We start from the raw sequence: 121,896 nt of genomic DNA on the forward strand, positions 1-121,896 counted from the left end.
GCGGCGGGCAAGTAATCGCGCACAAGCGATAAGGCCATTTGCGCTACTTCGTTACGTATTAATGGGGCAGGAAATTGACTTATGAATATTAGAGGTCGCGGCGAGCTGAAGATCGGGCCAAAGCGGCCCCGTGCGGCTCTGCCGGGTTATTTTCGTAGTTAAGCGCTGAAACAATGATGTTTATTGAGTTTTGAACTTAATGGGTTTCGGGCTGCGGCTGCGAGCGATTTGCGCCATTAACGTGTTTGTATAGGTCTTTAAATACCTGTGAGGATGTATTAACTCTGTTTATTGTAACTTTGTTTCGTTTTGACTTATAACTTGCTCGTATGCGTAATGGATTTTCTTTTAAAACTGCGTTTGTTATAATTGCTAGTACTAAACTTATAGAATGTTTTAAAATCGTTGTTGTACACAGAGCGGCTTTCATTTAAAATAAATATAATAAGATTGTATTTTAAAGATAATTTTGTCTTGCTTATTAATTAGATCTTATAGAGCGTAGATAAGTTGTTTAAATGTGCATTTATGCTGAATGATTGCTTTGATTTACAAAATTTTTATTAACTCTTGACTTGAATTTAATTACAACTATTAAATAAAATCTAGTTTTAGAAAGTTCTGAAAACTTTCGTTCTTTATTTATTTATTTATTTATTAATAATTATTTAACTTAAGGAACAAATATATTCATTCTTAATCGTAACCACGTAGTGGTGTGAGGAATTTTCGCAGCATTTTCCCGTTGAATCGCAATCCCATTTCTCGGGACGAAAAATGAACTAGCTTTGCTGTCACCAGTGGATGCAATAAGACAGGGTGCTATGTTAATTTTCCTATACGTTTTGTTTTCTCTAGGCGATAGCAACAACAACAACTAGGTACCTATATTAGAATAATTTATAATGCCTAGGAAATTTCAATATATATTTTTTTATAAATATACAACAAAACAAAGAAAAAAGGATTTTTTACACAGTGGAAACTTTCAGAACGGTATCCTGAGAGGAAACTGGGTTATGTGGGGGATTCCTTCCCGTTAAAACCACTCCGATGAACGTCCATGGCACAGATCTGAGAGGCTGCGGGATCGTGTCGATATAACGCAGACGACCTCACAACCTCCCCCCCCGTGCTGTGTTCCTCTCTTACATATTATGTGTATGTCCTTAGCCAACGGAACAGACAGGCACTTATCAACGGCCTAGAGACGTCTTTAAGATTTCGTTCTACAAGAAAATATTATTCCTTAATGTAGCTATCTCAAATCTGTCGCCCCGGGGTCACGCCTAATCAGCTTATCGGTAAATCAGACACCGAGTGATGTACTTAATCTATAAACTTCATCATTTATACCCCCAGTAGGTGCCGATTCGTATCTTATTTTAATTTTAATATAATTATATCTTTGTTATTTTCAAGTCGATCTTACACCGTCTAATTCATATTAATAAAAAAATGAACTCCTCCCTTTATTGTTCCCTCTAATCAGTGGCGTAGCTATCGTAGGGCCAGGTGGTGCAGTGCATCAGGGCCCTGGAGCTCAGGGGGCCTTCTAACCTAATCTTTGAATAGAGATGACATATGGATTTAGCCTACTAATGATAAGTTCATCTCAATGTATCCTGTATCCAATTTTTATTCCTATCTATAATTTTGAAGTGCAATATAAGTTAAAGAGGGGATGAGGGCCCGTTTCTTTTTCTATGCACCGGGGCCCTTGTCCACCTAGCTACGCCACTGCCTCTAATAATTTTACACAAATCGGAATTTCGATATCCCGGAAATGTTCCCAATCATGCTCTATATTACCCGTGATCATCATTCACGGCTATTTTTTGATGTTAAACATCTACGTATTAGTATGATTTGGCTATCAGACCGATTCCCTCATACCGACACGCACTCCGTCGCCGCTCTCTACTCCCCTGTGTGTGTTTTTGTCCCATATACTATGTCCCTACTTCGTTGCTATATATTATTGCTATAGACTATGATTTTATTTATATTCTTAATATTGATCTATTAGGTTATCGATGCTTCATATGTGCCGGGCGTCCCGTCATCACGAGCTTAATTTGTGTTTATTGTGCTCGGCGGTGAAGGGAAACTTCGCATCACCTGTGTCAGCCCGGCTATTATAAGTATGTATTCGACTATTTTTTGGTAAGGATAAAAACCTGAAACCACAGCAGTGCAGTGGAGAAGACTCCAAACCTTCTTGTTAGGATCCTAATCTTGTAATAACTAATAGACTTATATCGATAGTATTTCAAGAATCGGAACTAACTTACGTACTTAACTATATCAAAGTATGATGTTTTCCCTAACTACACTTAATTCTGAGGATAGCCGCTGGTACAGTAGCGGTAGGAATTTACACGTCACGGCTGTCAAAGTGACAGTGACGTCTCGTCAATCAGTGGACGGCTGTCCAACGACAATACGGCTATTTATTTTTTAACCATGTACTTAATCGCTGATAAAAATCCACCATTAAGTGACACCAATGACTTGGACGATTTCTACTTTTTGATACGCTTCTGTGGTGAGATACAGGGTGTTTTAATGATGGGTTTTTAATAATATTTTTTTAAAACTCATTAGATTTAAGTACTAATCATCAATAGTCCTCGTTTTGTAGGTTCACATGCCGAATTATCCATCAGGCAGTATATGCAACTATGTATTGGCATATAGATGCCAACTCATAATAGCGTAATTTTTTTTAGTCTCGACGAGTACACATTTTACACCCCTAGTGTAATGTAAACCTTAATGAGGTATAATATTTATATTGATTGATGATATGTATGCTATAGGTATAATTTTGTAAATTTCGCGCGGGTAAAGCCGTAGCACCAGCTAGTATTTGTATCAATTTTAAGTTTAATCAAATCTTCATATTTCATTAAATATAAAAAAAAACCGTTTGTGTCCAATAAATAAATAAACTCAAACTAATTTATCGCCTGTATAAGTCAGAGTTAAAAAGCGACATGCCATCGCGTTAACTTCACTCGTGATTAGAGTCACTGCTGGGGTGCTTTGTGTTCCAACGTGACCCAAGCAGTTGCTACTTGATTAACCCCTATATCGGTGGCGCTTATTGATAAACAAAAATTCGATTAGCTCTAAAATCAAATGTAAAATTATAAATAAATAGTTATTATTATATTGTAAGCAGTCACGTAAAATCTACAATAAAGTTTTCTGAATCGCCAAATAATTAATAAAAAAATTAATTGATTAATTTTGTCTAAAAATGTTATTGTTTTTATATTTGTTAAATTGCAGATAGATAGAATTCTCCGATATTTTACTATGTACGTTCTCTGTACCAACCTTCTGCAAGGGAAAGCATCAGTTACAAATTTGTTATTAATTCTAGTATCCGATTTTATGCAATATTTTTGTATATTCAAACAGTATTTTTAATATGTTTTAAAGCAGCCACTAATACATTGTTCGTACACATATCTACGGTAAAAATTAAGCGGCTTGTCAGAGGTATATAAAAAGACATATAGTACCATCTGACCTCATACGCAGACAGAAACCAATTGATTCATAACGTATCGTTATTGAAACCTCGGAGCGAGCCGAGACGTTTTGGTTTTGATACTGACAACTACGGATTTTTTATCGAATATTTTAATAAATTTTTGTAGAGATTTCGTTAATCTCAAGCCGACGCTCCATGAATTTCCAAATGCTTAATTTTTGTTTATAATTCATCATGTGCTCGGCAGTGAAGGAAAACATGCAACGATCTGCGATGGAGGGACGAGGTGGCAGGCTTAAATCTTCCTTAAAATAAGCGCCTTTAGCAGAATCAAGACTTTTCGTAGTTAATATTATTTTCTCTTTAAAAACAGTTGTCAGCTTTTTATGTTCTTCTTGCGTGAGGGACTTTAGATTATTTATCGTATTTCTAGTCTCTCTAGTCTTAAGAATGGTTAGAGCTCCAACCAATGCTTGGTTAGTAGTTCTAACCATTGGTAGTTTGTAAGAGCGTACTCCTTCCTGAAAGGCCGGCAACGCACCTAAGCCCCCCTGTGTTGCAGATATCCTTGGGCGGTGGTAGTCAATTTCCATCAGGTGAGCCTCATGCTCGTTTGCCACCTCTAACATAAAAAAAAAACAAATCATCAGCGACAAATATCTTTGTGTTAGAATTTTATCCGATACATATGTATTTCCTCTTTCCTTTTCCTCATATTATACATGTTTTTATGATATCCATAGACAATGGTATTAAAATATATATTAATCACTCATATTCTTTATGCTTGTAGTTACTCTGACACACTCATCAATACGGAAAACAACAGACTTAAGTATTGCTGTTTGGCGGTATAGTAAGGTAGGTACCCAGACGCGTGCACAACCCTCTACCACCAATCAATTATATAGTTTATATAAATACCTAATATACTTCTAATAAGCAGAAATTAAGCTTATAAAAATCCGTGTTTATTCTCCGGAGTCAAATCCGTAATTTGATTGATTCAATTAAAATCTCGATATTAAGAGAACAGACTTTTTAAAGCAATCTATATATACTTATAAAAAAAAAAGATTACAGACGAAGCCACGTTACCATGGCTGTTTAAAGCAATCAATTAATAATCCGATGCTATACTGTTTAATTAAGACACCGATCGGATAAAAGGAATAAAAAATATCCCCAAACAAAATTTAAATCATTAATAAACACGTCTGGCGTAGAACTGAAGTCCACTCGTTTCAGTGGACGGATTAATTAAAAAGTTTGATACGAAAAAAAGGTGCAGTCGAATCGGGCGTCCCCAATTAAAATTCTACCAGGATTCATTAAGGTACTTCATTTTTAAGTGCCTGTTATGAGTTTCGCGTTCGATCATTAGTCACGGATAGTATAACATATATTTAGTAAATAATGTGATCATATACAAGGAACCCACACATGTCACGTCACTAGTCTTATTTTAAATCGAGTGAATTAGCGATTCATAGCTTCTTATATAATAATATTATGTACTAAAAACTGTTCCGAAACGAGCTACATATTCTAGTATAAGTTATACATATATTGGTTACTAATTGTTGACCGCGGCTTCGCTCACATTTTAGGGGTTGATTGTCATGTGTTAGGCCAAAAATAGTAGCCTATGTCCTTCCTTGGTGTTCAAGTTTGCTTCACCATAATTCATGAAATCCGGTTCATTGGTTTGGCAGTGGAAGAGCGACAGACTTTCACATTTATAATATAGATATATATATTTAGTTTTTTCAATAAGAAATTACTACATACAGTTTTCCCATTTATTAGCATATATAGATATAAAAACTCAAAAGTACACAACACACTTTCAGTACTGGTACACGCAAGGTAGTGTTTAATTTGACTATCAATACGTAAGTGTAATGCTTCTACTTATGTTTAATAAAGGAATTTGAGTTTCAGTTTGAAAACAGTTTAATAAATGTTATTATATTTAGTTACTGGAATCGTTAACTAAGTATTTGTTTTAAATCTAAACGGATAATATAAATGCGACAGTAACTCTGTCTGTCTGTCTGTTGCTCTTTTACCGCCAAACCACTGAACCGATTTTGATGAAGTTTGGTATGAAGCCAGCTTGAACTTCATAGGCTTTTTTATACTTGACCTGACCTGACAATTCCTAAAAGGTGAGTGTAGTCGCTGGCGACGACTAACATTATATAATTTTTAAATTAAACTAATCATACGTCCTTTTAATTACTGAAAATTCAGGCTTCTAGTTTCGTCCACAACGAAGTTACAGGGTCTCGAAATTACCCTGATTGGTTTCAAGACAAGGATGTTTTGTCTATACGAGACAAGGTGGGTACACTGACCCCAGATAAGTGTACATTGAAGTTTGTATTTTTAAAGGTTATAATTTGATGATGATATTGCATCATCAAACCTTTACATCATAAGAAAATCCGGTTTTAATTCATCTTCATTCATGAGATTAAAATTTTACTATTATCACGCGCAAACGTTTCACATTTAAAATGTACATGCTACATTGTGTGCACCTATTAGCACTGGTCATTCTTAAGCTACTGGTCAACCTTCTCTCAATAGTCTAACAAACTTGTGGTCCAATAATCGGAATTATGATTTTTTTAATTGTGGACACTAAATGCAGCATCTGTTCACAAATTCAAGATCGCTCAGCGTGCCAATTAATTCGCTATGTTTGGAATATCTTTAAAGGATAAAATCAGAAATCGGATTATCTGGAGAAGACCTGGAGCTACTAACATGGCTTGAAGAATTAGGAGACTGTAGCGGCAAATGGTAGCTTATCACCAAGTACCGATTGCAGTGTGGAGACCGCGGATCAGCAAGTGCAGTCGTCTTCCAGCTAATGTGTTCCAGTGTCTTGAACAAGGTGGTTAGAAATCGACTATCGATCTCACCTAGTGAGAATTGATTGGTTGAAAAAATGGTAAACGAAAACCGACCTTATTATCGTTGATGTATAACAATTTTTATTAAATAAAATAGTGTTTAAGAACTACATTCGTTTAATAATTAAGAAAGTAAACAATTACATTTTGACTCTTAACTCGACTTCAGGGTATCATTTAAATTGATACATAAAAGCTCAAATTAAAATTCCTTAAGTCGCAATCGTAAAAGATTGTCAAGAGCGAGCCAAGAATCTTAATAACCAATTTGTATTTAACAAATCTCTTTGACTTTTTTTTTCAGAGACTGGCAAAGGTAATTGGACGTTTCTGGATGGATATGAGCTAATTAATTTGAGAAATGTTTATTGCAGCAATGTTGTCTTTTGAAACTGAAATTGAAGCTCGTAAAAATTAATGGGTCGCGATGTATTTATAAGGCTCATTTGAACAATGTTGCAATGTGTTGTTTTTAATATATTTTTTTTAATCGTTACATGTATACTTCTTTAAAATAAGAATAACTAATATAATGGAATATATAACTACATATTAATAGAAATTTTAAAATCAGCCGTAAATGAGTTTGAAGTTAAAAAACAATAAATAGCCATTATTTTTCTAATGCATTTGAACATTTAACGACCTAACGACAATCACGCATAATGAAACGCTGATAGGAAATCGTTCTCCGCCTTACCGCTAGGTGGCGCTCAGGCAATTTGTCACACTCCCAAGCAGACCTGACAGGCCACATGATTTATCTCCGTCACACAAAGGCCTCTCAAATAGACCCCCCTCACAAAGCAAACACTCAATTTGGAAGTAATTACGGAGGGAAACTAGCCTTTATATTGTTTGCTCAAAGCTTATTTTCCCGCCAAAGTTTGACAGTGACAGGGCGGTGACAAGATCGCTTCGTTCGGAAACTTTCCGCGACTAATTGTATGTATCGCCCGTCGCAGAGCACATTTGTCAATTGTCGCCAACCTCCCTTATAACGGGACGTAATTAGTTAGTCAACTATTTCTGGAACGCTTTGACGGCTTATTAAGATTTCAAATTGAACACAAATTGGATGTCATACCTAACTGATAGCTAAGATGCTGTTCCTGTTCTTTTAGGGTGACGTTGAGTAATCATTTTATTAGAGCGAAGACAGCTTCGTTTTCTGCTTATCAAAAAGCCATCTATTTCGTGATCCGACAAATCCTAAGGCTAATACGCCTAATTTATATAAAGTCTTTGTTATTTTATTTGAATTGGCACACAACATGTGGCGGTGTGTTTTCATTTATCATTTAGATGCCCATCTATTTAATGTTCTTAATTAACTGTAATTATTTGAATCTGATCCAACATATTTTCTATTCATTTTTGTTTAAAGTTCTTTACTAATTTAACCGTTTGTTAAAATGTATCTTTATACTTAATTAATTTTAATGAACAGTAAAAAGATTAGGTGTTTATTCGTAAAACCAAACAAATTGTACATTTAAATTCTTTATAAATACTGTTTACAATAACCACGTCACACGACATACTGTTTTTTCTTATAAAACCTAGAGGATTAATCAACTATTCACACCAAAGGTACAAACGAAAGAGGATGCATATCTCTTTTCCAATCACATCGAATGAACAAATTACGAACGCAATCAAAGCGATCTATAACGATTTCCGGACGGAGAGTTTACTTTTTTCATTCGCCACCTAGAAACTCCTTTTCGTTCGTTTTTTAACCGTATGTTTTCGTAAATCGGAACACGATTGTGAGAGCACTCACTAATCGACGGTTCGGTATCCGGATTCGTTGCGGTGCGTTCCAGAACGAGAATCGAATATAAAAAAAGTTCAATGTATCGAATCGATTGAAATGGCTGTCGACAAACGATCTGTTTGACTCCACAGATGGTACTGCTGGGAAGCGAGCTTTAATGTTGTCGTCCAATGAGGTAAAGTTCTATTTGGCTGTATTAGTAATACCTCTGTCACATCGATCTATATTTTGTCTCGCTTACACAAGTGTTAATTTTTCCTAAATTAAAAAAGGAGAGTAGATAGCGATATTTTAACTTGACTTAAGCTGTTACTCGCTGCGCGTTGAGTGGATGATAATCTTAATAAGATATAATTAATTCTATTTGTAAACATATGTCTGTGATATAAATTAAATGTATTATTTGCTTAATTAGGAGGGAAGAAATCTTGGTTTGTATAAAAATAGAATAACGATGGGAAGAAATGTTAAGTTAACTTTTTAGATATGTCATTTAGACTTCGAGATTTTTCAAATAAAAAAACTCCTAAGAACCTAATTATTTTTTTCAACAAGTTTAAATTTAAATTAACAATTATATATGTACGTTATATTATATGTATTTATAGCTCAAGTAAAAGGTAAATATGTATCCCAAGATATTAAGATATGTTATAATAAAAGTGGGTCGGGTGTTTTATAATTCATAACCTATACCATAAAATATATGAATTTAAAGTGTTTAAGCAAACACCAATGATCATACACAATTAGTACATACACCTCCATATTAAAATTATAGTTTGAAGAGTCTAGAAATGTATGTTCAATTATCTTAGCTTCAAGTATTTCAAGATAATAATACTAAGTAAAACATGTGTTTTTAATATTTTAATTTCAAATAAAAATATTGTATAAGTAGTTACCTCGACTTGCCCGTCACTACGCTATTCCCGTGCATTCCAAACCGATCGAGGCATAGCGAAACCATAATAATATAACCAAGAGAAATATAAGCAAACCCAGAAAATTCATTACTCTTAAATTAATAATTAGAAACAACCACAATACGAATATGAACGAAAATTTTGTACGTGTGTTTCACATGTGAAAACATATGTATGAGGCCTTATAGTGGCTGTATACATACATGTTTTAAAACAACAACCAATAGTAGGTACGTAAAAAAAAAGAAAACAAAAAATGGCGTCGTCGGCGGGAAAATTTGCCGGCATAATATTTTCACCCGCAGTGTGGGTTGCGGCAACTAATTGGATTCCTGTTACAATAAACGCGTCATCCCCTACAAAAACCCACCCTCTTTTAAACTTCGGAGATAAAGCCGGAATAAAAACAAAAAAAAATGAATATCATGGTTTAAAATTCGCATGTCTTATTTTATTTTTATATCGGTTTTGATTACACACAATAATGTGATAGAATGTTATTCCTACTTACTGTAATATTGTTCAATTATTTATTCTATATATTTATCTATAAACGTATCTATTTATTTATTTGAAGAACCGAGATGGCCCAGTGGTTAGAACGCGTGCATCTTAACCGAGGTTCCAACCCAGGCAGGCACCACTGAATTTCCATGTGCTTAATTTGTGGTTATTATTCATCTCGTGCTCGGCGGTGAAGGAAAACATCGTGAGGAAACCTGCATGTGTCTAATTTCATCGAAATTCTACCACATGTGTATTCCACCAATCCGCATTGGAGCAGCGTGGTGGAATATGCTCCAAAACCTTCTCCTCAAAGGGAGAGGAGGCCTTAGCCCAGCAGTGGGAAATTTACAGGCTGCTAATGTAAAAAAATGTATCTATTTATTTGATTTAATTAAGAGTAGGTATAACAATATTTTATAATCAACCAATTAATAAGTACTATTGTACTTAACTCTATATTGTTAATCAAAATTATTTTGTAATTAGTAAGAGACTTTAAAAAAAAAAAAAATCAAACTATTGTCAATGTATGAGATTCGTCAAGACCACACGAACGCAAGAAGAAGAGCATAACTAACCAAATTACATTATGAAATACTCTTACGGTTGAGTAATTAATCAAATATCCTTATTTATTAACACACATATTTAATTATTTATAGTTGAAGTTATTTTGGAGTGAAAAGTTTTTTATCGGAATTTTTCGATTAATTCTGGGCTCCGAAACAATAATGGCTAATGTTGTATTTAATCTTGTAAATTTGTTTATTATTAAAGCGTAATCGAATAAAATATGTTTTCATTTTGATTATACTAACTGAATTTAGCTTGCAGTACACATTGAAAGTGAACTATGAGTTGGCTATAATGCCCATTAATAAAAATGTTGTTACTCTAAAAATGTTTACTATCATGGTGATTTCCCGTGACCGATTTTGGTCATTGTTGCCAAAAAGGGACAACAGTCAAAACAGGATATAAAATAGTGCGCAAGCTCTCTCATTATCTGATGAGACGACAAATCCGAAAGAAAGATTATTTATATATGTAATTATTATTACTTTATTGATTATTTATTAATTGTTCGGCAATTATATTTGAAATTCTTCTATTGTCATAGATGTCTACTTGGTGGTAGGGCTTTGTGCAAACCCGTCTGGGTAGGTACCACCCACTCATCAGGTATTCTACAGCATAAGCAGTACTCAGTATTGTTGTGTTCCGGTTTGAAGGGTGAGTGAGCCAGTGTAACTACAGGCACGTGGGACGTAACATCTTAGTTCCCAAGTTGGTGGCGCATTGACGATGTAATGAATGTTTAATATTTCTTACAGCGCCATTGGCGGTGGTGACCACTTATCACCAGGTGGCCTATTTGCAAAAAAAAATAATTCAGATATCATTAGAATGATACTCCAATAATGTCATTTATTAAGAAATACCTAATCTGATTCCTGAAGACCTGACTTTAACATATAACTCTTGGTATTCAAATGGTTGTATTCAGTTGAGAAGATACAAGACTTCGGCTGACCTATATACAACAATTCAGGAGAAAAGGCAGCAGTTAAATTTTTTGACATTGATTGTTTTTTTTAATAATTCACGTTCCTAATTTAAATACGATAAATTATTTTATCGTCTATCTGAAACTTGTAATTCTTCTTTTTTTTTTTAAATACTGCGTTACCGACCATCAAACCGAGTTAAAATCTTTTCAGTTTTAAAATGTCAAATTGTTTTATTGAGAGCATTTTTGTATTTATGAGATGTTTATATTGTGTGGATAAGTAATCTCAGGCGCTTGCAACCAATAAATTGCTAAATATCATTTGAAGATTTATAGTATACAAATTACTATTACTAGTTAGTAGTTATCAGTACTGACTTCATGTGGGTAAAATATAACTTAGAACATAAAGAACAAACATAAAAACATTTTTTTTCATATTATATGCTAGAAAAGTTGAAATAATCGCCTTTTGGAAATGCATGTATCATATATGTAAACCTTCCTCTTGAATCCTTCTGTTTATTGATGAAAAACGCATTAAATTCTGTTGCGTAGTTTAAAATATTTAAGCTTACAAACAGAAAGGCGTACGTACAGAAGCATGTACGTACATGAAACGTATAAGACCACGTGCATACATGATATTTTAATACAAGATTTTTTAAATATGATCAAGATACAGTGGCTAAAGATATCACTTTGTTGTTTTTAATTAAAATACAGCGTTCTCCTGCATCTAACATCTAATTTTGCTGATTTTGTCTATGATACATTTTTTTTAAACCAATCATCATCAGGCAGCAGAGCGCACATTAACGACGTTATTCTTGTTTACTAAAACCACAAATAAGTCTCTTTTTTATTTTGAAATAGGAAGTCAACTTTTGGTAAATAGTTAAATTGACCATTCCTTATATATCAATGGACCATCGGTCATAAGACAACGTTATATATAATACAAAAGCAATACCTTCCCTTCAAACCGGAACACAGAAATTTACACAAGTACTTTATGTGTTTATTCATAAAAACTAATAAATATACAATGACTACATGTTAAAACTTGTACAGTATTGATTAATTACGTCGCTTTGATCACGAATTTATCATTTATTTTAATTGTAAATGAGAAATACTATTGCGATTAAGCTGTTGCTCGCTTCCATGGAATTTGCTTCGCTCTGCATCGTTACTAACCGTCTTTTAACACGTGGAACACCCGTGACTTAGTCTGCTTAAAGCTAAATTAATTTAGTACCCATTTAATATCAAATTTATTATTATAATTGTTATTTAGTCTTGTATATGTCTTAATACTCTATATAAGTACGTTCTCATTAATATATATATAATAGAAGACTATTTATGAGTACCTTCTGGTGTACTGTTAACTAATCAGAGCGATAAAGATGATTCCATAGACAATTATATAAAAAATTCTTTATTAAAATAATATTTAAGGCTCAAAATCGGTTATGAAGTAAAAAAAATATAATATCCAAGCGATATTTTTTATATTAAAAAAAAACTACTTTTTACTACACATCTTTGGGGTCTAGTGAGGTCGTCAATTGACACAATAGTACGTATCAACTGTCAGGTATCCTGATTTCCCGTCCGAATATATATTTGTAAAAAAAAAATCAAGGACTTTGCACTATTTTTAATTTATTTATTATTAATTTTATATGTAATATAATAAATAGCTATTTTTTTTTCTTATATTGAAAGGCAACACGGCTAATGTTAAAAGTTTATTAATCCTAATGTGCCTCAGCGTGTCCTAAAATTCAAGTTTTTATCATGCAATTAAAATTGTTTCATTAGTTTTTATAATAACTGGTCACATACGAACATACGCATACCTTTATATAATAATCTATATCGTGTTGATATAATTTTATTATAATAAATTATTTATGAATAATACACAAAGCCATTACGCGAATACGGAAACCTTCGAGACCTCGATACAGGCTTGAGATGTCTGATACTTTGTTATATTAAATCTTAACTTACACTCCTCAATGTCCTCAATGTAGTATCAGATAAAACATTAATTTCTTAAGTATCTACTATCGAATACCTAATCATTTACATCAACAATCTGCCCTAGTCCCTAATACATACCCGTATATATCTAACGATAAAGAAAAAACAACTTTATTTCGTTACAATAAGGTATTTATTTTAACAGAACAATAAAGTAATTATCCAGAGAAATGAATGTAACTTACTTTTACTTTTAATATCATTTGAAATGAACTTTAAAGCTATTAATATAAGGTTTAAATTTAAAATAAGCTGACTTAAATGTGACGGCGAAACGACATTCAAGATCAAGGGCAGTCGCAGTACTTAGGTCAATTAGACTTGTAATTATTCGCTTAAAATTAGATCCTTTTAGTTATATAGATAATTGAAATAATTTATTTCGATCGTGATTACATGCATGCTTAAGATGTTTTAAGCCGATTTTATGTCTTTATTTAAATAATATAAAAAAAAATGTATTGTATATGACGTCAAAATGATATAATTTGTAGAATACGATTTTTTATATTGTTATATATTGCTTGTTAAAAAATGTCAAGCAGCAGTCACTACTTGTGAACTAGACAAAGATGAGAAGATAGTGACGTCGCCCGACTCTCGGGTTCGCTACTGGACTGTCGCAATTCGTTACTGCCAATCAAATTTAGCCGAAACAAGACTTGAATGAACTCGCCTCGAGACTCCAATCACATATGACTTTAAATTCCTAACTATATTGACTCTATAGAAGGTTCAAAGACGACCGATATTAGTTTTACCAGCCATATCCGCCAAGCCATAAACACTTACAGCCGATAAATCCTAGGCCACCTTTCGGCTGAGCCACCAGAACTAACAGAGCAGGCACTTTAACCAATATTCGCTATCACATATTGCTAAACAATGCCTAAATCTCTTTTGCAAGTTTTGAGGCTTGTTAGACGAAGTACGATAAAGCCAAGAGGCTATAAACTCAGTGGACGGTTTGGGTTCAGTGTTTGATCCGTGATGATCCCGAAAAGACAAAGTGTGAACCGCTTGTTTTTCAGTGGGTAATTCCGCTTCAAAGGGCGTACCAGACTTTAGGCAAGTCCACATACAACTCAGGCAAACACGTAATTTCGAGCAAGATAAAAAAAAGCGATAACATTCTAACTGCAGCAATTTGGACCCATTGCACAACGATGCACATTCTTATGGAAAATACTTGAAGCCGCTTTTTGAAAATGGAAACTCTATTCTTCAATGTAAAAGCATTCGACAAAGTTTTGTATATCAGCCTTATTTACAAACTATAACAACTAAGACTGCTATACTGGCTCGTGCTCATCATTCGAGACTACTTGTCATCCTATCGTCCACTCGTTCCATACACACCGGAATTCCTTAAGATTCAGCTCCCCTACAGTATGTCCTTTACATGAATGATATACTCCGACAGATACACTGAGTAAAGTGAGCTATATTCATAGACACACAGCACTGACATCACAGCCAATGTAGACTCCAATTCGCAACCGACTATTGGCAATTGGCTTAGGATATAGAGGATCGAAACTAATCCCGGGAAATTCACCTCATACGACATATTTTGCGCTTCAATGTTCCCTTTTTTTTGAATACGTCAACAACACGATAACAAAAAGAATTAAACGCTTATATGGATTTTCATAAACACAAAAATCATTTCATTTATTCCCAATCGCTTCGGCTTAATCCTTTCAAAGATTTTCTTCGATTACCTAGTTTTTTATACTACCTAACTTTTACAGTTCCAAATTTAGCTGTTTTCTGTATTCGAAACAAATTTAAATATAAAAACTTTTCTTCGTATTTTAATGGCTTTTAATTCTAGCATCTTAATTGCCAATTATTTTTTCGTAGTACTATTTGTACTTTTCGCTATTTTTTTTTCTTAAACAATTACAAATATACGGTAAAAAATGTGAATGGAACTGGTAAAGGAAACTTAAAGCTAAGAATTACTCGTCCAGATTTAATCGCAATGGCTGACTAAGTGCACGTCTAGTGTTAGTGTTTGATTGAATTATTAAAAATTTAGTGTTCGACTTACGTTTTAAGTGAACTTTTGGGTGATGTTTGATATATTTTTAAAAGACATCAAATTAAAATGGCGTCAATATTTATATGCGTCATTAGGTAAAAATATTATTTATTTGTTTTTTAAATATTATATTTTTTATACTTACTAAAATGTTTTATATATTATAACTTGTCAACCCTTATTACTGCCAGACGAGTAAAGCAAATTTTATAAAAACTAGTACTATCTAATAAGTAAACCTCTGATTAATAGGAATAACCTGTAATAGCTTTGATATCTTAAAATTATACGTAGACACTCGGCGGAAAGAGAAAAACAATCTAAAAATTATATCATTTAATGATTATATTTATACAAATAAAACACACATAAAAAAACGAAAAAGAATTTTATTATTTTATTATTATTTTTATAATTTAAAAAATGCGTACACCGTAAAAAAAAAAATCTTAAGCATTTGTTATAAATTGCACGTCTATAATAGTAAACTATTTAATATTTTACGTAAACATAAAAAAGCGATCGTAATCACTTATCAAACAAGTCCAAAATATTTAATTCATTTTATCTCAGGAATAATTATTTTAAACGAAATAACGAACAGAGAGATTCAACGCAAATATTTTTAAAAATCGTTTTTATTAACTGTTATTTGTAATTCAATTTTCCTTCAAACCGGAAACCAGCAATAATTAATGGTGAAAATCATACTGACATAAAAAATCGATGTGATGCTGATTAAAAAATGCATATGTATAAATAATAAAACTCGATAGAAATATACACCAAAGGAACGAACACGGACAAACATACGTGGAAATCAACGCTAATATTATAAACGCGAAAGTAACTCTGTCTGTCTGTCTGTCTGTTGCCTTTCACGACCTACCACTCAACCAAATTTGATATGATGCAAGGTTGAATTCCAAGGAAGGACATTAGGGTGAATACTTTTTTAAGCCTAATGCCCCTAACCCCTACAACGTGAACGAAGCCGCGCGGGACAACAAGTTTGTTTAAAAAAACATTTTAAGTGATTCCGTGTCTCCTAAATGTCCAAAATAGTCACTTGCATTATTTTAGACATACTTACATATAACAAGTTTTTCTACGTTTACGAAGTTTCATTATTGCTTGGAAGAAATTGTACAGAAGGTCTCACGTTTTTATGATAAGGTGGTTTTTTTCCACAATTAGTGTATATAATGACCCAATTTGTTTTTTGTGTGATTTGAATTACGATTGTGACTAATAAAGTTTATGAAAAGCCTCACACTATACAAATTAGCTTCACAATTATATAATAAAAAATGTTGTTGTTGTATAGAAACTACACCTTATTAAAAAATATTATAGAAAAACCCGGCCAAGTGCGAGTCGTGGTTGGGCACGAAGGGTACCAATACTAAGTATAAAAACGACAATAAATAAACGGTATAAAAAAATTCATGTCTGTTGTATGGGGGATTCACTTTAATATTCATTTTATTCTGTTTTTATAGCCGCTTTAACAAAAAATAATAAAATAAACGCATTATTTCAAAAAAAATCTAGTGTCTAACTAGCACGGTTCATAAGATACAGCCTGGTGACAGACGGACTGGCGGAGGGACTGACGGACAGCGGAGTCTTAGTAATAACGTCCCGTTTTACCCTTTGGAAACGGAACCCTAAAAATGTTCAGAAGTAATCTGCAAAAGATATAGAATAAATAGGAATAAATATACAAGGCACTTAACTTTTATTAACTACGCCGTCATTATCAAGTATTAATCATCGGTATTAATTTATTCATACGTGAACTGTAGATTAAATCCGATCACAGTAACGATAGAAATAAAATCCTTTATAAAATTATTGCTCATATATTGTTGCGAGCCGTTTAACTAATTCCGAAAACTATAATGTTTTTTAATATATCTTGATATTCTAAAAAGATCGATTACAGAACACATAAAAGACAATTTTAGAAAATAAAATCTTATTTTCTAAAATTAAATCTTATTTAAAAATAAAATCTTATTTTCTACATTACTAAATTACTCCTCGAAGGAAATCTTCTTTATTTTGTTAATATTATGAATACGATCATTATTTTGACTCGTCTTTGTCTTTATTTCACGCAACAACAAAGCATCGCTCGAACATATTTTTCATGATGGAGAGTAGTTTATATCCTGAAATACAGTCTTGAAGAGTATAATAAAATATCATTGTTTTATAGCCAGCTATGGCAGTCTCTGTACTGGGATGTCCATGGGATGGACATCGCCAGCCTTGCCGCAGCTCCGCTCTAACAACTCCCCCTTACCACGAGAACCTACGTTACAGCAGGAATCATGGATAGGATCGTTACTTGTTCTTGGAGGATTGCTTGGTAAGCACATTTTCTCATTCTGTAGCTATTAAAGTTTCCACTCCATAATATTTCTGATTTGTGGTCCTATCGATTAAAATACTATTTGGAATATATCATATTAGTAAAATGTAGTAAAATAGTCTATGTTTAAACCTCATTGAATTCGATTATAAGTATTTAATATGTATTTTTTGACAGGACACCAGAAAGATATGTGTGTGTGTGTGCGTGTGTGTTAATAGTAACTAACCAAGACTATGAAAACTATAAATCTACCTATTATAACTGAAATGTTGAAAACTTTTTTTATTATTTATAATTAATTCATTGTTTTATACTTAATTATCTGCAAAATATAAACAATAAGGCATAAGCTGTGTTAATAAATTACGGTTTAAGTTAATTTGTCCCGAACATTCCAGGACCCCTAATCACAGTTCCTCTATTAAACCGAATCGGGCGAAGATGGATCATCATGGGTTCAAACATTCCTCTACTCCTCGGCTGGTTGCTCGCTGGTGTGGCAACTGATTTGCCTACTATTTACGCCGCTCGTATTATGTGGGGTTGCGCGACTGGCATGCAGTTTGCAACGGTGCCATTATATATTGGGGAGATAGCTGAAGTAAGTATCTAACTATGTTACACCGAGACCGTGTTAAGTTACCATCTGTTATTCTTATACGGCTTTAATACAATCATTCCTAAGCGGATTTTTAGTAAAACATTTATCTCTTACGACAATCGTAAGAAGAAGATATATATCATTGTTTAATTAATGATCCTCTAAGCAAAAACGTTTAGATTAAAATAAAAGTACAATTTTGAGTAATGTTTGGCCTAAAGTGGATTAGGACTTACTGGCAAATATAAAAATGGGAATTATTTATGATATAAAATTGCCAAAAACATTTACTAAACATATGCTACTAATAAAGAGGTGAGGTGTTATTTTTCGTTTGCTTAGGTAAATATAAATAATTAATATTGAGAGACTCAAATAAAACCAGTTTTCGACGACTGGTAGTTTTTTTGTATATCAGAAAAATCTTACGATTCGGTCGCCTGATTTTTATTACTTTTAATTGTTACCTAATCTGCATATTTGCATAATACATTATGAAGAAATACGTACTTATAATTGAAACCAGTCTTTAAGACCATAAGTAAAAAATTTGGAAAAATTATCACAACAAGACTCTAGGAAACTAATTCTGTTTACGTCGTGTATGAAAATTGGGCTTGGTAGATACTTTAAAGAAACGTTTTTAGTATATATTAATAATAAGTAATCGATCGCTTAGATTTGACATTGTCAAATCGATTTCTTCTTAGTTATCTGCCAAAATATACCTTACTCTTATTTTTAGTAATCATGTTAGTAAAACTAACATGATTACTAAAAATATGTCATTAAAATACATACACTATGCGTCGATATTCACTAACTTATATTTTTTAAAGGACAAGATTCGTGGTTCCTTAAGCTCATTGTTCTTGCTCTTCATCAACGTTGGATTCCTCCTGGCATATGCCATCGGCCCATTCTCCACGTACTGGGGCCTCACAGCTACTGGCGGTATACTGTCACTGTTCTATATCCCATGTACTTGGATCATCCCAGAGACTCCGTTCTTCTCAGTTTATAAAGGTGAGAATAAAATTCGTTTTTATATCATCGCAACATATAATTTATAACAATTGGAAGAGTGAGAAACCTTGGTGAGAAATCCTGTATGTCCTTCGTGTAATCTATGATATATGTGAATGTGTTTGCTGTTTTTGTGCGTGGTCGTCCATCAACCAAAATTAAGAGGAAAGCTGCAGTCAGACAATTATTAGCTTTCCCTAAACCGAAAATAATATTGATGATTATTATAATAATATATTTTTCGAATTTATAAAAGGGCCATATTGATGTCATTTAAGTATGATATTTTGTTTTTTGTAAGCCCGTCTGATAACCACTATCTCATCAACAATTCTGCTGATAAGCAACTACAATACAAAGTACCCATGTCCTGAGTTTGTGAAAGCGAGTGAACCAGTCTAACAGGCTCTAAGGACATAAATTCTACACGTAGTAGACGGCGATTTATCAAATTCTTTCATATTTTGAAAATGATTAATAATTCATACAATACAATTTTTTATGGGCAGTGGTTTTCAATTGAGATTATGTCTGTCTTTTTGCTCTATAGATTTATAAAAATTATGTCGTCGTTAACCTATCGTCATTTATAGCTAGACTACTCCCAAAACTACCGGCTCTCTACCTTCCTAACGGTCTAACCGCCTCCTTCAATTCATATTTTTATAAAAACGATCACAGAGAATAAATTTCACAGGTAGAATCGAAGAAGCATCTCAAGTTTTACAAGACCTAAGAGGGACATCGAAGGATGCTGTTCAAGCAGAATTGGAAGGATTACAAGCAATCATCGCGAGGGAGTTCAAAGTTGAACCCAGCGTGAAAGACTTGTGGGCTACCAGAGGAAATTTAAAAGCATTGGGTAAAACTAAAAATATTTCAAAATTTTAATTTTTTTTGTTTAAATGTTTTTAGCTTGTTTTTAATGGAGGAAGATTTAACTAAATGTTTCAACGGCGTAGAAGATAGATTGTAATTAAATAAATTAAATTATTAATAATTATATATTTTTTTAGGTATTTGCGTTTTCCTAGCGATGTTACTGCAACTGTCGGGAATCGATGTTTTACTTTTCTATATGGAAGAACTTCTTATAAAAGTAGGCACAAAAATTTCGCCATCTGATGGAACCATAATAATGGGAGTTGTTCAGGTAAATGATTTACTAAGTACTCACTTTTTAATTTAATGCTGAAACAATAAGCCCCAATGATAAATTTTGGTCACGTCGACTTATGTCAAAGATACGATAATTAAAAAGAGAATCGAAGATTCAATTAAATCAAGTCATTATAAAACTTTTTTAGGAAATCTAAACAATAGATGTATTTTCATAAGATTGTTTGATTCATCCTCAAATGGTTATACGAAGTTTTAATACTATAAGTATTTACTGATTACAGTGTACCTTGGTAGTCTGGTTGAGTTAAAATCCCTCGTCAGGTCGATAAAAAATAATTAGAGATATGTGTCAGGAAATTAGTTTTTACTTTCTAGCAGTTCTACATTCTCAAAAACCACATATATCCTGTAGGCATCCCGCTTGATCTGTTCACGTTAGATTACCGTCCAATCTTACGATGAGAGGGGCAAAAAGTACAACTGTATTTCTCACTGACACACTTGTGCACCATGATATCTAAAATTATCCACCTTGAAATCTTTCAGAAAGAGGACATTACAATTTATGGAGTTTCACAGGATTTTATTTTTGACCCTTCGCATATTTAGTATTTATGATTTGACGCGATTGAAAATTCTTAATATAATATTGTTGTTTCTTTAACCAGGTTGTTACAAGTTTCATTACACCTCTAGTAGTGGATCGACTCGGAAGGAAGCTTCTCATGTGGACAACATCGCTTGGTCTAACGATATTTCTGGTAAATCCCAATACACCTAAAACGATGATTTAATTAAAACTAGTTTCGTGTGGTCGAAATGTTACCATTGTTATCGATATTTTTAACAAAAACCGTTCGAACACATGTACAGTACAGTACAATAAGTAAAAAAAAATAGATTTTCCAGAAATGTTGATCATTCCTCATATAAACAATACGCCACCAAACTTGGGAACTAAGGTGTTCTGTCCCTGTAGTTACACTGGCTTACTCACCCTTACAACTGCAACAAAACAATACTAAGTGTTACAGACAGGGCCAAATAAATAAATTATTATAGATAACAGAGTAAACAAGTAAGTTACAAGTAAAATAAAAATGAAAGCCCATAAATGTCTCTGGACACCGGTCTCTTCTCCTCTCATAAAGAATTAGAGGTTATTCTACTATAACGGGTTGTTGGACGAGTATAACGAAATTTCTCCCAACAGACGTTTTCTCCGCGATGTTTTCCTTCATCCCCTGAAAACAAGATAAATTTAACCACTAATAAACTCATGAAGGTATTCGTGATTGCTTTTACCCCTCACGACTTTAACAATAAAAAAATATTGACTAGTATGTCACACTTAATGTACACAGTATATATTCTATTCATGTTATAACAAATTAGCTGTTTTTTTAGGGAATTATAGGTATCTACGCGTTACTAGACTCACATTACCACTACAACGTCGAGTCCTGGGCGTTCCTGCCTCTGTTGTGCCTCATTGTGTATATGATATTATTTACTCTCGGTAAGTAAATATAACGTACTGATTTTTACCCAAAATACTTCATAATATATATAATCCAACCAAGAGAAGACAAACGCCAAATAAACGACATTTGACATCAAATTGACGCGTATCATTGGTCGAGAGCTAGATTAATTATAATGTACATCTGCTATCAGAACTTTGTAAGTAAACCTAAGTAAGTGAATTATTATAGTTAATTGGAATAGTGTTGTAAAAAGTAAAATATATATGTCACAAACAGTTGGTAGCGCAAAATAAAGCTGAGCCATTAGCAAATCAAATGGAAACGTAAATCTAAGGTTTGTTTATCTTCATTCCTTTTTTGATTGAAATGGGCAAAAAAAATCAACAAGAAACTAAGATTGAAATATAAGAAAATATACAATTAAATTTAAAAGGCGGACTTGTTATGCATGAACTTTTTACAAGACCAGAAATTCAGGCAATAATTATTATAAAAACAATAATATCATATTTATAAAAATGTATTACATTGATAAAAAAATTATCAAACAAAAAATTATATAAACTTAGGTATAAAATTCATTTCTAAGAAAAATGTTATGTTCAGTAAAAAAAATTTAAAAAATCGCATTCAATAGTCACTTACCAAGAACTTTGTTTCTGTATTTGCATTAAAATATAATAATTAGACTTTTAAATTACTTTGAAATAATAGCTTTAAAAATACTTTATCACGGTAACATTTGATCGGGATTTACTTTTAACTTAATGTATGTGACTTTTATATTACCTAACTAAATCACGACTTATGAGAATATATTCGGAATAATGTGTAGCGCCCTTATTTCCCCTGTGTAATAAAAAAAAAATAAATACGAGCATATCATTAATAATGGAAGCACCATTACGAAATTCAGCTAGTGTAGTCACCACGACTCATTGCTATGATACTTTTTTTTAAGGAATTATTATTAACAATGCTATTTAATACCAAATGCCTTATGCCATTATGCCTTAACGCTTATGTTGGTAGAACCGATAATAGTTTAAGGGTCAGGATTAAACAAAACAAGCATTATTTTTTTATATGGAAGTTTTCATAAAATCCATGTTATCATTGCAGGTGTTGGTCCAGTACCATGGATCTTGGTAGCAGAAATGTTCCCCGTTAGAACCAAGTGTCTCGCCAGCGGTATAGCCTCCTTCATGTGCTGGCTGGCTGGCTTTATATGGACCAGGTATTTATCAGTAATCAGGCTTATTTCTGGATCTGTTACCTTAATTATTTTGGCGTTTCATGAAAAAATCACAACAAAAAGTACCGAAGTCTGTCGCACTCGAAATGCTTATTATAATCTTTCAATAACGTTCAAAGAAAAAATAGTATAACCTTATCTTAAGTTATTTAGTCACATAATCATATCTCTTTGTTGCCGTTATAATTTGACGCCCTGACAAATTGTGTGAACAAGAGAAAATTTAGTGATTTTTTGTTAACACACACAAACACATTTGGATCTCTCATTCATTACTACCACCCGTCAATGCTTAGGGTTACAAAACATAAACATGTCCCGACGTCGACGGCGTCCTTAGCTGAGATCGAAACTCACAGAAGGCACTATTAGGACGCGCGTATTTTGTGCCCTTGAGTGGGCTACCAATATACCACTTAAGTATTTTAAGACTTGCCCCCGGCCGGTGACGCTGTCTATTAAATTAATTCAATAAAATCACTTTTGAATCGTCATGATATAGTGTAGAATAAATGTAAAACTACCACCAGTTCGGAATGTAGTCGATTCTTCTCGGTAGTGTCTACACTCTACCGAGCAGAATCGGCAAGAAACTGAGTAGTTAATCATTTCCACTATTTTAATTACAGATTATGTCAATAAAGAATAATTAGATTTATACACCTACATCCTGCTTAGAAATCAATAAATACTAAGTCCACGCTATTTTATCATTAATCGAATCTTCTATGAGTATATTGCCTTAATTACCTGTTTTTTGACATGAATATTAAATTTGTTAAAAAGCCAAGTTTAAAATAACTCTGGAATTATCAGCTTGTAAACACACGGCTTGGACATTATGATATCTCCTGAGCGATGGTAATTCTTTAAAATTGGCAAAAGAAAATTATTTATACTCATCTCATTGTTTTGTTCTAAATTTCATCACAGGTTCTTCCGTGACGTGGCGGCGTCCTACGGCATTTACACTGCCTTCTGGATATTAGCCGTGTGCTGCGGGTTTGGCTTCATTTTCTCCGTCAGTCCACTGTTGCCGGAGACTAAAGGGAAAACCTTCGATGAAATCCAAGACATGCTCAATAATAGGTAACGGGATCTTTGCATATTTTGTTTGAAGAACTCATCGAGACTGCCAAGCTGGTAATTATTAACTTATTAGCAGATTATGGCTCGAACCCCGAATCAGGCTTATAAAAAAATATAAGGTTTTTCAAATGATTCTTATGAACGAATATATCCTCATGGATTTACAGTATATTAATGAAATGATAATTATAACATATACTGTAAATTTTCTTTAATTATTTTCAGAACAAAGCAACCGAACCCGGAACCAGTTTAACGTGGGAATTATATAGAAGATTTATATTTTGTTTATAATTTATTGTAACGAATAAAAAAATATAATTGTTAAAAATGCCATTTCATTTAAATAGATCATAATTAATTTATATGAAAAACCATCGCCGTTTGACTAACCACTTCATAGTGAAAAAAATTTCATAGACATTGACACATTTACATTTGTCCATGAAGGTTTTTTTTGAGAAATAGTTCTCGACCGCGACTTCGCTCCCGTTTTAGGGGTTGGTCGTCAGTTTTAGGCATAAAAAACTATACCTGCCTATGTCTTTCCTTGGAGTTCAAGCTTGCTTCGTACCAAATTTCATCAAATTCAGTTCAGTTAGTTGGTCGTGAAAGAAAAACAGAGTGAGAGAGACAGACATAGTTACTTTCGCGTTTATAATACGTTCAATCTATGCTAATATATATAGGGTTTTGGTAATTCGACGTATTCCCGTTAGGTTAGGTTAGGTAAGCGATAATTTTAACTCCCATTTTTGAGTTATCAAGTTTTTAGCTTTTTTCAAAATAAATTAAAACTTCAAAAAATTATTTAAAAAAAAGTAACACTGTAAGTTTTGTACTTGTTCAACATATATAATTTTGTTCAAGTAGCTCTTAAAAAATTAAAAAAATTGACATTTTACTAGAACACAATAATGAAAACTTATTCATAATGTTTATCCTACCGATTAGCGGTAAAAACTCGGATACTGATTCGGATTTTAATGAAAATCGGATACTTTTTTCATTAAAAGGAAACAAAGTGGGCGATATAATAATATTAATTTTATTTAACATAAGTCTTATACAATATATTATTCAATAATACATATACAAATTATCTCTGGAACTGCAAGGGACAGATTCTTAGTCCCAATACATCTTTACCAATCTCCGCCACCCCACACACGGGGCACAACTTCCCTTTATGTTCTGGCATAAAGCTGGCACCACACAGGGAGCACTTCTCTTCTGGCTTTCCTCTATAAATGGGCTTATAACTTAATCCGCAAATGTTGAAGGGGTTGTGTTCGTCATACAAAAGCTGATGTTCATCTGTCGGTGTTTTCTCGCAAGCTTGTAGGATTTTCCTCGCTTGCTGCGCCACTTCCGGTCGCGGCCCGAGTTCCAGGAGCCTCCTGGCGAAGGACGCAGCCGTTCTGAAGTTTTTGAGTTTAAAGAACATGTTGAGAGCTGTTCTAAGAGTCAGGATCTGGTGGACGGGTTGCAACTTGCAATGAGTGAAGTAGGCGGCCATTTCACATGTTCGTTTCTGTTCGTCGAGGGTATTTTTTGGCATCGCTGTTAACAAAAATTAAAACAATTTTTAAACTCTTTTAGTCATTATTAAAACACAGTGGTGCAAAGCCACTGCCATTTATAATTAGTCAATTTGCATTAAGTTGGGAAAATTATAAAAAAAATGATTACTTTTAACAATGTAAATAATTAATTTAACAATTTAAAAACACTTTTGCAGACATTGAATTGAGGCCTTAATGCTTATAATTGCTAGCAACTTGACGGTTTGTATACAAAATACCTTTCCTAGCTGTCTCCATCTGCAGTCCCAGCAGGTAGTCTCTGCAGATGGCTAATAACTGCATCGCTTCAGCCAGCTCCTGCTTGGTTTCCAGCTGTAGCAGCGGTACGACGCGCACTAAGCGCTGCAGTCGCTCGATCGCTTCCGTAAACTTGCCGCTGGTGGTCAGCTGGTAGCACTGCTGCAGCTGGGCTACCAAGTCGTTCAGCTTCACAGCTATAAATATATGCGATATCACATTTATTACACAAAGATAATATAATTTTAAGTATCGAAATGTGTCTCAATATCTGTAGAAATATAGATATATCGTCTTGCTCGATATAAAGAAGTAAATTAAAAAACTACTGTAACTTCTCAAAATAACATTTCAATTAAAAACGCAACATTAACTTTGCTCTCAAATTAGACATTGAGTTTTATCCAACCGCGCTCAAAAAAGTTTCGCTTTCAAATTATCGTTTATATCGTCTGAACTTTGGAGTTCGTTTAATGATTTATTATATTAGTAAGGCAGCAGCAGCGGGCGGGCACTCACTGAGCACGGGCAGCAGGTCCCGGCCGCTGGCCTCCTTCCAGTTGCGGTGCAGGTGCGCGGCGAGCGGCGCCACGAGCGGCAGCGCGCCGAACTGCAGGCGCGCGCGCGCGAACATGCTCAGGAACGTGTCCGCGTACGGCGCGAACTGCACGATGCCCACCTGCTCGTTCAGCAGTCTGCGGCGAACGATTTTTTTACTCAAGGGGATTACGAATTAGTCTTGCGAGTTCGGTACCTATTATCTCAATATTACATAAACTAATTTACAAGATTCATAGTTTGTAGATTTTGAGGTTTGAAAATTTTATTAGTTGACAATTTATGTACAACGTACAATTGTTCTGATTTATTTTTAATTTAATATTTATAACAGCGTCAATATAAATAGGCTATGTTGACCACTTACCATCAGGTGGCATATTTGCGCGTCCGCCTAACTTTATCATAAAAAAAATAAGACACTCGATTGGAACGAAGTTGTTTTCGCTGTGTATTCAGTACGAAATTAGACAAAGTAAAATAACCCAATTGACAAGAAATATAATTGTTGTTTAAAATCCCGATTGTTATATAAAATCGTATGTAGTAAAAAGAGACAGAAAGAAAAAGAGAGAGAGGGAAAGGTCGGTTCTCTACCAGAGGCCGCATAAAAAAGATCATTCCAAAAAATATCGTGACGTGGGGTGTAAGATGGCAGGGAGGTAACATCGAGCCCACCTGCAGGCGATCTCGAACTGTCCGGTGGCCACGTAGTCGTGCGCCGTGCGCAGCTTGGCGCCCAGCGCCGCGCCCTGCCCGCGCGTCGGCGCCACGAAGTACTCCGCCGACTCCTCGCCGCCGTCGATGTCCGCTGGGACGAGCAATACTTACAATTACGTACGAACGTATCTCAATGTATATTAAAAAAAATATAAATGCGAACGTAACTATGTCTGTCTGTGTGTCTATAGTTAATACGGGAACGTATCGTAACCGTTATAAATTAGTAGAACTGGTCACAAGTTTACATTCCCTACGTTTTCTTTTTAAAATATCAAATAAATAACATGTAAATTTATTTGTGTATATATTATATGCCACACAAAAAAGTATGCAACAAGTACGAAATGTAACTAACGTTGAACTGGAGCCAATTCTTCGGGCAACTCTAGATCCTCGTCTCCGACGTCCCAGCCGCCATCGTCACATGCATCCTCCATGACTTCTTCAGGCTCTTCCTGTAAAATATTATACAGAGTTTAATAAATATACCGAACAAGAAAACCAGGTTTTGCCGAACACTTCAACCATCTACTGGTACGTACAAACCCGTTAAAGAAGATTATTTGCACAAGTTGGGTGCTGTGCTCCCCCCCCCCCCGGCGTGTACTCACCACGTCCCCCTGCAGCTCGTCGTCGTCCCCCCAGGCGCCGCCCGCCTCGAGCGGCTCGTCCGTGGCGGCGGCGGCCACTCCGCTCACGCCGGCCTCGCCTGCCGCACGCGCCGCTCCGGCCACTTCGAAGAAACTCCTGGAATATATGAATGAACGTATTAAAAAACAACATCACATAACAAACAGAATATAGACCAACCTATGTGACAAAATTATAAAAATAAATGGTCTTTAAGTAATTGATACGTTCAAAAGTATATTGAAAATGAGTTCCTGTGCTGTATTACACCAAGTAACCAACTGTGTAAATCAAGTAAACCTAATCAAGTAGGTTACTTAGTACTATGTTGGGTACCAGGTAAAGGTAATACTTTGTACTATATAAAAGAATTTATAACACATTCAATAAATAATATAATAACGTAAGAAAAGTCCTAAGATGAGTAAGGGTACATACTTAGAAACAGCCAGCAAGGGCCAGTTTGGCTGAGCCTTCTGTACAGGTAGAGGTGGCATCAAGAACACTGCATCTGGGTTTGCTTCTGGGACTGGCAAGTTAGCTGCTTCTAGAGCCGCCTTAAGCTGCTCCGCTTCCTCTAACTGCTTGTGATTGATAGCAGTGAGGTAAGCTAGTGATAGCTGCAAGAAATTATTAATTTTAGATAAATTTTACATAAAAATGTTTGATATGGTTGAGCAGCTAATCAAAGTAATTTTAAGTATATTTTAAAAAAATATGTAATTATTATTGGATATTTCATTTACAGAGGATTCAACCGACACATACTTTTCGTAGCAATGTTTTCCTTTACCCCTGTGCACATGAATTCCAAATTCAATGCACAATTTCAGTGATGCTTGCCCATGATGAACCTTGTCATGATGTTACCTTCAGTTAAGATTTGACTTTTCTAAACACTGTGCTCCCTAGGCTCTAAATATTAATAACTTATTGATTCTTAAGAATAGTGAAACTCTACCAAATATCAGCAAAGCCAGACTCACCTGCCCAGCATTTTTCAACAGTCTGATCCTCTCAGTGACGTCACCCAATAGTAAAGCACCTTGGAATTGGGAAGACACGTCCTTCCTTATCTCGGCAATTTTCATCATCTTGCGTAATTTGTCCAAGTTTCCGGTGATCAAATACAGGAATGAGAGCTTATCGAAGTTCTTGGTACGTTGGTAACACATTTCTACAATCTGTTGAAGATAAAAAAAAAAAACAATGAATTTGGAATCTAGAATGATTTTTATCAATTTTACTAATATAGTTTCACTTTAACTTTTTATCGTCATAGTAATCGTTGTATATGATGAGTTTTAAATTTTAATATACTTTACTCAAAGAGTCTCCTATGAGCACTTTTGTATTATCATTTAAAAGGTAAGTTCAACTTAAAGCTATAATCGCTTCAGATTATCAAAAATAACCGTCAAGAAAGTCAGATCAGCCTACTTTTCATAATAGTACACAATTAAATTTCTCTCTCATACAAATAAAATCCTAAATTAAAATCAACACATACAAACTCCGAACGATTTTATCATCAAGCAATATATGGATATAATTTTGTATCGCGGCCGACCTGGTGGTTGCCGGTGGCGAGCGCGGCCTGCGCCAGCTGGTCCCAGGCGTCGGGCTCGTCCAGGCTCTTGGCGGCCTCCAGCGCCACCTCGATGTTCCCGCACTGCAGCGCCAGCGACAGCCGCGTCCGCGCGTCCTTCACGAAGTGCAGCGCCACCTCCGGGTACCCTGCGGGTGTTGGTACGTGTATTATCTGACTGAATCTCGAGGGCGACTAGCCGATTACGACATATAACATTAATGTAAATTTATTAATGTAAATTTCCTACAGCTGGACTAAGGCCTTCTCTCCCTTTGAGGAGAAGGTTTTGGAGCATATTCCCCTACGCTGCTCCAATGCGGGTTGGTGGATACACATTATAATCCGTTGGGACGACAAAATAATTAAGTTCGAGCTTTCCGAGGTATACACAGGGAATTTGCACACACTTTCAACTTCTAGACTTCATACTGTTGCTGAAAATTTTTGGATGGAAAATTTCAATAACTTTTTATCGGCACGACCTGGGGTTTGTGGCCACTAGGCCAACGAGGCTGTCAAGGGAGGCATATAAGTAGCCGCTTTTGTCAAAGCAATTTTTATTAATATTTACTTACCTATAATACATAAAGCCTAGAAAAAAATGAGGTATAAAGAGATATTAAGAAGTAGTTAGTAAGAGCGAAGAGATAGTAACCTTTCTCCTGCAGATAGGCGATGATGCTCTGCCCCACGAGCTTGGCGGTGCGCACCATGTGCAGCACCTGGTCGTACTGCCGCGTCACCAGCGCCAACTTGAACCTGCCCGACACACATTGCGTTCAATTTTCTTGTGTGAATTAATTCTAACAATAAATAATTCTAATAATAACCAAGGACACCAAGGACCATCCAATTTACTTGGTGGTAGTGCTTTGTGCGAGCTCCGGGTAGGTATAGCCCACTCATCATATATTTTACAGCCAAGAAGCAATACTTTCTGTTTTAGTGTTATGGTTAGAAGGATGAGAGAGCCAGTGTAATACAGACACAAGGGATATAATAACTTAGTTCCCAAGGTCGTGACGAAAAGGAGATTTAAAGAATGATTAAACTTTATTTCAGCACCAATGTCTATGGGCTGTGGCGATCAGTTGGATCATTTGGACGTCCGCCTACATATTTCATTGAAAATTTTCAAATAATAAAAACAATTAACTAACGAAAACTTCAGAAAAATGTCTATACCTAAATCTATACTAATAATATTTATGTGAAAGTAACTCTCTCTGTCTGTCTGTCTGTCGCTCTTTCACTTCCAAACTACCGTACCAAATTTTATGTAATTTGGTATGACACAAGCTAGAACTCTAAGGGACGACATAAGCTTTTTTATCCGTAACAGCTGACGAGCATCTCCTAAAACGCGAGCGAAGCCGCGGACGACAGCTAGTGTTATACATATCAGAAGAAATCCGTGTGTTTGGCGCAGAAACGAACCCATCTCATAGTGGTTTTATAATATTACTAAAGTTGTACCTATACTCCGTGGGGTCGATATTGAGCACCTTGGGCCTCGCCTCTCGGTCCAGACACACGACCCTGGCGCCGGTCTCGTTGGCGATCACCTTCACTGCGTACACGGGTACGTCCAGGGTGCGGATGATACCGTAGTCACTGCAGATAGTTTTATACAAATAAATCAAAACATAACAACATTTCAGATCACGTCAAAACTGCGTCACTAGTATTCAAACTTGTCTCCCGGCATATCACAACCCAAAGAGTCAACCAATTAACTCTTACCTGAGTCTTTATATAAATGTCTACAATTAGATGATTTTAATATAACTATTGATTATACAAAGACAAAACAGCTAAGTAACACTTTTCCCCTTTTTGTCAAAAACTATTTCTTTTTTTGTTGTTAGCAATTGACAAGCTTGAGTGTTATTATTAAAGAGATGTAGTAAAAATAAAAGTAAAAACATTTCTATTATTATTTGATATTTAAAACTTCAAGTAATGACTTTGGTCGAATTTCGACCATAACTATACTTTTTTTTTTTTAGTTCAGATAACTTAGTCAAATTTCAGGTTAATTTTTTATTTTTCTTGCCTGTTAGTTTCTTTCTCTGTATATATTAATTTGATTAATGTTGTTTTTTTTTGGTTACGTGGTATTTATTTCGGAATGCTGTCAATAGTAATAAATGATATTTAAACCACGTACCCATCTTTGCAGCAATACTTGATATGGTTGGCCGTCGTATAAATGAACACCGGTTGAGGTGTGGAATCGTCGAAGGCCCCCGACTTTACTCGGGCCCCCTCCGTGATGGAACAGAGCTGCTCCAGTTTCTTCGTGCATATTGTGACGGTGTGCTTGCCGAGGAGGGCCACGAGAGACATGTCCGCGTTCCAAATAGCGTAGCGACATTTGGATACTTTCACCTGATGAAAGATACAGAGGACATATGATAGCCAGAAGTAAATATTCATAACATAAACATTCATAGTAGTGTTGTGTTCCGGTTTGAAGATTAAGTGCGACAGTGCAAATACAAGGGACGTAAGATCTTAGTTTCCAAAGTTGGTGGCGCGGTATAAAGAATGGGTAATTTTTTTATTTATATCAAACGTAGGCAAACGGCTTAATGCCTAAACATCGTTGTGGAATATATTAAAATTTATTACGGCGCCAATGTCTATTATGGTAGGGTATTAGTGACCACTTACTATAAGGTAGCTCATTTTCTAGTTAGCCTGCTTATATTATATAAATATATAAACCTAGCTTTATAGAAAAGCTGTCTGACTTTACGACGTCCGCCTGTACTCTTTCTGATCGTATCGGATTTACCGTCCCTTCGGAATATGAGAGTGAGCAGAAAGCACCTGTGTTTGCACTCACACACTTGTACACTATTATATGTCCCATACAAATGGCTGAGATTGACCCTTGAGTATGGTAATCGTGACCACAGTTCCATCACCATTATTATAAATAAGGTGGTACTAACGCTGGCCACGGTGCGCTTCTGCTGCACGTCCAGCAGCTGCACGGCGTCCGGCTCGCGCAGAAGCAGCATACCGGTGCCGGCGTACATGATCTCCTCGCAGGTCGGCGTCGCTATCTTCTTTGACACCTCGTTCTTTAGGTTCTTTATCACGAGCTGGAAGCATCATATCATTTCAACCTGACGAGTTTTTTAAGAGTTAAGGGCTCCCACTACCTCTGTAATGTCTAATTAATTTTAATTTCTTTTTTTTTAATAATATAAGTGGAACTGTATGATTTTTTTTTCTTTACCACATATAAATTAAACGATCATAGTAGACAACTTATAAATTTATATTAGAACAATATTTTCATCTTATCTATCCAATAGTACGCTTACATAAAATAATCATCAATACCGTGATGTCATAGGAGTCGCTCACGCCTTTTATTAAATTTAAGAAATGGATAATTTGCACCAAATAACTTATTGGTACTTCGTCAGTTTTTGACCAGGAATAGAGATATAGGGACGGACCTGGTTGTTCCGCTCGAGCGCGGCGAAGCGGTTGCGCGCGACCCAGACGGCGGAGGCGGCGTGTCCGCGCAGCGGCTCGGTCGGCGCGGCGGGCTCGGCTCCGTCCCGCGGCGCGGCGTACAGCTCGTACGAGCTGCTGTCTCCCGCGCGCCACGACACCAGCACGCACCACTCCGCGTGGTTCAGCGACATACTACAACGAAAAAAATAATTATTATTTATATATTCATACAAAATCCTCTTAACTAGATGGAAATGATTTTATATTCAATTGAAAAGTTTGACCCGCACACACTAACAGATGAAGTTGATTAAATTTTGTAAAAATTAATATTAATACCTGTATGGTTGATGCCGACCGCCGCCTTTGATTTGCATAACTGGAGCGTCTCTGTTCGTAGACATGTCCAACTTGCGCAGTTGTCTAAAAACAAGCAAGAATGTTGAATCCTCACATTGATATTATAGTGGACAAGTGTGGATTTAAGTATTTCGTCAATTTAACAATCTTATGGTACCGAAATCCGAAACAAACAAAAAGATATCAGAAGAATCTTTTTTGTCCTATCCAGTATTCGAACACGGAACCGTACAATACAACAATAATAATTGCAAAAAGTTTTCATGACATACCTGTCCTTTATATAAAAGAGCATATTATTATGTAACGCATATGCTGGTCGTTCACGTTGCAGCTTGAACAGGATCATACCAGCATCGTGACCAGCGGCAAACAAGTTCAAGGTAGGATGCGAAGAGAGCACCCAGTAACTGAAATAAAGGAATAGTTTATGTACTTTTTCTGTAGCGGATACCTTCTATCACAATTAATAAATAGATCAACGGAAATGTGTACTAGATAGTACTACATGACAGATGTCTTGCGAATCCTAATTCAGCATTAGAGAAAACTATGTATAATATAAATATACAAGCATATTATAAACTAGACAGTAATATTATAATTACTACAAAGATATAAATATTTGTAACTGTGACGGTGTATTAGAGATTTTATAAAGAAAAAAACTTAATAATAGAATATCTACGACAAACTAATAAGATAAATTAAGTATGCGGCTTTTACATTGTTTAACTGTAAGTATTATTAAGGGTGTTCAGTACCATATATATTAAGTAAGTTAAAGCTCAATATTCCAACTCCATTTTAATCTGAAAAAAATATCTAGAGTATTTTTACCTGATTGAGAAAAGAACATCCAAACTTACAAACATTCACGTAATAAATAATGATAGCAGGACACATATTGAATGTTAAAAATATTCATAATTAATCAAATATGCAATTGCAGAGCAAGTTCAATGAGCTTTTCATATAACTCTGAACTAATAACTCCATTAACATCAACTCATAGCGTATTTGATATTTACTTTCGATTTTGATAATATTTTTAAAAAATCTAAATAGCTCAAAGTCAGAGTAACTAAGTTTACATCCATCTTAATGATCATTGATAGGTTTCACAGATACTCTATCTGGCTGTTGGGGGTTTTTCAATATGTCATCTCAATAGGATTGTTTTATTTTTATTTTGTTTATTATATTTCAATCCATTTAATTGTACTTATGATGACGTAGATGTTCTCACCGTTCGTGTTCTCTTCGGAATGTGTGCAAGCATGTGCGTTTAGTCATGTCCCATACTCTGATCGACTTGTCCTCGCTGTTAGATAGGATAAGTTCGTGTCTCGCGTGGAACAGCGCACAAGAGACGTTGTTGTAGTGTCCTCGACATGTGTCCACTTCCCATGCCTAAAATAAGAGATTAAAACAAAAAAATTATATGTAAAATAATAAAATATGAATTACATTGTGAGATGCAATTCTAGCAGTCTTCATTTAATAGCAGCATCACATTCATCACCCATATAAAATGCTGTTTCTGTGCAGCGTGGGTCATAGTGAATACATATACCTTAACTTAGATGTCATATATAAAATTTTCAAATCAGACTTGTACAACTTTTAATAAAAGAACTTTCATACAAGCTCTTTAACAAACCTTATATATTAATACAGATTAAACAATTTAAAAAAAATATTTTAAAATATCACATAGTCATATAATATTGAATATTTGTATATAATAAAATAAAAATCCTTACCTTAGCATCATTCATACGCCAAAGCTTCACTTGACGGTCATCAGCAGCAGAAACAATCAGTGGTAATGTGGGGTGGAAGGAAGCCCAATTAACACCACGGTCATGACCTTCCAAAACATGTTTTACGACAGCATCCGCCTGTAAATAAAATGAAAATTCTTTGCATTTATCAGCTATTTGTCTAAATACCACAAATTTTGGATGCAATGTATTCTAATAAATAAAAAAATTGCTTGCAATAAACAGCCAACCGAAACTATAATCTACTTCATGCATACAATTAAAGATGCTATTGATATGATTATGCAAAATTATAAAATAAGCAAAAATAATAAAAACGCATGCCTAATTACCATTACCTGTCCGAACAAGTCTGTCGCTTGTGGGTTCCTCAAGTGTTCGGCTAACCCAGATGGTCCAGGGGCAACACTCTTCTTCCTTAACCCTGAGAAGTCCCAAACCCTAACTGATTGGTCCAAAGATGCAGATACAAGTAGATCTTCTGTTGGATGGAACTGAGCACACATCACATAGTGATTGTGGCCTGTTAGCACACTGATGCACTGTCTCGACTGCCAGTTCCATATTCTTATTGTCTGTTTGAAAAAACATTATAGTGAATACAGATGAACATTTTATTTTACTTTAATTATTACTTTATTTAATTGATAATTTTTAATTTAACTTTAAATCTCAAAGAATTCAGTAAGCATAATAAAGAAGGGTTTCTTTATTAATAAAAGACATTAATATATTTGAAAAGAGAACAGTACACAAATTATATATTACTTCTAGTTTTTTTTATTTTTATGAGGCAGACAAGCATTAGGCCATCCCCTTACATCACTAATGTGCCTCAGACACTAAGATATTATTTCCCTTGTGCCTGTCTCACTTATCCTTTTAATTGGAATACAACAATACTTAGTGTTGCTGTTTGGCAGTAGAATATGTAATGAATGGCAAAAAGTTCTACTACTAAGTAAAAAGAGTTGAATTTGTTATTAAATTAGGTACCTACAACAATATTACTATGCTCTATCAATATTTGAGCTATTCTGCTTTCACTCATGCATATGCTTCCTTTTCATATTTAAAATAATTAATTATTTACCTGATCATCAGATGCACTTAATATCCAAGGGTATTCATGGTGGAAGGATGTTGTTCGGATGTAGTCCAAATGTCCAAGCAATGTAAAAAGACATCTTCTTTGCTTATAATTCCATACCTGTAATGAAACATATTGTTATTATTACTGAAAGAAATTTAACTTTGAGTGCTTTATAATATTATCTAATAAGTTAATAGATTTTTGACTTGAAAATGATCTGGTATGGACATTATTATAAACCATTGCAACATAAAACAAGCAATCATAATCATGATAAGGAATTAGGTTGATTCTAGGTTTTGCTTACCTTTATCTTATAATCGTCTCCACCAGAAACGAACAATGGCTGTTGTATGTGGAAACATATACCGCGTACTGGACCGTCGTGTTCATCAAACTTCTCCAATAATGTACACATACGATAATCCCACAGCTGAATCACCCCATTGTGGAGACTCGCTAAAACCCATGGTCTCTTCGCGTGAAACGATATACCCTTCACTCTCGCTGACTTTGTTTCAAATTTCGTCAGCATTTCTAACGATTATTCACTTTAATTATTTGTATTACCACTATAATTCTATTTTAAACGAAACTAAACGCAAAGACCCAAAGAACATCGACATTTCAAATGTCAAACCGGCTGACGTGACACGTCTATGCTAGTGATGTTGTCGAAGCAGACTTATAACATCATTTCTAAAAAGCGGATTGTTGCATAGTAGCATTTTCAAGTGATGAAATAACTGCTTATAAAACTAAACTGCAGTTTTTAGGAAAGAATTTTTAACAGTTCAATCAAAACTAAACAACTTTAATTCATTTTAATTCAATTAAACAGAGATTTACTAATAATGCATGACAATAGAATAAATATTGTTAAAACTAATAATACAATATTTACTTCTTACTTGTATTTTCAAACGTTATGTTAAATTAAGCTTTATAGTTTTGTCATTAAGTTGTCTGATATATTTTTTAAAGTTTAATAAATTAAGTCCTAACTTTATATTTATTTCAGTTAAGATAGTAGTTTCTTTCTGTGGTTATGTCAATGTCATTATTAATATCAACAACTCAACAAGTGTGAACTGTTAAGTTTATTTATTGAGTACAGAGATAATAATTTATATTGGCAAAAGTATTTCAATGTAATATATATTGATAAACTATATTCATCAAAATTATTTTAATTACCTGCTTAATATAGTGTAACTATACTATTTTATTTTATAAACATAACCTATAAAATACAAAATGAGTAGAGACGAGGAGATTGGAAAAATATGTATACCCGGGATGCGATTAAGTCCATCAAATAACGATAATATCTCTGGACCGGGAACTTACGAACTGAAAGGCTATATTTATGCATCATTAGCAGGAGTACTTAAAATGGAACAAGATGCGAAAACAAAGGTAATCCTTAATAACCTTTTTTTAATATATATTTATAACAACTAATAAAACCCAGTGAATACATTAACTGTATAATACCCAGTGAATCAATTAACTGTATAATATCCAATTTCATTTTACTTTTAAAGTTCAGGTAACTACTTTGTTTAAAACACCATTTTTTGCAAATCACCTACTACCTACCTATTTTCTTATGATTGGAATAAGCTATAGAATTGAATTGAACATTGCTGTTCAATGTATTCATGGGTTATATTTCCAGATCCTGTTTATTTCTAAATTGTATAGATGCAGCCTTTACTGTTTAGTGGATTAAAAAAAAATATTACCTATAATTTGGATGTCATTCTGTTATATGTATACCTGGTAGTATATAATAATAAAGAGCTTTTATTTAGCAATATATAAATTTTTACACTATTTTTTTTTTCAGGCCAACAAAGTAACTGTTGTAAGTTCTAGAACACCTAGTGTACTGCCAATGACTGGTGATATAGTCACAGCAAAAGTAACAGTTGTAAACTCTAGACAAGTACAGTGCATAATTCTTTGTGTTGGACCATTTGTCCTTGCAAGGCCCTACAAAGGTATTCTGAAGAAAGAAGATATTAAATTCACAGATAAAGATAGAATAGACCCATATAAATGTTTTAGACCTGGGGATGTTATATTGGCAAGAGTTGTATCCTTTACCATACAGTTGACCTTTTTTTTTTAAATATTTATTATTTTATTGTGGAAATCTCGTGTTTTAATCTTTAACATACTGTAATAAGCACGATATTTGTTTGAAAAATGAAAATATTTTAATTAGAATGAATGTACACTTAAAATTTCCTTAAAATTGAATACAGCTACCAATGACTGAGATCCACTGGTATCATCTTTCAACTGCTGAAAATGAACTTGGAGTTGTGATAGCCACAGCAGAAGGTTCACCGCAAGGAGTAAGCATGGTGCCTATCAGCTGGTCCGAAATGCAATGCCCCAAAACTCTTATAAAGGAGCCGAGAAAAGTTGCAAGAGTTATACCTGAAAATATAAATGAATCATTATTTCCAATTGATAATAATAAAAATAAACTAGAAAAAAATGGTTTTCAGGAATAAAAATACAAACAATAATAAAAGAATATATTTCAAAAATATGTTATTTTACTTATTTATTCCTTGACTGTTCTGTAGTTGTGGTAGTACAGACAAAGGTACATGAATCTGTCAAAACAAAGTGCCTATAAACATGGTTGACATGGTAATAATAATCATAATTTATTTACACATAAAAATAGAAATATGCTTAAAGTGTACTATAAGACTAATTTAATTGAGGAAGTTCATTACATGAGCCATTACACTACATTTGTGAGTAACAAATATGTTATTAAAAATTAACTTCATCTAGTAGTTTATATAGCAAATACGATATATGTTTGCATTAAAGGCAATAATATCACTTGTCACAGAAACTATCAAATCTTATCATTCACTTGTAAAATAGAATTGTTCTTCGTAAAAATTTTATATAACAAAACTCTTTTAAATATATCATGGAGTTCCGCAGGGTCGAGTACTGGGCCCATAGCATAGGGCCCAGTACTCGACCCTGCGGAACTCCATGTGACGCTTGATAAATACGAACTAAGGTATTTAACACTAGAGTTCATAGTTGATGTCCAGTTAAATAGGTTTTAAAAAGTTCCAATATGATTTATATTGAAAAGAATATACAATGTCAAATGCCTCAGCCAGATACATTTACAATTATATAAATTTCTAAACAATGTTAGGTTACAAGTATATACTGCATCAGCCATCGACATACTACGACGAAATTTAAATTACTATTGTGTTATTATTTTTCATCTTTCCATAGCTGATCTAGTGTTTGAATGGCATTCTAGAATTTTAGACAATGAATGATGCTACATTCATTGTCTAAATACTAATGTTATAAATGCGAAAATAACTTTGTCTGATACCTCTTTACGCTTAGACCGCTAAACTAATTTAGATGTAATTTGGTATGTTGACTGTTTGAGTTCCGGGGAAAGACATAGGCTACTTTTTTTTATTTAACCCCTCGAATTCAATTTGGTTGAAGTTTGTGTATAAAGTTCACACGGGTTTAAATTATTCATTTTATCTCTATAACCACCCTTCTTATATTACAAATATCGTTAAAACTTCTTGAAAAACTATCTAGCGTAGATAACATTATGCATTAAAATTCCCTGTATTCTGTAGTGTGGTAATAAGTTATATATTAACTGATAATAAGATAAATGTGGTCGTGATTATATTATTTTTCATAAATTTCCTTTGTTTTAAAATTATATTTAATCTTTGATATATTAAGTCTATATTGAACATTGAAATAAAAATAAAAAAACCTTAAAGATAAATTGTTGAAAAACTATAAGTTTTAACGGTAATAATAATTTTACACGAGATCTTGACCTCCTTTTTATTTTTTTACTTCTTTTGGTAATGCATTTTTAGCTCGCAATTCTCAATGTCATCGGTTACTATAATTATAAAAAGAAACGCGTAGTTAGAGAATCATAAAACGTTTTTATTCTATGGTTTTATTATTAAGATGAAGGGTCTCAAATTCGATGTGTAAAATATGATTTATTCACAAAAATTATTGTTACATCCAAAATATGTGTTCTAGAATACTTAAATTTTCTTTCATCAATACCTCATCCACAAATTGAGTTATCTCTAACCTTATTTTATTTAAATGATCTGGTTAATATTTTTTCCGTTCATAAGGTCCAAACCGTTTAAATTAAAAAAAAAAAAAAATTCAGAAGATAGTTATCGCAATTTTTTTTTATTTTGCTTCATATAGACAAACACTGACATGAGTCATGACAGAAACAGACGACAGTCAGTGTCAATGTCTTATTATACGGATTAGTTGTGTACAGTGTTTTACTTAATTTTTATCTAATTTTTCTAATAAAATTGCCTTACTTATAGGTGTTGTCGATTTATAGTAAATTGTTATATTTTTAAATATAAATATATTATTTAGGAGAAATAAGTCATTCCAATATTTCGGCTATACTTGTAATAGTGTAGTTTAATCGTTATCAACTTGTGTACATAAGAAGTTACTTTAGATGCAGTGTTTTCTCGTTGTCCATTGAATCAAGACGCGGACGAAGGAGCAGAAACATAAAAAATGAAGTTCGCTGAACATCTTAGTGCCCACATAACTCCTGAGTGGCGAAAACAATATATAAATTATGAGGTATATACACTTTGCCTTGGACCTAATATATAAAAAAAAAAGTAAAAAATAAAATTTAAAAAAAAATACATTTTTTTAATAAATAGAGATCAAATGTTATATATTAATATGGTACAGTTGTCTCTGTTTGTCACATGTCTGTTATTGCAATAAATGCAGAATGACATTGATTAACTGTGAAATGATCTATTGTGTATTAGGTGATAAGAATAACACTCAATCTTTTTGTATGCTTTTTATTTATAATCACAGCTATATTAGTAATTTCATTTCATTTGGTAATAACTTACTATAATTTTTTTTAAATATATGTTACATTATATTAAAATCTATTAAGAAACTTAGGAAATGACATAATGTACATATTGTATTTCTATTATTATTTAATTGATACAGTTTTTTTTTTCTAAAATATAATATCAAAAATATTTTATTCCGATATAGACCTAATGTTAAATTATTTTAAATGTTATGTCACAAAACCAAAATGATAATCATTTAATTTGAATTTGTTTAAAGTCATTATTATGCTTTCTATTTAGGAAATGAAAGCAATGCTCTACACAGCTGTTGAAGAAGCGCCATCAGCTGAGAATGTGGAACCGGAAGTGCTTTCTAGGCATTTTGCCAATTTTGATGAAACTTTTTTTCATTACTGTGACCTAGAATTGAAGAAAATTAACACTTTTTACTCCGGTATGTTGCTTAAATATACTCATCTTGAATAGTATTTTCGATTTTTTTATCCGTAACATACACTTTTTTTTTCTATATATAGAAAAATTGGCTGAGGCAACAAGAAAGTATGCCACATTACAAAGTGAGCTCAAATCACGGTTTGACACAATGAAACCCAAAGGCAGTGGCGACAGCAAGAAAGCCATACCACGCAGGAAAATACAGGAACTCAAGCTTGCCTTCAGTGAATTTTACCTAAGCTTGATACTATTACAAAATTACCAGAACTTAAACTACACTGGTTTTAGGAAAATTTTAAAGAAACATGATAAGGTAAGTTTATTTTGTTATTGTTACAATTCTGTGACCTGGTGCTTAAAGGGCAAAAAATACACTCTGGAGTAAAATTTAAACCTCAATTCGCCATGTGCCAAAACAATTAAAAATTGATGTACTTATTCAGATATCATTTAGGCATGACTGAGATACAAACATCCATCCATTCAAACAATCACATTTATAATAGTAGAGAGAGATATAATGTAAAGTAAATTATCTAAGAAATATTTGATACAATCTCCAAAATAAAGTATACTCATCTTTAAAGTGAGGATTAAATCCAAAAAATTTTAAATTAACACCATATAATATATCATTAAAAAATTATATGTTAAGCATTAAAAAATAGCCTATTTCATTTCTTAGAGTTTCATCAAATTAAATTCAGTAGTTAGGCCATGAAAGAGCAACAGATCAACAGACAACAATCATCAGACAGACAGACAGAGTTACTTTCGCATTTATAATATTAGTATAGATTATTATAAATAAAATAATATATTCATTTTATGGGGTAGACAGATCTCTTGTAAGATCAATTATTTATATGATAAATAATTAATAATATAAGAAAAAGACCCGCCCCGGCTTCGCACGAGTGGAATGCTGATTCTAAATACTAATAATACAGAATGTCTTTATATATAACTTTTTTGTCACTAGACATTACAAACCGCTCTGCATTATAAATCAGTAATATCTTCGAAAATATTCATTTAAATTTCATGCTGTAAAGCGCCATTTTTTATCCATACTTTAATACGGATCAAAAATACCTTAAATAAATTGTGTATAAATACACAAGATACTTAATTGGATAAGGATTCATGCTTTATTGCTTAAAATCGTTTTGTAATTAAGCCATTATTCCTCGTAAAAAGTTAAGAATTAAAAAATGGGTTTTGTGGGTTATCCCTAATTGGTAGACATATACCATACCATTGCGGACGTTTTTGTAGAACTTTTTAAGATGTAAAATACTGTAGAAAATTATTTTGATCTATCTTGTAGGGTTCAGCCAGCGATTGCAATGTAAGCGCAAAAAAAGGTGTTTATTTACGACATCACATTAGAATCGTCTAAAAGATCAATGTTTCTCTACTATATATATATATAGGGGTATATATATATATGTATATACCCATATTGAAATACTCGTATCTTTTAAAAAAAAACCGCAACAAAATCCGTTGTGTAGTTTTAAAGATCTAAGTGTACCAACGGCGGGAAGCGATTGTTTTATACAACGTAGAGATGTTGTGTATGTTTAAATTTATTTTCAGTTATTAAATGTAAGTAATGGCGCACAATGGAGAGCAGAACACGTGGAGACATCGCACTTCTATACCAACAAGGATATAGACAGACTTATCAGCGACACAGAGGCTACTGTTACCAATGACCTGGAGGGAGGAGACAGACAAAAGGCTATGAAGAAGCTAAGAGTGCCGCCGCTCGGTGAACAACAAAGTCCTTGGACAACATTCAAAGTTGGACTGTTCTCTGGGTCATTCATTGTTTTGTTCATCACTGTAATTCTATCAGGTATGTACCTTTTAAGCAAGTATTATATACTACAACTTATTAATATTCATGAGCACAATGTATTAGACGGTTACGTGGTAAACTAGTTTCCGGCCGTCACCTGCCTATGAGACAGACAGGTAGTACCCATGTCCGTTTATGTACACCTGAAAATTTTCGTGATGATCGGTTGACTAGTTAAGACGTAAAAGGGTAACAAACAAATATAATTATTAGGCGTCAATGGCCGAGATGGCCCAGTGGTTAGAACGCGTGCATCTTAACCGATGATTTCAGGTACCAAACCCAGGCAGGCACCACTGAATTTTCATGTGCTTAATTTGTGTTTATAATTCATCTCGTACTCGGCGGTGAAGGAAAACATCGTGAAGACACCTGCATGTGTCTAATTTCTGCCACATGTGTATTCCACCAACCCGCTTTGGAGCAGCGTGGTGGAGAGGGAGAGGAGGGCTTAGCCCAGCAGTAGGAAATTTACAGGCTGCTAATGTAATGTAATGTCAATAGCGCAATGGTTTAAGGGCCACCTAGCGATGTAAAAAGCGATGCTAACCTCTTGGGCTATTGTCGTCTCCACTCCTAACACAAGCATTTAGCTTAATTGGAGTCGGATTCCTTATAAAGGTGCATTGCTAGTATTCTTTAAAAACAAAAACGCACTTTTGTCCCTTTTTATACTGACAATGTATATGAAAAATGTCATGATGTCATGATCGATTGAGTAGTTTAGACGTTAAAGCGTAACAAACAAATAAACAAACAAACGAACTTTAGCATTAATAATGTTAGTTAGGAATTAGGATTATAATAAACTCTAATCCTCTAGTATTCCTAGAAATTGTTAGAAAACTGACATCATATATCACATGGCATCACTTTAATTAAAATTCTCTTAAGTTGGTGTTAACTTTATACATATATTTTTTGAATTTTCAACTATTCGTTAACTGTTCATTATTGTGTGCTGTTCCTTATTTAAAATATTTTTTGTTATTATGCTAGACTTGGGATGTCCGTCTACGATATAATTTAAAAAAAATATACAATTTTCTTATCATAAAAAATATATGATACATATTCATAAATATTTTTCATTATCTTGTAATATATGATCAAGATATACTATTAATTTATAGGCAGTAAACAAAGCGACCATCGTTTGTTTGTTTAAAACGGGCCTATATTTATGGATACCATAAATTGTTCTATCCAAACATCGCTTTCGTAAATACAAGCCCATTATCTTAACCCGCGGCTAGTATTAGTTAAATTTGCATAGTGATGCCGCTATGCAGTTTATACAAACGTTTGAAATTTATTATTTGTGTAACACACTTAGATGCAATCCAACAAACGCAATATATATTAAATTACTTTCTTATTCAATAATAAATTCTTAATGTATAATACTTTAGAAGAAGTAAAATCGAATCGATCGATCGCTGTTACTTTAATTGTACATCATTGGGAGCTCATTTACCCACGCTTCTCCAATGCGGGTTGGTGGATTCACAAGTGGCAGATATTCGTTGTAATTAGACATAGGTTTGTCAACGATGTTTTCTTTCACCGGCGAGCACGAGATAAATTATATATATTATTAACAAAACAAATTTACTTTTAATAAATTTATTACATGAATAATAAAATAATAATTAATTAATAACAAAATACTTTAATCAATTTCTGGTTTGCTAATATTATTACAAAAACAGTTTAACAATGATACGCCTGACCGTATATCGCGCTGCTTCCTGCCAAAAAGTGAATCAATTTAAAAGATGTCTGACAGCTGGACGCATGACGTTCGGAAAGTCACACTTATTCTCCTTATCATATATATACATATATATGGATAATCATATAAATAATTAATGCACCCTTAATAATTAATTTACATATGATTAAGGGTGCATTCATTTTTTGTATTATAATTAATATTAATTGTATTTGTTTCAGCCCTATTCCACGAAGGAGGCACGGAGTATTTCAAAACCGCCTTTAGACTATATCGTGGTCCATTCCTATTAGTAGAATTCATATTTTTAATTGGCATAAATGTTTATGGATGGCGATCATCCGGTGTCAACCACGTGCTTATATTCGAGCTGGATCCTCGGAAACATCTATCTGAACAGCACCTCATGGAATTAGCTTCGATTTTTGGTGTCGTATGGGCACTTAGTATTCTAAGTTTTATATATAGTGCAAGTTTAAGTATACCGCCTTTTGTGAATCCGCTGGCGTTGGTGATAATAATGTTAGTGTTTTTAATGAACCCTCTGAGGGTTTTTAGGCATGAAGCGAGATTCTGGTTTCTGAAGATATGTGTGAGTTCCTCAATTTATAACATATATTTCGTTAATGGTCTGGTTTTTAATTTGAAACGTGTGGGTTATCTAGATAATTCCAGAGTAACAGATTTATTCATTTTATGACGTCAGCCTTTAACAATGTTCGAATCTTATTGACTTGTATTTTTGTTTATTCTACTATTAGTTATATTTAATTATAACTTTAAAAAATGTACTAAATTTGATTACAACGTTAAATATGTAGATTGTAGAGTTCCAACTTTTTCTGAAGCTAAAAGTTACGACGCTTTTTTATTTATTGTATAGAACAGTCTAATATATTTTGGATATTCCAGGGTCGTATCTTAGCGGCTCCATTCATGCCGGTGCTATTCGCTGACTTCTGGCTGGCGGACCAGTGGAACTCCTTCACATTTGCCTTCCTAGACTTCCATTACTTAATCGCCTTCTACATAGCTGGAGCTGATTGGTTTACTGTTAACTGTGAGAGCATTTGATGAATACCTATTTTGTGTAGGGTTTTATCCAAACTCGCCTTGGTAGACGCTGATGTGTGAAGGGTGAGTGAGCCAGTGTCGAGTGTTATAGCCAGGCGGGACGAAAAATCTTCGATCATAAGATTGGGCGCGCGTATCGTTTTTATGTCTCATAATGTCAATGTATTTGGAAGGCGATGATCATCATGATGAATCATTTGAAATGATGAGTTAAAATTTACAAAAGGAGACTCATAGCGTCGTTACCGATGTAATATTTACTAAGAAGCGGCAAATATTTTTAAACTGAGATTATGTCCCTAGTACCTGTATATACTGGCTCTCTTACTCTTTAAACCTGAACGCAGCCATACTTAGTATTACTGTTTAGCCGTAAAATATGTGATTAGTGTCTGTGTTCATAAAGCCCTGCAAACAAGTAAACTAATGTAAATTCTACGAAAGAGAATCAGTAATTACACCTTACTGACCATGAAATTGCAATGATAATTAAATATGATTGAATTATTTGTATCAATAGCGACATTCGAGTCAACGAAATGGTTCATCTTCACGCGGGCAGCTGTGAATATAATTCCTGCCTGGACGAGGTTCTGGCAGTGTCTGCGTCGGTACAGGGACAGCAAGGAGGCCTTCCCCCATCTCGTGAACGCTGGGAAGTACTCCACAACGTTCTTCGTTGTTTTGTTTTCAACACTACGAGCTGTTTATAGTGGTAAGTTGTAGTCGGTGGTTGATTTTAGGGTTCATATATAACGTAAGTAGACTTACGACTTTGTAGTGTTGTTACTATTTGTGATAAAAAAACTCGTCTACAATTGAAATAGAATTAATAGTTACGCAAGATATTAAAAATATAAACTCCAGAGAACGTGATTACAAGTCTTGTGGGCGTCATCAGGACTACATTACAGTTACACTGATTTCCTTAATTTTTTCACTAAATGTTGACTTGCTCACAACGTCAAAGTTGTTTATCTTTCTGTGACGTTTAAAAATAAGCGATATAATCTGTAGACAGTTACATGTCAAATTTTATTAACAAAATAACGTAAATCGCTTATATATATTTGTTAAGAAAAGTACAGGTCTTAAAAATGAACCTTGTGGTACATTTATTTGTTCTAGAACTGCATTTCATTTCTCCCCGTCAAAACAACTTTCATTAAAGTAGGAGGAAAATAATTTCAACTGGGTGCCTTTGATTCCATAGTATTTAACGTTTTTCTAAAATAATGTCATGTCTAACACAACCGAAAACTTTGATAAATCACAAAAAGCTACTATAGAATTTTTTGACTTCAATAAAAGATACACCCGCATTTCGTAAGTAATACACCCGCATTTCGTAATTAATACGGTGAATAAGCTATTTAACAGTACAGTAGTTTTGTACTGTCGTTATACATAGGTTAAAAATTTTCAGTCAAATCTTTACAGTCCGTTGGAGACACCGTTTATCCTTCACTATGATCGGTCGTGACGTAAGATTTAAAACGATAAAAAACGTAACAATACAAATACGTTTTTAGAACCTGTTTAAAATGTAAACAATAAACTATTCTGCTACTTCCTCCGATAGATATATTTTAATAATAATCGTTTGTATTGTCAAGTACCATTGGGTGTAAACGATTTTCTTTTTTTAATCTGTTGGCCTTATTATCTAAATATTAAAATTTGTCAAATATATTATAAGAAGTTATATTTCTATTTCCATAGACAGTTACGAGAACCCATACGACAATCCGTTCCTCTACACGTGGCTCGCTTGTCAGTTCATATCGTCCACATACACCTACACGTGGGACGTCAAGATGGACTGGGGGCTGCTGAGTGTGGGGCCTTCTGCAGAGAACAGCTTCTTGCGGGACGAGATCGTGTATAGTCCTGGGGTGAGTTGTAATATGTCGCTGTCTTAAACTTACTGATTTAAAAGGCAAATTAAAATAGATTTAATGATATTTTAAATAATATGTTTTTAATCATACTAATTATTATGATTACAAAATAACATAAAAGATAATGTTTTTATTTTTTAAAACTTTTTTTATGGTATAGTTTGGCGGACGAGCACATGGGCCACCTGATGGTAAGTGGTCACCACCGCTCATAGACAATGGCGCTGTAAGGAATATTAACCATTCCATACAATGCTGGCGCATTGTATGGAATGGTTAATATTGGGAACTAAGATGTTATATCCCTTGTGCCTCTAGTTACACTGGCTCACTCACCAATCAAACCGGAACACAACAATACTGGGTACTGTCGTTTGGCAGTAGAATATCTAGTGGGTGATATCTACCCAGGCGGCCTTGCACAAATCCCTACCATCAAGTTATGATAATGATGATGAATTTGTCCTGACTGAATTAAATTACGGAAGCCAATCTCATGGGAGATAAACCGACTAAGATAATATGTGCTATATTATAGTGTTCAAGTGTGAGCGCAAACACAGGTGCGCTCTATGCCTTCACTCAGATAATCCGATGGGAAGACAAATTCGGCACGTTCGAAAATAGTCCAAGCTCAGACCAACGACCGTGAGGTGTAGGAGTGTAAACGCTTCCGACTTCCAAACTCCGGGCTGTTACTGAGAATTTTCGACAAAATCCCAGTTACTTTATCGGCCATATCTAGTTTTTTACCCTAGAGCCTCGGGATCTGTAGTCTAACATCTAGCCATGAGATCAACTAGGCATACAAAGAAGAAAGTTATAATAGCAAATATTTATAAAATATCCTATCTTTGCCCTTAAAATAAAAATAACAATTGTATAGATAACGAGCTCGGCGGTGAAGGAAAACATTGCGGTGAAACTTGAAATAGTCGGATGAAAGTCTGACAGGTGTATTCACCGGTCTATATTGGACCAACATCTCCTTATATGATAAGGCCTTGCCCAGTGGAATATTAATGACCTAACTTTAGCTTTTTCTTCCCAGTTCTACTATTTCGCAATAATAGAAGATTTGGTTCTACGGTTTATATGGGCACCTTCATTCTTCCTCACTGAGAATAAAATCGTCAGCAGCGAAACTATGGTGTCTATACTCGCGCCGTTGGAAGTGTTCAGGTAGTGTATAGGAAATATTTTAAGTGATTCGTTATTTTTTTCTGCCAAATATGTTGTGTTATTATGTGAATTTGCTAACATGTTTTTTTTATTTTATTTATTTGTTCGGTTTTGTAATTTACATATTTTATTTACATCCCTTATAAATTTTACTCTACCGGAAAAGACTGAGATTGAGGATATATATTTTTGGCAAATTGTATTTTTAATGTATACTGTATTCATAAAAAATATATGGTGATAGTTAGGATATTTTTTTAAAAGTTACACCTCCTTACTAGAGGATTTATTTTACACTAGACATCTGTCATAGAATGTAAGACGTGTTGATTTTAATTCCGAAGTTATTAATATCACAAGTTTTAAATATCACTCTTAAAACGTGTCATTCACTATAATCCCACATATATATATATATATAGTATTGGAGCGAAGTTATTGTACGCGGTTTACAGTAGAGTGCACTTGCAGAAATTGTCACGTGAGGCTAAAGCGTTATGGCGTCTTTCTCGCTCTTTTCTCTTTCTGTTATATATATGGTTTTATATTACATGATTTACCTTTATTTTCCGTTATTGTTTTAATTCAAACAGGATTTTTAGTTACAATTTTATTTCTCGTCATCTAATCATCTTCAAAGATTTTGGAAGGTTTTTTATTGTATCTATTATTTAATACTTAATTTAAAGCGAAAGCAACTTCCAACTGCACTCGTTTGGATGACACCTCTAGTTTTTTATTGTCTTCTTTAATTGATTACAATGAATACTACTAAAGTCTAATCAAATTATCGTTTAATTCCGATATCCTCCCCCAGACGCTTCATCTGGAACTTCTTCCGCCTGGAGAACGAGCACCTGAACAACTGCGGCAAGTTCCGCGCCGTGCGCGACATCTCGGTGGCGCCGCTGGACTCGTCCGACCAGGCGCTCATCATCCGCATGATGGACCTGCCCGACGGCGTCGTCAACAGGTACGCCGCCGCCCGCGAAAGTAATTAAGTGTAAATGAAGTAACCCTCTCGAAACCCAAAATGTAAAAAATATGTCAAAGTATTTGCTTTTACACCTTTTTTCTCTGTTTCGATTAGTGCTTTACTAATCGAAACAAAGAAAAAAGCAAATATTAATGGCAACACCATAACAATATTTGCAAATATATATATATGTATAATATATATTTTTTAACAACTTTGCATTTGAATCATTTGCCCTTAATACATTATATAAGCACTAAAGACACACATTCTTCACCTTAGTATAGTATGTAATTTTTTTTAATAAATCGTAAATGGAATATTATTTATAAGATAGGATATATCTTTATATAGTTATCGATAGTTTTATCTTTTTATTTTAAACTTAGAGATTAAACTAATACAGATATAAAACTAACACATATATATTTTTTTATTATTATAGGCATACAAAGAAAAAAAATCCGAAGAAAGCAAAGGAGAATGATAGAAAGCCTCTTCTAAAGAAGGAGTCCATACAAGACCTGCAGATGGAACTCGACTTGTCCTCCAAGATGTTGTAACTAACTGTGATATGTGTAATATTTGATATTATTTATAAGCAATGTTTAAAGTATTATTTGAATTATATTTATAAATATTCGAGAATAAGTATTTTTATTTACGATAACAAATTATATATATTATTAATAAACAAAATATTGTGAACATGTTTAATACAGTAGTGTGTGACTTTAAATCAGGGTTCGAAAAAATCCCATTTTTTTTTAATATATATATGATATATATCCAGGCTAAGAAAACGAAGCGAATTTCATTCTGTCATTCATTCTGTTTCACACTTAAAAATGTAAAAGGTATTTGTAAAATAATACAAATGTCGAAATACCACATTTTTTATTAAAACAAAGTAACAAAGGAATTAGTAAGTCTATCTATTTGAGAAAGAAATTTTTAATGAACACTTAAAAAACAAGTACCTTTTATTATTATATCTTCATTTGTTTGTGAGATAAACCAACTAATTTTATTTTAATATTAATTTGTAATCGACTAATCATTAAAAATAATTATTCAGAGTCAGGCCTTAAGCATAGATCTATGAGTGTTCAGAAGATAGGATAAAATCAATTGATATATATCATGATTCATGATATATATCCGCGAACCCTGCTTTAAATCCTTTCCAATGACAGTAAGAAATACAGATACATTAAATATTTAATCAACATTTCCATACGATTTGCTATAGTAGCTCTGTAAATTTAAATTTACCTAAAATCCAAATAACATCAGTAGTAAAAACACTAATGTTTTATAATCTGAAGCTTTTTCATTGGAGTTAAAATTCTCAAATTAAATTTCGTTTAACTAAGAATATTTTTAAAATTAGAACACAAGAAATATCACTTTCGACCAACCTCAGTGTTTTATAAATTCTCGAGTTAGGTTAAATTTTGTTATTAAATTAAATTTAACTTAAGTGATAGATTGTGTGAAAGACGATATGGTTAGAAAGAATGTTACTTGTGAGATGACGTCTGACAGAGAAGTATGGAAGAGGAAGACATGCTACGCCGACCCCAAGTAAAATTGGGATAAGGGTAGATGATGAAATTAAAGTCAACTTAAAACTTTCAACACTTCCTGGGACAAAAAGTAAACACCTTTAGCTATTGTTTTCAGTGTACAGTGCCTAAAAATATTCATGACCTACTGTTGTACAAAAAAGTATGTGTCGTGTCTTTGTTGATATTGGAATTACTTATACATAGTATATAATTATTGTTATGTTAGTTAAGCCGTTATTACGCTTTCTGTCTCAAATTCACCCAGTATTATATCCTCATCATCATCCTCCTGCTCTTATCCCAATTTACTTCGGGTTAGCGCAGCATGTCTTCTTCTTCCATACTTCTCTATCTGACGTCATCTCACAAGTAAAATTATTTCCAGCCATATCATCTTTCACACAATCCATATATCTTTTCATTGGTCGTCCCCTTCCTCTATATCCATCCACATCCATGCTCAAGACCTTCCTCACAATATGTTCGTCATTCCTCCGCTTAACATGACCATACCATGATAGCCGCCTTCCACATAACTTCTCGGCTATCAGTGGCACTTTCAAACTTCCTCTTGTGTACTCATTCTTTTCTCTATCCATTCGCGTAACACCATACATTCCTCTCAACATTCTCATCTCCGCTACATGCTATCTGCTACAAATGTCTTTCATTAATCCCGTTTTTGACCCAACATTCTGATCCATATAGGACAGCAGGTCTGACCATGGTCTTATATATCCTATTATGATCAAATATAATAAAAGGAAAAAATATATAATACATACAAATAAATATATCAATTACAATATCAAAAACACGCTTAGTAAAAAAAAAAACAATATAATATAAAGTATTATAGCATTTATTAATATATAAATTTTATTTACACTTTACATCATATATAGGTAAAAGTAATACTATGCCATTTTGCATTTTGAAGTCGTTAGGTACTTAAGCGGACTGCCCAGTATATTCGAGTTGTGACGCAATTAAACTTGATATTCGTAATTCACTGTTCGTTATCTTAGAAATAGTAATACTAGTAAAGATAACTGATTAATGTGATAAAGTTAAACGGAGTACTCAGAACTTAGCGGTAACACAATGTTCGTATGTGTCATATTGTTGTCGATTGACTTGGACAGCTCAGCTTGATTAAAACGGGGAATTGAGGGAAAATATGCCTATTTAATCATAAGCCTTATTTAATCATAAAATACACTTTTATGAAAAACAATTGTTAATAGTTTAGTTTAGTTGTAAATAGTTTAGCTCAAGCTGAAAATAAAACTACGATTTCATTTTAATGATTATAGTAATATATGAGCCGAAACAAGGCTTATACGGAAAGGAATTTTAAGAGCATGTTAAGAATTTTGACAATATTTTGATCAGAATGAACATATTAAAATTAAAAAAGGGTACGGTCAACAAAAAAAATCGGCAATATTATATTTTTTCTAAAATCGGCAATTATATAAGTCTAATTACAAATAAATTTAATTCTTGTAAGGACTAAAAGGATCTACGGAAACAACTGAGGTTAAAATACTAAAAACTAAAAATTATGTGTTTTAAAAGTTGTATAATTTATCACTCGTATAATTGCTCAGATTAATTTTATTAAAAAAGTGTCATAAGTGCATTTTTAAATAGTATAGAAATAGATCTCGATCATACCGAATAATTACGTATGTATAAATGAAAGCTTGTTTTAGTTCGTCCGTTATGCGTTGACGCACCGTACCTCCGGTTATATGTTCTTATACTTTACTCACAGACGTGTTGTTATTATGATGTTCCTGTATGTTTTTGTTGGCAGGCAGTATTACAATCTTAATTGTTCGGCAGATGTATATAAAATGTTAGCACAAGTAAGGTTTCCCCACTTATTATCAGCAGTGTACAACAGGTAGCACGAATCATATCAAATAATGATTTAAAAAAAACATATGAAGCGCAAATATTAATGATTGAGTACAAAGTGGGGTGACGTACGATATCTTGTTCATATAGTTATGATTGAAGTTTAAGTAATGACTTGTACTTTAAAGGTCTAATTTATTTTATATAATTTAATAAATACACATCAGAATATTTTATCATTATATCTTAATAAAACTTAATATAAATATATGTATACTCTACGATAACATTAAACATATAGTGAAGACAATCGCAACATTTATAAAATTAGTAAAAGGCATTTTATTTATATTCGAAGAGAAGTTGCGGCAACTCATCGTATTTCTGTGGACAAAAAATATTAAGCAATAAAATCCAATCTGATAATATTTGTTCCCGACGTATCTTTTTATATCTTTATCTTTAATATATAATCAATAATACTGATTATTTCTATAGAGCCACTGACAACATTGTGCAAACACAAGAAGTAAAGATAAACTTATAATATAACATTTCCTACAGTCACACCAAGTGATGGTTATTCTATAGTAGTATTATAAATGTGAAAGTAACTCTGTCTTGAAATAAAACTAGTTTTTTAACGGATTTAATCGCGTATATTAATTATTTTATTTTAACATCCCGACGTTTCGAGCACTTTGCAGTGTTCGTGGTCACGGGCAGACATGGTCACGGCGGTGAGTCTGCCCGTGACCACGAACACTGCAAAGTGCGATTAAATCCGTTAAAAAACTAGTTTTATTTCAATGTGTAATAATCGCGAAAATCTAAGACAACATTAAGTAACTCTGTCTGTCTGTCAGTTTACTACTACAGTTTATTACTACTTAATAATCATATAAGTTAGTAGTAAGTACCTTTTAAAGCTATTTTTAAGATCTTAAGGCCTGTAGTCTTGATTGCATTTCGTCCAATTCACTTTCATCAGGTTCGGTCACCTCTGGTTCCTTGCTTGTAGAGGGAGCGCCGACTGCCGTTGGAGGAGCTGGAGCCTCTCCGAGTTGGCCTTGAGTTAGCTCCCAAAGCACCTGGAAAATTAAGATAAATATATACAAACTTATAGTAATACCTACTTATTTAAACAAATATAAAAAAAAAATATTATTGTTACTATTTCAAAAAATCAAAAAAGCATAACTATTAGTTAGCTTTGCTTTCGCATATTTATTCCGCTCTTTGGAAACTCTCCTCTCCTGTCACGAACATAAATTTGGAGCTTACTCAACCACATCGCTCTAATCTAGATTGGTGGATAGATTTGTGACAGAATAGCATCTGATATAAGCCGAATCAGGCTGATGAGAAAATCTAAAATGTCGCTTATCATTCTTTCTCACTCACACTAACATTCTTTAAGAAAATAAAAAATATTTTTTTTAAATTATATAATTAGGTACATAACATCATAATAAGCCCCATTCGAAGAAAGAATAAAGTTAAACAATCCTTATATTTACGTATTCCATGCGATTTACTATTAGCTCAGCTATATTGCATACTAAAAACAGTTCTTGATTGATATATCTTTATTCATAATACGTTATTTCAGTTAACTACTTATGTCCCCTTTTATTTAACTTCCAAAGTTCTAATAACAGCTTCGTTGACGTTCGAAACGCCATTATTTCGAAAATCCATAATGGATATCAGCTTATTGAAGCTCTCGACCAATAATATCACGTCAATTCGATGACGAATGCCATTGATTGGGTTGTATATGCTTTATCAATATTGCTTGTATATGTCATAATGATGGCTTCATTTGCTTGGGGGGGGGGGGGGGTATATATAATGTTCCTAATTAATCCTAGTCAAAATCATAAAAATCAGTCATACATATCATCATAAAAGTTAAAAAAATAGTGTACAATAAATATTAAAAAAACATTTTTCTAATAAAGATGTAATTTGTTTTTAGTCAATTTTATTATTAATTTCTTAAGTGTAATATATAAAAATGTAATGTATTAATTTATGATAAACATAGAGCGATTGATTATTATGATATAGTCATCTTTTACACAATCTGAACACCGCTGAACTGATTCAGATGAAATTTGGTATGGAGATAGTTAGAGATAGAGTCCTGGGAAAGGATATTGGCTACTTTTTTAATTCACTCCTCGAGGGGGTAACATGGAGGATGACAGTTTCCGAGCTATAAGTAAAGTTTTACATTTCGTGCAAATAAAGTCACAGGTTCAGTTCAATAAAAATATTGTAATAGGTGTATATAGATTATTACACCATATAATTTTCCCACCTTATCAACTTCACTCTGTGCTGCTTCCTCCATTTCCTCTTCATCCTCCATGCTAGACATGGTCTCATCTAGCATTTCCTCAATGATACCAGCCTTCATCATCTCTTTGCTCAACTCTTGCATGGTGTGCGCTATTTCTGGCAATCGAATTAAGGCCTGCATAGCTTGCATCACCTGGAATCATAAAATATGATTTTTATTAGATAGGCAGACTGACACATGGACCACTTGATGTGTGTTGGTAAAAATTATTAGTCTTAATTACTTTGTACTTTTACATTTTGCACTTATACTTTACACTAATTTGCAATTACTTACAATTTGCTACAAATCTTGGGAACTAAGATGTTATATCTCTTGTGTACACTGGCTCACTTGTCCTTCAAATCAGTAGAATACATGATCAGTGGGAGGTACCTACCCAGACCCAATCTAAAATATCTCAGTGTATAAAAACAATATATACACATACCTCAGTTGACTTTTGTAGTGATCCCGCGACTCTTAGTGTTGCTGAAATTGAGAATGAAAATAAATTTAATTACAACAGTCTAACAGTATAATAAATAAAAATAACCTTATTATTTATTACAATTCCCAGTGTTTTGTATGTACATATACTGATAACTAAATAACAATTAACTTTTTTTTTAATTATTTTATTACATAGACATTTGTTGTTTTTTTTTACACATCTAAAATAGAAAAGCTAATAGAAGAGGATTCTATATTCAAACAAAGGTGTTATTCAATTGATAGATATACATGTTACAATAAATTACTAAGTTAAATGTTATTTCAAGTTTTTTTTTATTATAATAAGAAAATTCAATGTTACTTTACCTAATTGATTTTTCATTTGCATTTGCACTGAATTCAAATGTGCTTTGCTTGTGTAAATTTTACTAATTGCCCTCCTTGATCTTACGATCTCCTTGGCTAATATTGTACACACTTGTTTGTCGTTTTTCGCAGCAGCATCCTTCAGCGATTTCTTAATTTTTTCCTCTTCCCTTTGAATCGCTTAAAAACATTAACCATTATTACGACATGAACAACACTTTCTTTGATGTTTAAAATATATTGTTACATTTCAGTTTAATTCTTATTTTACTATTTTTACCTCTTATTTGTCTATCCAAATTATAACCCTCTTTACGTATCTTATGGGACCATTCGTTCACCTAAAATAGCAGCATAGAACATGAAATCACATTAAGTATTTCATCTTAAGAACTTTACACCATAAATATTGTAAGAATTCAAATGTTCTAAAATGTTAACATACCATCTCTTTTGGATTTCGCTCAGGAGATTTACCAAACAAACCCATCTTTTACTTACTATAAGATTTATTAAGTAGTAAATATAATTATAAGAAAATCTTATAATAAATAATCCTTAAATGTTTTGTGTTTTGACAATATTAATAAATTTGACAATTGACATTGACTTTTAAATATCAGCGATGACCTCACCTGTGTGTCATATAAGTATGTAATATGTATCGTTATATACGTCTGTAAAAAATAAATAAAATAAATATCACCGAAAAAAAGGTTGTTATTTGATTTTATAACAGCAAATTGTTGTTTATGCCTTTAAATTTTCATACAATATCTGATTATTTACTATTGCTATGTTGTCTGTTGTAAACGTCCATTTAACTTTAGTACGAAGTGTCATTTGCCGGTTACGTACAGAAATGTATGAAAAAAATATAATTTCGGAGTTATCCATTTATGAATACAATTTCAATCGTGTTTTAAAATATAACTATTGCTTTAGTATTCTAATAAATTCACGTTGGTGAACCATTGTGCTTTTCAGTACATTAAGAAACTATGTGAGTAATTTGTGTTATACTTTACATTTTATTTATTTTGTTTACAATGTTGTACTTCGCAATTTGATAGCTTAAAAATATCCTATTTTTAGCTACTATGTCTGGGCATACCATTGCAGACTGTATTTATTTTAATAAGTACGTACTGCATTGTAACGAAAGCATTCTTTGATTTGTTTAAGATTCGAAAGAATGCTTACACTATGAAAGCGCTGTTCTCATCGTTATCCTTCTAATAACTAACAAACTAGAACAGGCTTATTTCGATGAAAATCTTTAAAAGATTCTTATGGTTACAAATATATACGAAATATTGAATAGAAATAAGATATTTAATATGAATTCCAAATTATACATATATTTAGTATGGCATACACTTTAACTTTAGACGTACGTATCTACGGACGTCTAAAACGCAAAAAAATATGAGTTAATTTTTATTAGTAGCTTTTTAAACATTATATTTATTATATAAAGGATTGCATTGGTCTAAACAGCGACTTTTCGAATTAGTTATTCATAAGAGTGTTTGACAAAATTTTCATTTCTATCTAAAATTTTCATAAATTTTAACAAAGAAAAAATTTATAAAAATTGACATATATATAAATTGCTAGTTATTCAACACTTAATAGATTTATGTAATAGAAGTCACATCCATTACCTTTTCTTTCGTAATAATTAATGATCATTATTTGAAGTTTACTCTTTGTCATGGAAACATACACTTGGACAAAATGAGAACATTTCTTTGAACTTCTATGTTTTTAATGTGACAGATGGAATTTGTGACACGGTCACAGTGCCGTGGCAATAATTCTAATGTTTTGATGTATTAAATATGTAATTTCTAATTGAATGATACAGTCTTAAATATCATATAAAACCTACAAAAGAAACCTTAATTTGTAATTTATATGTGATCAAACGAAAAATATTTTTTCTTAATCAGTTCATAAATGGAAGTACAAACATTACATTACAGTTTTACTGAATTTTACTGAATTCAGTTTTAGTAGCATGGTGGGCCAACATGTTAATTATCAAGTAATTGAAATTCAATTAAGTAAATTTAAAGCATATCAAGATATTTTTTCTTTGTATTTGCTTTTAGGAACAGAGAGTGGAATGTATTGTGAGCAAATCTTTTCTGAAAAATAAATATTAAAAAAAAAAACCAGAGAAAGATTATATATTATAAAGAATAACTATAAGACAATATATTAAAAAAAATTTATAATAATATTTTTTTAATAGCATATTGCAAAAAAGGCAAATGGGCCACCTGATGCTAAGTACATCCAAAATAAAAAATTAATGCTAAGTAATGGCTAAAAAACTATTGGCCCATAGCCATTGACGCCGTAAAAATTGTAGCTATTCCTTAGTTTGCCAGTGCACCACTAACCTTCCGAAAATGTTAGACACTGTTCCAAGCCACTTGGCAGTAGAATATATGACGAGTGGGTAGGACTTACCCAGACGGGCTTGCACAAAGCCCTAAAACCAAATATTATTCCTATTTATTAAGCTTTGATTCCTACAAATTATATCTGCGCATCCAGTTGTAATTAATTTATAACTGGGCAGCTTTTGATCGGATGTATTATACTTATGAATGTAATATGTATGTACTTGAAATATCTAAGAAAAATACTGCAATTACTCTTGATATGATTTTTTTTTTATTATATCATTGTATTATGTAGATAGCCTATAAATGGTAACTTCTAATACGATGAATAATTTAAAGTTTATTGCCCCAGTACCATTTTATCAGATCATTCGTATTATGTTCGAGACGTAAGTATCGGTCGGCATTGTCAAACGGTCACTCTTTTATGAATCAATTCATCCACTTTATCCGTGAATATGTGTCGATTTTTTTTTCTGAGAATAACGGATAAGGGTCGAAAAAATACTCGCCCTATACATCTTTTTAATAGTTAATTTATATTAAAATTGATGTAACTTTGTTTTTGTCTTATGTCTTACCATCCTTTTGATGGTGTGTGATATAATAAAATGAAACAATAGTTGTTGTTCATACGCTAGCGAAGTTTCCCGATATGGATCGGTATTCTCTAAGAAGACATTGAATATATTAATTATAAAATGTATACGACACAAGTATCGAATAGGCGCATCGCCGTAAGTCGGTTGTCAACATTTCACGAGTGAGTTATTACACTACAATAAATATAATCAAAATAATTTTATATAATGAGAAGTACTTAAAAACGCGTGCCGGATTATATTATAGAATCGAATAGGCATTAAAAACTAAAAAAAATTACGTAATGATCGCAGTAAACGTCACACCGGTGGGCAAATGTCTTCTTTTCCTGGGGAAAAAGTTTGCTGCTTGTCAATGTTTTCCTTCAACGATACGAATTGTATCCACAAATTAAGACATGAAAACTCGCGGCGTTTGCCTGAACTTGAAAGTTTGTCCTATCTGGACGATGACAGCAAGAATCTAAAATACATATATACACGTGATGATGTCATCCTGGCCCATTTTATCTACGGTGCCCGGCGGCCAATCTCAAGGAACATCCCAGGACATATTATAAAGCACAAGTATGTGCGCAACCACAGGTGCACGCTCTATTCCTTCAATAACATCCATCCGTCCGATGGAAAGACAAATCCGTTACGATCGAAAAGAGTTTATGCATAGGACCAACGGCTTTACCTGCTTACCGAGGCACGGAATTGTACACACTTCTAACTTCCAGACAATTTTTTGACAGAACCTATTAACTTTTTATCGACCCGACCTGGGGTTTTAACCTAGAACCTCGGAAACTGTCGCCGTATAACTAGCCATCAGTCCTACAAGGCAATCAGTGTAATTTTGTCATATAGACTCAGTGAATTTGCAATCTTGGTCATATAAAACCATCTGAACTTCTCGTGTTTATACAATGGTTGACACTGTTTATATCTAAGTAATCAATATTATTGTAGGATATACATAATATTATTGTAAATTTATTGTGATGGAGTGTAAGCATTCCGGCTTTGATAAGTACTTTAAAAACATTCCAAAGGGAGCCGTAACTTCATGATTATAAATAGTCTGAACAGTTATTTTCATCGTACGAAGTGGCGTTTTCTAGCATTCACCAAAGTTATCAATACTTATGAATATGTCCTGTTTGTATATCAAGGCACAGTAGAAAGCTGAAAATTGGATCAGAAGTTCATTTTTTTTTAAATTTAATTTTATTTTATAACGTAACCATGCGCTAAGAAATAATTTTCTGTAAAATTTAACTTTAATGGAGAAAAATGCGAGTAAGTTCTTAATATTTATATTAATTTTAGCCGTGCAAAGTAAAGACAGGCAGCTAGTACATCTTAAGAAATGATACTATAAGAAATCAAATTCTAAGAACTGCGTAACATGCGGTAAAAATGTCAATGACCTGATCATATTCAAAGTACCGGAAACATCATATAACATGCAAAGAATATTAAACTCCTCACATGGACCCACGATGGTATGTAACATAACCTTTAAATAGTGACGTCATAAAATCAAACTCAAATTAATTAGTACTCATTACAATCTGCTCGTTTGTATCTGCAAATGAGGTTGATACCAAGTTTATCATGTTTCGCAGGAAAAGGACTTTGTCCATCGCCGACAATCGTATAACCATATATAGTATATTATTGTATTATTGGGGAGACTATACTTTATTATGTCAATCTTAAAGTTATTTAATATTTAGGTAACGGTTATTTAATAATTCCTAATTGAAGTTTATGCTCACGTAAGTCGTAAATTTAGAGTAACTTACTTGCCAAGGCTATTTGCGACACATTTGCCTTTTCCAAGAGCAAAGGTATAACTAAAATAAAAATTCATTTAACGTAATGTACTAACTTTTCGGTCAACAGAATAATCTCGAAATAATTTGTAAACCAAAATATCATAAATCCAGTATATGAAACGTATTATATTGAAATTAATGCAATGTCAAAACAAGCTACAAAGTTCACAGTTGGGTCATATTCCATTTCGAATGGCTCCAGTATAAAAATATATTTCTGTATAATTTAATCTATAACAAAACTTTACTAATTGTATTTCAACATGCTTTACCATCTTGGAATCTCCACTCTATTAATATTTTATCTATAATAAAACAAGACATTACACGTGAATCTCACGCGATCGACTTATAAATAGTAGATGTACTTACTAATAATTGTCCATTAATACAATAGTTACACGTATATATAAACATAATTTGTTTGCCATAAATAATTGCATCCATATATCGTTATAATATTGACACCGCTAAGTTGAGTCTTTGTTTACAACGAGAGCGAATGCACTTAATGTGCACGTAAATATTATTAGATAACATTATTTTTTTTACTGTATTAAAAAGAAACATTTTTAATTAAAATATAAAACCTTTTTTTATTGATTACTCCTTACTTATTTCGGCCTCGGCAGCTAAGTTCAAGGGACTCTTAATCAGTTGATTTACCTCCCTTGCATAATTACGCAGGTGATATTATATGGCATAAGTGTTTACGAAAATAGAGGTGCGCTCTTTATTCCCTCACACTTAGAATTTGACGAGAGAGTAAATTCGACACGACCTGAAATAATTTAGGCGCAAGACCCACGAGGAGCGATCGTATTCAATTCCCATTACCAGACTCACGGTTATACCTTTAGTGATCTGAGGATCTACTTATTGCAGTCGACTATACATATAATATAATAAAACTGAAGAGGTTGTTTGCTCTCAAATACATAAAAATAGCACTGATTGTCACCTGACAGAGCATCGTTAGCAGGAAACCATCATCTCTTTGTCGTAGATGTAAACGTTAAAACTTGTAGCAGCTTCTTTAACAAAAGGTTACTGGTGTACAATAACGATTCGTCAAATACGTGAACGAATAAAACGCTCAAGGTTCAAACCGCTCAACACGAGAAGACATATGAAACGAGAAATTGTACCTAAATGACCAGCGTGATAAAGATTGCCCGTGATGTAGCAGGCGCTTTTGATTCATGTTACCGACGCGACACATGATTTATGTTAAGAATTGTTTTATAACTAGTGATTTTAAATGTTCCAAGTAAACAAGTGACAGTTCGTAGAAGACCTATTAGTAAAGCATCAATCTCATCTACTCTTGAATATGATAGAACTAAAACGCGGCTATTTACAATAGATCATAAAATGATCTGGTAGATAATTCTATGTAGAAAAGATGGGTCAGTGGATTATAACTCAAAATATTCCCAACACTAATTTGTTTTCATTTCTGTTTGTCCGTTTTTTTTTTCTTGTGATTTGAAGTCATAATTTTTTCGACAGTCACACGACGATAGTCGGTTTTGGGTGATCTTTGTACGCATGCTTCGGAATGCCAAGTGGCGGACCACTTGACTACCATGCTAAAATTTAAAGAAAATGTAGGGGATTTACAATCAGAAAAAAACGCCAGTTGCGAAGCGATTTTTAAATTTTTCTTATTGAATATTCTTGGAGAACGACACTACTTCTTTTATGTGAAATATATTCTTGCGTTAAATTCAACGAATACTAACTCTATGTTTTTTGTATGATTAATTATTATATAAGCTTGAAAGATTTCTAATTTAGCTTTATTTACATATAATAAGTTCTATCAATTGGACAATGTAACTACTTTCCACTAGCAGTAGTGGAGATACGTCATTTTTCGTTGCTTAATAATTGTTGCTATCGAAGTAATCAGCTAAATCGGTATTATATTTCAATACTCAAAACGATTTATTTTATTAATATATGAATGGTAAATAAACACTGATAACTGATAAGGCTTGTAATAAAGATTATTAATATAATAATCAAACTTATATCCTTTAATTTGTCCAATTTCATTTACAGTTTTTTTAATGTTCTCTCTGACCGCATCCTTACTATCGCATACAGAGTGCACTTGCGTTCACACTGGTGCTTTACAGTATTTCCTGCGTTGTAAGTTGGTCTCTCTTGAGATTAACCTACGCGACCGAAATTCAACAGGACTTCATCATCATGTCGATGGTTGAAAGGGTAATTGACGTAAGCAACATGTTATGAAACTTGAAGGAGAATAATTTAAAGGTTCAACTTTCGGAATGGCATCATTAAAAATAAACTTCTGAATAGACTTTGATTTATTTTTTACCGCATATCATTGGTAAAGAAAGAAGTTTTCTTTTAATTGGTTTTGTTAAAAAGTTGCTTATTATTTTAGAAAATGTATGTATAGCCTAAGACGCATGAAATCTAGTTTTTTTTAGAAAAAGACAATGATTCAATTACACGCATAAATGATGAATAAAACAGAGTAAACTGATTCGAGCACTGACATAGACAAAAGTAATTTAAGGGACAACTACAGAGTTTACATAGTTTGTTGCAGATGACCATTAGAGTGACATAAAAATGAACCAAAGTAGACCTTTAGTAGGGTTAGACTAGAAGTCAATAGTTAAGCCGCTAGTATTAAACAAAGTCAATAAAATATTGGTAATGCCACTCGTCCAATTTTGGATACTTTATTGGTTCAATTTTATATCCGAGTTCATTTCACACGTTTTGAAATCATCCAAAATCTTAGTCCGATGTCCAAACAAGTATTGGATAAGTAGTATACCACTCAAAGGCTCGTTATGAAATAAATCAATTGTTTATAAACATTATTAAGAATCAGCTAATCAAAGAAGCAATCAGTCAATAAGTAACTTGTTTCATTAGACATTTAAGACGACTTGAAATATTATTATGATATTTATTGCAGAGACTATTTCAAATGAAATATCAATAACGCATTTAGAAGCAATAGTATTTTATAATCTATCTGCATCTCATCTTCAACATCAGTCTCCATTGGAACATCTATTCCGACGCGATGCGGAAAATGCGCCAAGGAGTTCTATGTGGGTCTGAAAAGTTTACCGTATACAGGTTTATTTATTAGGTACGTCATAACGTATCTTTGGAAAATTATAATATTAACATATATCAAAATATTATGTGTGATTCCTTTATAATTGATAACATAAATACGTCAATTAATGTTATTTTTATCTGTCGATCGGAATGTGATTTGAATATAATATTATTTATTGTTTGTGATAAAATCGAACAAAAACAATTACGGATTAAAATAAGATAAAAATAATAATCTAAAGTCCAAACGACAAAAGGGCATCGGGATTTATACACACATATAATTAGATTTTATTTCTTTATATTAAAACTAGTTGTAGCCCGAAGCTTCGCTCGCTTTATAAGTGTTGGTCGGCAACTTTGAGGCATAAAAACGTAACTTATGTTTTTCTTTAGAGTTTAAGCTTGCTTTACACCTAATTTAATAAAATTCGGTTAAACAAACAGACATGTCGAGTTACTTTCGCATTTATAATATTAGTATAGATCAAAATGAAGCCCTTTATTGTGAATTTAAACTGAAGGTACCTTTTAGTTTTCTATCAAATTATTTAACACTTTATTTTACGTAGAAGAAATAAAAATAGATATAAATAATAAAATGGAAAAAGAGAACTAAGAATGTTATGATCACATCACACGAGGAAGTGTTATATTGGGACAGCAATGCTTTTTGTTTTTTATTTATATTCTTAGAGTTGACTATCTCGTTGGTCTAGTTGTTAGGTTAAAAGGACACTGATCTCGAGGTTCCAGACATATATCTCCCGGTCGTGCCGAAGAAAGTTTGTACGGCAAAAAAAAAGTAATAAGGAAAAAAAAAATTAAAAAAAATATGACCACACATTTCAAGTTAAATTAGAAACCTTTTTTATTATTATTGGATATCCACACAACCAAGGTTGGCGTCGTAATGGCGGTGTGGGGTATTGTTTTTACTGCCCACAGTGCCAATGTCCTAGCCCGGAGATGACCAGTAATTATCAGGTGCATTATTCTAGTCTGCATTAAAAATATAAATCTTAAGTTACTAGTTTTGTTACCTGTAATTGTTTAGTGTAATAACAGTTGTATATCAGGCGTCTGTTATGTAATAAGTTGACGGTAATAGCCATGGTAATGGTTGGTGTTATTATGTAAATAGTCTGCCTTCGATAATGCAATAATATTAATGTAAATAATGAGAGGTGCAGTGGAAGAGGACAAAGTACCTTCTTCTAGATACAATTATCAACAGAATTAGATCTTTAAGTTCAGGTCAAAACTATCATAAGGTATTAATTTGCATATTTGATAGTTGTTTTGAGTCAAGAGTTTATCAAATTAACGGTCGTACGTTGACGCACTTAACTCTCGTTGTGGAAGGATTCTAAGTTTTATCAACCCTACTTAGTTCTCGCTAACGTCACACGACCTCTACGGTCTAGTTTCCGTGACCGATATTATTTTACATATATATTTGCGTTTAAGTATTTGAGGCCTATTAACCTTTAAGAGGTCATCATAGCATCGCAGTTCCATATGAACTTTCGAAGAAATAAAGAAAGAACGTAGGATATGTTGCGGCCTTATTGTTTTGAAAATTTTACATTGTTTCCAAATCGTCCGAATTTTGGACAGACCGGCTTATCGCAAAGACTAGCCAACTGCACAAATAATATTAGGGCATAGTAATACCACAACGATTTCCTCGTGCGGTGTTCCTATTTCGTCAATATCTTATTCCGATCAAAGATTCATCAATCGAACATCGGGACCACTAGATCAATTATGTAAATAAGTATTAAATTATATAATATTATAATATACGATAAAACGTTTATATCTTATATTATGTATTTTCATTTTTATGAATAGCTTTTTAATTTTATTAATAAAATTTATAGTTGTAGTATTTTACTTAATGTAATTTTAAGTCTTTTGTGAAGGTTGTATTTTATTATATATAATATAAGTGGAAGTTACTTTTTTCTGTAGATTTATGTAATGTTTCTTCATTTATAAATACATACTAAGACTTACTAATGACGCTATGCTGCAAATCCGCCGGATGCTTTTGATGAGGTAATAATCACTGTCGTTATCCGTACAACTTGTCTCAATTTGACATATCCTTGCTTTTAATTGTTTTATATAAAAATATTCGAATCTTATATATTAATAGCATAAGCCGATTTTTGTCCCAGTGATTTTGGGGCGATACCTGCACATAAATCGGCTATGTTATCTCATTTTGAAGAGCTTCAGCCGTAGATGTGCGGAAGAATAAATATTCTTGATTGCAATTTATGAAATTGTTACAATTAACACATATATATATATATATATATATATATATATATATATATATATATATATATATATATTATATATATATTGTATTTTATATAGTAAATATCACTGGCTGGTTAGAGTATAAGAAGAAGATAAAAGTAAATTGTTATCGACGAACTCCAATTCTAACTTAACTAATGTATACTATTTTACATTTAAAATTTCATTTAAATAAAGTTTCATAATTTTCGCGCCAAATGAACATGTTTGTAGTTAACAATGAAATTAAATCTTTTTTTTTTTTAATAAACGCTAAGTTTTCTTCCATTTCTTCATTATAGTATATAGTTCTTGGCCACACCTAAATATGAGGTGTGGCCAAGAACTAGACTGATTATAAACACAAATTAAACAGATGAAAAACAAATCGCGCTTTTCCGAATTTAAACTCACGATCCCGTTTAATATCCATATCAATTATATAAGTAGACTCTTATTTGAAAATGTATTAATTACTCGGTATTTTTATGATACAAGTTAATGGTAGTACGCCGGTCCGCCGGATGTGCTAATGATACCCTTGATATTGCCTCTTCGTCCTAGTCTGACAAAAGGCGTGTAAAATAACCCGTCTGCTGACCTTAGTAACAAGACGCGTGATTGGGCGTAATTATGTCGTACCAGCATAGTTAGTATGGTATAGAGCGCCTGGTCCTTGGTATACTTTTAAGTTTTGTTGTATATTTTACGTCCTTGTCTCATTTTAGGAAAACGCCTATAGACGTCATGATGATTAATTAGCTATTGGGTCTAAATGCGAGGGTACATTTTATAACTTTTCTTCGACAAAACAATTTCTCCTACAGATCTCTAAGTTCAATTTATTTTTGATCGGTTCAATGATTTTGTTGTGATAAGATCCCACACAGACATATAGAGATACTTTCGTATGGTTCATATTAGTCTGATCTCTGGTCTGTAATTAGTCAGAAGCGTTGGCGTATCAATAAACTTGTTTGCCAATGATCGAAGTGCCGCTACAGATTAACCGCTTCAAATAGGTACCTCTCCGATTATCTTTTTAGTCGAGTCTTTGATACTAATCAAGAAAAAGTTCTAATCGTTCTTAGTATTTTAGTTTTACCAAATTTATCTTATCTCAAAGACTTAGTGTCGATTATCTACTTGAGGAAAGGTAGAGTTATTAATGTAAAACCCGTTTCTTACAAATACTACCATATGCTTCAGAGTTAATAGAACTTCAAATGGCCCTTCCGAATTCCGCTAGTGCCAGAATGATCTTTAGTAGGATGTCAATTTGACGTGTCTACGTCAAACATTGTGTGACAACGGGTGTCATTTTCTAATTGTACTGGTAATACAGTACGTAAGGTAGGTCATACGTTTTGTAGTCTGGGTATACACTCGCGACCTTACTTCTAGAGGCATTTTAGTAGGTATTTAGTTAAATTATTTTCTCTTTCTGATTTATTGATTTGACAGTTAAAAGAAAAAGACACATCATTGTTAAGTAAAACGCACGTGACATTGGCAAATTAATCTGTGTCCTCTTGGCACAAATAAAAGCTAAAATAAAAAAAAAAACATTGTTAAGTAATTACAGAGTAATTATAAAATACAAATTGTAAGCCATCTCAGAAACTTCATCATCATCCATTCGGTCTTACTAAAGCATTAACAGGTTACTGCATCAAAATTTTAATTAATTGAATAGAAATAAAACATCATTTCATTTAAAATTTTATTAACACTAAATCTTAACGATAAACTTTTAATTTTATCCGTGCACTTAAATGAATATTGCATTGTTACTCGGATCAAGTGTGTAAAATTTCAGCTAATTTTGTTGAGAGGAACTAGTTTAAAATTCAGTTATAAGATTTCGCCTTCATACATCAACTTATATTTGAACCAAATCTTATATCTACTGGTAATGTTAAATTAAAACTTACAATGAGGGTAATACATACAAAGCCATCGCGTTGAACTTTAAAAAATATTAATGGTTATCGTGTAAATTTCCGTCACCGTTGAACACGTGACGATGTTGCATAAGCAAAAAACACAGTGCCAGTGGTACTTGTTCAAATAAAAACATGTGATTTTTTAAAGACTACGTCACTTCGGTGGGGCGTCGCGATAGACCAAACACAAACATTAACAACGAAATGTAATCTAGACCTCTCTTATATATAAAAATCTTTCGACACTCTTTGACTGATCAACATGTATGTTCGCATTTAAATGTATTTTTGAGGTTTGTTGCAATTCATTGTTAGGTGATGCTGCTCAAAAAATTCTATGCCGTCAAATCGATAACCATCAATATTGATACATATACGAAGATAACTAAATTAGGTAGGATAATAAGGGTTTCCCTATTGTATATGTTTTAAAATGATTGTCCCGAATGGATTGGTTGTCAAAGTTCAACTAAATATGATATAGACTTGCATTTTTTCGATTTTGCGAAATCGTCTTAACATCATCCTTTCGACTCACGTTTCTTCATTCGAAGTTTCATTCTTTTGTTCAAAAGAATACATACATACAATAAATAAGTATGAACGCTGTTGTATGAACGCTTCGATATATCGAGCGAGTAATGACCACGACATTAAATGTCGATTTTTAATTAGCTTTTACATCGTGTTAGCAATAAAAGTGGGTCTGGATAATTGTATATCACCGCAGCAGTCGTTTCTCATTATTCATGTCATCATTTACAACCAGGAACTTTAATTTCTTTAGTTAAATTAACCCAAATTGCCTTGTACGTTAACTTTAATTTAGTAATTTTATGTGGGTATATTATTTCGGTCGGCGAGAAACAGGTCAAAATAAAAAAAAAAAAAAATTCATATTCCTGAACATATTTCTTATTTGCGCATTGTTCATTGAAAACAAACAATAATATTGAATCAGAAACTTATATTTTTACAAAAACCAATGTAGTTTGCGAAGATATTTTACACAATTATTTTAAGCAAATTGGACAGATTTTTACAACTGAAAATACTAATAACTTTTTAGAGGTAATATGACGAGGACGACGTGATAAAAGTTAACTAAGGCAGTTCGATTGTTAATTTATTCAATTAAGGGATATTCAATTCAATATTACAAGATTATAAGGATAGTTAATTTTAAGAGGGTATCAGTGACTGTTGTAAGTATAGTTATTGTTCTAAGATTTATATCAAATATACAATAGTTTTGGCTTTTAATTCTAATGTATATATTTTATCAACAAAAATGTTCATGACATTTTTATTGATCGTGAGTGTCTGTGTGTGTCAGGTTCGAAATATTCCCCTCAAGTTGCGTGACAGTTCGTTCGAGTGCTATCAATTACCAGTGTTAAGCAATTGCCGGTCGGACAGTCACAATTGTCATTTATATCCTATTGCCCCACGAAATTACATTACATAATATTTCAGGCTAGAAATCCGTATAAATAATAATTCTATTTTATCATGTTTAGTTCAACGTATTTTAGTTTTCTAATATGAATACCAAATTCCGTCCTAATAGCCAATGTTGGTAGTCACCGGCGGATCATTTGATGTGATGAATATTAATACATCTTCAATGACGAGGTCAAAGGCGTCGTCATTGACGCTCTGGAAATAAGACCTTCTACAAGTAGTTTGCGAGTAGAAAATGTGTAATAATATACCTACATCTAAAAATTGACACGAAGTGAAATTAAATCTACACTTATATATATACATTTGTACTATTTACAAAATTTTTGTTATGTTAAAATATACATTTACTTTATTTATACGAAACATTAAAATTCAAAGCAAACGTATTGTTTTATAATATTAGAAGAAAAAAGTAATCGGGAATCATAATGACGAATACCGAAGCAACCCGGCACGGCGGCATCCGAATGATGCCAACTGCGACAAGAAATGGTAAACATTTCTTTTTATTGGCCACTTGTTCAAGCATGCGTTGTTGCAAAAAGAACACGAGTGATCGGCGATGGCGTGCTATGGCGTATCGGTTCAGTTATACTTTGACCGTGCGTGTGGGTAGACGTCGCCCGTCGACGCGAAATACTTCGATTGACGTCGCGCTGTTACATAAAAATACTACTTGCTACTGTTTTTCTTTAATCAACATTAGTCAAAAGTGCATTTCTAAATCATTCCATAACTTGTATATTTATATTTTTTATCAAGAAAGTGAAAAGTCAATTTGGGTACAGTCAAATTATGTGAGGTAAAGTTCGAACCGACAAATACTTTTAAAATTGAAGTTAAACGAAACGGCTACTGGCATTTTTATTTATATATCGAAGTAGTAGTATGCCACACAATTCGCCTGTCGATTTCTCTTTCCATTCACGCGATGCACCGGAATTTGATTCATCGTCGTACGGAAAATCTTGTCGTTTGATAACTGTTGTTACGTTTTGCAGATATTTCGTCAGATGATTACGTTGTGAGATTTAATTGTAACGTTCATCCACGTTCCTACATGACCGCTAGTCACGGTCCGAATATTTCGATTTGTAATTCATGAAGTTACTGAATTCTGATTGCTTCGTCTAACCGTTGTGTGCTAGCTCAATGAATTTTATTATTACGATTTATTTACGCTCAGTTGATTCAAACTACCGAATAATTCTCTTTAATCTTATCTACTTGACAATGTGTATATCATGTGCCGAAATCTTATTAGCAAAGTAAACAAACATTTACATTGACTTTGTATAAATGAATTCCGACACGTTGGCTACGAAATAATATTTCGTACGTTCGTAATACAGACGTTACGACTTGTGTGACTAAGGTATTAATAAAACTAACATTTGTTCTATTGTTTATTGTAGGTAAAGTGACACAGGTGATATGTATAATTTCTTAATAAAACTAAAGCAGTATAACACGTTTTTAATATGTGCGTTTCTTGGTCAAGCATAGTGGATAAAAAAATATTATAATAAGTTGATATTAGAATTAGCTTGAAGACTTAAACAGCTATTATCAGTTTTTCTTGAAGATTAGCAAGACGATTAATGCTAATATTATGTGAAATTACGAGGAGTGTAAAAAATTTAAGTCGCTGATTTTAAATGTATACAATTTTAGATATTTTTATATCCAAGGTTGATTGCTGCAGTCGTGAATCATAATATCTGTTTAAATATGTTCTGAGACGAGACAAACTTTTGGTTTCTTTTTCATTATTATCTATCACGTTACATGTTGACGACCTTACTGATAACGTTAGGCTGTGTTTTATTAAACACTGATTTCTCATTCGCTGTCATCAATTTGGCATTTGAAAGAAGGAGACAGCATTGTTTAACTAGTCTCTCCCTAAAATATTGTAGGTTAATTATTCCAATTAACTTTTTACTAGTTTGACATTTCGACTGTAATTGTATCCAGTTTATCAAAGTAGTAAAGCTGCCAAGATTAAGCGGACTGTTACTTTTTTTTTTAAGATGGAATATTTGAAATTACCAACCATTGCCAAATATTAGGTTATTATATGGAAACTTACCTTGATTGCGAATACAAATATTTTTTTTTATAATTATGTAATAACATACATAATTATCATGATACAACATGTTTTCGGAATTTGACCTTTTTATAATGGCTCTTAATGTACAATCAATATTTTTAATTTACTTTGTTGTAAGGAAGCCAGTTTAAAGCTATATATTTGTTTGTTTTTTTTTAATCCTTTTAACTTACAATTATAATGTATTGTTATAAAAAATAGTGTTAGGAGTGCATTCATGTGTGTTAATGTAAGGATGAAGTTATATACTAGTGGTCGCCTGCGGCTTTGCTCGCGTTTTACAGGTTCTATTCAAGCTTCGTCAGGTATTAGGCATAAAAAAGTAGCTTATGTTCTTGGAATCCAAGCTTGCATAGCATACCCAAATTTCATCAAATTCGGTTCAGTGTTATAGCCGTGAATGAGCATCGTAGTTACTTTCGTATTTATATTATTAGTATATAGATTATCGTAAAAAAAATCGTTATATATATTTGATGGGTATTCCAGATTTGTAGTTTTTGTTCATTGTTGATACTTGATAAGGAACAGCTATCGATAATTTACTTTGTATAATGTGTATTATAATATTGGTACTATTGATCTCTGAATACTTGATGTTGAATTGACATAGATAAGGCTGAGTGCAATATTTTAAGTTCCAATTGTGTTAAAATGTAAATAAATAAAAGATACAAGTTAAAATACTTTGTACGATATGTTCGATAGAACGAATAAACCAACTACACCGCCTGAATGAAACGGTTACAAGAATACCTCTTGTATCGGGACGCCTAGGGCACGTTGTAACACTGTCGAAACCAAATTTTGTGCCAAAAAAGTGTCTTTAGTCCCACAGTGGGACATTTAGAACTTGTGTTACATATAATAATAAATATATATGTCATCATATTAAAGCGTCAATAGCGCAATGATTTACGGGGCGCCTAGCGATGTTAAAAGAAGCAGGATCGATCTATGATGATCGACAGGTCTGGAGCCCTCGGGCTATTGCGGTACCCACTCCTGACACAAGCAAAAAAAAACAGTGTGGGTCATGTCCCAAGAAGACGACAAGCTCGAAGCCCAGCGAAGATCTGCTGATGTTCAGTAAAAATTTAAAATTAATAAAAGTAAAATGTAAAAAAAGGCACGGGCAACTGTGAGCCCGTAGATGTTGTAAATTTAATTTTAAAAAAAAGTGATAAAAAAGGAGGTGTAAATAAGAATATTAAGTAATTCCTTAATATTATATATGCATATATAAATATATAATAATAATGAAAATGTAAATTATGTATCAAGTATCGGTCTCCATATTTTTATTGTAATTTGACGTTTGTGTAAATTCGTCTAACGAAGACCTTGATTCGTCGTTCGTCTCGATTACGGTGTCACACGTCGTTGCAAGATTGAATCCTAATTAATATGATTTATAAGGCACTTGGAAGAATGCGAGATATTTATAATAGCGTGTTTAATTACTTTGTTTCGATGATTTCGACCGCGTTAAATGTTCTGTTCCAGCTTATCAGGCCTCGTAAGTCGTATTGCGATTTTATATTCTATCCGACCGAATTGATCCTGAGCTTTTTTTATTGTTTAAGAATGAAACTTAGCTTATGAGTGCTTCCAAACAAATAAACTTACAGTTGGCATAACATAAAAGCTTTATAATTAAATTATTGCGTTAAATTTTCCACTAAATTCTGAATCAGTTATTTCTTTGTTTTGGAATGTACAGCTGCATATCATCATTAATTAGTCATTATAGCTTAAAATAATTCGATAAACATGTCAATAAAATAAATTACATACGATGACAAAATTATATCGTTGTGTGCGTTTAATTATAATGAGCGACTCGGGCTAGTGACTGGCTTATAAGAACGCACATCTCGAGGTCCTGGTTTCAATCCCTTGCATAAAAACTTATTGAGTTTTTCTGTAGAGAAATTCTGACAGCTGACAGTCATTTTTTTATCTCTGAAAGCACGTTCCTGTCCACTTATTTAAGCTTCAACTTATACTGGTCGTGTCGGTTATTCTACCATTTTGAGAAACGGAGATCTCAAGACCAGTCACCTGGTGTCCCTTTAAAATAGTTACCGTGACCAAAATCGTTCTGTCGTACTAAGTATAAAAAGATAACGCAACTGTCTCTATGACGAGCATTTTATTAAACAGGTCTTGTGTTAATTTAGTTTTAGTAAATGATTGCGTAAAGCTAATACGTACTGATTCATTTGCTTACAATGACGACGTGCGGTATTGTGCGGTTGTAACACGTGATACGTTTATTGTGTAATCCTTTATCACGTTACAGCTGAAATCGAAGTGTAGCGGTTTTGAATATGATCTATTTTACGTGTCTCCTTTTTTTTGACGTATTATATTGTTAAATTCAAATTGAATAAAGAATCGTCACGTTTTAAAGATAATTAGTTAAGGTATGATTTTTTGACTTTGCCATTGAATTGTATTTAATCAGTTCAGTTCAAATCTTTGGGACTTTTATGGACAATACTAATTTTACTTAAATTAGATCTTTGTATATACTTTCTGTTACCGAAATTCTTAGAACTAAATAAAACATAGTGTTGGTGATATCGTCAAGGATAAGTTCATAATAAATTTATCATAATAGATAACTATATAAACAGTGGTTCGATACAGTCTTTATCGTGTATTTTGTCTTTGTAGTCTTTGATTTGATTGTGTCATCACATTTATAGTTCAAGATCGTTTCGTTTTACAAAAAAAAAAATGACTACCAAATTGATAAGATTGGATTTTGATATTTTCAATTAAAATCGTTCGTTCGCCATTAAATGTGTGTAGAATACAAATCTTGCTTTAAATGTAAACGTGTATTGAAAAATGTAAAATAAAGTACCTACAGTAATAATAATATGTTGCCAAACAAAAGTCAGTCTAAGCCAAAGTTCTCTGGAGGAGAAGGCTTGGGGCTTGCTATGTAAATACTACAGGTACCTCGGCTCAATTGAATGTGTTGACTTCAAATATCAATTGTGCTAAAGTGCAAGATTTTTGTTTAATGAAACTGTCGTGTATAGTGTAGTTTGAACGTACAAGTAGTAATCTATTAAATATTTTCCATATATGTTGAATCGATACAAACAAAAGCCTGTTTATCTTACAAGACAATAACCGATTTATAACATGTAGGACAATAATTTTCCATGTTAAGGAACGTTATAAATAGCACGGACTCACGCCTGCGACTTATACGCATTTATTGATAGATTTTTTTTTCATTTAATATAACTATGATATTATTAAGAGTTCGCCGACCGAGTCTCCTGACCAAAACATACACAATAATATTAATAGTTATTTATATCAACGGTTGATTGTATTTGTTTTTAAAACATTTCACGATCTCTGAATGTCCGATAAACTTTATATATGATTATAATAATATATACACAAATTACCTAGACTTTGAAAATTTCCAAGATTCAGCAAACGATCACGCAATATGTTCAACTATGAACCGTATAACTTAATAAATAATATTATTTACGTAATTAATTTTATAATTATAATAATATCGAGCTGTTCATTATCTTCTCTATTTAATGTTATTAGTTTAATTGTTACTATCTATGTCATTGAATAGAGAATATTATATTAAAGTATAGAATTATCCGAATAACCTCCATGTTTCATACTTGGACTGATATTTGTTGATTATTTATGTAAACAAGTATGTATTATAATGATTATAATAAGCCGGATGATACCTTAGCATATCACTATAACCTTGTTTAATTAATGGTATAAAGTAATAAAGCAATCAACCCCTCACCAATGGACTTTGTTCGAATAGATAGATAGGTATAACAGTGTCGTTGTTGCGAACGCGCTGATACCACTTACATCCACGTGAACCCGGTGCAACGGTTATTAGTTTATCAGTGATCATTTAGGTCGTTCGAATTATTGTTTTCAATGCGTTATCATAACTTAGTGCTTGTTTTATCTATCACGCTAACGCTTCCAGGGTAAAGTCGAAAGAGTCAAGCCTCTCAAACGAACCCGCGATAGTGTACATCTCCGATCAGTCGGCATTCGGTAGCCGAACCATCGATACATATCATTAATTTTTAATATTATTCGACGGAATTTTATACGTAATGGAAATCGAAATTGACAGGATTATTTTTTAATTTTAGAAGACTATCGAAAATATATTGATTTTTCGGCATCTGTATTTCGAACCGTGTGACTTGTGTTTCGTAAGATTCCGTTCAAGATTGAACGTTTAAGTGCATTGAATTGGACTGGTGATGTAGGGAGAGCTGGTGATAAAATGGATACGATGATAAATATGTGGACGGTGGTGGAGCATGTCCGGGTGGCCAGCAGCGCCGCTGAGCTGGCCATCTTCACCGCTATACTCTATTGGTTCTTTACTTCGAGGTTGGTATAACAAATTTACTTAATATCAAATATAAATTACACAAATCGCAGACTTGTCGACTGTCGACTTGTTACTCGATATATTTAATAATAATTGGAACACAATTGTTATATAATATTAATATAAACTAAACCACAAATTCAACTAAATTTCCACTAATAACGTTTAATGAATTAGTAATATAATTAAAGTTGTATTTTGTTAATGATTTTTTAATTTAAAAATTTATCTCGTTTGTTGTGTATTCTTATTACGCCATTTATAAATTATTTAGGTATGTTTTCCCGCTGTAATTAAATGATGTTATATACCTAATATTTACTAGAAGTCGATATTTTTATCTATTCATACATTTGTGCTGTGATAATATTTAATCATATAAGTATAATATGTTAATAGAAAAATAAATATTGAATGATGTTAAAGTTGAACACATAACGTGAGATGAGACGTATTGAGATATTATAGTATATAATAAGAATATTTCTTGGAAATCTTTATTTAAAATGTTTTTTTTACGATACGCTTATTAATTTTTACCTGGATAATTTTTTTATGTCTAGCAATTTGAAACCATTAACACCCATTTGAGTTTTTATAAATTACATGATTTGAGTTACGTTCAACATTTATTGTGTAATATGTAAGTATTTTTTTTATATAATGGAACTAATTCTGTACGTACATACGTCTTTTGGATCAGTTCTTTGTTTTCAAAATACCACTCCAATCATGTTACTTTGGCTATGTAAACAATATTTATTTAAAAAACCATACGAATAGATTAATGTAGACTACTTAAAAAATAATATTTATCGTATTAAAAAAAATATATCCTAAGCAATCAAAGATTGAATGACAGAAGTGTCAAAACTCGGCTGAGTGTTTTGTTCGTTCGTCTTTCATTTCAATTTTCGTAACCAAACTTAGCATTGCATGTACGAAGTCCTTTGTGACTAATACATCGCCTTCTTGCGGTTCCGCCTACGGAAGTCAAGTCCACTTATAATATGTAGTTATAAATAATAGGGGCATTAAACGCATTCATGAACCGATGGAATAAAATCTATACTAATATTAAACAGTTTGTTTGTTTGGTTGAATGTGCTAATCTCAGAAACTATTGGTCCTGAAAATTCTTTCAGTGTTAGATATGCCCATTTATGGGAAAACACTATAGTCTTAACATCATGCTACTTGATTGCTGCTCTGCTCATGTCCAACAGGAACAGAGCATCGATGAAAAATATAGCAAAAACGTGGAGAAAATAATCCTTTTGAGAGATTCCGTATCGTGCGCTACGTGAACGGATAAGTTTTTTTTTTAAGACAAAATCTGTAATATAGCCAAGTGAAGTCAGGACGAGCAGCTAGTATAACAACAGTTGGTTAGCAACTTTATTCGAATAATTAGCTTAATTTATTCTCATGTATACTTTTCTATAAGGAAGTTATATATATTAATATAAAATAACATGAAATTCACGGTCGTCTCGTCGATAGTCTAAATTTAATGCGGACAAAACTGTAAAGTGCTATTTATGTAATACTATTGTATATTAAAACTTCTGAAACGCGCTGCATATTCTGGTATAAGTTTTGGTATATGTACATTGGTTCAGTAGTTTTTTCAAAATTACAAAAAAATGTCAGCGATATAGAAGCTAGGACATATTAAACCGTGAACATTATTTTTTTCGACGCAAAAAAACATATTTTTATACTGATATATAAAGTATTATTTAAAATAAAAAACTATCTTTTGGAAAAGCATCCAATTGAATTAAACGCGTAATAAAAACTTATTTAGTTTTAGTATCACTTGTTACAAGTACAATCCATTATCAACGAATTTTGTTATATGTAAACATGTTTGTATATTTAAACGTGTTTGCACTACATATACGCGGACTATTAATACAATTAGTCTCGGAAGTATAATATCGTAAGGATCAAATATTAAACTTTAATATGTGGTATATACAAACTAGAAAAAGTTTGTCCAAAATAAATAAGGAAGCAACTTGTTCAATTTTGACCGTATGCTATTGAAACTACAATTTGTTAAGAGTAAGATTTAAGCATGTCACTCATGCTGATCTAGCCTATAAATGAGGGTACGTAATTGTAAATATTCAATTCAATCGTGTTCAATGTTTTTTTTTGTATATCACGTTAGCTTTATATTAAATAAATAAAATAAATACTGTAAAATATAAAATAGACTTATAGTAGTTTTTTTTTAGAATTATCATCAATAAAAGACAAGCTCTGCTTACACTAACAATGTGTGTAACCTGAATAATGAGCTTCCTCTTTCTTTGTCACCGTTTATCAGTGATCAAGTAGTAGAGTATCAGTGTCAATTTTACTCTGTGCAACACCACCACTAATCAATTTATCAACAACCAAATTGTTATTCTTTACATTGCCGTCTGTGCTAGGCATAACGTAAGTTTAGAGCCCTGTGCTAACACTACCTAAGACATATCTGAACGTCGACTTGAAACCATACGATCTGTTTAATTTAATGAAGTTATGGATTCTTTCGTATTATCGTCTATTTTTGACTTTGACTTGACTTGAATCCACGGGGCCCTGGGCTAAAGCCCAAAAAGCCATATGACTGACGATCCTAGTTGCCCATTTTCCCCATTCTTTCTTGCCTGCCTTTATTTTAAAGCTCATTATGTTACAAGCTGTATGACATATTATAAATTTAGGTATAAGTATATGAGTTTTAAATGGATAAAACTTACTTCGAAAATATTATTTCCGTAACATTATTATTAAAACTGGATGAGCATGCGGTTGGCGGTTTATACATTTAGTAAGGGGTTTAAATTTCGCACCACTAGTACTGCTAAGTTTTTTGCCGGGTTTTCCTTAGAAAAAACAACATTCCGAACCGGTGTTATAATAATTTAAAATGACAATCTATAAAAGTTAGTAAAAGCGTATTTGATTAAAGTATGATTTGATTTGCACTAATTCTTGCTACTTACTTCAACGCGATCTCATTCTTAAAGTATCGTTATTGTAGCCTTCGCGCCGTCTTAGGTCAAATATTATGATACGGTAATTATGGCGCAGTGTGACGGTAACATTAACAATAGCGCTATCGCAGATGAAGCGGGAGCATTATTGTCAAAAATTTTATAGTTTATATGTGACTAGGTTACCCCACATTCACACGGGAACAACAAGGGTATATATACATATATATATATATATATATATATATATATATATATATATTTGTTGTGCTTCGGTTAGAAGGGAGAGTGAGCCAGTGACATAACATAACATCTTAGTTCCCAACGTTGGTGATGTAAGTAATGGTCAATATTTCTTACAGCGCCTGTCTATGGGCGGTGGTGACCACTTACCATTAGGTGACCCATATGCTCGTCCGCAAACCGATGCCATAATAAAACCCAATGTGATTTGGATATTATATAGAGACTACAAACAATTAACGCTTCGATTAAGATTTAGATTTTTAACTACGCAATGGATTTTTATGTGGACATTAATAAGCAGTGATTCAAGAGGAAGGTTTATTTGTATAATACTGTAGAGAAAAGCGGATTAATTTCTAAATATAAGTTTTTTAAGGAAATAAATGAATCATAATTGTCTGTTATTTTATTGGTCGCCAAAAATACGGCAAATAATGTATGGCTAATAATGGCTTGCTATAAAGGGGTATTACAATTATCTTCATAATTTACCGGGGAAATAATGACAATCGTTTGTATCATGTATGGCGAGTCATCACCTATTGAATTACGTAATTAATTAAACGAATAACGGTTTTATAGACCTGATCGTCAGAGTCGTTCCTAAATCAAATATACCTTATATTTCTTTTGTTTTTAGAATTCTAAGTAGCCGCAATACTGTCTCAATATAGCAATTGATTTCATTGATCGATTTGTGTTTTGTATGATATTGGAATCGTGATAAATCATTGCTAAGTGAGAGTGTTGATACATTTGCCATACTTCTAGTGAAGTTCAAAATTAGTTGTGAGGGCTTTGTACAAAGACGTCAGTATAGGTACTACCCACTCATATATTTTGCCAAGGGTACAGGCACAAGGAACGTAACATTTTAGTTACCAAGGTTGGGGGCGCATTTGCGGTGTAAGGAATGATTAAATTTATTTACAATGTGCATGGGTACCACATGTGGCACATGATCGTCCCATGAACTATAGAATAAAATAAAAAGTTTTAATACTTTTATGATAGATTTAGATAGACGTTACAATATTTATTTCATACAGAAAAACACGACAAACGTTTTTCTGTCTATTTATATATATACTGATTAAAAGAGCGATCATTTGAATCGTATATAAGCCGCAGGTCCATCTGATGCCGAGTTACAAACAAAAGAATAAAATTCCTTCCACAAAAAAGCTAATAATACGTGTGTATCAACTTTTATGATAAATGTAAAATAATATGGCAAACGATATCGAAGTCTCTTTAATCTCAAACATATATACAAACAACTGTTTTAAATATAAGATAACATTACTAACGTGAAGTATAACAAAAACATTAATATATTTATATTTCGCCGTCTCCAAGTATTAGCACCAGTGAATCACATGTGTTATCGTCATTGACATTTCATTTTTATCTCCGGTTAGAGGTTACCTACTTAAACGTACATAAAAAAAAAACTAAATAGACACAGTGTGCGTTAAAACGTGCACATGTTTGTAATTGCGATATATAGAGTCTATCGGTCACGCTGTCATTCCGGTTTCCGAAATACATCACGGCCGAAGCTTCACCGTCACCTCTTAGCGGTAACAACGTATTCGTTGCGTCATAATTCGTCGAGCGTCGAGTTTGTTTAATCTATTTTATTCACGAAAAAATTGACATTTTGAGCGTTGACGAAACTGTTATCATAATTTTGGAATTAAAATCAAAGTGAATATATGTTAACTACATATATCCACTTTGAGTGTAATAATAATGTATTATAAGTAAAAATATATTAATCATAAACTCTTAGTAGTGCACTGTTAGCTGAGTTATTAGCATGAAATACGTAAATCTTAGATCTGTTTATCTTTATTCCTATTTCCATTGGAATAGGCTATAGTAGTGAACGTATTTGATTTATTAAAACAAAAGCTTGTGGAGTTGTAAAAAACTAAAACGTTATATTTGAATACACAAGATACATTCACGTAAGGAGAACCTCTTCCTTTTTCGAACTTGGCAAAAAAATCGAATCCCGAATATCAACTTATTTTCTTTTTTCTTTTGTTATAGCCGCGTAGCTGACATGTTGGAAGTTGTGGGAGAAAGAGTGGGCGGATGGTGCGGTGGTGTTCGCGAATCGAGCTCATTGAGACAAGTGGCGCGCGCGCGCCGCCGTCAAAACACAGATGTTTATGCCAAACTTGACAATGAACTTGCTGTAAGTATTTAATGTACTCTATGAATTATATGGAACACATTTGTTCACAATGTTCTTTAACACAAACACAATGTTCTGTATAGCGATCTAAAAGTCGTAACTTCGATTCCGACCCCAGTTATTATTATTATATATTAGAGTTTAATTGAAAGAGAGTAACTAATGTAGAATTAAGAAAGTAATTACTAGATTTACTATTTCCATTTTTGTACAAAAAACAGTAGGGATAGCCTAGAGCGTAGATTATGAGGTTATTTGTTTTGGATGAAATTCAGTTTCAAAACGCGAGTCCTATAGAGGGTGGCAGAATATGCTCTCAACGGCTTCCTTAAAAAACCATTTAAAATTAAATAAGGAAAGAGATGGATCAATCTTAAACTGGTCATTTAGCTTGAAAGATTTTTTTTTCAACAAAGAAATCATATTATAAGCATACTCGCATTCAGTATGATAAGGAATGCCTGTCGCAACGAGCAATGCACCGTTTGCGAAACACCTGTGACGGGTTACATAATGTTACTCACATTTCCAAGCGGCATCGCTACCACTGTTTGTAATTTTAATATGTGCAGAATAATAGATGCAATGACGACAGAGGTAAGTAAGTCGGCCATTACGTTATGTTCGATGATTCATCAACCGAATTATGATATCTTATATATTAATAGCGTATGCCGATTTTTGTCCCAGTGATTACGGGATGACTGCTGCACATAGAAAATCGGTTAAGGTCTCATATTAAAGAGCTCCAGAGATGTGCAAAACTAAAGAGGATTCTTGATTGAAATTTACTAAATTGTTAGAAAATAATTTATTTTAGAAACCGGAAAAAAAATACTGGCTGGTTAGAGTATAAGAAAAAAAAAGAAAAACGGAAACTAAATTAAGGAAAATTGCCATAGATAGACTTTAATTAACTAATTTATCCTATTTGACATTAAAATTTTAATTTAAATAAAGTTTCATAATTTTGGCGCCAAATGTAGATCAGTGACTTCCAGTTTTTAATAGAATTAAAACAAAATAAAACCTGACACAGGTTTCGGAATTCCTGAAAAATCTTTTGATTAAATGCGTAGTGTCTCGGCCGACCCACTGGTTATATATTAAATTACCAACAGATAAAAAAGAACAAACAAAAATTGCTCAAATGTTCTATTTTTAAAAATTATGATGTTATATAATCTTTGCCACTTCAAAGATTGCTTTACTCTTTGTACTCTCTTATGCATTGCTTCGTTATATGTTTGAAGCGTTTGATTATTTTCAAAGATTACCCACATGTTATGTATTAAAATTCAAATGTAACTCGCAATTAGTGAACGTATTCTCATGTAAGTGAATTACTATTCTTAATGAGAAATAAAGATTTCAAACTGAAAAAAACTGAAAAAAAGACTTGACTTCATGTCCGTATGTAATATGTGTAATGTGCGCTTAGATTGCGTTGATTCTTGTTAATTAAACCATGCAAGTACATAGGAATATCGTAAATCCAAATTATAGTAAAGATGTACTAAAGGAACGGTGAACAGAAATTAAAGAAAACAAAAAATAGGTGTCGTCGGTAAACTACTTGGGATTAAGTTGCTTACGTCATACATTGTGTATTAAATTACTAGAAATAAAATTGTTAATAAAAAATAATCTATACATACATTTAATGAAATTTGAGTGTCTGTTTGTAATATTATGATAACCACATTTTACTAAATGCATATGTATGTATAGGTACATATACCAAAATAACTTTTTTTTTTAATTTTTGTCTGTCTGTCTGTTTGTTCCGGTAAGTCTATGCAACGGCTGGACCGATTTCGATAGGACTTACACTGACAGAAAGCTGATGTAATAAAGAGTAACAATAAGTATAATAAAAGTCGCGATCACAGCTTGTGTTATATAAAACCGTATATAAATAGAAAGAGATAGATTGAGAAAGGTCGCCATAACGCTTTTTCCTCACGTGACGATTTCTGACAGTTCAATACTGTAAGCCGCTTTAAATAAATTCGTTCCGATAAAGGTTTATTTATTTATTATTAGGTTTATTATTAGGAGAGGTTAACCAATACTTTCATGACTCAACAGAATTCATTTATTTTAAGATGATATCACTTATTTGTCTGGCATTTTCCTGATGACTGGATTCGCCGGTTACACTGACGGTAATTAATTGATAATTGAAAATAATTTCGAGTTTCGAACCAAAATTTAATTATGAGAAATCTTTGAAACACTCGTACTGTATTTGTTTTCTATATCTGTGGGGTTTTTTGTTTAGTAACTAGTTGCCCGTCCATGACAGGCAACATCTGTTGATGGTTTTTCTTGTAATATAATAAGCTAGCTACCTGTCTGGGCTTTACACGGCTTCAATAAGGGACAATGTATATACAATTTTTAGATTGAAGAACAATCATAAATAGAAAAAGTCTTGTTTTTGTACGGCTAGAAAATTGAAATTCTCGGCTTGTCGACAATAGTATGTCTCTCTCTCTCTCTCTCTCTCTCTCTCTCTCTCTCTCTCTTTCTATCTCCCCCCTCTCTCTCTCTTTCTTTCTCTCTCTTGGATCAGTGTTTAGTGATGAAAACAGCCTTAAATTCCGTTGTGCACAGATGGCGGGTAGATACTTTGTTTTTTATTATGTAACAATTGTAACTAAGGCATAGTATAATAGGCAATGTCATCTCTGATATATATTTAGAAGGATCACTGATAATGTATTTCTTTATCTGTTGCATGTGTTTTTCTTATATATATATAAGAACTAAATACTTTTAAATAATTCACCTCCCCCCTGACATGTAGTCTAAGCCGCGGTCAAAAACTAGTAGTATAATATGATGTAATTACAGATGCACTGTTTATTAAATTTGTAGTCGGGTTTGACTGCAAATGCATACGACTAGAAAACAATTAGGCACAGGGCCAACGGATTTACCTGATTTCCGAGACACGGGAGCGTAAACACTGCCAGATACCAAACTCAGAGCCGCTACTAAGAATTTGATCACAGACAAACCAAATACATTTTAATGGTCGGACTCACGATTCGATTCCGACCTTACCTAATATTCTGCAGAGAATTGCGATCGAATGAAGTCAGTTAGCAACATTCGGAAAAATAACAAAAATTCAGTAAATATTACCAATCATACAAAATCCAGACGCATAGAATTTAAATAAACAAGGTTAATTTATACAAGGTTATTTTATAATCTACCTATGTATAATTTAAATTTATTTATTTAAACATCCTTTGTATTCATTTAAGTATTACCTGTATTGTACGTTTATAAACAATTTATACACGATGGCGTATCATTAAATTTAAAATAAAAGTTTTAGTTATGATATTTCCTACTTTAAATAAAATACATTTTTATTACTTATGTTTGTAAGTGTTTTTAACATATTTTTGCCTTTTTTATGCTTCTACACTCATACTATAAAGAAGTAAAATTTGTTTGTATGTTTGTATGGGTTGACCTCCGGAACTAATGATTCAATTCTATTTTTTTTTCCTATTAGATAATTACATTATTCCTGAGTGTTATAGGGTATGAATTATATTTATATCATCATTTTCTTTTTTAATTGCACCCGTGCAAAGAGAACGAACGACAACTGATATGGGCATATTCAAAGTGATACGTCTTTAAAGGTGCAAAAACATTGACCTTCAACAAATATAATATGTCATAAATAAACATAATAACGCACATACAAATAGACATAAAAAAATAAAGCAGAGGGAACCTTAAATGGATTGATTAAAAAAAAAAAAATGTTTACAGACCCGAGCATCATCACTGTATCGCCTCAAAGAGGGTCCGCAAGTTCCGCCGCCGCAGCCGGAGACGAGACCGCCGGCCGGTCTAGCCTGTTCACGATGCGCCCCGCTATCTAGGGTAAGTCCTTGAAATTAACTATTAATGTTGTAAAAAATATCACGCACTAATAAGAATTGTCCTTTTATAGCTTTGTATAAAATATCACGAGAGACTCATTAATTGAGATTTTGATCGCTTTATTTAAGGAAATAATCATTTCATTGAGGATTCTAAAAATCCAATTACTCATACTTATAGTAAGACACTACATAGCTATTAACATACGTAGGCGCAACCCTCCACGTTAAAATAATATCGACGTGCATTAGCTTATGTGTGTGACGCTCGTACTTACAAAATGTCATAGTGTGCGTGAGCTGACTGAGAGTAGAGACAGCAAAATAATACAAATTAATTAAAATACCGTGAAGAGGCGTGCCTTCGTGAGTGCATGGATATATAGACATGGTTTATAGGGACTTATGCTCCAGTCAAATATTAGGTCCTTACATATGAAATTAACGTTTTGTCGTACTAACCACTTTAATCTGAAATATCTCCTCTTTGTTTAAGAATTTCAAATTGGAATTTATAAATTCATTTAGCTGGTTGGTTTTGAAAACAGTACAAAACGCCAATTTCATATCTAAGGACCTAATATTAGTAGACGTTAGTTTAATTAGTGTAATTAGAACAATAGGGAACAAAACATCTTTGATTCCATAGTTTGAATAATTTCACACTTCTCATAGTTCATATCTATGGCTAGAGTGTATTACTATTGGCTGGTCAGGTGGTTCAGATGATCCAGTGGCCTTAATGCTATAACAATAAAAACACGCGGTCCGTATACCGTTGATCTACCTAATAAGTACTTAGCGTCTGCATGTAAATAGTAAACCTGTCGAACGCGTGCAGAGCGTAGACCATTAAAATTAGCAGACGCATTCCATATTTAATCCAGTTTTTCCAGTGTAAATATTTTTATCGATAACGTTGCTATGAGTAGTAATTAAATTACATTTTAATGCCATTGATGAACGATAAACAAATATATGCTTTAAATCTATTAGACGAAAGATCGCATTTTAAATACGCTTATTGATCAAATTAGAAAGATAATTTTACTTACTTTAAATTAACATCACAATATTTTAATAATTGTGTTTTTATAGTAGCATTTTTTTTTTGTAATTTATGGAAATGTTTATATAACGATGAAAATCTTTATCTTTAATGTTGAGCAGCAGTCTATAAATGCAATATTGCTGGGCTTAGTTCTCCCCTAGGATTTAAACCGCTTAACGGCCTTGAACCCGCAATATTCCTATTGATCCATTTCGACTCTTGTCGTAAATTAAAGCAAAACCTATATAATTATTTCTCACCTATAAATGACCGTGTCATAATATTTAGTGAACACTAGTATTCGTAACTATTGTAAGTCACTTTTTTTACGTCGAATTCTTCGTCGTGTGGTGACACTATTTTTAAATTATCTATTTTAATATTCCGTGTTAGACGTCACTTTAGTGAATAGTATTGAAATGCAAAATACAATTAAGACTATATCCATGTAAGTTGTTGTTTCTTATTAGTACTTGGTATTAGGACTTTTTGCCAGGTCCTCGTAGGTACCGCCGACTCATCGGATATTCTTCCACCAAACAAGAATACTTAGTATTGTTGTGTTCCGATTTGAAGAGCGAGTGAGCCAACCACAGGCGCAATTAACATAAAATCTTAGTTTTCAAGGTTACTGGCGCGTGGTAGATGTAAGGAGTGGTTAACATCTCTTACAGCACCAATGTCTATAAGTAGTTACTTACCATCAGATGGCCCACTTGGTCTTCCGACTAAAATCCCAAAAATAAATTAGTTGACCAATTTTGTGTCCCTTTCTTACTAATGTCAAATCAATGTGCACAGAAAGAGAGAAATGCTAAAATAAACATCGCGTATAAGTAAAGCCGTAATTTATTCCAACTATAATTGATATAAATAAGTCTCATACAGAAACTAAACCTGCAAATGTTGTTCTCGTTAATGTATTTATTATTATCGCTTTTAAAACTATGAAGTTTCTTATTAGGTGTGGATCGAGTTTAGTTTCTCTACTCGAGTTTCATAAAACTTTCCAAATACATCAACTAAAACAAGAGGATTATTTTTTTAATTCACTGCCGAAATGTTTGACAGCGTGTATATTATTTTCTTATAATTAAATTAAAAAGCTTTTAAATAAAAAATAGATCTCTTTCGATCTCTTTTGTTATCATCAAATTTATATTTTAAATTTCGGTGACTTTCATAAAGACAATATGTTATTACGTCTAATAACATTTTTCTTACCTTGTTTCGTTTCTTTTGCTGAGTTTCTAAACTGAAATATACTTTATTCAAGACTTACAAGCTCCTTAAATTGTATTTTGACGTATATATAATGAATTGTCCTCGGTCGCAATGCAGATTTACCGAAAAGAACTGGCAAGAAACTCAGTTACTCTTTTACTATTTAAATAAAAAAGTCACAATTAAATACAATTAAATGATCGGTATACCTGAAAATCGAGATTACTAAAGCGCTTTCTTATCATCTATTTAAATAGTGTTTAATGTTACCCAATTTCGACTTTCCTCATTACAGCGCTGTATTATTCATTGGAATAACGCGTTTCTAGGAAACAGTTCGCAATTCTAAAAACGAACGTGTTAATGTATCTTATGTATCATTTGACGAAGGTGTTAATTCCGGAACGAAAATAGTATAACAAGTAAATCTTAAATTGGTTCCGTTCAGATATTGTTAACAATTAAATCTTCACCATTATTTCCTTCTTTGTCTAGAGGGTAATAATGATTTTTAATTTCTGGAATGTTTGTATGAACGTTTGCTTATAAATTGTTCTGTCCCTTTCCATGTGTTACAAATAGAAGCATATGTAGTGTGATGTTACTCCACTCAAATTAAATTTTAAATTTGATTCGATTTAATTGTATGATGACTATCTGCTTACGTATATTCCTAAAAAAAAACAGAATAAATTTAGGGCATTTGCTTGAAAACGTGTGAAATTTTACATGTTGATTCAGTTCCGATGACAGTGCATTTTTTTGGTAACCAATATCTCATCATATACCTAGGACCCACCAGGTAGAAGATAGTACCAGGTACTAAGTCAGAGGCTTGGTTATCAGGTGGTCCCAGGTATATAACCAGGCTTCTGACAGAGCGCATCAACGTTCAACAGTACAGAAACGAAATGTTTTACCTTGTAATGCGCAATTTTAATCACAAAGCTATGAGTAGGTAGGTATACATGTGCTTAACATTTACGAAAAATTACCAATATACAACGCAGATTTTCATCGTGATGTCGACTTTGTCACTTCTCGGAAACAGCGTTTCATCACCACAGTGAATTGGTATTTATATATTTTTATGACTAAGTACCATACATAACTAAACTCGATGGTACATACATTTTAAAACCAAAATAATCCTTTTTATCGTGGTTCAGTACTACAACTGCGTTCACACGGATTTATTTTATTGGATAGCTTTTCGAACCGTCTGAACAGATATTTAAATCAACAATGTTTTAATAAAAACTTTGGCTGTTGTTGATTTAATTCAACAATTTTTGTTTTTATTTTTTTCATTAAAAATATATACCGATCAACAAATGTTGGTTAATTAAAATTGAACCGTTTGAACTTCAAACTCGATATAACTGCCGGCCCGTTTCCCGCGCATGAAAAGTATTTCGATAAACCATACCATTTATATGGGTCGTGATCTAAAATTTTGTTGTCTGTCTATCTTGACAACAGCTTTGAAATAATCTTGACCCTTGCACACATAGTACCCGAATGATGTAATATTGTGTCGCGTTGCAAATATATTACAGGGATTAAAATATAAATAAAGTTTTAATTAATAACATTGCATTAAAACATTTTAATGAGTGTGATATTTCATTTATTATTAAAGTTTATATAATTTTTGTTTTTGTAATATATATAGGAAAAGCATTTCAATGTCATTTATGTGTTGGTGCAAAAACAACAGTGGTGAATATAGAATAATTGAAACTGTTGTTTTTTTTTTAATACAAAAACAAGAAACTGAATATGTACGTCAATTGTCTAAAAATAAAATCTGGTGAAACGACAAAGCTCTACTCCTTACCTATATAATAATATAATATACTTCTCCGCAACGCGCTGCATTATGTATATCGGTTCAGTAGTTTTTTTTTTCAGTTAAACATTACAACAATTAAATCTCCTTATTCATTTAGAATAGATTTTTTTTTTATGGCATTGGTTGGCGGACGAGCAAATGGGCCACCTGATGGTAAGTGGTCACCACTGCCCATAGATAAAGGCGCTGTAAGAAATATTGACCATTCCTTATATCACCTATGCGCCACCAACCTTCTGGTAGTGATTGCATTTCGAACTATTGGTAACTGATCGAAAACACCGACTGCAATCAAGCGAAGTCCAAGTGCTTCCGTTTCGCTTGAACGAGTGGTTGTATCATCCAAGAGTTCCAAGACGACGTTACTTTTACAATATCACACTTATATTTTTAATATATAAGAAATAAGAACATTAAAATCTATATACGTAGATATGTTTTGTAGTATCTAATGTTATATAAACTTGTCATATAAACAGATACGAAATCATAGCATGGAATTACTTTCGATTACGTTATGTAAAATTTTATATTTGTATTCCAATTTAAAGATTTCTTTATTTATATTTTAAATGTCATTTGTCACAAGTCCTAAATTATAACATAGGCCTTTTTATATCCAACGCGATCAACAGCTATCGACGATTTTCGAAGAGATTTCGAACACCGCATTTGTCTAACTTATTCAATGCGAGTCAATTGTTGATCACGCGATAAGTTGAAGTCGTTTCCATACATTTTGGTTTTTTCTACAAATGAATACCGCTATGTAACTTTGTCAAGGCCCGCAGTATTAACTCTTCTACGCATCATTAGCTATTATACCGATAGTAGGGTTCGGTGTCGTACACGAGGGGTGTTCGGTTCTAAGCACAGAAGTACATACTAAGTACATAATACAAAGTACGCCCCAATTTTTTTTTATTGCATTGTTTGGCGGACGAGCATATGGGCCACCTTATGGTAAGTGGTCACCACCGCCCAGAGACAAAGGCGCTGTAAGAGTTAAGAGTAAGATTAACCATTCCTTACATCACCTATGCGCCACCAACCTCGGGAACTAAGATGTTATGTCCCTTGTGCCTATGATTACACTGGCTCACTCACCCTTCTAGCCGGAACACAACAATACAGACTGTTATTTGGCGGTAGAATATCTGATGAGTGGGTGGTACCTACCCAGACGGGCTTGCACAAAGCCCTAACCAAGTAGGTTATTATATTTATATATTGGTGGCATATTGATGTTGTAAGAATTAGTTTATATTTCCTATAGGATCTATGTAATACAACACGATCCGACAGGTTTCCTCGCGAAGAAAATCCTTTAACCATCTAGCGTCAGATAAATTATAAACACAAATTAGGCAGTTGATATATCAATGATGCTTGCCCAACTTTGAACGTGTAATAAACATTTGGTTTGAAATTCATGTGATTTTGCCACTGAACTATCAATGAATACATTTAAATTTATTCTGCAACCTATATAACTAAAGCGTACAAGGGCATATGATCATATAAATATGATTATTCGCAAACGAAGTTTGTTCTGCGTGTAGTTCTTTGTTATTCATGTTTGTCGTTGCATATGTTGCGTGTACACGACTACGTTCTTTATATTCAAGGAAACAATTTTTAAAGACGAAATGATCTTTTGTCTTTATTTCAAGCAACAAAAGATTACACGGTGCATTGACCGCTTTTGTTTCAAAGGATTGTAAATGTATGTCATATATTTCGTCATTTTCCGCTCGGTGTTGACAATAAAATGTAATTTATTCATTAACATGTGCGTGATTTTATTGTATTGAATGTAAATACAGTGTTGACACGTTTGATTGTTAAAGGAATTAGTGTTTCTTTGTAAAGAAATGCATATAATAAATGAGGCTGGTTGTAATGACTAACTGAAAAAAAATACTAAACTAATAACACATGTAATCTTATAACAGCAGAAGGTTTAATAGAAAATATTCTTATGTTTGTGCGTCGCAGTTTCACCTGCTTTGAATTAAGACTATTCAAAGTCAAAAAATACGGTCATAAATCATAATTCAATATAGAAACATTACATTTTAAACCTACAGGTCCATCAGGTGAGTATCCTGCTCGTTTGCCACCTATTCCATAAAAAAAGCGAATATCACGTTATTGTATGTTGAAAATTGTATTTACGTTCACACTGATCATTCGATTACATTCGGGATAGTAATTCATTTTACAACAATTTCGTATTGATTTACAGAATAAGTACTTTTTGACTGTATCTTTGATAAAATTGACAAAATGAAATCCCATATAATGAGTTCATGGGTTCAAAGGCAAAATCGTTCAATCAAACAACAACTCATCAGATAAAAAATATTATTTTTTTATTGCGACTTACTATTAACATTTCTTTTTGTATCGTACGCTTTGTGGTAGAATTGTTCATTAAAACAGCTGTAAATAAATATAAAATACAGCTTGGGCGGGTCGCTAGAGTATACAAAGTTATTGGAAAACTATGTTATTTATTGCCTATTAACATATTAAACGATGTAATTTAAATAAAACCACAATGTCTTTTTTTTTAATTGTACCGTAATTTACTTATGAATATGTAGCCTCTTTGCTAATCGCATGGATGCCCTCATGCAAATCCTATCTCTGGGTTGTAACCGATAAATGACCTTATAGTATGTGAACATTTATAGATCATTGGGAATTCGGATAGTACTATAAAAACTGCTGTTCGTCGATTTATAAATAGGGTAACATTGACGTAAATGTCATGTCAGTAAATCAAGACATTTGAGGAATACGATTCAATACAAGATTACAATAAAGATAAAAAAGCGTGGACTTATTATTTTTGGTTGATTTCTAGGCGGGACATATGTATATCTCAATTTAATTGCAATTTACAGACATACTTTTTAATTAAAATGGTGGAATAGAGTAACTACTGAATTTCTTGCAGGTTCTTCTCGGTAGAATCTATATTCTAAACCGTTGATATTTCATTCAACACTGTAACATGACATGATTCAAAAGTGTTTTTCTGAGTCTATTTGAATAAAGAATACTTATACTAATATAGTCACTATTTACTTATTCTAGCTGGGGTTTAAAGTTCGGTTCACATATATGTATATAATTAGGTTGTTTTTTCTTTGGAATATCTCGAAATATTGAAGTGCTTTTCGTGAATTCGTATTGCAATCGACATGGCGACTGTTAGAACGCTCTACGTTATAACGTATGCGTGTCTGTATATAATATCTATATGGGCATATTATTTTAACTTTAATATGAAAATATAAAATAGAAAAATATGAAGTTCACATTAATAATGTATAAGAATATATAAATTTACATTAACCTGATAGTAAACATATACATATGTATTTTAGATTAAATATTCTAGTAAATTATAATTACAAAACAATAAAAAAGCAATCATGCTATTATTACTAGGTATATTCAGTTACAAAAGCGCGCATCTCAACGTTAAATATTTTTATTTTTTATGGAATATATAGGCAGTAAGTAGAGTAAATGGGTCACCTGACGGTTAGTGGTCGCCAGCATTCATAAACAATGGCGCTGCAAGAAGTATCGTTAATGCGCCACCAATATTGGGAACCGAGAATTTATGTCCCTTGTGCCTATAGTTACACTGACTCTTTAAACCGCAACACGGCAATACTGAGTAGGTACTGCTGTTTGCCGGTAGAATATCTGATGAGTGGATGGTACCTACCTAGGGTTGCACAAAGCCTTACCACCATGTAATTAATTGTCGTGTAATTATTATAAATAAAATTTAATTTAAATTTATTGGCTGACTTTGATCGTTTGTCAATGTCTTCGTTACTCTGTAGGCCATCGATATAATTTAACGTAGAGGATCGCGCCTTTGGGAGTGAATAGATCTAAGAACCTATATCAGTCTGTATTAAGTAAAACGCGTCAATATCATACTTAGTTCCCAATTACAAACTTTAAACGATACAGTAATTATTAGTAAATTAAAATTGTTTACGTACATCCGCTCGACTTTGTCGTGATTATTATACTTGTTTGAATTTATTTTGTTTGCCAGTGTTAATAATTAAAGTATTTAAATAATTAATGTGCGAATAAAGACAATGTCTAAAAAAAACAAATCCGAACTCTAGAGGCTTCAGAACATTATAATTGGCATTAGCTAGTCTATAATATAAATTACATATAATTAATTACCATGAACCTAGTCAAAAACTGAAGCGTTTGAAATAAAAACGCGTCTGATTATGCTTATTTACATTTTACTTTAATTTCGACAATTTGATTGATAAATTGTTGACCTTAAAGCGGAATTAAATAAAAACGAGATTAGATGTGGAAATTCACGTTGTGCTAGTAAAGTTATCAAACCTCTTTGTTTTTAATTCATTAATCAATTATTCTCATAATACTCATATCTAAACTTAGATACGAGGATTTGTATCTTCCACTATCAGTTCAAAAACCCGGTTTATTAACAAAGATATAATTGTATAGTTTGTTTATAAAAGAACGTACTCGTTTTAGAAACATTTTATCATAAATAGATTACTTCCATAATCATTAATGTTATAAATTACATACGGAACGGGCGGGAGCCGACTAACGTAGAACGAAAACTTAAAAAAAAAACAATTGTAACTGTGTTGATATTTTGACAATAATTCTTATTTTTTATATCTCTGTTGAATATTATTAACATTTAAATAGCGACGTGTGGTCTGACAGACACCACGAGTATTCGTATTTTGTTGAGGTTGTACCACACGATTTTTTCCGTAACTCTAGCGTGAAACTTTGCCTCTGTCATTAGCTTTTTCTGTGGATAGTTTTTTTTTAGTTTAATGATTAACTATTTAGTTGGTGGTAGGGCTTGAAATATTACCTAGATAAATCTGATAAAATTTTCTAGCATTTTTCGACGTTTAATTTATTTTTGTTTATTGCTCTGTTGGGCCATTTTTGTCATACTATTTTATGTTGAAATTTGAAAAATCACAGATAAAATTATACTATGCGAAAAGCTGAATATAAACCTAATAATAAATCTTAAATCAATAAAAAGAATAAAATATGACATGTACCGAATACCTTGAAAACTGACCCCTTTGGTTTACAACACGATAAAGCATATAAATAAATATCAAATCACATCAATTCGAATCTGTTCGACTTAACCCAACAAGTTCATTGACCAAAACTACAACGAAATAGACTACTGACCTGACATTGGTCATTAATATTACACTCAACATTGGATGACGTAAGATAACAGGTTCCAGATATCAGAAATCCTTGTTGGCGCGTCTATATTACTTACAAGATTTATGTCAGACTTTTGTCCGTGAATGTACTTTATCATTATTTCGTTGTTGGATTATCCTCGTTCCTCTATTGTTTATACTCTTATATTATTCAATATTTAATTTTTTTTTGACTTGGGAATGGCAATCGAGCCACCTGATCTGATGATATAGCGGTCACAGTAACTGGGCACTGTAAGAACTATTAACCACATCCTTAAATCGTCAATGCGCCACCCACCTTGGGAACTAAGATGAGCAGATGAGCTTTAACACACAAGCTGATCCTTGCGGTTAAACTATTTCGCGGTAGATAATCCGATGAGTTGGTAATACCTTTTATTATTTATATTTGTTAATTTAACAGATTATTGTTCGTTCTAGAATTTATATAGCCAAAGAAAATATCACTATAAATGATACCTTTGAAGATATCTTCAGTATTTTAGAAAAATAAACTATATAGATGTTATGAAGGCGAAAAATTTGTTTGTTTGTACACGTCGATATCAAGGTCTTGTATTCCGATTTGCCTTTCTCTCCGTTATTTTTATTTTTAAGATAATATTATATTAATAAGGTATAAAATTATTTAAATACTGCATTACGTCACGCTACGACTCGTGACAGCGGGGCAGTAATGTTTTAAGGCTGTCCAAACTGCGGCGCAGTTAGTTTAGGTTTACAGGAAAATAAGATGCTATTACCAACAACAGAATAAATAAAGACGAAATAATAATAAATGGGATGACATTGATTTTGGTAAAGTATTCCTTTGATTATAAACAATCGAATACTTTATATTGTTTTAATGAGAAAAAATAATCAATGAAATACTTAATTTTGTTTATTTGTATATATAATTTTTAATATATAGGTAAATAAGTTCGTGCAAGTCTACGATAAACTGTATTTGTTTAGTTTTATTATTTTACCCAAGTGGAGCTAGAATTTCATTATTTAATATTTTTTCGAGATTTTGAGCACTAAAATATATTCTTATTTGCATTAAGAAGGAACGTTACAAAATTTTAATTGGTGACACTTTTTGTGGTTTATAAATCAAAGTTATTTATATAATTAAAGTAATAACAGAAACAACTAACGCTATTATATAATAGAATCGGATAATTATCGCGAATTATTCGATAGGGTCATTGTACGAAATGGCCAAGTGGTAGGCGGAATCGACTAACGGTTAATGAATTACCACAAACGTGAAAGTATGTAGAAGTAACGTGTTATTACAGAAACAAGTAGACGAAATTCGACTATATTACACACATAACTATTCTATAGTATAGTTTTATACAAATTATATCTTAACTAAGAATGTACATTCATATACTCTATTCGAACCATAAGAGGAGAAAAGCCAAATAAATAATATTGACAGACAGCAAATTGACGCGATATCATTGGTCGAGAGGTTGATTAAATCTATGATATTCACTATGGATTTTCGAAGAAATGGCGTTTCTAGCGTCGACGAAACTTATCGGAATTTTGGACGTAAAATTGAAATATGCATTTAAGTGGAGTAGTATTGTATTATAAATAAAAATATATTAATCATAAACTCTTAATAATGCACTAAATAGCTAAGTATTAGCAAATCGCATGAAATACACAAATCTAAGATTTGTTTATCTTTCCTACTTAGATTGTAATAGGCTATAAGTGAATGTTTGTTTCACTTTATTAAGGGTACATAAAAGGATATAGGAGAGATCACTCCACCCCACTCCTTTAATAACAAATTATTATTTGTCATAAGGAGTTAATCTCTCTAACAGCAAATACTAAAAATATTTACGATAATTAACAACGTCAACGTATTAATCAATACGTACTGGTGTCGACTGTTTGTAGTCGACGCTTTATTTTTGTTTTTTACTACTTTCCGCTGACTCATTTTATTTTTTGTCAACATAACATTACCCATTTACCAATTTTATAAGTTTTAATCTTTTTTACCATTTAATGTATGACATGAACATGTACTTCTGTACTGATATTAAAATACGAAAGTAAACCCTAGTCTGTCTATTACGTTTTCACGACTAAAAACCCAAGGTTAAAAATAGGCTACTTTTTTCAACCTTTCAGGGGTAATGTTGATAATAAAGGCTTGTGTACATGTTTTTCAAGCATTTTCGTCACTAACTTAAACCTAAGCGAGCGACTTGTCAGCTATATATTAGGTATGCCTTAAAAATATACAACATAAATATACCTACTTATACCTTACTATCTGTAATAATGTACTCGTTAAAGGTAAATATAAAAAGAAGACATGAAGCTGTAAAACATAGTAGTATTCGCGTTATTCCGGAAAATACATATTATAAACCAACAAATCTTCTTCAATATATTTGCATAACACAAGCGACGCAATAAAGACTTGTAATCACGTATCATTTCCGAGGATTATAGTTTTTATTTCAATATAATTAAGTATCAATTTATAATGTAAATATCCTCATTAGTCGACCGTTCGTGTGACATTGATCCAAGGACGGGTCACGGTCAGTCGATATGTATTCCTTTGTCGTATATGTGACCGGGTGCCTTGGGGTATATTGTCTGATCCATTGTCTTTTCCTTGTCTAGGGAACCATTGGTTTTGATTGTGTTTACTATGTGTGCGTGTTCGTAACATTTGTTGATGTGTGTAGCTCATACGAAAAAGGTTCTCCTATTTTGTAAAACTTTTTATTGACTAGTTTATTATCCTTTGTTGGTAACTGCAAGTTTTCGATAGACCGTCGGTCTTTACACCTAAAAAACAGTAAAACTATCCTGTAAGAAACTCAAAACTCACCGCAGAACAAAGCGTGAAATAACAGAATTGTGTATGCGACACTGACACTAATATAATTATAAATATATAGGATAGACGTATCAGAATAGTATATCGCCGTAACTCGTTTGTGAACATTTCACGAATGTGATACGAGTGAATTCTTATAGAATCGTATTGCAGCTGTAATCGGCTAAATATTTCGTGAACGAAAACATGGAGAGCTGTAATTAAGGCTTGTTTTTTGTATGTCATTATAAGTAATTTAAAAGATTTCTACCGTAATACATGCAAGCCATTAGTCCAATAAAGATTAGTTGTAAATAAAAAAAGCCTTAGAAGAAATAATCAAGGATCTCTAATTTTCCACTGCTTAGCTAATTGCTCCTCTTGCTTTAAGGAGAAGGTTTTGGAACGAATTCTCCCAAGCTGCTCTAATGATATGTGTTTTCTGAAATATAGAACTAACATATCATTTAACACACACACACACACATGATAAATATTGTTTCATTAAAATCGCTTTGTTATCGCGTGGAATGCGCCCTTTAGCGGCTTTTCTTTATTTTGAAATGACCGCATTTTAATGTTGTTTATGATTTACCTAATTACTTTTTTATATAATTGTACTTTAATGTAATTTAACTATCTCCAAAAAATAAAATATTCAAGCTAACATCAATTTAAAGTAAGAACATTCTCATGTCTATCAATATTTTAAAATGTTTTATGAATCAATGTTATAATAAAAACTTCATTAAAATACGAAACATAAACTTAGCTTGGTATATTATGTAAAAAATTCTAACTACTGAACAGTTTTAATGTTAATTTAAAGGAAGTTGTGTAAATTTTTTACGTAAATATTTTAATTTAAATTTAAAAATCAATTTTCGTTCGAACCGTTTATCTACAATAATGTATTGTGTTTTAGCAATTTTTTTTTATCGCATTGTTTGGCGGACGAGCATATCGGCCATCTGATGGTAAGTGGTCACCACCGCCCATAGACAAAGGCGCTGCAAGAAATACTAACCATTCCTTACATCACCTATGCGCCACCAACCTTGGGAACTAAGGTGTTATGTCTCTTGTGCCTGTGATTAAGATGAGTTGGTGGTACCTACCCAGACGGGCTTACACAAAGCCCTACCGCCAAATAAAAAATTACCTATGATTCCTATAATCATGAAATCTTAGTCATGCTTGTTATAGGCTTGTTTCCAGTAATAATAAATCGGATGGCTTTGAGTTTCTAATGATAAATCATGATAATTAGTAAATAAAAAAACAACTTTTCTACAAAAATAATAAAAGATTAATTATATTTTTGGAAAATAAAATCGACAAAATGAGGCATTTAATCACGTGACATTAAACACCAATCAGAGTCGCGTGACGTCACACCTCGCGAAACAAGCGCGGAACGCTACGTTGTTGCTATCAATTATCATTATGGTAGATAAACTGGGGGTACTACTTGGTTCTGGATCTTTCAAACACTCTGCGATTATTGACAAACTTTGTTTTTTCAACATATATCTTCTTGGCATTCGAACTTCGTTGGTATACAACCTGGTTTCATGCGCACTTGTGTCTTTACCCATAATATGATACTCTGTATAATTAGTCATATCATTTGGCAACTAAAAAAATAAAAAGAGTTTGAATTATTACATTTTATAAAACGAAAATAATATTTTAACTCAAACAAATCATAAAATCCTATTCTAGTCCTAACATTTTATAGGTTATGTGTGATATATTATATTTGTTAAATTCATTTCTTTTACTATACATTTATAAATAGATATATCAAGTTGTATTTAATACTTACATCGAAATGATCTTCACAGAAATAAATTGTGGAATTAGTTGACAAAATAAGAGCATCTTGCCTCCATGCCATTTAACCACTTTATTCGTATTTATTTATTGTTTGGTACGTATATGAATAATTTGTCTGGCGTTTTTATCGTTGTACTTTCACATTGGGACACCATACAGTATTTATAATACGAGGAATTCATTATTTATTAAAAAACACAATTGACTGTCATACACAAACACGGCTGTTTCGCGAGGTGTGACGTCATTCAAGACGCCATGACAATCTTGGCCTTTTTCGCGGTCAATTTCAAGTTCATTTCTAAAAACTCAAAATACTAACATAAAAAACCTATTTTTCTTAAAATAGTATATTTTTGGGGTGAAATAGATGCTAAGCTATAGTTTTAAACTAATTTCCAAATTTTGTCAACTAGCCTATTGTGTTGCCCGTCCGTTCGAAAGATTGGCACATCTCTAAAGTTTGACAGTTGAAATAAACGGTTGATCGCGTTCGAAACCCGAATATAATGTATGAAATTTTACAATCATGACATATTAATTAGTATCTTTATTCCACTTATTTAGATGCCAACAAAAAGTAATATAAATCTCTTTCCAAATATTTCTTATAATGACGTAATACTATTGGCAATACATTGGCATACAATACAAAGTAATACATTCGAGATGCATTAACAACGTTTTCATTCATTCATTCATATATTGAAGCTATAGTAATTGTCGCTTTATATTCCAAATTTAAACCGTGCGCATGCGCTCGCTGCGGTGGCGTGACACGCGCGAACCAACCAACGCGCGGCACGGTACGACGACCTCGCACCTAGACGTATAGTAAACATATGTCAAACGTGATATGTATTGCAACTAATAAACAATTATGTTCAGCTTTTAATATAAAACGTCTTCTTAATTTAGTACGTTAATACCAATATTATTATTTTTGTTTATGTTAACTAAATCAGCCTATTTAAACAGTAGGATATTCATAAAGTATATTTCAATTTATTTAGGAATTGGTCTCAAAAATTTGCATAAACGTAAATTAGTAATGGAAACTTAACAATTTCCAATAGCGACGAAATTGAGATGGGACCACCTCGGAGATGTTTTACTTATTGTACCTACTAGCCACAAAACAATCATCAAAAATAAAAATAGTTATACAAATGTTTTTGTTATTGTTACGTTTACTACATATAAAAATATATATAAACGGGCGAATTGCGAATCTTTTTTTATCAAGTCGATTAAAAATTACAAGTGTTTTTAACGGTATCCTTTGTTGACAGGACTCGTGGAAGGATCCCAAGACTGAGAAAATTACAAGTGTTTTTAATGGTATCTTTTGTTGACAGGACTCGTGGAAGGATCCCAAGACTGAGGAGTTGGGGTCAGTGATCAACATATTAAATATCGGCAGGCAGACATTCGCCAATGGTGGCGTGGTGTCGCGTTATCTCTGCGATTTGGCTCAATGTGTGCACCTCATCAAGTACGACTACAAGGATGTTTTGCCTAGTGTGAGTGTAGAACCGCATTCATAACTTATTTGATAAAATATATGATGATATGATATGTTAACTAATTATGTTGTTTTTGTCCGACTAAAGGGGAAACTAAACTAAAGGTCATGATTTCAGTATGCTTTGTATCTATGGCCTATTTCAATCGGAGGAGTACAGAACAATAAACCATAAATTTAACATATTCCATGCGATTCTCTATTAGCTCTGATTTATTATTAACTACAAACTTTATTACCCTCTTTACTTTCTGTCTTGATTTGTAACAAACTATTGTCTACATTATCACATGCATTTACATCCACTTCATTTTACTTCCAAAGTTCCGATGTCAACTTCGCTGTTATTCGAAACGCAATTTTTACGAATCCATAATTAAAACTCAAGATTGGAACTTGAATGGTTATTCGTGATCTCGTCCAGTGATATCAGGGATGTAATCGGGTAATAAAGCGAAATGAAATGTCTTTATCGCACTAAACAGTGTAAGCCGAATGTGATTTTTTAAAGAAAAGATTGCAGCTCAATTATTTATATATACTTCTAGCTATTCACTAGCTTATTTAGTGTTGATTACGACAACAGTACAACATACATTACACGGTACGGTTTTGTACAAGCTGGGTAGGTCCCACCCTCTAATCGGATATTCTACCGCCAAACGGCAGTACTCTATTATTGTATTACGGTTTAAGGATTGAGTGAGCCAGTGTAACTACAGGTACTAGGGATATAACATCCTATTTCCCAAAGTTGGTGACGCATTGGCGATGTAAGGAATTGTTAATATTTCCTACAACGCCATTATCTATGGGCAGTGATGTCCATTTACAATCAGATGGCCCATTCGCTCGTCCGCCTACATATATCATAAGAAATAGTAATAACATAGTTTATATTATACATACATAAAATTTCATCAGTTGTTTGTCAACATAATACGGCATAAAGTTACTATTAGTCTATTTTACGTTAAGCCAAGATAGCTCAGTGGCCCAATTCCGAGAAATTACATTGGAGACCAGTGAGGTATCACGTGCTTAAAATGTGTTTATTATTCATCTCGTGCTCGTCGTGAAGGTAAACGTCGTGAAGGAGGAGAAACCTGAACCGTTGTACGGCAGTGGAACATTACAATCTCATAATTACGACTTTCTCTTAATCCAGGTCATGAAGGATGAACATTTTCAACGCGCAATAGAAGATACGACCCGTGAAGAACTTAAGACTAAGGCGAACGGCAAACATGCCGGTGAGAAAACATACGCCAGTGTACGGAAACGCGTTGAGGCACATGCGATGAAAGTGCTGCAGGACATATCGTCGTCAATGTCCAATAACGTGCTGAGGTTAGTTCCTGGTTACCAAGTCGTTCGAGTCGTTCCGCGAAGATTTTACGTCACTCGTATGTGACTTCGTCTAAACGTCCCCAAAATAAACGTTTCGTACGTTTATTTTGGGGACGCTTTTTGAATTAGGTTCTCGCAGACATTTGTATCTTTCGTAAGCAAAACGAAACGTTTCTGAATATTCTAACGACAACTTATTATTATACTTTTACTTGTCATCTTTTATTGCGTAAAGTATTTATAGAGCGAAGAAAAAACAGATCACACTAATGGACCATATTTTGTACTTACCTAATACCCTTGCTATGTCCATCGCAATTTCTATAACCAAAAGTTCTATACTAAAATGTGCGATTATCAGTTTGATTAATAATAATTTTGAATCGGTTTGGGAAATATATTTCGAGAAATTTCTTTCAATCCAAGTACTCTTTAATATACTACTAAAGATTAATATTCTTAACAAGCTCACGGATTGGTCAAGTAAAAACAATCGACTAACTTCAGTCTTAATAAATAAAATAAACTAGGTAGGAACCCCATAATAACGAATGACTAAGATGCGACTAACATGCGTGGTGGGCACCAGGCTGGTGGCGTGGCTGTGCCACAAGGCGGTGCGGCGCATCGCGGGCGGCGGCTGCGGCACGCGCTCGGCGTGCGTGGAGCGCCTGCGCCGCGCGAAGGCGGCCGGCCTGCCGCTCGTGTTCGTGCCGCTGCACCGCTCGCACTTCGACTACATCCTCGTCACCTTCACGCTCTACCTGACCGGGCTGCGGCCGCCTCTGGTCGCCGCCGGGGACAACATGAGGATACCCTTCTTCGGGTGAGTTGTTATTATTTTTGATCGTCCTATCGTTTATCATCTAAAATATAACTCTTGAACGACTGCACGTTTTAATTTCGCGCCTCAACAACAAATATTTTTGTGTGACTCTTTTGGGTGCCTAACCGATAGTCCAAGACTTGACCATCATCGGCGTTCGGGTTTTTTGCGCCCTGCCACCCTGGATTAAGTCGAGCCTGACCAGTCCAGAGATAAAACGAATAATGATAAAATATTTTGTATTACAGATGGTTCCTTCGCTGTTGTGGTGCATTCTTCATCCGACGAAGAGTCGACGGTTCTGAATACCACGGTGACCCTGTATATAAATCTGCTCTTAGGTAAGCTTATATTAAATCTACTTTTTTTTTAAATTTTCACAAAATAACAATATTGGAATTTATTTTAAAAGGAATAGCAATAGGCTATTTGACTGGTTTTTAAAATGCATTTTATATTATTTAGTAGAGGTTAAGGAACCCAGTAAAAGTTATTTTTTTAATTCTAGTATATATTTGCTGAAAAATATCATATTAAAAATTCCATATTTAAATAGCGCGCCAAAACAAAACGCTACTTTGACAATATGGCGCTGCAATGGCGTCGGTGACGTCACTTGCCTGTATTGTAATCTGTGGCACATATAATCTACATACAGTAAGTAAACGAGGTTAATAAGCAAGTGACGTCATCATGAGCCCGACCAATCAGGAGCGCTTTGTGTCACGTGACAAACGTTTAAAAAAAAAAACATTTTTATTTATGAATTTTTGAATAAATTAATTATTATTTTCAACTTTCGTTGATAAATAACTATTTTTAAGCTCATAATTTATACTGATTACAATAACTGACACTTTATTTTTCGCATTGTCAAATAGCCTATGAATCCTATCAGAATAGTCTAATATTAGACTAATCAGGTATCTCAATCGTCGTATTTAAATTTGCAGTATTATACGTTTAATCGTCAATAGTTCAACGATACAATGACCTCAGATTCGATAGGTTCAATCGTGTCCCCTTGGGCCATTATTGTCCCTATTTAAATATTTACGCTTAACTTTGAGGGACTCTAGAGGATGACACTAGTAATTACTTGTAAACAGACATTGCTAAGTTTATTCCTATAATCGATATGACATATGTTACAACATTAACATCCTGTAAATTTCCCACTGCTGGGCTAAGGCCTCCTCTACGTTTGAGGTTTGGAGCATATTCCACCACGCTGCTCCAATGCGGATTGGTGGATACACTATATATATATGGCATCATTTCATTGAAATTAGATACATGCAGGTTTCCTCACGATGTTCTCCTTCACAGCCAATCACGAGATGAATTATAAACACAAATTGAGCACATAAAAATTCGGTGGTACTTGCCTGGGTTTAAAACCGCAATCATCGGTTAAGATGCACGCGTTCTAACCACTGGGCCATCTCGGCTCTCTCACATATGTATGTTAACAGGCAGACAATCATGCGAGTATTGTTAGTTATGATATGTAATTATCATATCATAACTAACTATTAAATTATATATTATATTTTACCATATACTATTTATATATTATTTTAAATAGAAAAAAAAATGTCAGTGTGGGCCACGTCTTCCAAGAAGACGACAAGCTCGAAGTCCAGCGAAGATCTGCTGTTGTTTAGTAAAAATATATAATAACGCCGCAATTTATAAAAATAAAATGTAAAAAAAGGCACGGGCAACTGTGAGCCCGTGGATGTTGTATATTAAATAAAAAAAAAAGATATTTAATTATCAATACATTAATAATACATTTCTTTTCAGGGCGTATATCTTAAACAGTCTATCGGCTAATAACAATTTAGAATTCTTCATCGAAGGCGGACGCACGAGAACTGGAAAGCCACAATTACCTAAAGGTATTTATTATAATATATTTTATATGTAACATAAAATAATATTATCAGAGTGTGACATAGTATTAATAGCCTTAAAATGCCATACTGCTTGTTAGGCCTTCCTCTCCTTTGGAGGAGAAGGTTTGGAGTCTAATCCACCACGCTACTCCAAAATCGGTGAATATATGTCTGACAGATCTTCATTCATGTTGAATATGGCAGTTGTCTTCACGATATTTGCTTTTACTGCTGAGCACGAATTATGAACACCAAATGAGCATATACTAAATTCGTGGTGTTGCCTCGGCTTAAACTCGTAATATTGGAACGACCTGTCACGTGTCACCACTGGTCTATAACAGTATCTCAGCCATGTCATAAATTAGTTTTAACTCCGAGAATTTAAAATGAATGCTTTGTTTTTCGTATGCCTACTGGATGAACCATGACCTCTAGTATAATTTACAATAACAATTTAAAATACACTAAAATTGACGTTTCATTTCTTGCAAACATTAAGAAGGATTTGTTGGGGGTGGGTAAGTTATTTATCTATAGACAAAATCAATATAAATAATTATAGTTTTAAACTTGTTAACATCAACATATTCATTATTACTTTCAAATACAATCTAAATATCATTTTACTTGTTGGTAGAGCTCTATGTAACTACCACCTTATACCATATTCTACTACCAAGCAACAATACTTGGTATTGTTGTGATCCAGTTTGAAGGATGTTAACATCTTAGTTCCCAAGTTTGGTAGCGCCTTGACAACATATACAGTTATGACTACTTACGATAAAGCCCATTTGCCAGTCTGCCTATATATATATGATGTAAGAATTAAATATATAGTTTTGGTTAAAATATATGGATCATCGTGGCTGCTCTTTTACATACTTGTGTAACTGGTGAAAAATTAAATCGTAACGTTTTTTTTTATAATATCAATTATTTATAAAATACTTAAATATATAAATGGATAGCACGGCCAGATCTACCTGTATGGCTTTTTGGGCTTCAGCCCGTGGATTCAAGCTAAGCCAAAGCCCCCAGCTAAGTCAAAGTCAAGGCTCTTCTGGAAAGTATGTTTTTTAGGAACTAACTCTTTGTCTTAAAATGCATAAAAAGTAATATATTAAAATAAAAATGCTTGGCATATATTTATTTCCTATAAATGATGGTTTATATATCTTTTTCCAGCTGGCATTCTCTCGGTGATATTGGACGCGTACCTCGACGGTACAATCGACGACGCTCTACTCGTACCCGTGACGCTGAACTACGACCGATTGGTGGACGGGAACTTCGTACGAGAACAATTGGGCATGCCGAAACAGATGGAAACGTTCTGGTCGGCATTCCGCGGTATTTGGAGGACTTTGAATACGAATCATGGCAGTATTAGAGTGGACTTCAATCAGCCGATATCTCTTAAGGTACAATCATTGTTGCTACAATTTGATGAGCAGTTTGTGAGCAAACACACAGTGACAGACTTAGTAAAACTGTATATTTTGTTTAAGATTCCAAAAGTCGATTTTTTGTTTTTTTTTTTTTTTTTATTGTAATATATATTATAATATAAAGCTTATAGCCAAATATGGATGCACCGAATTCAAAGTTACCACTTGGTATTGCTCTCGTTGATCGAGCGTCTGACTTTTGAAGGTTGCAGATTCTGAGGTCCTAGGTTAAGTCCCAGGAAATTCTTAGGAATATAGGAAAAACTCTCAGTAGCATCTCTGGTTCTGCAAATATGGCCTCAAAAATACCGTAAAGCCTTTGGTTCTGCACCTGGATGATTTCCTGTCGTATCAGATTCTCCGTCCTATCACAATATGTGAGTGCACTTAAGTTTGAGCACGAAACTTCTACACTAATATTTCCTCGATAGTCCTACGACGAAATCGGTTTGGCAAACTCAACCCAATATTCAACCGAATCGTACTTATACAACTATTTATTTTAATTACAGGAGTTGGTGACGTCATTCCAGAAGTACAACTATTTAAAAGCTCCCGTCGAGACGCCACTAACGCCTCTCAACAACAATCTAGCCGTGAATCTAGACAGGCAAATATTATACAATCACAGTCATAGCAGTCTCTTCGGGGCCGACGTGAGCACGGAGCAAAAGATGATGGTCGAGGCTATTGGCAGACATCTTGTATACGGTGAGTTGCCTTATATATATATATATATATATATATATATATATATATATATATATTGCCTTATATATTATATTTTTAGTGCTTAAATAAGTAGATGTTTCACGCAAAGTCTATTCCAAATCAATTATTAAAATTTTAAATAGATACTTATCTAGTTACAGAGATATTAATATAAATTATACGAGCAAATGACATCATTACTTATGCCTGTATTAATTATCTAATTACAGATGCGGCTCAATCGACAGCTCTAATGTGCACGAATGTGGTCTCGTACGTGCTTCTGACAGAGCAAAGGAAGGGCTGCAGCCTGTCCGTTCTGCAGGCTAGCGTGGAGGCACGCGGGAAGGCCCTGAAGCTGGCAGGCCGAGACCTCGGCTACACGGGAGATTCGCATCTCGTCGTCAAAAGAGCGGTAAGACACGCAGAGACTCAAGCGTCCACTTAGCGAAGTGCTAATTTAATTAGCGTTAATCCTAAAATGTGCAACGTGAATGTTATGTTGCAAATAATAATAATGTGGATTTTATGAGCGCAGGCCAACTGGCCAAGTTAATTTTGTAGCTTTAAACTAACAAGCGCCACTATGTTTTCATGTGAATAAATTGGTCTCATAATTTATCTCGTGCTCTTCGTTATAGGAAAAAAATGTGAGGAATGTAAAATGTAATATAAATGTAATGTACCCTGCCCCCTCTGGAGCCGGAGCTCATTTCCACTTAAAAAAAACCAGACAAGACCTTACCTCAGCACTGGGATATTAATGGCCCGTTACTAAATCGTAATATATACAATTGAAAATATATACTTATTTTATCGTATCGTGTCAATCTTAAGTACAAAAGTACTAAACCTAACCGTTCCCTGCAGCTGGACACGCTGGGCGCGGCGCTGGTGCGCGGCGCGGGCGCGGGGGGCGCGGGGGGCGCGGGCGGCGCGGGCGCGGCGCGCGAGGTGCGCGCGGTGGGCGCGGTGCCGGCGGCGCTGGAGCTGGCCTACTACGCCAACGCGCTCGTCGCGCACTACGCCGCCTCCGCCGTGCTGGGTACGTCCCCGCTCCACGTTGCGGACTGTTTTTTATTTATAGTACAGATAGCTCGACTGCCAAATGGGCTCATTTGACTCGATTGGCTAAATTCTGATGGTAAGTGGTCACCACTGCCTGTCTGCAAATTTTAAACTTTATTTACATCGCCAATGCGCCACCAAAGTTGGGAGCTATAAGATATTATAACTCGACACTATTCCACTTGACTTACTACGATACTTTACTCAATTCTATTTTCAAAACACCATCACTGGTTATCCATACCATAGCTATCGAGATCTCGTCTAAAGATATCGCATCAATTTAATATCAAACTTACTCCTGTGATTGCAATATAATATAGATAAATATATATATGACAAATATACTATTATGAAATAATTAAAGAGAATACATCAAATTAAAAACGATTCTTAACATTAACCTAGTGACATTACCTTATTGATATAAATTACAGCAACAGCATTAGAAAGCATAGTACACAACAAGAACACAGAGGAAGTGACCGTGAGACATTCGGAACTGATGGAAGCGGCGCTCCAGCTCAGCGAGATATTAAGTCAAGAGTTCATACTCTGTGCGCCTTGCACCAGGATAGAGGAGAGGCTATTGGAGGCTTTAAGAGAACTTATATCCCAGGAAATACTTGTTGAAACACAGGTACAACAATTTCTATACTAAATTTTTTTATATTTAACATAATTTAAAAAATCGATTTTTATATCTATCCTAGGCATTAAACTTAATTAAATTATAAGAATTATATTAATTGTATACTAAGTAAGATAAAGTAAACAGCTTATAATTTTATTTCTGGACACCTGGTAGTAACTTGGTGCTGTAAGAAATATTAACCATTCCCTATGTCGCCAATGCGCCGCCAACCTTCGGAATTTATATGATATGTTCCTTGAGCCATGTTACACTGGCCCACTCACCCTTCAAACTGGAACACATCAATCTTAAGTATCTACCCAGGAGGGCTTGCACACAACCCCACCGATTGACTTTGTACTTGGCAAAAGCTGTGATTCCCTAAAAAAAAATAGTTAATCAAGATTTCGTTGAAATATCAATCGTCAAATATTTATTTTGTATGGAACGATAAATGTTTGCACTAAAATATTATAAATCCATAAATAATATTTTCAGACGCCTGATGTATTACAAGAGCAGCGTTGGTCACAAAAGTTCGCTCGGACGTTTGACGACGACGACGACGACCGACCAGACCCCACGCGACTCATCAAATACAAACTGTCCAAGACCCCGGAAGCGATTGCTGAGAGGTACGATACTAACCATTCCAAAGGAGATAATATTAATCAATACACAAATTATATTTCGTTTGGCAATTCCTACAAAGGACACAATATTGCACGAGGCTGGTGCGCAAATACATGTACATACTTTATTCCCTGACTCTCGTAATCCAACACGGCGAAAAGAGTTTAAGCGCTAAACCAAAGGCTTTACTTGCTCTCCCGAGCATTGGAATGCCAACACTGCTTATTTCCAGGCACTGGACTACTTGGAAGAAATTCAAAGCATTTGAAGGGTGCTTGATCTACGACATAATGTAACTGCGCTAGCTTAACGAGAGAGATAATTTTAGCAGGGCCAGAGCCTATTCGAACCACTACCATATTATAAAACAAATACGCGTCTGTCCGTCTGAACGCGATAAACTTAAATACTACCGAGCGATTTTTCATACGTTTTTCACCGATTGACGGAGTAATGCATGATGAAGGCTTAGATGTAAAATTCATTCGAGTTTTGTGTAAATTGGCAAAAATTTGACGTTGAAAATAGAATCACCGCGTGCACCGCGATCTTATATGTATTACGTTATAAACGCTTTATATAAACCCTTAGTCTACCCGTGCAAAACTGGACCAGGTATCTAGTTAAGCATCTTTATTTGAATTTACTGTTTAAGCAGCAAAAGGTCCTACTAAAACTGGCCAAAAAATTTATATTGTCAACATCGAAATAATTCCAGACGACGCCTATTGCAAACGATCCGGCCCTTACTGGAGGCGTATTCCGCTACGTGTCGCGGTCTGCGAGATGCCCCTCAAAAGGAACTTGTGGGCTCCACATTGGACTCCTTGCTTGAGAGCTTCGCGCAGAACAAGATGATCTACGGTCGGTACTTTTTATTAAGGACTTATTTTTAAAGGCTCAAATCAGAAATCTCCCACTAGAGTTGAAGTAGGCTCCATTCACTTGCTGAGCATCATTGATTACGAATCTATCCTAGTAGATAATCTCAACTCTTATGGTAATAATAACAATAATAAATATTTAACTTATACCAACAAATCGATACAAATAATTTAAAAGCAGAACAAAATTTAATGATCATAATTAAAAAAAAATATATATCCAATTCAATTTAAAATTCTTTGTTAGTAACAATGAAATATGACCAATTAATAATTCCCGACTTAACCGTAAAATTTTTCAGGTGAAGCAGTTTCGACTGATGCTATAAAGAATTGCCTCCGTCTCCTACGTCAGTGGGGCGTCATTGAGATGTACACAGACAATCGGGAGAGAAAAGTACGGATATGTCCACCATATAAGAACAAAAGCAATATTGACGATATTTGTGCTAACATACACAAGTTCAACATTGACACACCGTTGCTCAAGTGACAACAAGTGAAGTGAAGTGATTTGAAGTGAAATGACAAGTGTAGAGTGTTATTATAAACCAGTTTAGGCACATTGGAAATAAGCTACATTCGTAATGTTTGGGTGAAGTTATTTTTAATATATTTTTTATTTGGCATATTGAAAATACATAGAGTTCTTTTAAAAATGTAGTACTTAAGTACTAAGCTAACGAGTGATATAATAAAATGATTGCAATGTTGTATGTTAAGATAATTGAGGAATCTCACGAATATTGCATTTATTTCGTAAAAAATAGATTTAAATGAATTTCACTTGAAGCGATATCTCTTTATAAAGTTTACGTTCATCGTACAAAATTCGATTTAAAAATTTGTTCAAAATTTCAGAATGAAATTATAAATTATGCTGTTTAATATTCAATTTTAAATTGAATAAAATCACATTCACTTTGGGAATATGTCTCTATACTATAGATAATCAGTTTATTCAAATTAAAATGACAATTAAAGCTAAGGTAAAGCTTGTTTTGTTTTGTTTTGGTTAATATTTGTTTTTCAATGTGCCTGTATAAAAATTATTAACTGGCTGTGTAACAATACTTTCCAGTGATTCTGACGTGGTTACGGCGGTTTTTGTGATCTAGTATAAGATAACTATATATAAAGCTTGTCGCAGTCGTCTGTCATATATCATTTCATAGGGATACTTGGAGACCTATTCTGAATGAAAATTAAATACAAAACACTACTACTACTACTAATAACTTTATTTTATCATGAAAGATGCAGTGTCCTGTGTTACTTTATTTTATGAATAACTTGTTTAAGGTGTTATTTAGAAACTATAAATTATGGAAAAATATCAGCGTTATAAGAATCATTGTTACATCTAGAGCTGATAATTGCAATTTAGTTTGCAAAAATGTAAAAATCAAGTCAGAAAAATGTATGTAAAAACAAAGTTATATCAAAAAAACAAAAACATTGAGTAATTAGTCTGTTACTACAACACTTATGGCATGGTTACTGAGGCGAACCGTAATTGTTATTATTGTCGTAAAATCTGTACGAAAGAGCGCTTTAAGCAACCGCTTTGTGTCTCTAAGTTTGGCGGTTAGTAAGTTTGTTATTTTAAGCAATTTGATTTGCTGCATTAATAACTAGAAAACAACGGAAATGCATTTTATTTATATCGTAAATCAGCTACTCTAACATTAATACTTAACAGGATTCATAAAGTGAGTGAGTATAATTATTAAATGATACGCGATAGACTTAAATGAAACAGTTAGCTGATCACATCTTGTATATAGATTGGAGACTTTGTCCTTGAGTTTGAAATAAAAATAATATGAATATTTCGTGAATTCGTTTCTTTGAACCAAAAGTAGAAGGTAAGCAAAAGTATACTATAGAAGTTAAGTAAGTAAGTAGTACATAGTCAAGTTACTATATTTAGCATTTGCTTTACAGAGTTAGTCAATAAAGATTCTAAAGTGATTGGAATATTCTATTAAAAACAATTTCACAGTTTCTAAGTCGATAAAACATTTTGTAGTTTACGTGTATGGGCGACATGTGTTCATTTTTTTTTATTTATTTATTCTTATGTAACATCCATATGTACATGCTACAAAAATGTAAAATATATCCTTAAAACGAGTGGAATAAATGAATTCCTTTATATAAATATTATGATTACTTTATTTATTCTGTTGAGGTTGAGATAATATTATTTACTAGCCGCTTTGACTGACCGATTAGCCTCGCAAAGCGGCCTCGCTTATTGTAGATATTCATTAAGTACAAAACTTGGCTCGGGCGAGGCACATCTCGACCGAAGAAAGCACGTCTCGACCGATCGATGAAATGATCTCAACTCTTCAACTTATTTGACATAAAAAAATGCACGCCGATAATAATGTAACGTTGAAGGATACGCCTTCGCGAGTGAGTTACAGTAAAAGAACATTATCTAAACATATAAAATTGTTTAACCCAAAAGGTATTTATAAAAAAAAAAAACTGTAAATTCAAAACACGTAATGTAATAAAATATAACTACTTTTAGAACAAAAACAAACAGAAATTAAATATTAATTATAGATAAATTTAAAATAAGCAAAAGTTAAAAGTAAACAAATTTATCTCTTTCTTTTTGTTAGATTTATGTCTAAAGAACAAATTTTTCATATTGATTTATTCAATATAAAACACATATTTAATACTTAACAAACAGAACAAAGTACAAAAATTAAAAATAAAGGTAAACATTGCAAAAGATTTACTAAGAATTATAATGATAAAATAAAAAAATAGAATTTATATCCATGTCAAAAATGTATAATGTTAGATGAGGTTAGAAGAACATAAGAAATGTAAGGTATTATAGTGCTGTAAAAAACAAATCGTGTCATAAGAATTAAATTACAAATAATAACGATATCAACTTAACATAAGAATAATAAAATTTAAAAAACAAATTTTTAGATAAAGGAAAAAAGTCAATGACTATTGATATATTTTTCATTTGTGCCTTTTCTTAACTGTCTTGTATTCCAGAGATTTATAACTCTCATAGGAATCGAGAAAATAATTCAAAAAATAAATTTCGTTCCCTACCGGCCCTTATATGAGGCAAATGATTTTGTAGACGTATTTGAGCAGCTACTTTTTTTTCTTGGTGATTGAATGATTTCAAATGATTTTTTAATCCTTCCAAACTATTTTCAAAGAAATTGCAGTATCCGCAATGATAAACTGACGGTTTTACCTGTAAAATGAATGTACGTGAAGAAAAATTCCCAAACATTTATTTCAAAACTACAATAAATTGTTGAACATATTGTGCATCACTTATGTTCTTTCACAACACTTATTTCTTTTTTTTTTTATAGAAGACCCAGGTAAGAAAATCAGCAATTTAACTGATGATTATAGGTATTACATGGATACACCATTTCATTTGTTGTATTTTCATTAGTATTGATAATTATTTTTCCTACTTACCAGTGAAGGAAAAACATTGTAAGTGGATTCCTCATATGTGTCTAATGAAATTTACATTTGTAACCTACTAAGTTATATTGGAGCAGCTTGGTGAAATATGCTCCAAATCTTCTCAAGGAGAGTAGGCCTTTGCCCAGCAGTTTATTTATATAAATTATATATATTATTATTATAAATTTATTTAGGCTGATGCTTCATAATCATTAACAAAGTCTAAAATTTATCTTACCTCTCGCACAAATTCCGTTTTGAAATCTATAATGACAGGTATTGGCTCCATTTTTTTTATATGCCTTATATTGTACCTGTGTTCTTCAATCGTATCAGAATCAAGTGTAATATTACATGCCTGACATCTCAATTTACCTAAATGTGTAGTTATCAAATGAAAACTAAAAAAGCTTATGCAAATTACATCATTAATTATAAAATCCCAGTGGGAAATTCCCTTTACTGTACATGATTCATCTACGAAGATACATGTTGGTACTTTATTTATTGTGATTTTTGTTATAATTGCAGACTTTTCTTTATGAGATGATTTTGCCACATGTTCCTTCATCATCTTCAATGTTGAATTAAATTTGATATTACAGAATTTGCAATATGTGCCATTACGTTTATATTTCAATTTGTTTTGTTTAGCAAATTCTAATGCTTTATTTAAAGCTTCAGATGGTGTTAATAATTCATCTTTTGTATCAGCTATTTGAGAATTTTCTGAATCATTAACATATGCAACAATTTTATTCTGAGACTTGTCCATAGGGCCTTCAGTATCAATTACATTTTCTGAATTAGTTTTACTGGTAGATTTTTTTGTTTCATTATTATTTTTATCATGAATGGGACAATCAGAACTAATAACATGCTTTTTAACATTTTGACATTTCAAGTATTTATTTTTGTGTTCAGATTCATTAAAATGTCTTTCTTTAGATTCTGCAGTAATTAATGAATTGCAAGTCAAGCAGTTGAATGTGTTCTCGTCAACCTAAAAAAAAATATATGTGTACTTATTTGCGATGGCCCAGGTGAGAATTTGTGAGACTTAACTGATAACTGTAGGTTTGAGCCCAGGTAGTTACACTGAATTTCCATTTGTATGATTCAAATTATACTTGGCAGTGAAGAATAACATTGTGGGAAAACCTACATGTTATGTGTAATTTCCATGACAGTCTGTTACACATGTATCCAACAACCACATTGGAGCAGAATATTGGAATGTCTATACGCCTTATTCTTAATGGGCGAATAGGTCTTAGTCAAGAGTGGAATCATTTACAGGCTGTTACTTTATCATTTTTAATTTTTTAATAATATGTAACAGCTTAATATATTGACAGCATATTTATATAGTTTTTTTTTTTTAATCGGTAATAACTTTCCTTAGTGATATTAATATTTAATTATACAGTTGTAAATAACTATTATAGTTGATATAAACAATTTTTTACCATTACCAATTACAATTAAAAAGATAAAACTTACCTTCCGATAAACATATTTGTTTTTATTCAATTCAAATTTACTCTGAATAAGTTTTAATATATGTGAAGTCTCTTTCCTATGGTCTTCTTCATTTGAATAATCTACATTACATATTAAACAGGATCCATCAGCTAAGCCCTGCCAGGCATTCTGCTCGATTAATATGTCATCAAATGCTACGACTCCTTCGTCAGTGTCTTTTAATTGTTGGATACTTTTATTGTTAACATGAGCAACTTCATTAATATGAATTCTAGTTTTAGATTTCGTTTGTAATATCAGGTTGCAAATTTCACAAAAATATCCCACTTTTACCTACAAAATACATATTTATTACTGATAAATCAAAATTGCCTCATGCTCAATTGAAATACTTATAAGGCTGTAAATTCAGAGGTTTGGGTTCAAATTTAATTTCTAGTATTTTTTTTAGTTTATAGTCACTGAAAAACGTCTAGATTATAGCCGTTTGTTCAGTCTTGGCCTGAACTGTGTGCGGTCGTGTTTACTTTGCCATCCCATACGATTAAGTGAGGACAGAGGTAATATAGGGTGTACTTGTCGTGTAGTCATCATTTATGGGTGAAAAAGTTCAAGATGAAGATAACATTATTAAGAACATAAAACAACAAAGTTACAATACCTAAGTAAAGGTATGAAAATAAAAAGATTAATAAATATATCTTACTGATATATATTAATATACATATCAGTAAAATATTTAAGCATGTACTACCTTTCTGATGCGGTCTTCTTGATAACTTTCCACATAGCTTGTAGATGCAAAAGTCTTTTGATGAGCAGAATCAATGATATGCTTTTCAACGTCCTTTAATTTGAGATATGTGTGACAAGATAGACAGAATGAATCGGCGATCCCCGTTATGACTCCAGACTCCATGGCCTAAATTATAATATACGTACTTATAATCAAATGCGACATGAAATTACATTTAATAAATAAAATATTTTGTATACAATTCAAAGCAACAGACAGAAGTTAAGATAATTAAAAAAAAACCCCAAGCAATCTCACGCACAGTTTATTTACTGGAAATTCGAAACTGAACTGTAACTTTAATTAAACTGAACTATTTGTTTGCAACAACTTGATCTTTAAACAACTATTGATAATTTTTTAAATTTTGGGTAAGTCCCGGCAACTTTAATCAGTGTTACTAGAAAAACATAGTGAAGAGTGGTTTAGTGCTGCCACCTACGCCACTCTATAGCAAGATCTAACAATATTTTTGATTGTGTTTGTTACAAAAAGTAAATTCTGTGGTTAAATATTTTATTTACTTTTTACTTATTTAGGTCTTGCTTGACAAATCCTAAAATAAAGTAATTGAAACTCAATTTTAAATAATAATATGTAGCTTTTGGTCGCTTAGCATTATACGGTTTTTAACTGAGTCGGGAGGAAAAGTCGATCCCCGGTGCATATATTATCGAACCCGTACATTTATTTCATTGTTTTTATACCTTTGTCTTCTATGCATACTAGCTTTTTCGTCATTTCAAAGTAAAATATAATATTAATATTTAAAAAAATACTTATTACGTAATAATAAATGTTTTAGGATTAACTACTTTTGCGAGAAACAAATTTCACAATCCTTTGCACAGTGGGCAACAGTGCAGTATGTGCTATACAGTGTGACCATATATGACTGGTTCCTACTATTTTTGAGGTTTTGCCCAGGCATGATCGGTTGACGTTTTATAAAAGTATTCACAGTATTATGTAGTTACGGGGTATTGAAAAAAAAAAACATTAAGGCAACTCAAAATGTCGATACTTTTATTTTCCCAATATTTGTAGAGACATAAAGACGTAAAAGCACGTCTCTAATTCTCTATGTCTGATGAGTTTAGTGATAAATGATAATATCTTATAATAGATCTTAAAGTCAAAGATGATTCAGACGTGGTCTTTTGAAAACCTGTTACAATAAATTGGCAACCCGATATCTGCTTTGAAAGTCATGCTCAATTCCATTAAATTATGCAATTATGTTAGTGTCATAGTTTCCATAGTTTCAAAGCTATGAAACTTTCGGCTACGTTACGTTACGTACGACACGATATTAATCATTACGCGTGTTGTTTGTTTATTACATTACATATATAAGTTGTAAAAACCTGAAAAATCCCTATCTTGTATTAATTAATGACATGAAAATACATAAAGTAATTTTGAAAGATGATTTGACAACTTAGCGTACATACTCAAGATAAGTTATTTAGTAGGCCAGGTAACGACACTATATTTTAATAAGTTTAATTAAGTTTATTCGGCTTCACGCAGAAAATGGGAACGCTACCAAGACTGGGCTAACGCATCAGCGTCTCGTGATGTAAATACCAGCGCAATCAGAAAGGAATATAACTCTGCCTCTAGGTCCTTCAAAAACGTGATTGCTAAGGCGAAGACGGAGTACATTGGCAGAATTGGCGAGAGACTGGTGCGCCTCCCTTGAGGAACACGTGCGTTCTGGTCTCTCGCCAAGGCTGTCTTAGGGAATTTCTGTCAGCCTTCCTTACCATCTCTGCACAAGGACGGTGAGTTATTGGCCCATACAGCGAAGGAGAAGGCTGATCTTTTAGGCTCTCTCTTCGCAGCGAACTCGACTCTGGATGACCGAGGAAAGTCACCACCAACAATCCCGCGGTGTGATACCACGATGCCGGAGGTTAAATTCCGGCAAAGTGCAGTTCGTAAAGCACTTCTTTCCTTCGATATTCATAAGTCGAGTGGACCCGATGGCATCCCTCCAATCGTGCTACAGACTTGTGCTCCCGAGTTGGCGCCGGTCTTAACGCGTCTTTTCCGGCAATCCTATGCATTCGGCGTCGTCCCGAACTCCTGGAAGACTGCTTTGGTGCATCCGATCCCTAAAAAGGGCAACCGCTCAGACCCGTCCAATTATAGGCCTATAGCCATCACCTCCTTGTTCTCCAAGGTAATGGAGTCCATTATAAACTGCCAGCTCCTGCGGTACCTAGAGGAGTACCAGCTGATTAGCGACCGCCAGTACGGTTTCCGTCGGGGTCGCTCAGCCGGTGATCTTCTAGTTTACCTTACTCATAGATGGGCGGAAGCAGTTGAGAGCAAAGGGGAGGCATTAGCAGCCAGTCTGGACATAGCGAAGGCCTTCGATCGCGTATGGCACAAAGCGCTTCTTTCGAAGCTTCCTTCCTATGGGCTTCCCGGGAAATTATGCAATTGGATTACCAGTTTTTTGGCAGATCGGAGCATCAAGGTCGTTGTCAACGGTGCATGCTCTGACTTAAAATTCGTCAATGCTGGTGTTCCACAAGGCTGCGTTCTATCACCCACTCTGTTTCTTCTGCATATCAATGACTTGTTGCAAATCAGTAACGTTCATTGCTATGCAGACGACAGCACCGTAGACACCTCATACACCGGCCGTGCTAATATTTCTCGGGAAAACGTCGAAGAAAACCGGAACAAACTTGTATCTGAAATCGAGTCTTCGTTAAACAAAGTTTCGAACTGGGGTCGGCTAAACCTAGTTCACTTCAACCCCAAAAAGACGCAAGTTTGCGCGTTAACTGCTAAAAAAACACCATTTGTCGTATCTCCACGATTCGAGAACATTCCGTTAGCCGCTACAGCTAGTATCGGAATACTTGGCGTTGATGTTTCGAGTCTCGTTCAGTTCCGCGGTCAATTGGAAGGCAAAGCCAAATTGGCATCAAAAAAGCTTGGTGTGCTCAGCAAGGCAAGACAGTATTTCACGTCGGCCCATCGTCTAAGACTATACAAGGCGCAAATTCGGCCTCACATGGAATACTGCTCTCACCTCTGGGCGGGTGCTCCACCAGCTCCAGACTAATATAAAAAATTACTTAATTAATCTACCAGCTCCTTCCATTTGACCGTATCCAACGTAGAGCGGCTCGAATTATCGACGATCAAGCCCTTTCCGATCTGCTTGATCCTTTGGCTTTGCGTAGAGATGTTGGATCGCTCTGCATCTTCTACAGAATTTATCACGGGGAATGTTCCGAGGAATTGTTCGGATTAATCCCGGCTGCTGAATTTCACCTTCGGACATCTCGTCAAAATTCCAAATATCACCCGCACCACCTAGATGTCCGAAAATCCACAACAGCGCGATTTTTAAGACATTTTCTGCCTCGCACAACCACTCTGTGGAACCAGCTTTCGCCGGCGATTTTTCCGAACCGATACGACTTGGGAACCTTCAAGAAAAGAGCGTACTCTTTCCTGAAAGGCCGGCAACGCACCTGCAAGCCCCCCGGTGTTGCAGATGTCCATGGGCGGTGGTAGTCACTTTCCATCAGGTGAGCCTCCTGCTCGTTTGCCACCTTATGACATAAAAAAAAAAAAAAAGTACAGTATAAGAATTAATACATTTAGTACTTTTTCTTCGTTTTATGAAAAAACATTAAGGTATACCCTCAAGTTTAAAAATTGTTTAAGTCATAAAAACGCATTATTAAAATGCGCAATGAAAAATCCTAATTTTTAGTCTGTGTATTACTACGTATCAACGATAGCGATTGTAATTCATTATTTTCTCAAAAAACACCAGTATTTATAACAATTAACAGTTCAGTTTATATGTATTATCTATGTGTTGAATGAATGCCGGCGTTTTTGCGGGAATAAAACAGGTTTAAAATTTGATTTAATTTTATGGCAAGAATTTATTTTGCCGAAATATATTTTCTTGTGGCGATTTATTAGGAAAATCAACATTTTGAAGATTTTTTTCAAACATTACAGTTACATTAGATTACCCTACACATACAACCGTTGATATCTAAAGACGCACTTAAAAAAATAACAATATTCATGACAAATCAGGGCCTCAATTCGAGAAACATTAAGGAACTTTGAATCCGTCATTATCCTTTTCTCAAAATTCATTCACTGACTATCGATAGTATTGATCTCTGTGATTATATTTTCGATAGTACTATCGATATCTTAAATAATTTTCGAGGTCAACTATCGATAGTCAAACTATAACTATATAGTTAAACTATCGATAGTTCGGCAACACAGCTCTATTCCCACAATTATAGGAACAAATTGACACGATATCATTGGTCGAGAGCTCGTTTAATCTATGATAATCACAATGGTTTTGCGATAAAATGGCGTTTTAAACGTCGGCGAAACTGTTGTTTAAATTTTGGAAGTAAAATTAAGTGGGGATATTTACCATGGTTTTTATTTTTATTTGGTG

General features: G+C 33.1%; 7 protein-coding genes across 14 annotated transcripts; 4 read left to right on the forward strand and 3 right to left on the reverse strand.

Annotated features, from left to right (window-relative positions):
• The first annotated feature begins 15,202 nt into the window (after positions 1–15,202).
• Positions 15,203–24,538, forward strand: LOC125073053 (facilitated trehalose transporter Tret1-like). The gene is made up of 11 exons (XM_047683735.1): positions 15,203–15,349; positions 17,479–17,631; positions 18,036–18,238; positions 19,078–19,264; positions 19,962–20,126; positions 20,281–20,417; positions 21,055–21,147; positions 21,794–21,905; positions 22,996–23,110; positions 24,062–24,217; positions 24,443–24,538. The coding sequence occupies exons 1-11, from the start codon at positions 15,286–15,288 to the stop codon at positions 24,471–24,473; spliced, it is 1,416 nt and encodes a 471-aa protein (XP_047539691.1). The 5' UTR covers positions 15,203–15,285; the 3' UTR covers positions 24,474–24,538.
• Positions 24,539–25,249: 711 nt separating this feature from the next.
• LOC125073062 (coatomer subunit alpha) lies at positions 25,250–36,909 on the reverse strand. 2 transcript variants are annotated; one of them, XM_047683747.1, is made up of 21 exons: positions 36,567–36,909; positions 36,260–36,376; positions 35,505–35,741; positions 35,146–35,283; positions 34,629–34,792; positions 33,652–33,789; positions 33,359–33,442; positions 33,019–33,211; positions 32,503–32,655; positions 31,713–31,933; positions 31,019–31,156; positions 30,198–30,301; positions 29,522–29,688; positions 28,938–29,135; positions 28,390–28,571; positions 27,933–28,068; positions 27,677–27,776; positions 27,277–27,409; positions 26,560–26,735; positions 26,022–26,237; positions 25,250–25,780 (listed from the first exon to the last, which is right to left on the reverse strand). In XM_047683747.1, exons 1-21 carry the CDS (start codon positions 36,792–36,794, stop codon positions 25,317–25,319), a joined length of 3,687 nt encoding a protein of 1,228 aa, XP_047539703.1. In that variant the 5' UTR covers positions 36,795–36,909; the 3' UTR covers positions 25,250–25,316. The 2 variants fall into 2 exon arrangements, with proteins under 2 accessions (XP_047539703.1, XP_047539702.1); XM_047683746.1 differs by having other exon boundaries at positions 35,499–35,741.
• Positions 36,910–37,399: 490 nt separating this feature from the next.
• Positions 37,400–38,791, forward strand: LOC125073121 (exosome complex component CSL4). The gene is made up of 3 exons (XM_047683826.1): positions 37,400–37,678; positions 38,112–38,360; positions 38,533–38,791. Exons 1-3 carry the CDS (start codon positions 37,517–37,519, stop codon positions 38,785–38,787), a joined length of 666 nt encoding a protein of 221 aa, XP_047539782.1. The 5' UTR covers positions 37,400–37,516; the 3' UTR covers positions 38,788–38,791.
• A 1,796-nt stretch (positions 38,792–40,587) lies between these two features.
• On the forward strand, positions 40,588–51,017 carry LOC125073013 (xenotropic and polytropic retrovirus receptor 1). Its single transcript, XM_047683672.1, has 11 exons — positions 40,588–40,936; positions 41,479–41,632; positions 41,715–41,947; positions 43,237–43,498; positions 45,458–45,828; positions 46,149–46,296; positions 46,831–47,025; positions 48,033–48,205; positions 49,263–49,393; positions 50,211–50,366; positions 50,815–51,017. The coding sequence occupies exons 1-11, from the start codon at positions 40,868–40,870 to the stop codon at positions 50,930–50,932; spliced, it is 2,010 nt and encodes a 669-aa protein (XP_047539628.1). The 5' UTR covers positions 40,588–40,867; the 3' UTR covers positions 50,933–51,017.
• A 2,404-nt stretch (positions 51,018–53,421) lies between these two features.
• On the reverse strand, positions 53,422–57,560 carry LOC125073070 (charged multivesicular body protein 3). The gene is made up of 7 exons (XM_047683756.1): positions 57,421–57,560; positions 57,256–57,316; positions 56,976–57,155; positions 56,605–56,645; positions 56,133–56,306; positions 54,727–54,897; positions 53,422–54,190 (listed from the first exon to the last, which is right to left on the reverse strand). Exons 1-6 carry the CDS (start codon positions 57,463–57,465, stop codon positions 54,742–54,744), a joined length of 657 nt encoding a protein of 218 aa, XP_047539712.1. The 5' UTR covers positions 57,466–57,560; the 3' UTR covers positions 53,422–54,190; positions 54,727–54,741.
• A 257-nt stretch (positions 57,561–57,817) lies between these two features.
• LOC125073238 (glycerol-3-phosphate acyltransferase 1, mitochondrial) lies at positions 57,818–113,839 on the forward strand. Of its 4 annotated transcripts, none has more exons than XM_047683988.1 (17): positions 71,253–71,468; positions 76,961–77,207; positions 82,509–82,656; positions 86,458–86,571; positions 102,046–102,210; positions 103,381–103,562; positions 104,152–104,388; positions 104,637–104,729; positions 106,198–106,292; positions 107,481–107,716; positions 108,256–108,454; positions 108,685–108,869; positions 109,325–109,499; positions 109,960–110,162; positions 110,655–110,791; positions 111,508–111,653; positions 111,976–113,839. In XM_047683988.1, the coding sequence occupies exons 2-17, from the start codon at positions 77,098–77,100 to the stop codon at positions 112,164–112,166; spliced, it is 2,616 nt and encodes an 871-aa protein (XP_047539944.1). In that variant the 5' UTR covers positions 71,253–71,468; positions 76,961–77,097; the 3' UTR covers positions 112,167–113,839. The 4 variants fall into 4 exon arrangements, with proteins under 4 accessions (XP_047539946.1, XP_047539944.1, XP_047539945.1 ...); XM_047683989.1 differs by having other exon boundaries at positions 76,964–77,207; XM_047683990.1 differs by lacking the exons at positions 71,253–71,468; positions 76,961–77,207 and adding an exon at positions 57,818–57,978.
• Positions 113,840–113,871: 32 nt separating this feature from the next.
• On the reverse strand, positions 113,872–117,818 carry LOC125073239. Of its 4 annotated transcripts, none has more exons than XM_047683995.1 (5): positions 117,691–117,818; positions 117,387–117,554; positions 116,651–116,965; positions 115,386–116,150; positions 113,872–114,920 (listed from the first exon to the last, which is right to left on the reverse strand). In XM_047683995.1, exons 2-5 carry the CDS (start codon positions 117,549–117,551, stop codon positions 114,723–114,725), a joined length of 1,443 nt encoding a protein of 480 aa, XP_047539951.1. In that variant the 5' UTR covers positions 117,552–117,554; positions 117,691–117,818; the 3' UTR covers positions 113,872–114,722. The 4 variants fall into 4 exon arrangements, with proteins under 4 accessions (XP_047539951.1, XP_047539948.1, XP_047539953.1 ...); XM_047683992.1 differs by having other exon boundaries at positions 117,629–117,758; XM_047683997.1 differs by having other exon boundaries at positions 117,646–117,755.
• Between the last annotated feature and the right edge of the window lie 4,078 nt (positions 117,819–121,896).

Source organism: Vanessa atalanta, chromosome 23 (assembly GCF_905147765.1).
Source record: "Vanessa atalanta chromosome 23, ilVanAtal1.2, whole genome shotgun sequence".
In the NCBI taxonomy this organism is placed as follows: domain Eukaryota; kingdom Metazoa; phylum Arthropoda; class Insecta; order Lepidoptera; family Nymphalidae; genus Vanessa; species Vanessa atalanta.

What these genes read in the sequence shown, in the direction of transcription:
- LOC125073053 (XM_047683735.1), top strand. Translation starts at nt 15,286, where the DNA reads ATGTTTGATATATTTTTAAAAGACATCAAATTAAAATGGCGTCAATAT. An exon ending in TGTTCTTGGAGGATTGCTTG is followed by an intron (nt 17,632 to 18,035) that starts GTAAGCACATTT and finishes CGAACATTCCAG; the next exon opens with GACCCCTAATCACAGTTCCT. An exon ending in GTTCTTCTCAGTTTATAAAG is followed by an intron (nt 19,265 to 19,961) that starts GTGAGAATAAAA and finishes TAAATTTCACAG; the next exon opens with GTAGAATCGAAGAAGCATCT.
- LOC125073062 (XM_047683746.1), bottom strand. Translation starts at nt 36,794, where the DNA reads ATGCTGACGAAATTTGAAACAAAGTCAGCGAGAGTGAAGGGTATATCG. An exon ending in CTCTTTTATATAAAGGACAG is followed by an intron (nt 33,443 to 33,651) that starts GTATGTCATGAA and finishes GCTTGTTTTTAG; the next exon opens with ACAACTGCGCAAGTTGGACA. An exon ending in AGAAGCGCACCGTGGCCAGC is followed by an intron (nt 31,934 to 32,502) that starts GTTAGTACCACC and finishes ATCTTTCATCAG; the next exon opens with GTGAAAGTATCCAAATGTCG.
- LOC125073121 (XM_047683826.1), top strand. Translation starts at nt 37,517, where the DNA reads ATGAGTAGAGACGAGGAGATTGGAAAAATATGTATACCCGGGATGCGA. An exon ending in AACAAGATGCGAAAACAAAG is followed by an intron (nt 37,679 to 38,111) that starts GTAATCCTTAAT and finishes TTTTTTTTTCAG; the next exon opens with GCCAACAAAGTAACTGTTGT. An exon ending in ATGTTATATTGGCAAGAGTT is followed by an intron (nt 38,361 to 38,532) that starts GTATCCTTTACC and finishes AATTGAATACAG; the next exon opens with CTACCAATGACTGAGATCCA.
- LOC125073013 (XM_047683672.1), top strand. Translation starts at nt 40,868, where the DNA reads ATGAAGTTCGCTGAACATCTTAGTGCCCACATAACTCCTGAGTGGCGA. An exon ending in CATCACTGTAATTCTATCAG is followed by an intron (nt 43,499 to 45,457) that starts GTATGTACCTTT and finishes TATTTGTTTCAG; the next exon opens with CCCTATTCCACGAAGGAGGC. An exon ending in TCTGGTTTCTGAAGATATGT is followed by an intron (nt 45,829 to 46,148) that starts GTGAGTTCCTCA and finishes TGGATATTCCAG; the next exon opens with GGTCGTATCTTAGCGGCTCC.
- LOC125073070 (XM_047683756.1), bottom strand. Translation starts at nt 57,465, where the DNA reads ATGGGTTTGTTTGGTAAATCTCCTGAGCGAAATCCAAAAGAGATG. An exon ending in CACTACAAAAGTCAACTGAG is followed by an intron (nt 56,307 to 56,604) that starts GTATGTGTATAT and finishes TTATGATTCCAG; the next exon opens with GTGATGCAAGCTATGCAGGC. An exon ending in CACAGAGTGAAGTTGATAAG is followed by an intron (nt 54,898 to 56,132) that starts GTGGGAAAATTA and finishes TTAATTTTCCAG; the next exon opens with GTGCTTTGGGAGCTAACTCA.
- LOC125073238 (XM_047683988.1), top strand. Translation starts at nt 77,098, where the DNA reads ATGGATACGATGATAAATATGTGGACGGTGGTGGAGCATGTCCGGGTG. An exon ending in AACTTGACAATGAACTTGCT is followed by an intron (nt 82,657 to 86,457) that starts GTAAGTATTTAA and finishes AAATGTTTACAG; the next exon opens with ACCCGAGCATCATCACTGTA. An exon ending in ATCTCGTCGTCAAAAGAGCG is followed by an intron (nt 108,870 to 109,324) that starts GTAAGACACGCA and finishes CGTTCCCTGCAG; the next exon opens with CTGGACACGCTGGGCGCGGC.
- LOC125073239 (XM_047683995.1), bottom strand. Translation starts at nt 117,551, where the DNA reads ATGGAGTCTGGAGTCATAACGGGGATCGCCGATTCATTCTGTCTATCT. An exon ending in AAGAAGACCGCATCAGAAAG is followed by an intron (nt 116,966 to 117,386) that starts GTAGTACATGCT and finishes TGTATTTTGTAG; the next exon opens with GTAAAAGTGGGATATTTTTG. An exon ending in ACAAATATGTTTATCGGAAG is followed by an intron (nt 116,151 to 116,650) that starts GTAAGTTTTATC and finishes ATTTTTTTTTAG; the next exon opens with GTTGACGAGAACACATTCAA.